This window comes from Tursiops truncatus, chromosome 6 (assembly GCF_011762595.2).
Source record: "Tursiops truncatus isolate mTurTru1 chromosome 6, mTurTru1.mat.Y, whole genome shotgun sequence".
NCBI classification, from domain to species: Eukaryota; Metazoa; Chordata; class Mammalia; order Artiodactyla; family Delphinidae; genus Tursiops; species Tursiops truncatus.
The window spans coordinates 29358688-29502866 of NC_047039.1; the positions used below are offsets into that span (position 1 = coordinate 29358688).

Genomic DNA, 144179 nt, shown 5'->3' on the forward strand with positions numbered 1-144179 from the left:
GAAACAATACAGGATTGGGGGAAACTAGGAAGGTGGTTCTTACAGCAGTCCAGGCAAGAGATGGTGAGAGCCAACTTTATTAGGAAGGGCCACTTGGGAAGTAGATGAGGGGACAGGTGTGAGAACTATTTTAGAAGCAATAGGAAGACTGGGTTACCGATAGGATTTAGGAGTGAGAGAAGGAGAAATTAAGTATGATTCCCAGTTCTTTGGATTGGGCAGTTGGGTAGGTGGATGGATGCACGGTCTGTTGGACAAACAAGGAATTCAGGAGGGCAGGTATAGAACAAAAGGATAAGAGTTTGGTTTTAGATATCTTGAGTTTGAGGGACCCAAGGAATAATTAAATATAGGTGTGTCTAAAGCGCTGAAAAGAGGGCTGAGCTAAACATGGGCTTGGGAATCATTAGCACATTCAAGCATTATAAGGGTATGAATTTTTTGTTACTGTTTTTATGTATTTTGTTCACTGCTGTATATCCAGCATCTAGAACAGTACACACCATAAACATCTGTTAGATGAAGAGTAATTTAACTCATGGGAGTGAAGAAATTGTCCAGGTAGAAATGCAGAATAAGAAGAAGTGGTCAGAGGACACTCAATCACATAGAAGAGGTAATTCGTTGGACATCTCCGCTGCTCTCATTGCCAGCACTAAACACCAGCTCTTGATGTTTCAAGTTTAACAGAAATTACAGAAGAATTCCCAATTAAGGTTACATGTCAAAGTTTCAGACTTACCTTCATGCAATTATCTCCAAATTAATAGGAGATAAGAAGAAGATTTTCTTAATCTCCTATGGTGGGGAGAAAAATCCATTATACGTATTTTCAAAAATTTTTATGAGCTAAAGTGAATACTGTAAAGGGATGAGAAACACACACGTGCACTTGCAAACCTAAACCCTGCATATTTCATCTAATTTTTAAAATCTTGGAAAGAACAAATTATATAATAATAAAAAAGACCATCTTGGTCTCCAGATCTATATACTAATGCCAGCTCAACCTCTCCATTTAGAAGACTCAAAGGCACTTCAAAATTATTATGTTGAAAAGCAAACTTATATTCTCCCCCCAACTCATGGTGAACGCACGACTCTCCATGCAGAGACACAAGTCAGAAAACTAAGAGTCATCTTTGACTCTTGCTCCCTCCCTCTCTCTTGCTTTCCATAGCTACACCATCCCCAAGCCCTGTCAACTTTACATCCGACATACCTCTATAATCTAGTCACTTTCTTTCCCAGTCACTCCACTCTATTCCAAGGCACTGTCGTCTCTCCACTGGACTTCTGCTACAGCTTACTAATTATCCATCCCTCCCCTTATTCCCTCTGGCCCTGCCCCCAGTGGATTTGATGCCAATCTGAGTTTTTTTGTTTTTTCAAAACACAGACCTGATCACAATTCCCTTCTATATAATGCCCTTCTTCGTCTACCTATGGCTCGCAGGATAAAGACATCTCCTTAAATGATCTAGAAAGCCTTCATGACATGACCTCAATCTGGCTCCCCAGTCTCATCTGCCTCTGTCTTCTGAGCTATCTGTGCTCAGACCTTCCTTTAGATCCTCATGTAGGCTGCCTCCTTCCCACCCCAGGGTCTTTGCACTTGCTATTCTCTCCTCCCGGAACATTCTTATCATCAACTCCCCACTCTCCAATCCAGTGCATTTGGCCTAGGTAACCCCACTTATCCTTCATATCACAGCAGAAACATTGCTTCCTCAGCTTAGGTCAGATTCCACTATTAGGTGAGTTCATGGAACTCACTGCTACCCCTCAGAGCACAATCTCACTTTATAATTATATACATTCTTCACTGTATAATTATACATTCACTTGTGCAATTAAATAAGTAATATCTGTTTGCTGGACCATAAGTCCTATATATGTGTTTTGATCACTATTACATCCCCAGCTCCTAGATCTGTGCCAGGGCACATAGTAGGTACTCCATAAATATCTGCTGAAGTAATGAATACATGAATGAGTGTGTATATCCATTTTTCTCTGAAATACCTATTTTGTATATTTGGACGGCTTTGGAATTATTAACCAAAAAATATCTCCCAAAGCATAAGCACTACATGTTTTTGCTCCCACCTCTTAGTTATTACACAAGATTAAACAACATATGCGTATACATAATCCTTGACAAAATGTTTATTTGTTGCTCATTCATCTGATGTAACTATACAAGTTGAACGGAAAAACTAAAACAGTACTCATGTAAAAATATCAGAGTCCCTTTCCTTAAACATACCTCCACTAAGAAAAGCAATCAGCTAGAGATGTCTAGTCAAAAGCTACTTCATCATTTTACCCTTTACCATAACACGTAACATGGACACTTTTTGAAACTGAAATAAAACAAAAATATTTTTAAAATATGACTTTGAACACTCCATATAACTTGGTGGCAAGTTCATCAGGATGTTGCTAATGAAATATTATAGAATTTGAAAAGTGTTAGACAAACTTCGTAAACATATTTCAAACTCACATCTCTATTTTAGTTAATTTTTCACATGGCTGTTTCCTCAGCCATAGCAGGAGCAGGACTTACCCGTCTTTTTATTGCCGGGGCTCAGACCCACATGCTCACCACCCACTAGCAATAAAGGCTCCTGCCAGCTTCAAAACTTTCATTAAATGTTTCCTCCTTTTTCAAAAATAACTAGAAGGCATCCAGTTCAAAATAATGTCCAAAGATTGACTATCCACTGTTTATACATATTAGTGTTGTTTTTGCCTCAAAAAAAAAGATACCAAAACTCAAAAAGAGTTTTGATGTCTTTGCACAACCTTCTAAAATGAAACCTCTGTTGAAAGGTGAAAAAAAATGGCAAATGGAGCATCAGGCATTACTGCTGCAAAAGAAACAAATCTGTTTGAAAGTTATTTAGCCTTTTTATTGCAGCAGCTCCTAGAGAGTTTTCCTTTGGATAAATTGTGCGGATTAAGAATAAAAAACATTTGGGAATTCCCTGGCGATCCAGTGGTTAGGACTCTATGCTTTCACTGCTGAGGGCCTGGGTTCAATCTCTGGTTGGGGAACTAAGATCCCACAAGCCATGCAGTGCAGCCAAAAAATTTTTTTAAAAGCGATAAAAAAGAAAAAGACCATTTTTGACTCAGTTGGTTAAAAGGTCTCAAATCTTACTTGCAAGAAGATTCCTTGTAGGAATTTTGAGACCTGAACCCATATGTATACTCATAACTGAGTCCAACTGAAAATTCTTTCCTCATGTTGAAGGTGATTGTCTTAATGGATGTTTCCCCAAAAGTGACCTGAGGAAGGATCTGAGTGCAAGTGGTTTACTTGGGAGTGGCAAGTGGGGGTGTGCAGTAGGAAGAAAGGGAAGGTAGCCAATAAAAGTCCATTATTATGAAAGTCATCCCTTCAGATAAATGTAACTCAATCCCACTGGGGAATTCCAGAGTCAGGTTTATTCCAACCAAGAGGCAGGAGAGCTGGGGTATTTATACACCCGTCAATCCTTGCTTGAAGGCTATTTCCTGACATATTCATTCTTCACCTCCTCCAGCCAACTGTATGAGGACAGCAGAAATGGTTTAGTGACCAGAGAAAGCGCTCTGGCAAGGAAAAGCAGCAAGGAAAAAAAAAGCAGCAAGGAAAAGTTGGGCTGATAGAGGCTGTAGTGGTAGGGACAAGGGAATATAGCAGGGGCACCAATAGCATCTACCAAAGTGATGGACAGTACAGAATTAATTCCCATTTATTGAGTGCTTGCTCTGTTCAGAGCCCTGTACTTTTATGATTTCATTTTTCAACTCATAACAGCACTGGGAGGTAGGTACTATTATTGAGATTTTACAACCGAAGAGGGAGGGTATTTAACTTCTCCAAGGTCATGCACTAATGTGCAACACACTGTATCTGGCTCCAAAGTCTAAGTTCTGAACCACTACCCTATACTGGAAGGACTTTCCCTGCACCTCAATAAATACATACGTACCACCAACTCCAAACACAGTGGAATTCATGCAAGACCAGCATATCTTTCCTAACTGTCGGGCATTGCACTGCTTCTTTCACGTTGGCATCAAGAGCTGTGCCAATTATTCAACAGTCAGTTGACCAAATACAGGACAACTTTGTGCAGGGTTGTGGGGCTCTATGGGCCTTTGACTGAAACTTCCAAATGAACATTCCGTGTGGCCAAGTGCTCAGTGAAAAAGAAGGTCTAATGAATCTCCATGGTGTATGACTAAAAGCAGCGCCCGAACCACCCGAGCTTGAATACAATTATAAGGGGGTTGTCCCAGTGCTACGGGGCACAAAGTAACTCTTATCTGAAGTTGGAAAGGAATTTCCTGAAATAGCTGGTAATTGTACAATGAAGCACACTATAAAAGCTGCTATCCCCCATCAAGCGGGCAAAATTGGACCAGTTAGATAGAGCACTGATATAGACCATGAAATTATTTTCAGAGACTTTCCCTCCAACTGAGAAAAACCTACCTACCTAAAATAACCTCCCTTTATAGGCTGTTGCAGTAATAAAGGGGTTTATTTGATGAACCTTGCTGTGTGTACTCAAAGCGAATTTGAACCAGCCAAATTCCCATCCTTCTGAGGAATTATAGCAATGACCTCCTATATATTCCTACATTAAAGTCATAACACTTTAATTTAGTCTTGAAAAAACCCTGAATTCTTTATATTTGTAACTTCTCATTTTATCTTTTATAATTGTTCAAAGAATCTCCCTAAGTTCTTTGTTTCTATGGAAAGCCCACTACAAAGAAAAATAATCATTTGTCCCTAATCCATTTTAAAACTACAAAACTATTCAAAGATACTCTAGAGACAATTATACAAAATACAAGACCATATGTTTAGGAGGAGAAGCAGAAGCTAGGAGCTCAGCTGACACAAAACTTTCCAGGTTCTACCTGATGCTGGTCATCTCTATCATGAAAAGTTATCTACTACAGCTTACACACCCTGGATGCAAAAAAAAAAAAAAAAAATGTGTGAGCAGAGTCCACTGTCTGCGACAATTAATTTAAAAGAGTGTTGCTGCAGAAAGGCATCTGGAACAACTTGAAAATCAAACTGGAGCATGAAACATAAGGATCTTCCGTATTCCAACCAATAAGGAATCCCCTCACATCATCTCTTCTAGAGGAAATTTTGTTCCCTTAACATAGACATTGTAAAAGAGCTGATTTATAGTAGATGAAAGAACATTTAAGGAACCCCTGAGAGGAAACCACCAGAAAATGGCCCTGGGAATGATGGTTTTGTTATCCCAGCCACAGGGACCTCTAAGGTTTCTGCAGTGCCCTCCCCCATTTAAAAGGCCACAATCTCCTTTTCTCCAGGTCACAGTGGGCTTCCTTTAGACACAGGCTCTTCTGAAGTCTGACTCAAATGCACTGTGGTTTGTACTCATTTTTAAAGGATCCCCTTCTCTACTAAAGCATTCTCACCCATAAAGCAAACGAATAGCTCTAACTGTGAGATGAACTAGGCAGAGTTTACATTAAGTAGTAAGACTCCTGAAGACTCAGTCAGAATAAATGAATGTGGGTAAAGAGTTTGTGCTGTGAGGAAAAACCCACAGTATTGCCATCCCCATCGTCCATGTTATCATTTTGATTATGAATTGTGCCTACCAAATTACATCACCTGCTCAGATCAGCACGGATTTGGTGAAAAAGCACAAAGCTGTGCTAAAAGGATGCCAAGAAGTAAGCAATCCTGTGTTTTAAAAAAAGGGGGGTGAGGGTTAAGCTGCGCTTTTAAGTAGAAGATAGAACAGTAGTTTGATAATGCTACCTCTTATATGTCTATAGGCTTAATTACATGCACAATAATCCTAAAAGGTAAACAAAATCACAAAATTATGGTTGTCTCTGGAGAAGATAATGGAGGATTTGAAGTCAAGGGTAGAACTAGGATACTTACTCTTCGTTCCATACCCTTTAGCATTGCGTGGCTTTTTATTATGGAAGTGTATTTCTCCTTTTTAAGTACTGAATATTTGAAAATGTATGGCCTGCTTAGAAAGCAGGAGCAGAGAAACAGAAAATCCAAATGCATAGTCACGGGCAGTGAGGAGAGGATGAAGCTTAATCCCGCAGGGAAACTCTGGGCACAACGCAAGCCTCAGAATTATCCAACCCAGGCTGAGGGAGCTGGGGTATTGATGCACCAACCTCTGCGAGTCCACCTCCTGCAACGGTTATTTTCCACTGTGAGCTGCTGGGGGCAGGGAGGTTGTTGATTCCCAAGCACTAAAGGGCAGTGTGGATTTGGCTGTTGGGAGGGACAAGAATCCTCAGGCACAGTACTATGATCTGTTTCTACTCATTACACTTCTGACACCAAATGTGTGAGTTTTCCACACCAAGCAGTTCTCCACTTCTCTGTAGACACCAACTGGGTGTCCTACAATTTAATTCAATTCTGATATCAACTCCCCAGAGTTAGCACAGACCCCACAGTTTAAATGTGCAGATCGCCCCTCTACCTCGGGAGCCAGTCACAAGTAGTGGGTGCCCAGGTTATCCACACCTCTGTGTGACTGATTACAAGTTGGATGGTCCCCACAACCCCTTCCTCAGGTGTGATAATCTGTTATAATGGCTCACAGACACTGCTTTACTTACTATTTCCAGTTCATTGTAAAAGGATCAAATGAACAGCCAGAGGAAATGGTACATAAGGAGAGGTCCAAAAGGGTCCCAAGTGCCAGAGCTCCTATCCCCATGGAGTTGGAGGCACATGTGTTCACCAACCCAGAAGCTTCCCGAACCCTAGCATTTAGGGATTTTGTGCAGGTGTCATTATGTAGCCAATGAGTGAATTACTGACCGTTGGTGATTGAGCTCAATCCCCAGCCCCTCTCCCTCCCTGGAGACCAGGACAGGGATAGAGGGGAGAGGGGAGGGGAAGGGGGTTGGGAGGGAGGAGCTATTTCTGGAAGTTCCAACCCTCTAATCACATGGTTGTTTCCTCTGGCAACCAGCCCCAATCCTAAGCTCTCTAAGGGCTCACCAAGAATCACCTCATTAGCACAAACAGGTGTGAATGAAAGGGGCTTATTATAAGACATTCCTCTCACCCCTATCACTCAGGAAATTCCAAGGTTTTAGAAGCTCTCGTGGAAGGAACTGGGGACAAGGACCAAATATATACTTCTTATTATATCATCATACCACACACAGAGACGCAGATTCTAGCCGCTGGAAACCTGAAGAGCACTCCCTGCTCACAGATGAGTCTGGAAGGTATGGAGAGGCACTGACAACACCCACTGTAGGCCTGATTTTTTGAGGTCAATATAGTGACCTGCCAACCATCACTGAGTATCTCTAGCAGGTACCCAACATTCCTGGGGCTTGAATTTGCCCAGGTAGAGCTTTGCTTGTGAGTCATTACTGGAGGCCCTGTGGAAAACAACAAAGGAAATGAAAGGATTGGAAAAGAGGGTGAACGGCAAGGCCAGAATAGAAGTGGAAAGCACAAGCTCCACGTGCAGACACCACTAGTCAGTCATGTCCCTTTCCCTTTGACTTGCACTGGCTCAGAATCCTCTTCCACATCAGATGATTGGCAGCCACTTTCAGGCTATCAAGATTGGCTCTCAAAATGTCAACTATTTGTCATGTCTTTACTAGAGGGTACAAATGGTTCAGCCAGACTATTCAGCCAGAGAACATAAATAACATTTTTTAAAATGTTTTCTTTCTGGGGCTTCCCTGGTGGCGCAGTGGTTGAGAGTCCGCCTGCCGATGCAGGGGACACGGGTTCGTGCCCCGGTCTGGGAAGATCCCACATGCCGCGGAGCGGCTGGGCCCGTGAGCCATGGCTGCTGAGCCTGCGCGTCCGGAGCCTGTGCTCCACAACGGGAGAGACCACAAGAGTGAGAGGCCCGCGTACCGCAAAAAAAAAAAAAAAAAAAAGTTTTCTTTCTTGCGTGTGGTCTCAGGGAACAAGAGGGAAAGTAGGGAAGAAAAAGATAAAGTCCCCGTATGAGTTTCCTCTTGCTGCTGTAACAAATTACTACAAACTTAGTGGCTTAAGACAACACAAATTGTTATCTTACTGTTGTGTAAGTTAGAGGTCTGACATGGGTCTCACTGTCTCAAGGTGTTGTCAGGGCTTTGTTCCTTTCTGCAGACTCTAGGGAAAATCTGTTACGGCTGGCCACAGTCTTTGGCTTGTGGCCCCTTCCTCCATTAAAGCAAGCAATGGTAGGTGGAGTCTTTCTTACTTGGCGTTCGGGCTCTCCTCCTGCCTCCCTCTCCTACTTTTAAGAATTCTAGTTTGGATCCGCCCACCCAAATAATCTAGGGTAAACAACCCATCAAGATCCTTAACCCAATTACATTGGCAAAGTCTCTTTTTCCAGGTAATGTAACATATTCACAGGTTCTTGGGATTAGGACATGGATATCTCTGGGGGACCATCATTCTGCCTACCAGAGGCTCCTAAAAATCATCAATTTTATCAATGCCTTCATTTTTCCTAAAATGGATCCTGATTCCATGCCATCTCCCTTATTCTTTTTAATCTGTGTAATTTTTGGAACTCTAACATCCACAAAATGTCATAAAATTCCTACCAAAAGCTGTTTCTGGGTAAGTAGGGAGAAGTATTCTAAAGGTTTGATTGGCTAGATGTTGTGAAGACTAACTCCAATCATAAAGTCATCTAAGTGTTCAAAGCAAATAGAACTTCCTTGAATATGCAGATTCAGTCAGAACCTATCTTCTAAAATTGGATTTATTATGGAGGAGCTGATACCAGCAAACAGTGGGCTAACCAGTAAAAGAAAATAGATAAACCCATAAAATATCTTTGAGCCGACAAAGGGATATTTGCACCTTTACGTTTATAGAGGTGTTACTCACAAAATAGCCAAAAAAGTAAAGGTAACCCAAGTGTCCATCAGTGGATGAAAGGATAAATAAAATGTGGTATATCCATACAATAGAATACTATTCAGCCTTAAAAAGGAAGGAACTTATCACACATGCTTGCCATGTACATGAACCTTGAGGACATTGTGTCAGTGAAATAAGCCAATCACAAAAGAACAAATAATGTATGATTCTACTTGGATGAGATACCTAGAGTAGTCAAATTCATAGAGACAAAAAGTAGAATGGTGGTGATTAGGGACTTAAAGGAGAGGGGAAAGGCCAGTTAGTTAGTATTTCACGGGTACAGAGTTTCAGTTTCACGAGATGAAAGAGTTCTGTGGATGGGTGATGGTGACGGTTGTACAACAACGTGTATGTATTTACTGCCACTGAACTGAACACTTAAAATGGTTAAAATGGTAACTTTTATGTTACGTGTATTTTATCACAATGTTAAAAATTGATTAAAAGAGGATTTAATATTTAAATATCTTTGAACGTAATTGTTTTAAAAATTATTTGCGCAACTGTTGCATATGACAATATGATAACATAGGAAAATTCTTTCCTACAAGGAGACGCGTTTCAACAACACAGAAACCAGAAAGTGAGGTTCACAGACTCTTCCGATGCTTAACAGTCTGGAGAGAAGTTACTATTAGCATTGCCTACACTAGCTCCTTTGTCCTTTGCATGAGGAGATTGAGGAAGTCCCAGAAAGTCTTAGAGTTTTTTAACTTCTAGGTTGTGGTGAAATACCTAGGTGGTGATTATTAGTTTCTGTTGTATCCCTCTGTCATGGATTAAATGCCCGTAAAATGGGACCAAGAAAAGCAGAGAGAAGTCCAGGAGAGAGTTATCAATAGTTAACTAATTCAATAAAAAATATTTATTGAGCACCTTTTTGAGCAAGATATTTTATAATTAGTGATATAAACAAGATGGTCCCTATCTTCAAGGAACTTACAGGCTAACAGAAGATTAACATGTTATTCTAGATACTTTTTAGATTGCAAATATCAGAAAGTCCACTTCTAACTAATTTAAACAAAAAAGGGGAATGTAATGGGCCATGTAAATAAAAAGTCAATGCCTGATCCAGGGACAGAAACTGAAATCGGGATGGAATTTCTCTCCATTCCTCTGCTCTGTCGTCCATGATATTGGCTTTAATTTATTATCAGGCCCCAGCTAGTGTTTCTAGCAAAATCCAGATATAGTAATTTTTATAGTTAGAGAATCTCAGTGAGAAAGTAAGATTGTTTCTTTCTCAATGGTCCCAGAGAAAATCTCACTGTGTTTCATTAACAGATTGGTTCACATGCCCTTTTCTGAACCAGTCACCGTGACCAGGGAAATGAGATGCTCCAATTAGCTGGGCCAGTCTAAGGACCTGTGCAGGGGTGTGGGAGAAAGTCAATTCATCCTGAAGCTCTCAGGTGGGAATAGGAGTTCAACAGGGAGAAACTGAGGTGATGCAAGCTGAAGAAATGGTAAGCGGAGGCTAGGTATCAAAAATAACAGCTGTCCACTCTGGCCTGTATAAAAGAGAATAGAGGGTTGGATAAGGTAAGTATCGTGGGATGTAAGAGATAAGAAAGCTTATTTCAGTGAGGGACCAGGGAAGTCTTCTCGGGGCAAGTGACAAGTGAACTGAGCGAGTGATAGGAGATGGGGTATAGAATGTTTTACATAAAAGAAATAGCATAAGCACAGGTGAGAAAGGTCACCTAGGAGACAGAGCACCTCAGCTGGGTGCTTCATAGTGAGAGCAGAGGAGCTGAGGTTGAGAAGGCTGAGGATATTGGTGGGAGGGCTGAGCATTCACCCTTCATTCAGTTAGTGATGGGGAAGTATCGAAGGTTTCTGGTCCAGGAGTTGGTTGAAAAGACCTGTTCCTTAGGAATGGGACTTCGCCATCGTGGATGGGATGGACTAGAACGGTTGAGGTGGGAAGCAGGGAACCAGTTTGAAAACTATAACAATAGTCCACACGAGAAGTCCGAGTATCTAGGGCCAGGGCCCCTGTGAGTATAGGAATGTGACGGAATATAAGAGAAATGACAGTGGGTAAAGATGTGGGACAGAAACAGCAGTGGTGACAGCTTGAATTGGAGTAGGGAGTGAGCTGGGCAAGAGAAGAAAATGAAAAATATACATTTACATAAAGTGCCAGGCATGAATGGATGTTGATGTCTGTGTGTGTGTGTGTGTGTGTGTGTGTGTGTGTGTGTGTGCGCGCACGCGTGTGTGAAGAGAGAAAGAGGGAGAGGAACAATATTTTGGTGAGACAATGATAATTTTTATTTTGACATTTTGAGTTTGGGACACCAGTAGACAACTCAGGTAGAAATTATAAACTTTCTGAGTATAAGGGGATTTAAGGACAAGAATATCTGTCTGCACTGTGCCCACAGCCCCGCATGGCAACAATGCGTCTGCTGGAGCTAAGTAGTTGCTGGCCCCTTTGGACAGGACTCTGCATTCGCCATACTGTCCATCACTCCCTAGTGTTTCCCCTATATGAAGCTTGTATTTTTCTGGTTACTTAATTTTTTAAATATTTTTTTACCGTTCAAAAATGGTTAATTTGTTTTTGCTTAAAATATTTCTTTTCTCTTATAGACAATTAACTTCCTACCTCTGTTAAAAAGGTTTCTCCAATCCGCGGTCATGCTAAATTATATGATTTTTATTATTTTACTTTTTACATGTAAACACTCCATCGAGAACTAATTTTTGCAAATGTTCGAGATTGGGAGCTAACTACATTTTCTTCCAGGAGATATCCATTTAGGTCAGCACCATCAAATTTCCCATTAAATCTTTCCCATTGAATTAAATCTCCTTTGTCAGATATTAAGTTCCTGTATTTACTGGGGATCTATTCCTATGTTCTCTATTCCAGTTTACTAACCTCTTTTACTTTCCTCATGACTAGGAGAAGCATGACAAAGCTCTAAAAGCAAGTTGGAGGATAAGCATGAACCCAGGTTCTGCCTAGAGAACCTGTCTTGAGGTCCTTTATAGGAAGATAAGCAGAACAAAGGAGGACAGACACATATGAATAGTTTGGAGGTTGGAAAATACAGGCAGTTTTGGTGACATTGAGTTTTGTATTCTTGGGAAGCAGTCATATGGTACTGGCTAGTTTGCCATTGAATGAGAAATCATGAAAGGCAATTGAGGCTGATAATTTGAAACAAAGAAAGCCCTAGCAAAGAAATGAAAAAGAAAAAGAGATGAAGAATGTGGGCCATGAACACCAACACTCTGATAGTGAGACCAATTTCGTTCCATTCAGGGAGCATTTTCGAGTCTTTCTGCTGGGTAAGAAACCAACCTGAATATGCATTAAGTCGGTTAGATGAGTGACTGTACCTGGGAGAGAGAGGAGAGAGGTGCAGGTCTTGGCCAAGGAAAGCCCCGTTTAGCTACCTACAGAGGCCAAATTCACAATGCAAGTGCATCTTCCCTTTCCTTTTTGGCCAGATCTAGACTAATAGAGCTCAAATTTTAGCTGTCACCAGAACCACCTGGAAGACTTGTTAGAGCACAGATTGCTGGGCCCCATCCCAGAGCTTCTGATTTAGTAGTTCTGGGTTGGAGCCTGGGAATTCACGTTTCTAACAAATTCCCAGCTGATGCTGATGCTTCTGATTGAGGGACCCCACTTTGAGAACCACGTCTCTAGACTTTAATAACAAAATGACTAATAATTCTACTAATTACTAACAATTTACCATAAAAATGACTAATAATATTTGAGAGATTTTAATTTTGTAAACGAAAACCTTATTTGTGAAGTTTTCTCTGACCCTCCTCTTGTAGAGTTGATGCCATCTCTGTGTGCACCGATGAAGTGGCATTTAAGTTGCATCTTAAAGGATGTATGCAAAGGTAGAAGGTATAGGAGGCAGATGGAGGGAAGAGCAAATGCACAGGCATAGAGGAGGGAGGAAACTGCATGTAATTCTGTTTGGCTAAGGAAGAGGGACAGGGCGAGGAGATAGGGCTGGAGGGGAAGGAGACCAAGAAATCCACCAGGGACCTTGTAAACCACACCAAGGAATGTGGACACGGTGCCTGAGGAACTCCTTTGGCCAACAAAAAGGCAGCATCAAAGGTGCAGCTTAATTTCTGACTGGCCAACATGTAAATGGAAGAGCCACTGATTCAAAAGAGCAGGTTTGGGGAATGCAGAAGGGACAAAGAATTCAGCTGGAGGAGGTGGGCAGGAATATGTTCAGTTTTAGGCACTTGTGAAGCATCCATGTCCAGGAGGCAGTTGGATGTAGAGTCTGAAGCTCAGGAAGGAGAGTTGGGTGCCAGTGGCCTCACTGTCCAACCTATAAGGGTAAAAGAGTAAGCGGGCAAGAGGAACTGAGGTCAGTCATGGGCCCTGCAGAGCACCAACTTTTCAGGAGCAAGTGGAAGAACAGGAACCAGCAAAGGAAGCTGGGGAGGAACAGTCAGACAAGTAGAAGCAGAACAGAGGCCAAGGCAGGAGAACAGAGCTTTACCACCAGGTGCTACAGTTTAGACGTGAGCATGCCACAAAGAAGCCTCAGGAGTGCCTCAGGGTAACGCTCTGTCCTCCACAGGGCAGCCATGCTGACCAAAGAGGCTGGAGCCCCAGGGCAGCCTCTCCAGCCACAAAGCAGCCTTTGCTGGAACTCCTGCAGTAGAGTGGAATGCGGTCCGACCACTGAGATCCCCGTCGGCCTGCAGCACTTGCTGCTCCACGGTGACAGTGCACTGGAGCCTCGGGATACCCACGGTCAGTGACCAGCTGAAGTGCACCCATGAGTAAGGCTTAGTGAGTCAGCTGGTGATGGTCATGTTTCAGGTGCTGGAAGTGGAGCTGTCTGGTGCTGAGGGTGGAAGGCAGAAAACAGACTCCAGGAATCGCAAATCTGTCTACACATATACTGAATGTGTCTCTCCTTTCTGCAACTGGTACACTATTTGAATGGTGTCCAAGTTGGCTCAGGGTGACTGTCTAACCACGTGTGCCTACACTGCAAGTAGGAGCTTCACTGTTATTTTGAAATGCTTGCTTTGAAGAAGTTCTATGATGTTATGGTTTGAATTGTGCCCCCTGCCCCCAAAGATATATTGAAGTCCTAACCCTCAGTACTTTACAATGTGACCTTATTTGGAAGTAGGGTCAGTGCGGATGTAATTGGTTAAGATTAGGTTGTGCTGGAGTAGTGTAGGCCCCTCATCCATTATGACTGGTGTCCTTAGAAGATGACAAGAGACACAGAGGCACACACAGAGGGAGAACACCGTGGGAAGATGGAGCAGAAATTGGAGGGATACATCTACAAGCCAAGGAATGCCAGGAATTGCTGGCCATCACCAGAAGCTAGGAGAGGCCTGAAACTGATTCTCCCTCAGAGCTCTCAGAAGGAACCAACCCTGCCAACACCTTGACTTCGGATTTCTAGCTTCCAGAACTGTGAGAGAATACATTTCTGTTATTTTATGTTGTTATAACAGCTCTGGGAAACAAACACATGGAAAATTAGAAATCCATTCATATTATCATAAGACATTTCAATATGAAATTTGTCAAAGCAAAACAAGTTTGCCCAACAAAGAATTTGTTAGATTCTTTGACTATAATTTCAACAGGTGTAAATTTGGGGTTTTTTCATCTTTATTAAGGTACAATTGACAAATAAGATAGTAAGATATTTAAAGTGTACATGATGTTTTCGTATACATTGTGAAGATATTGAGTTAATTACCACATCCATGATCTCACATATTTACTTTTTTTTTTTTTTTTTGGTGAGAATGTTTAAGTTCTACTTTCTTAACAAATGTCAGGTATATAACACAGTGTTATCAACTATACTCACCATATTATACCCTAGATCCTCAGACCTTATTTGTCATTGGAAGTTTATACCCTTTTACCAGCCTCTCCCTGTTTTCCCCACCTCCAACCCCTGACAAGCAATTTTCTATTCTCTGGTTCTTTAGTTTGACTTTTAAAAACATTCTCCATATAAGTGATACTATACAGTATTTGTCTTTCTCTTCCTGGCATATCTCATTTAGCATAATGGTCTCCAGGTTCACCCATATTGTTGCAAATTTCAGGATTTCCATCTTTTTAAGGCTGAATAATACTCCATTGTAATATTCCACTTATTTATTTATCTCATAATTTTATAATATAAAGAAGATGCAAATTTTCCACTAATTCCCACAGATAGGTGCCTTCCAATCTCCTCCAGTTTATTCCATTGTTTTGTACCAATATTATTTTTTCTATGTGTACCATGACATAAAAAGTTGGAAAGAACGAGAAGCACTAAAGTAGAGGGTATCAAGAAGTATTAGTGGAGTCTGGAGGAGGAGCTTCAAGATGGTGGAGGAGTAAGACGTGGAGATGACCTTCCTCCCCACAAATACATCAGAAATACATCTACATGTGGAACAACTCCTACAGAGCACCTACTGAACACTGGCAGAAGACCTCAGACCTCCCAAAAGGCAAGAAATTCCCCACGTACCTGGGTAGGGCAAAAAAAAAAAAAGAAAGAAAGAAAAAACAGAGGCAAAAGAATAGGGACGGGACCTGCACCGGTGGGAAGGAGCTGTGAAGGAGGAAAGGTTTCCACACACTAGGAGCCCTTTCGCGGGCGGAGACTGCAGGTGGTGGAGTAGGGGGAGCTTCAGAGCCGCGGAGGAGAGCGCAGCCACAGGGGTGCGGAGGGCAAAGCGGAGAGATTCCCGCACGGAGGATCGGGGCCGACCAGCACTCACCAGCCCGAGAGGCTTCTCTGCTCACCGGCCGGGGCGGGTGGGGGCTGGGAGCTGAGGCTCGGGTTTCGGTTGGAGTGCCGGGAGAGGACTGGCGTTGGCTGCGTGAACACAGCCTGAAGGGGGCTAGTGCGCCACAGCTAGCCGGGAGGGAGTCCGGGACAAAGTCTGGAGCTGCGTAAGAGACAAGAGACTTTTTCTTCCCTGTTTGTTTCCTGGTGCGCGAGGAGAGGGGATTAAGAGCGCCGCTTAAAGGAGCTCCAGAAACGGTCGCGAGCCGTGGCTATCAGCGCGGACCTCAGAGATGGGCATGAGACGCTAAGGCTGTTGCTGCAGCCACCAAGAAGCCTGTGTGCGAGCACAGGTCACTAACCACACTTCCCCTCCCGGGAGCCTGTGCAGCCTGGCACTGCCAGGGTCCCGTGATCCAGGGACAATTTCCCCGGGAGAACGCACGGCGTTCCTCAGGCTCGTTCCTCTGCTGCCGCAGGCTTGCCCCGCACTCCATGCCCCGCCCTTCCCCAGGCCTGAGTGAGCCAGAGCCCCCGAATCAGCTTCTCCTTGAACCCCGTCCTGTCTGAGCGAAGAACAGACGCCCTCAGGCGACCTACACGCAGAGTTGGGTCCAAATCCAAAACTGAACCCCAGGAGCTGTGCGAACAAAGGAGAGAAAGGGAAATCTCTCCCAGCAGACTCAGGAGCAGTGGATTAAATCTCCACAATCAACTAGATGTACCCTGCATCTGTGGAATACCTGAGTAGACAACCAATCATCCCAAATTGAGGAGGTGGACTTCGGGAGCAATGATATTTTTTTTTTTCCCTTTTTCTCTTTTTGTGAGTGTGTATGTGCATGCTTCTGTGTGTGATTCTATCTGAATAGCTTTGCTTTTACCATTTGTCCTAGGGTTCTGTCTGTCCGTTTTGGGTTTTTTTTTTTTATTATTACTTAAAAAACATTTTTTTCTTAATAATTATCTTTTTATTTTAATAACTTTATTTATTTTACTTTATTTTATTCTTTCTTTCTTTCTTTTTTTTTTTCTCCCTTTTATTCTGAGCCGTGTGGAGAACAGGCTCTTGGTGCTCCAGCCAGGCGTCAGGGCTGTGCCACTGAGGTGGGAGAGCCAAGTTCAGGACACTGGTCCACAAGAGACCTCCCAGCTCCACGTAATACCAAACAGCAAAAATCTCCCAGAGATCTCCATCTCAACGCCAAGACCCAGCTCCACTCAAAGACCAGCAAGCTACAGTGCAGGACACCCTATGCCAATCAACTAGCAAGATAGGAACACACCCCATCCATTAGCAGAGAGGCTGCCTAAAATCATAATAGGGCCACAGACACCCCAAAACACACCACCAGACTTGGACCTGGCCACCAGAAAGACAAGATCCAGCCTTATCCACCAGAACACAGGCACTAGTCCCCTCCACCAGGAAGCCTACACCACCCACTGAACCAACCTTAGCCACTGGGGACAGACACCAAAAACAACAGAAACTATGAACCTGCAGTCTGCAAAAAGGAGACCCTAAAAACAGTAAGTTAAGCAAAATGCGAAGACACAGAAACACACAGCAGATGAAGGTACAAGGCAAAAAACCACCAGACCTAAGAAATGAAGAGGAAATAGGCAGTCTACCTGAAAAAGAATTCAGAATACTGATAGTAAAGATGATCCAAAATCTTGGAAATAGAATGGAGAAAATACAAGAAACGTTTAACAAGGACCTAGAAAAACTAAAGAGCAAAAAAACAGTGATGAGCAACACAATAAATGAAATGAAAAATTCTCTAGAAGGGGGCTTTCCTGGTGGCGCAGTGGTTGAGAGTCCACCTGCCAATGCAGGGGACACGGGTTCGTGCCCCAGTCCAGGAAGATCCCACATGCCGCGGACCGGCTAGGCCCGTGAGCCATGGCAGCTGAGCCTGCGTGTCCGTGCTCTGCAGCGGAAGAGTCCACAACAGTGAGAGGCCCGCGTACCAAAAAAAAAAAAAAAATTCTCTAGAACGGATCAATAGCAGAATAACTGAGGCAGAAGAATGGATAAGTGACCTAGAAGATAAAACAATGGAAATAACTATTGCAGAGCAGAATAAAGAAAAAAGAATGAGAAGAATTGAGGACAGTCTTAGAGACCTCTGGGACAACACTAAACACACCAACATTCGAATTATAGGGGTCCCAGAAGAATAAGAGAAAAAAAAAGGGACTGAGAAAATATTTGAAGAGATTATAGTTGAAAACTTCCCTAATATGGGAAAGGAAATAGTTAATCAAGTCCAGGAAGCACAGAGAGTCCCATACAGGATAAATCCAAGGAGAAACATGCCAGGACACATATTAATCAATCAAAAATTAAATAAAAAGAATAAATATTAAAAGCAGCACGGGGAAAACAACAAATAACACATAAGGGAATCCCCATAAGGTTAACAGCTGATCTTTCAGCAGAAACTCGGCAAGCCAGAAGGGAGTCGCAGGACATATTTACAGTCATGAAGGAGAAAAACCTACAACCAAGATTACTCTACCCAGCAAGGATCTCATTCAGATTTGATGAAGAAATTAAAAGCTTTACAGACAGGCAAAAGCTAAAAGAATTCAGCACCACCAAACCAGCTTTGCAACAAATGCTACGACTTCCCTGGTGGTGCAGTGGTTAAGAATCCACCTGCCAACTCAGGGGACACGGGTTCGGGCCTTGGTCCGGGAGGATCCCACATGCCACGGAGCAACTAAGCCTGGGTGCCACAACTGCTAGGCCTGTGCTCTAGATCCCACGAGCCACAACTACTGAAGCCCGTGCACCTACAGCCCATGCTCCTCAACAGGAGAAACCACTGCAATGAGAAGCCCGCACACCACAACAAAGAGCAGCCTCTACTCACCGCAACTAGAGAAAGCCAAAAGTAAAAATATATAAATAAATAAATTTATAAAAACAAAACAAAACAAAATGCTAAAGGAACTTCTCTAGGCAAGAAACACAAGAGAAGGAAAAGACCTACAATAATAAACCCAAAACAATTAAGAAAATGGTAATAGGAACATACAAATCGATAATTACCTTAAATGTAAATGGATTAAAAGCTCCAACCAAAAGACATAGACTGGCTGAATGGATACAAAAACAAGACCCATATATATGCTGTCTACAAGAGACCCACTTCACGCCTAGGGACACATACAGACTGAAAGTGACGGGATGGAAAAAGATATCCCATGCAAATGGAAATCAAAAGAAAACTGAGTAGCAATTTTCAAATCAGACAAAATAGACTTTAAAACAAAGACTATTAAAAGAGACAAGGGAGGACACTACATAACGATCAAGGGATCAATCCAAGAAGAAGATATAACAATTGTAAATATTTATGCACCCAACATAGGACCACCTCAATACACAAGTCAAATACTAACAGCCATAAAAGGGGAAATCGACAGTAACACAATCATAGTAGGGGACTTTAACACCCCATTTTCACCAATGGACAGATCATCCAAAATGAAAATAAATAAGGAAACACAAGCTTTAAATGATACATTAAACAAGAGGACTTAATTGATATTTATAGGACATTCCATCCAAAAACAACAGAATGCACATTCTTCTCAAGTGCTCATGGAACATTCTCCAGGATAGATCATATTGTGGATCACAAATCAAGCCTTGGTAAATTTAAAAAAATTGAAATTGGGCTTCCCTGGTGGCGCAGTGGTTGAGAGTCTGCCTGCTGGTGCAGGGGAGGCAGGTTCGAACCCTGGTCTGGGAGGATCCCACATGCCGCAGAGCAACTAGGTCCGTGAGCCAAAACTACTGAGCCTGCGCATCTGGAGCCTGTGCTCCGCAACAAGGGAGGCCGCGATAGTGAGAGACCCGCGCACCGTGATGAAGAGTGGCCCCCGCTTGCCACAACTAGAGAAAGCCCTCACACAGAAATGAAGACCCAACACAGCAAAAATTAATTAATTAATAAACTCCTACCCCCAACATCTAAAAAAAAAAAAAGAAAGAAAATTGAAATTTTATCAAGTATCCTTTCTGACCACAATGCTATGAGACTATATATCAATGACAGGAAAAAAACTGTAAGAAATACAAACACATGGAGGCTAAACAATACACTACTTAATATTCAAGAGATCACTGAGGAAATCAAAAAATACCTAGAAAAAAGTGACAATGAAAACACAAGGACCCAAAACCTATGGGATGCAGCAAATGCATTTCTAAGAGTGAAACTTATAGCAATACAATCCTACCTTAAGAAACAAGAAACATTTCAAATAAACACCCTAACCTTACACCTAAAGCAATTAGAGAAAGAACAAAAAACCCCCGAAGTTAGCAGAAGGAAAGAAATCATAAAGATGAGATCAGAAATAAATGAAAAAGTAATGAAGGAAATGATAGCAAAGATCAATAAAACTAAAAGCTGGTTCTTTGAGAAGATAAACAAAATTGATAAACCATTAGCCAGACTCATCAAGAAAAAAGGGAGAAGACTCAAATCAATAGAATTAGAAATGAAAAAGGAGAAGTAACAACTGACACTGCAGAAATACAAAGGATCATGAGAGATTACTACAGGCAACTCTATGCCAATAAAATGGACAACCTGGAAGAAATGGACAAATTCTTAGAAAAGCACAACCTTCCAAGACTGAACCAGGAAGAAATAGAAAATATGAACAGACCAATCATAAGCACTGAAATTGAAACTGTGATTAAAAATCTTCCAACAAACAAAAGCCCAGGACCAGATGGCTTCACAGGTGAATTCTATCAAACATTTAGAGAAGAGCTAACACCTATCCTTCTCAAACTCTTCCAAAATATAGCAGAGGGAGGAACACTCCCAAACTCATTCTACGAGACCACCATCACCCTGTTACCAAAACCAAAGATGTCACAAAGAAAGAAAACTACAAGCCAATATCACTGATGAACATAGATGCAAAAATCCTCAACAGAATACTAGCAAACAGAATCCAACAGCACATTAAAAGGATCATACACTATGATGAAGTGGGGTTTATCCCAGGAATGCAAGGATTCTTCAATATACGAAAATCAATCAATGTGATACACCATATTAACAAACTGAAGGAGAAAAACCATATGATCATCTCAGTAGATGCAGAGAAAGCTTTTGACAAAATTCAACACCCATTTATGATAAAAAAAAAAAAACCCTCCAGAAAGTAGGCAGAGAGGGAACTTTCCTCAACATAATAAAAGCCATATATGACAAACCCACAGCCAACATCATCCTCAGTGGTGAAAAACTGAAAGCATTTCCACTAAGATCAAGAAAAAGACAAGGTTGCCCACTCTCACCACTATTATTTCACACAGTTTTGGAGTTTTAGCCACAGCAATTAGGGAAGAAAAAGAAATAAAAGGAATCCAAATCGGAAAAGAAGAAGTAAAGCTGTCACTGTTTGCAGGTGACATCATATTATACATAGAGGCTCCTAAAGATGCTACCAGAAAACTACTAGAGCTAATCAATGCATTTGGTAAAATAGCAGGATACAAAATTAATGCACAGAAATCTCTTGCATTCCTATACACTAGTGATGAAAACTCTGAAAGAGAAATTAAGGAAACATTCCCACTTAGCACTGCAATAAAAAGAATAAAATACCTAGGAATAAACCTACCTAAGGAGACAAAAGACCTGTGTGCAGAAAATTATATGACACTGATGAAAGAAATTAAAGATGATACAAATAGATGGAGAGATATACCATGTTCTTGGATTGGAAGAATCAACATTGTGAAAATGACTCTACTACCCAAAGCAATCTACAGATTCAATTCAATCCCTATCAAACTACCACTGGCATTTTTCACAGAACTAGAACAAAAAATTTCACAATTTGTATGGAAACACAAAAGACCCCGAATAGCCAAAGCAATCTTGAGAAAGAACAACGGAGCTGGAGGAATCAGGCTCCCGGACTTCAGACTATACTACAAAGCTACAGTAATCAAGACAGTATGGTACTGGCACAAAAACAGAAATATAGATCAACGGAACAGGATAGAAAGCCCAGAGATAAACCCACGCATGTATGGTCACTTTATCTTTGATAAAGGAGGCAAGAATATACAGTGGAGAAAAGACAGCCTCTTCAATAAGTGGTGCTGGGAAAACTGGACAGCTACATGTAAACGAATGAAATTAGAACACTCCCTAACACCATACACAAAAATAAACTCAAAATTGATTAAAGACCTAAATGTAAGGCCAGACACTATCAAACTCTTAGAGGAAAAAATAGGCAGAACACTCTATGACATAAATCACAGCAAGATCCTTTTTGACCCACCTCCTAGAGAAATGGAAATAAAAACAAAAATAAACAAATGGGACCTAATGAAATTTAAAAGCTTTTGCACAGCAAAGGAACCCATAAACAAGAAAGAAGACAACCCTCAAAATGAGAGAAAATATTTGCAAACAAAGCACCTGACAAAGGATTAATCTCCAAAACATACAAGCAACTCATGCAGCTCAATATCGAGAAAACAAACAACCCAATCCAAAAATGGGCAGAAGACCTAAATAGACATTTCTCCAAAGAAGATATACAGATTGCCAACAAACACATGAAAGAATGCTCAACATCATTAATCGTTAGGGAAATGCAAATCAAAACTACAATAAGATATCATCTCACACCGGTCAGAATGGCCATCATCAAAAAATCTACAAACAATAAATGCTGGAGAGGGTGTGGAGAAAAGGGAACCCTCTTGCACTGTTGGTAGGAATGTAAATTGATACAGCCACTATGGAGAACAGTATGGAGGTTCCTTGAAAAACTACAAATAGGGCTTCCCTGGTGGTGCAGTGGTTGAGAGTCCACCTGCCGATGCAGGGGACACAGGTTCGTGCCCCAGTCTGGGAAGATCCCATGTGCCGCGGAGCGGCTGGGCCCGTGAGCCATGGCCGCTGAGGCTGCATGTCCGGAACCTGTGCTCCACAACGGGGGAGGCTACAACAGTGAGAGACCCGCATACTGCAAAAAAAAAAAAACAAACAACAACAACAAAAAACTACAAATAGAACTACCATACGACCCAGCAATCCCACTACTGGGCATATACCCTGAGAAAACCATAATTCAAAAAGAGTCATGTACCAAAATGTTCATTGCAGCTCTATTTACAATTGCCAGGACATGGAAACAACCTAAGTGTCCATCAGCAGATGAATGGATAAAGAAGATGTGGCACATTATACAATGGAATATTACTCAGTCATAAAAAGGAACGAAACTGAGTTATTTGTAGTGAGGTGGATGAACCTAGTGACTGTCATACAGAGTGAAGTACGTCAGAAAGAGAAAAACAAATACCGTATTCTAACACATCTATATGGAATCTAAAAAAAAGAAAAAGAAAAAGACATGAATGACCAGAAGAACCTAGGGGCAAGACGGGAATAAAGAGGCAGACCTACTAGAGAATGGACTTGAGGATACGGGGAGGGGGAAGGGTAAGCTGGGACAAAGTGAGAGAGTGGTATGGACATATATACACTACCAAACGTAAAATAGATAGCTAGTGGGAAGCAGCCACATAGCAGCAGGAGATCAGCTCGGTGCTTTGTGACTACCTAGAGGGGTGGGATAGGGAGGGTGGTATAGGGAGGGTGGGAGGGAGGGAGATGCAAGAGGGAAGAGATATGGGAACATATGTATATGTATAACTGATTCACTTTGTTATAAAGCAGAAACTAACACACCATTGTAAAGCAATTATACTCTAATAAAGATATTAAGAAAAAATGAAAAAAAAAGTGTTAGTGTAGCCAAATGGAATTAATTTTATATCTGCAGAAGTGGGGGCATGGAAATGGGTGGGCCACTCAGTGAAGGGTAGGCTGGTAGCCTGTTTCAATCCATGAAGGTTAAACAGATGTGTTCATCTGTCAAAGTAAATGATGAGCTGCAATTTGTAAGCTACCTTCTCCTTCACTTCCGCCAGGTCAATGCTTGTTTGTAACTGAATATTTCTTAAGCAGTCTGTCTGTCACTTTATCCATAGCTGAGTGACTTCATAATAAAACATCCTATCAACATGCAAATTCACTATTTTATGGATTTTTACTATTACTCTCATTTATAGCTCCTAATAGTATTTACAGTAAATAAATGTTATCACCTTATACACAAAGAACCACTGAAATGTCATTATAAGGTGACCCCATGGAATGGTTATATATCGACTTTACTGATTTTTTTTAACCCAGGTTTGGGCCCATAAAGTAACAGTACATTTGCACAACATTTTCTGACTTGACTTTAAGCTTATATATCCTCATTCCCTAGGAAAAGATTATGTGGGGTTCTAGTCTGTACCTAGGGCATTGTCTTGATATAGAGAAAGCATGAAGGCAGTCGCTCACAGGTTTGACAGGATCAGGTCCAGAAATAGGGGCCTGGGTTCTAACAACAGGATTTGCTCTGGGGTGCCTCTGGTTCTACCCTGTCCCTTCCCAAGGAGCTCACTTTCTCTCTCCCTTTGATCTGGTCAGCAGTCCCTCTTCCTTTCTTCAGGGTCCCCCTCCCCCTTCCCTGACCTCTCAGGAGGTGGGGCTCAGGCACACACTCTCTGTACGCTGTGGCTCCTGCACCTGTCACATTATTCTAGAGTTATTTATTCTTCACACCCTACCAGGCCACCAGTTTTTCTAGGGCTACAATGGTGTCTTTTAAAAAAATGTTTCTCCGGGCTGCCCTGGTGGCGCAGTGGTTGAGAGTCTGCCTGCCGATGCAGGGGACACAGGTTCGTGCCCCGGTCAGGGAAGATCCCACATGCCGCGGAGCGGGCTCACTGAGCCTGTGCTCTGCAATGGGAGAGGCCACAACAGTGAGAGGCCCACGTACTGCAAAAAAAAAAAAAAAAAAAAAGTTTCTCCTATGAAATAGATCATACCTTCAAAAGTATATTTATCACCTGTATGTACATTTTAAAGAACAAAAAAATGAATTGTTTTTGAACTCCGCAATCCCTTCACCTCCTGTACCCCTAGAGGTAACAGTCCTTGAATTGGTTATTCACAAGGTATGGGTTATTCACAAGTATTGATTTTGAACTTTAAAAAAAATGGGCTTTATATATGCATTCTCATGGAGCTTCCTTCTGACCTAGGTATTTCACCCAAGATAATGTTCATTCATATTGTTACAAAGTAGCTATCGCTCATTTATTTTCACCTCTTGGTAGAATTTCATTGTGTGTATTCTCCACAGTTTATGTTTTCTACTTTGATTGACACTTTGGTCATGTCTAGTGTTATGCCTTCACAAACAATGCTGATGTGAATATTCTTGAATGCACATCCTGGACCTCGTGTTTCTCTTAGAGATATATCTAGGAATGGGATTCACCCTTTCTAGATAATGCCAAATTATTTTCCGAAAGCGATGAACCCAATCTACACTCCAACCAGCAGTGCCCCAAATTTCCCACTGTTTCAGTCTGCTCACACTTGCTATGGTCAGACTTTTAAACGTTGCCAATCTGATGGGTATAAAATGAAATGTCATGATGTTTTTAAGGAAGACTTCTTTTTCATTCCCCAATTCCTAGCACCTAACAGAGGATGATGCAAGTTAGTGGAAGCTCACAGATCTTTTATTTGGCGAATGAACAGCAATAATGCAATGTGACAAGTACAATTATAGAGAAGGATGATAAGAATATATTTGTAAATTAACCATGTGTCCCTTTGGTCGTCCAATCTAGTTGCACAACGGAATCACCTGGGTATCCTTTTATTTTATCATTGGCATTTCATTATGAAAAAACTTCAAACATACAGTAAGTTTGGGAGGATTTCACAGTGAAAGCATGCACCTAGATCCTACCATTAGCATTTTACTATACTTGCTCTAGGGGGATTCTTTTGAAAAATGTCTTGCTCCAAGGCTGTGATTCTGATTCTATAGCTCTGAAATGGAAGAAAAGAATCTATCTTTGTTTCTTTGTTTTTGTTTTTAAACTCCCCAGGTGATTTTGAGGAGCCTGCCTTGGAAACCACAGCCTGAAGGAACTTGCTGCAATAAATGAAAAAGACAGATTTATAATTAGCCCAACAGTGTTCATCCTTTGTGGTGGGGAAAAAGTTCTGCTGGTTGCCTAAAGCCATTTTCTCAGCTCACCAGCATTCCTAGGAAATGTGTCACCCAGCATCAGTTTTGCAAAGGTGTGGACAGGTTCTTGGGAGGTGGCAGGCCAGGTCCTCTCAGCACTAGAAGCCAAGAAGGATCTGGCTCCAGTCCATCTTGACTCTTCCCTCTGAATATCACAGGCAGAGAGTGGAACTCGCCCTTCAGATGCAAGCCAGCTCCTGTCAACATTTGGGTGCTGTTATGGGCTGAAATGTATCCCCCCCAAATTCATATGTTGAAGCCCCAGTATCTCAAGAATATAACCATATTTCGAGATAAGGTCTTTAAAGAGGTAATTAAGTTCAAATGAGGTCATATGATGGGTTCCAACCCAATAAGACCAGTGTCCTTACAAGAAGAGGAAATCTAGACACAGACACACAGAGTGAAGACCGTGTGAAGACCTGGAAGGTGGCCATCTGCAAGCTAAGGAGAGAGGCACCAGTAGAAACCAACCCTGAGAACACCTTGATCTTGGACTTCTAGCCTCCAGGACTGTTAGAAAGTTAATTTCTGTTGTTTAAGCCACGCCGTTTGTGGAACATTGTTATGGTAACCCTGGCAAACTAATACAGGTGTGGAGGGGAAGGCACTAAGACTAGAGTCGGGTAACAGGACAGGCAGACCCAGGCTCCCGCCCCCCCAGCTCCCCACAGAGCAGGCCTCCATCCACAACTGGTCAGAGTTGCCGGAGAAGGCGCCACTGCCCAGTGCCTTCCCCGTGGGGGTTGCAAGGAAACAGAAACACACATCCTCTCCAGGCCCTTGTTCCTCAGAGGGTACGTTTCACAAGCCCAAGGAGTGCTGCTGTCTATATACATGAGGGGTCCTCAGAGCCATCAGCAGGCCCACCTGCAGCTGAGCGACCTCAGAACGCAACGTCATGACAGGCTCAGGGAGGCTTCATACTGCCCCTCACACCTCAAACCTTCCCCCACAATCTCACCCGCACGGAGCCTCGCCTTCACACAGCCTCTTTCACTCACAGAGTGGAAATGAAATTTGGCTCACTGTTCCAAATTTTGAATCATGTAGCTCAAATAAATAAAGTTTGGTTCTGCACATTTTCCCACCAGTCTTAAGACACGTGATGAATTCTGAGAAGCAACAACTTTAATTGTGTAAAACAGCACTTTTTGTCAGACAGAGGCTATTTTATTCAGAGACAGCCAACTTTAATATTTTCATATTTAAATAAAAATATAAATTATACAAGTATATATGAATACATATATTTTCCAAGGACATAGCTTTGTTTTGTATCCCTGTGGCGATAGTGCCATTACCACTACATGCAAAATTGGAATTGTAAGCATTGCCATTTTTTTAAATGGAAGTATAGTTGACTTATGATAATGTGTTTGTTTCAGGTGTACAGCATAGTGATTCAGTTTTTTTTTTTTCAGATTATGTTCCATTGTAGGTTACTACAAGATATGGAACATAATTCCCTGTACTATATAGTAAATCCTTGATGCTTATCTATTTTGTGTAAAGTAGTTTGTATCTGTTAATCCCATACTCCTAATTTCTCCCACCCTTTCCCCTTTGGCAACCATAAATTTGTTTTCTATGTCTGTGAGTCTGTTTCAGTTTTGTATATAGAATTCATTTGTATTTTTTTTTAGATTCTACAGATAGGTGATATCATATGGTATTTATCTTTCTGTCTGACTTACTTGACTAATTATAATATTCTCTAGGTCCAACCATGTTGCTGCAAATGGCAATATTTCATTTTTTAAAATGGCTGTTTTTTTAATATATATATATATATATATACATATACACATATATATACATATACACATTATACATATATAATTATATATATGTGTGTATATATATATGTGTGTGTGTGTGTGTGTGTGTGTATATATATATATCACATCTTCTTAAGCCAATCGTCTGTTGATGGGCACTTGGGTGGTTTCCATGTCTTGGTTATTGTAAATAGTCCTGCTATGAACATTGGGGTGCATGTATCTTTTTGATTAGAGTTTTTGTCTTTTCCAGATATATGCCCAGGAGTGGGATTGCTGGATCATGTGGTAGCTCTATTTTTAGTTTTTTAAGGAACCTCCATACTGTGCTCCATAGTGGCTGCAAAAATTTACATTCCCACCAACAGTGTAGGAGGGTTCTCTTTTCTCCATACCCTCTCCAGCATTTATTTGTAGTCTTTTTGATATGGCTATTCTGAGTGGTGTGAGGTGATACTTCATTGTAGTTTTGATTTGCATTTCTCTAATAATTAGCGATGTTGAGAATCTTTTCATGTGCCTGTTGGCCATCTGTATGTTGTCTTTGGAAAAATATCTATTTAGGGCTTCTGCCCATTTTTTGATTGAGCTGTTTGTTTTTTCAATATTGAGTTGTATGAGCTGTTTGTGTATTTTGGATATCAACCCCTGTTGGTTGCATTGTTTGTAAATATTTTCTCCCATTCTGTAGGTTGTCTTTTCATTTTGTTGATAGTTTACTTTCCTGTGCAAAAAGCTTTTAAGTTTGATTAGTTTCCATTTGTTTATGTTTACTTTTATTTCCTTTGCCTTGGAAGACTGATACTGCTATGATTTATATCAGAGAATGTCTGCCTATGTTCTCTTTTGGAGTTTTATGATGTCATGTCTTATATTTAGGTCTTTAAACCATTTTGAGTTTATTTTTGTATATGATGTGAGGCAGTCAATCTAATTTCATTGATTTGCAAGTAGCTGTTCAGCTTTCCCAGCACCACTTGTTGAAGAGACTCTTTTCTCCCTTGTGTATTCTTGTGTCTTTTGTTATAGATTAATTGACATAGGTCCGTGGGTTTATATCCGGTCTTTCTATTCTGTTACGTTGATCTATATGTCTGTTTTTGTGCCAATACCATGCTGTTTTGATCATTGTAGCTTTATAGTATGGTCTGAAGTCTGGAAGGATTATATCTCCAGCTTTGTTCTTTTTCCAGACAGAGGCTATTTTTTATATTTACCACATTTAATATCTTTTTCAGTCCTCTTAGATATAATTTGAAACTTTTGATTATTTTTCTGACCTGCTTGATTGCAATAAGCTATTTCTCCTGGCCCTGATCTGCTACTATCACCATCATCATCATCACCAGCCAGCCTGGGCACACCTGCCTCCCACAGTTTAAAAATCTCCTTTGGCATTTCATTTCATACCACATTCTTCATTTGCAAGGCTGCCCCTGCAGGTCTCCATAAAGGGAATCCTCTCATCAGAGGGAGTCCTATGTGGACATCTGTTACAAGAGTAAGCAACTTGGATCAGTTTCATTTTTTGAGGTAGGGGGTTTCACAGGTATCTTTCTCCCTGCTTCTTCCTCTCCTGAGATTATTGTCCTATCTTTGAATACTATAACTCCTCCATGTGCCTCCCTACTTGGTAATTTTGTCCCTTAAAGACTTTGGTTTATTACATTCCACATCTCACTCCACCTCCTTTGTTTCCAAGCTGTCTGTGCAGGTTTTTCTGTTCTTCAATCCTGTTTTACTTCTTGCTGTTGTTTACACAACAGTTCTTTTTCTGTTTCAGTGTTGCAGGTAGCACTGTAATTCAGTTGTTCATTCAGTCTCCTAATTCCAACCAACCACCTTCAAATACTTCTTACCCTTCTGTCCTCAAAGCCCCAATTCTACAAGTTGGTTTGGCTTGGGGTATCTTCCTGACAGGAATGGGGGAGGGTAGTCATTTTAGAATGGAAATCCCTACATTGGGCAAAATTGCTTTTTATGAAAGCTTCATCTGTTTGATCCAGTATTAAAGAATGGCCACACCTAGGGTGACTGACTGAGTATGAGAGTGGCATTCATCCTGAGATGGAGAGTTTCTCAAATGTGGACAAATGTTTCTTCTGAACCCTCAGTTATTCATTTGAAGCCCTCCAGCTGCTGGAGACTGCTCTTAGGGAGGGGATGAGTAAAAGTGCCTAGGCACCCACTTTTACTGGACAGGGAAGAGGGGAGCATAGAATGAAACATGTACATGCATGCATGTGCCTTTGTGTGTGTGTGTGTGTGTGCGTGTGTGTGAGACAAGGGTAACAGCTGTATCTCAAGTAGCAGCAGATATTCAGAAACAAACAGAGTCAGGGATGATCTTGTTCATCAACAGAGTTGATCATGCCCATGTGGTCTGTTTTCAGACCTGTTTCGAAAGGTCCCTCCATTGTCCCTTCCTCAGATGCCCCACATGTCTCCATTGGGTCCTGCCTTAATGCCCTGAAATCTCCAACTTGGGAATTATCCCTCTGGGCATGGCTGTAAAAGTCCAAGTTAACTTGCAAAAGTATTGTCTAGTAGCCCCTTAAGCCACTAACAAACATCTTGACGCAAATTGGCTTATCAGATTGGGCAGGCTACAACTGAGCTCTGCTGCCTGGAAGCCTTGACAGTCATTGACACCTCCACGCCAAGAGGATTATGACTGGGCCACACTGGAGCTGGCTTTGCAGGAAGGGGAAGCACAGGCAACTTTAGAATGGTGGACACAGCTGTTTGATGAGAAAGAGCCCACCCACCCTGGCAGAGAGTCTCAGAGAAATGCCAGAAGGTAACAACGTATGGGGTTCTGGGCCCTGGAGAACACATGTCTCAGAATTGATGATTTAACGTTTCTAACATCTAGGAACAGAGGGAAGAGAGGACATGGCACTGAGATAATTTTCAAAGCCTGATTTCAGAGGAAGGAAAGGAAGGACAAGCTGCTATTGAGCGAGAGCTCTTCAAGTGTGTTCCCGTCCTTCCTGAGCTTTTAGGTTCCTACACCAAAGGTTTTATCTCCCTGATTCACTAAACCACCACTGTCCAACTCCAGTAATTCACACCCAAACCAAGCTCGTCTTTGCTCCCAATTATAAAGCATTTGACTGAAATATGACATTAATACTTTCAGTCTTAACTAATGGAGACCACAAAATCTGGGCAGCTCTGTAACCTTACTGTTCTGTACTATAAAGGGGGCAATTTGACAGGAAGCTCATGCAGCTTCAGGGCCCCGTATCGCACAATCCCCCTTCCACGACCCTGTAGTTGATTTTGTTTGTAATTTTGACTTCCTAAAGAAGCCCCCCCCCAAAAAAAACTGCATATGCCTGAGACCCCACCAAACCTTGGCCACACTCAGGGAGCACATAGCCAAGTGGGCTTGCATGAGGGTCTTCTTTTTAATTGGGAAAAGCAAACTCCACAAATTCTGCTGGAATTTCCCCACAAAACTAGCTTACCAAACAACTTTATATTATGGGCCATTTAAATGTCCTTTGCTAAGCTGTTTCTTCTTTTTTCTTATCCCTCTTTCTCTGTCATATTCTAGGCCACTCTATTTGGAGATGTACTTATACCTTCCTCTTCCTTGCCCCACCCAAGTTTATAACAGGATATGAACAGAGTCCTTTGATATGACACCAAAATGTAGTGTTTCAGAGGGAAATATTGGTGAGTCTGGTTTTCCAATTATTATTACTCTTAGGATCCATGCTCAACTAATATCCATTTGAGACCATTTTATACTAAAGTCAATTGGTATGAAACGGCTTTCTGGACCAGCCTAATTCATAGGGCTGCCCAGCATTCCAACGTTTAATTACTTAATGTGTTTCAAACACAAACACCCTGTAAACTCAAATGACACTGTTAAAGAACGGTATGTCGTCTTTGGGATAAGGAGATGAATTGTGACTCAGGTTTTGTTTTGTTTTATTTTGTTTTAATAACCACGGGTACACACACACATGTAATCACACTGTCAGCCCAGAATGAGGTGAGGAAAGTCTGGCTTTTCTTGAAGATCTGCTAGGTAACTCTCGGTAGTTTCAGTAAATTATCTTACCCCTTCCCCGTGTATCTGTAATTCGTCGTTATTCAAAACGGAGTCCATTTAAAATAGCACCTTTTAGTTGTCTTGTGTGTGAAACAGTCTACCCTGCAAGTTTGAGTAGATAAAATGGTAAATATTGTAGCAAGGTCTCTCCTGAATAGGATTTTCCATTTAGGGTAAGAGCCTGAGAGCCACAGCACTTCCGTCTAGCCCAATCACCCAAGCTGGCCTCATTTGGGAAGGCAGCGTGGGTGGGAGTGTTTGGGTGGCATACCCCAAAAACCACAGTAATTGTAAGGGAAAAGAGCAAATATCAATTAGTGATTCTTCAGCCAGCTACCAATCTTGGTTTCCAAGGGACTCCACCAAAGTCTCTTCAGAAGAATCAGCTTCCCAGGGACCTACGACAGAAGCTGCACGAATCCACATACATCTTAGTACATTGAACATTTCCCCCCACCCCTCCCCGGGAGTCTCTTGTTATCTGCCCGGCTCCCCTGGCTCTCTGCCTCCCTGTCAGCCTGTGGGCCTGTCAACCAGAATGCTCCCAGCTTCTCGGGGCTTCCGTGGGAATGCGAGCAGGAAAGGGCTTTGAGAACTGCGGACAGGAAGGTGGTGTTCCTCTGCAGCGCTCTGGGCACCCCACACTTCCCGAAGTGCTGGGGATGCTGAAATGAGCTTCCCTGCTCCCCCAGCACCCCCCACCCGGGGGTTCGGGCAAGTGACTAAATGTCAGCAAATAACGTGTGTAGGGTGGGGGAGCACTAGATGGGGAAGGCGAGGTGGCGAGCGGAGACCCCCCGCCCGGCGGCCCCCCGCAGACAGGGCCGCGGGGGGCGGGGAGGGGCGGCCGTGGCTCGCAGGAGCTCGCTCGGCGGGGCGCCTCCCAGGAAGGAGGGGAGGGGAGCGCCTGCTTACCCAGGAGGGCTGTGCTGATAGCACGTTCCTCGAGTTTACTTTGCTTTCCTTGAGTTTATTGTAAAGGGGTAAAGTTTTCGGATCTGTCACGTGACCCTGACAGGTCCTGCCTATGGCGCGGCAGACCACCCACGCCGAGGGCCATGGAACTGCTTAATAGAAACAGGCTTGTAATTGTGAGTCCGCGCTGCACTCCGCCGAAAGCCTCCGGCGGCCCAGCGCGCCGGGGTTTTTACACTTTCCGTTCCTTTTGTAAAGACCGAGGAGGAGGAGGAGAAGACGAAGACGAAGAAAAAGACGACGACAGGGAAGACAAAGAGATCCGCGGCGACAAGGCTAGGGGGAGACCAGGGAAGACGGGGAGAAGACGGAGGAGCGGAGGACCAGGAAAGGGGGGCACGGGGGAAAAAAGGAATTGATGTGAAATCCAAGCGCAGCGTCCGCGCCATCGGCACCCGCGCTCCGGGCAGGGCTTGACGGCCGGCTATGGTGAGTGCAGCCGTCTTGGCCGCCGCCGCCACCTCGCCCTCGCGCGGCGTGCGCCCCGGGGACGCGGGATTGCGGGGCCGAGGCGCCCCGCTTGGCGGCCGGAGGGCCGGGCGGGCCGGGCGGGCGGCGCGCCGGGGCCGCGGGGCTGGGTGGGCTGCGCCGGCGGGGCGCGGGGGCGCTGGCCCGCGTCTCCCAGCTCGCTCGCTCTCTCGCACGCTCCGGGCCCCCGCCCCCCGAGGCCGGCCCAGCGGGGCGGGGAGGGGGCTGGCTGCGGGGCCCGGCCGGGGAACGGCTCCGAGGGGAATTCTCACGGAGGGGGTCGCCTGGGATCCCATTTTCACGCTTGAAAGGGTCGCCACCTTGGCTTCCGCTCATCAGCCTGGTGGTGGCTACTGACTGCCAGCGGAGGCAGAGCTGGGGATGGAGGGCTGGTGCGGAGAGTGACAGCGCCGGGGGGAGGGTGCGGGCCGAGAGCGCGCGCGCACCCGGCCGAGTTCTCTCGTCTCCCGGGAGTTCGGGGAGGTCTGCCCGAGGGGCTGGGCACATGCTCTCGCACCCACACCCGGTGCTCTCGGCACCCGGGCCGGGACGCTGAATGAGTGGGACGCCTAGGGCTAGGAGAGAAGCACCTTATCAAAACCCGGAGCGCAAACATCCTCCTCCTGGTCGCAGTTGGTGGGAAGAAGAGCCAAAGGGGCTTTCCTGAGTTCAGGAAGGGGCCACGGGTAGGAGCGCTATGTGTTGACCCTTGCACCCACGGAATCGGGCATTCTGGTGCCTGCCAACCATTAAAGAGGTGGGCGGCTAGCCCAATGCTGAGAGGGCTGAGTGTGGCCTGAGGGGAGCCCTGAGGTGGGCCAGACTGATCCAAACCGATTTAGACCCGGTGCCAACACTGGGACCACAGGACTTCCAGAGACTGTACCTTGGGGGGTGACATATAGTATGTCTCTAGGTATTTAAGTTCATGTTAAAAATTACCCCTACTTGGTGGGTGAGCAATGAGTTTTCAGATCTCAATTTCCATCACTTAAGAAGAACCATATGGATTGATGTCTATGGAAGACACCTAGAGACCTCTATTTTCCTAGACATGGGAGAGAAGACCATCTTCCTCCCTTTCTGTTCTTCCTTCCTCCCTAGGGAGGAAAAATATAAAAGAACCAGAGGTAAATCATAAAGACCCACCGTGGGTGGCTCTAAGTATTTAATAATTAGATAACTGAGGTCTTGAACTACTACAATAATCCTTTTTCAGCATTCTGTGTGTTCGATTTTTTTTTTTTTTTTTTTGGCTCTAGTAGTTCAACATGCAATTAAATTGCCTCCACAAAGAAAGACAATGCTTTTTGGTATTACCTTTTGTCACTGTCACCTATTATTTCTGGGTGGTACCTCAGGATGAATTATTGCCTCAGGTGCATTGTGAACCCATGTTGTAAAATAAGGGCTTTCAATTGTGAGTTTGTGTGTGTTCCAGTTGTCACCCAGCTTCCTTCCACAAGGCTATAAAACACCTTTGAGTCCAAGATCTTTTTATATTAAAATGTTGAATCGAGGTAGACACCAATGGGCCCATTCTGAATTTGGGGTATTAGCTTCATTTCAAACTCACTGAGAAGTGTATCTAATTCCTGCTTATAATCTTGTCATAATGTAACAAGCTATCGGAATAGGAGTTAGCACCATTTGGAATTATTTGGTGAAAAAAAAAAGGCTGTTTTTTTTTACAAATTATCTTCAACTTTCTACAGATAGAAAAACTAATGAGGCAAATCAATAGGTATTGAATGGATTAAAATATCTGTCTTCCCTATTTTATCCTCCTCTCTCTCACACACATACATACATACACACACACACACACACACACACACACACACACACACCTTTTATTTTCTCCCGCCTCTGCCACAGTGTATAAAGCCCTATTGAGACGTGTAGGCGTGATGTGTAAACCGGATTAGCAGTATGAAAGAAAGACACACAATAAGCTGGAATTGTTTTACTTCCCTTTCATTTCTCATGCCTATATCTCTAATAAATTTGTTGCTCCAGCAGTGGGTCAAAGGGATCATGTTGCTCAGCTTCTTTTTCATGTAAGACCTGATGGCAGAGATCACGGAAGTGAATGGCGTGCCTTCTGCCAAATGCAGAGCTTGATGTGGATATATTAGATGGGGAGACAGAGACGAGGAGAGAGACGCAGGGAAAAATGTTCAAAGTCTAGGTCTTTCCAGAAATACATCCCTATTGCTTAAAGTCATGTGGCTAAGAAGATATACAGACAAGGGAGGAAATCAATAGAAGGGTCAATGCTGTTCTCTTTCAAGTTCATTGTAGACTGAACGTTTTCTCTGCAGTTGGTGACATTCCCAGCAAAAGAATACCAATAGCTTTGGCACTGCATAAAGTCTAATTCCCTTTTTCAAACTAGTATGTGAACCTGGAGTAATAAATGGGGAGATTTCTGGGACCTTCTCAGGACATCTTCCCTCTACCACCCCCTCCCCCCACCAAGCTCACTGTAAGCTCAAAAAATGCCAGTGCTCCCGGGTTTCTGCTGTAGACCCCTCATTTACTCTTTTGTAGAATTGGGAGCAGCTTCCCATTAAAGGAGATCAGGGGTAATTAGCAGCATTATTTTGACAAGTTGGCTAGAGCTGTTCCCTTTCCTCCAGTTCTGGGGAGGGGGGATAGGGGAGGAAACAGAAGATGGAAGGGAGAAGGGGAGGGGAGTCATGCTTAAGGGGGTTACATTCTGTGACTGCTGAATCGTTTTTTTCCCTCCCCCTTTTAGACTCATTTTCTACCATCACCTTTAAGCAAATACAAAAGCTGCCAATGAGAAAATAATAAGGCATTCTTAGGGAGCCAAGAAATGGCTTGAATTGAGTCAACTCTTATCCAAGGTACCTGCTTTGAACTGCTCAGGCTCTGGGCCATCACTCATATCCTGTACCCTGGGCTCTCCATCCATAAATAGAATATTACATCAAATCCCCAATTCCTCTCCCCATCATAGCCTCTCAACAGGAATACTTGTGGCACTTAATGTAATGTTTGCAGTTCTTTGCATTTGTGGAAAAGAGTATTAAACTCCGTAGACAAAATTATAACATGGCCCAAGGGTCAAATTACTAGATATATTTACTCCTTCATTCATTTGTACTCTGCAAATATTAGCTAAATTACATTACATTTTAAAGACCCAATTAGTTGGATCTGGGAAACCAGTGAAAAGTCAAGTCCTATCGTGGTTTTTCATTACTCCACCAAGTGCAGCTCCCACAATTGCTTATCACTGGAATGTCCAAACACAAAGGGCAGATGTTTTATTTCAGTGTCATCATTTGGATAATCAGATGTCATTTCTGAGATGTGTGTGGCGTGGCCACGGCTGTTTGACTATTGGAGCAGAGAAGAGAGAAGATATGAGGGAATCATATTTTAAGAGTTTAAGGAATGTGTTTTGAAACTACACATTCCAATGAAGTCTTGGGTCATGATGGGGAGACCAAAATGACAATTAATGCGTTGAGATGGACTTTACTTGGAAAGGGACAATGGGATACTCAAGAAAGAGGGCCAGCAACTCCTGCTGGTTGAAAAGGCATCCAGCTTCTCACTTGTTGGGTAACTCTCACGGGGGAGCCATGCTGCAGAAAGACCATTAAAGGGACTTTTCCCAGCAGACACCTTCACAGCCCTGGCCCCTCCTGTCAGCCTCATCTCAGGTCTGGAGAATACTAGTTGAAGTTAACAAACCCGGTGTGGCGCAGCGGTCCCCTGCACAGGGCATGCATATTAAAGCCGACAATGCTTACAAATGTAAATAAGGGCAGATTGATTAGGAACAACATTATCACTGGGAATGTCGAACTCACATGCATCAGCAATGAGGCAAATTGGGGGCAGGCTCAGCCCTGACCACCCAAGTCGAGCAGGCTTTTACACTGGCTCCTCTTCCCTTTCTTAAAACGTTACAGAAACAAGGCCAATTAGATCCTCAAAGTAATTCATCTCTGTGTATGAAAAAAGCAGACCACAGGGGAAGCGGCGGGTGGGGGTGGGGAGATTAAGATAGCGCTTGTTAGAGCCCAGGCTGGGGATTGCGTCCTGGAACCGATGGGTAGAATTTACAGGCCGAGAGCATTGTCTGAAATGCTGAAAAGTTAACCTATCAAACAGCGGGTGAGGGAGCTCAGGGAGCTGAAAACCCCTGAGATCAATGTTCAAAACGTTTAGGAATTAAGTCAAACCCAGGGAAATGAGCCCGAGTGGAAGAGGCTTTGCCATTGAAATGGTGCACATGTAGCAGCGCCAAAACAAGAGGATATGCAGCTGCGTGCGGAGAGTAATAGGGAACCATTATGTGTAAATAGCCTATAATTTCATTTTAGAATTCCATAATCTAAGTAGCTATACTAAAATTGCTATAAATAAAAGATTGGGTGGAAAAACTAATATTTTGGTCTAAAACGTTGTAAAGAATTTTGTACAGACACAGCACCCTGCCTATAGCTACATGGTTACCTTTGCTATACAGCACGCCTCAAATATAAAAAGACTGACGTGTCTTTTTAGGGATTCCACCCCCAATCTTTAAAAATTAATTTCCAGCGGCAAAGCACAAAATGGTTTGACTTGAAACGTCTGTAGAACCTTTCAGTGAGAAAAACCAGAATAAAAAATCACGTTTCCTGATTTATACTATTTACCAAACATAATGAAGACCAGGATATTGCTCAAAGATTAAGCTTGCTCTGTGTCGAGCCCAATATTCCTGCGATATTATTTATTAACCTACTGTCATTTTAAATGCACGCTGCTTGTCTTCCCTTCTGCATTTTCGCAGCCCTTCCCAGAGCCGCGCACAAAATCACGTGCTCCTTCGTAGTTTGAGTTTTGAATTTCCGCGCTGGCCGGGTACTCCGGTCCTCCTCCTGATCTCGTGAACACCCCCAGACACTTCTATTCTCTTTGTCTCTTTATTCTGCAGGACACCCTACCCTGCCCAGGGTACTGCACACGTTTTGCCGGTTTGGGATTCAGAGGGCAGGGCCTCCCAGTGAAACCAGGAAGGAGAAAAAGCTAGAGGGAAGGTGGCGAGGCTGGTAGGGAGGAGAGAGATGGGGGAGAAAGGGGGTGAAAGAGGAAGGAGAAAGGAAAGGGGAGACTGAAAGAAGGAGGCAGGGGTAAGCCGCCGAAGAGAAAGTAAGGCGGCGGGGAGGGCTGGCCGACAGACCCCCTGCGGGAGCCGCGTGGGTCGCCCGGGTGGCCGGCGCGCCCGGCTGCAGTCCCTTTCGGTAGAGGGCAGCTAAATGGTAAGGGACCCGAGCGCTCAGCGATTGGCCGGCCGCGGGGAGGCCGCGCAGGCATTGGGTAACGTAAGGGGGCCGACCGCCTTCAGGAATGTACTACGGCGCGTCCGGCACGTCCGTCCGCGCCGGCGGGGAGTGCGCCTCGCCTGGGCTCCCAGGAGCCAGCGCTGGAGACTTGGAGCCCGCCTGGCGCTAGCCGAGCGCAACGACTTCCCTACCTGCTTGACCAGGGCTGCGCGGGCGTGGGGAGTCCGGAGCTCCGGCGCGCGCGCAAGCGGGCGCACTCGGACACGCGCGCGCGTTAATAGGCCTCCGTGCCCTAGAGCGCGCGCCGGCCGGGCCCTGGGTCACGTGGTCGCAGGGCTCCGCCTTCTCCCCCGCTCCTCCCCCTTTCCCTCCATCTGGGTTTCTTTCTTTCCTTTCCTTTCTTTCTTTTTTTTCAATGAACACACACCGTGTGCATCTTAAAGCCACACTGCCCCATTTCACGGCTTCAGTCAGCTACTTGCTGCCGAGAGTCCCTCTGCAGTTCAACCCAATTTTTAAAAAAGAAGAAAAGGAAAAAAATACTAAAACGAGACAGAATCGAGGGTTTGTGGATCTGGTCCCCATCTCAGGGAGGAACTTAACTTGCAAAAGAAAATTACTCTCAAAAAAAATTTTTTTTACGTAAAAGTCGGAGCTGTGTATACAGTTTAATTTGTCTCTGGCCCCAGGATCCACCTCAGAGTCGCGTGTTTTCTTCTCCAGGGGAAGCGAATCCCCGGCATGTCTCGGTGACACTGGCTGCAGTGTCCGGACAAGTCCTAGCAATCAGCGCACAATTTGTTTCAAATGAATCCAGCATCAAAGCCTTTATTCTCCTTTATGTCACGCTACTATTAAATATAACACGATGCGTACCAGTTTGGGGAGGGAACGTTTAAAACAGACTTTAAATAAATAGGGACTTGTGGTTAATTAAAAGGGGGGGTCCAAATGAATCCAAAATAAAACTTTTCTCTTTCTAGAGAAAACATTTCTGTTTCTCCGGGTTGTTAAAAGGATTCTGTTGTTTCTCCTTTACCTATGTCGCATTAAAGATTCAAATAAAAACTCCTCTGCCTCCACGAGACTACTTCGGTGTCTGGATTCCACGTTTATAAAACACTGACTCCTTCAAACCAGGGCTGTGCTGCCGAGGGGTTTTGAGAGGGAAAGGGGCGGGGCGGGGGGGGAGCGAACTTTAAGAAAGGTGGCTTTTCCCAATGTCCCTACTTTCCTCTTTAACTTTCCATTTTGTTTATCTTAATGCGAGTCGTTGTTCCCTGCAAGAGCCTAAGTCTTCTCTTTGGTTATAAAAGAAAAGAGAGAAGGGAAAAAAAAAAAAATCTGGCACACACTGGCGCACTATCCACCACCCTGTCATTATTGGTGCAGGCCTGGGAATTCAAGCCGGACCTCCCAGTATTTGCTGCAGCTTGAGGCCAAGGTGCCTCTGAAAGGGTTTTCTTTGAGGAATTTCTGAAATTGTTTAAGCGCTTAAAAAAATTACATTTTCCCCCGTGTCTATCGCGAGGCAAATGCTCGTGGGTGTCTGTGTGTGTGCGCGCGCAAAAAGCATCTTACAAAAAGAAGACACTGTTGAAAAGAAAAGGAATAAGAAAGAAAGGGAGGGGGAGCATTCCTTAATGGAAGTATTGCATGCGAGAAGGTTGGCGCTCTCGGAGGCTCCCCCCGAAGCCGGGGATGCACACACTGGGGTTGCCTACCTGGGTGGTCTCTCTACTTTGGTGAGCTGTTGCTAAGCAGCTAATAATAGTCATGTTTGCTGAGTAATTTCTGCCCTCCGCGAGCCAATCATGTTGCAGAAACCCAAGCCATCTGACAGCCCCGGGGGCGGGAGCTCCAGCCTTTTTCTCTTTCGCTCTCTCTCTCCCCCTCCACCCCCTCCCCTCCTCCTCCTCTTTCTCCAAATGGAGAGAGTTCTTTTTTTTCTTCTTCCATCTCATCTATTGAATCAAGGAGCTGCTGCGGCCGCTGCCCGCTGCACACACACAGAGCGGAGTCCCCAGGTCCCGGGAGCGAGAGAGGCGCGCTGCACTGGGGCAGAATGGTCCAGCGGGACAGCGAGGAGCACAAGAAAGCAGAGTCCGGGACCAAGCAGCTACCGAGAACCCAGCAGCCAGAGCCCAAGCAGCCCGAGCAGTCCGAGCAGCAGCTTCAGGAGCCGCCACCGCCAGCAGCAGCTGCCGCAGGAGCAGCGGCGGCGGCTGCCCCGGCCCGGCAGCGCTGAGACCCACCGGGCGCCCACGGACCCCGCGGCGGCGGCTCTGCGCTTACCTTCCGCGGCCGCTCGGGCGACCCGTGAGACGCCGAGAGAGTCAGCGAGGCCGGCGGGAGCGGCGGGGATTTGCTGGCGCTTTCTGCAGTGAAGGGGTCGCGGCGCGGGGCGGGGGACGGGTAGGGGGAGTTGGGGACAGCGAGGAGCGCCGCGCGAGCGCCCGAAGGACAGGCTGGCTCCACGCGCCGGCTCTCGCTCTCCGGAGAACTGGATGTGGGCAGCGGCAGCCGCAGAGACCTCGGGACCCCCGCGCAATGTGGCAATGGAAGGCGCAGGGTCTGACTCCCCGGCAGCGGCCGCGGCCGCAGCGGCAGCAGCGCCCGCAGTGTGAGCAGCAGCAGCGGCGGCGGCGGCAGCAGCAGCAGCAGCAGCAGCAGCAGCAGCAGGTCTGTCAACCGGAGCCCCAGCCCGAACAGCCGGCGGCCAGCAGCGTCCTCGCAAGCCGAGCGCCCAGGCGAGCCAGGAGCCCGCAGCGGCGGCAGGAGCGCGCCGGGCCGCCCGGGAAGCCTCGGTTCCCGCGGCGGCGGCGGCGGCGGCGGCGGCAACATGGCCTCGGCTGGTAACGCTGCCGAGCCCCAGGACCGCGGCGGCGGCGGCAGCTGCAGCGGGACCCCGGGCCGGCCGGCCGGTGGCGGGAGGCGCAGAAGGACCGGGGGGCTGCGCCGCAACGCCGCGCCGGACTGGGACTATCTGCACCGGCCCAGCTACTGCGACGCCGCCTTCGCTCTGGAGCAGATTTCCAAGGTGCATTTCAGACTCTCTCCTCTCCTCCCACTCTCTCTTCCCTCCTCTTCCTCTTTGGGATCGTCCCCGCCACACACACACACACACACACAGACACACACACACACATACACACACCCCTTTCCAGGAAAAAAACCCAGACAAGTGGGGATTGAAAAATTCAAACCCTCCCTCCGGTCCTGGGAGGAAAGGGCTGTCTGAAGTCCGCAGGGGGTGGGGGGTGGAGTGTGTGTGTGTGTGTGTGTGTGTGTGTGTGTGCACGCGCCCTCCCCGGCGTGCCTTTTCCGGAGCACTGGAAAGAGGTCCACAGTGGACCACCTCCAGGGCCGCCGCAGCGCGGCACTGCCCTGTGCCCCCTGCTCCTGAGCCCCCTACTCCCGCGCCCCTGCCCCTATTTGCAGCCTAAACCCCTGTAATACTGCCACATTTCTTAACCTCTTGGAGGGGGAGGCGGAGTGGAGCGAGGCGGGGGGGGAGGGAGCCGAAATAAAGGTGGTTTCCTTTTTTGGCAGCCGGTTTTGCTTTTGTTGAGCATGAAATCTCTGCTCCCTTAAAAATTATCCTCGCAAGAGGGTATCTCCCCTCTTCTTTTCCAGTTTTTGAGCCACTTCTTCTCAGAGCCTGTGGGGAAAGGGAAAGTTGTAAACAAATTGCCACCTTAAATCCGCGGTGCGGGTCTGCCGAGCGGCCGGGTTCATTGTGTTTACGAGGTTCGCTGAAATGTGTGGAATCCGGGGAAGGCGAGCACCCAGACAGGGGCCGGCCGGGGCCGCGGCCAGCGCCGGGGAAACGCCACCGCCGGGAGCAGCCAGCGCCCAGCCAGGACCCCCGCCTGCGTCGGCCCAGGCTCTTCCCCTGTGCATTCTGCTGCTTTTCACGTTTAACCAGAAGGGAAGGGAGAGGAGGGAAAGATCCATGTGGCTGCCCTCTTCCGATCACAAATATTGTCGTAAGTTGCAGATGGCTGCCCCACTTCCTAATTCAGCTCACACGGCGTCTCCCAACGCTATGGAAATACGTCGCGAGTGAGCTCCGGCGCCCACGCTCACCACGTGTATCCCAATTTACTACCACGTCGGGCGGGGGATCAGGATGCGGGAGCCCGCCAAACATTGTTCCCAAAGTGCTCTCGTCCCCCAGCCTCTGTCCTCGCCGGAGCACCCCGAGAAGGGTGAAGGCTGGGGCAGGACTTGCAGGGAAGGGCGCCGTGGTTTGCTGGTTCTTAAACATTGGGCTCCATCGCGGGGTTTACGCAGACCCTCCCTTCCCAGGTTGGTGTGAATATTGCCTGTGTTGAATGGTGTCTCTCCTCTTTGCCTCGGCTTCCCCTTGTTCTTGCAGCCCCTCCTCCCAGACCTCCAAGTCACACTCGGGGATGCTACGAAGGCCGCGCGTGGGGGCGCCCCTGCTGTGACCAAGGTGCAGCTGCCACGCTGCAGCCTGACTTTGATTTAAGACCAGGCCCCCCCACGCCGCTCGTGTTTCCTTGGGCCGACCTGGGGTCCAGCCCAAAGGGCACCCCTCACGGCTGTCGCGGGATGCCGGGCGGGTGCGCGGAAGCTGGCGTGGGCGCGCGGGCCGCGACTCCCCGGCGCTCACTCCTCCTTTCTGCTTCATCCTCAGGGGAAAGCTACTGGCCGGAAAGCGCCGCTGTGGCTGAGAGCGAAGTTTCAGAGACTCCTATTTAAACTGGGTTGTTACATTCAAAAAAACTGCGGCAAGTTCTTGGTTGTAGGCCTCCTCATATTTGGGGCCTTCGCTGTGGGATTAAAGGCAGCTAATCTCGAGACCAACGTGGAGGAGCTGTGGGTGGAAGGTAAGAGATCCAGCGCCCGCCGCAGCGCCCTCTCGTCCCCCACCCCGGGCCCCCTGCCCTTCCTTCCAATTGATGAAGATATTTGCCAGCATACACCTAGATCCTTTCTGTGAAGAGCGAAAACCCCCTGCCCGCAACAGGGGGAATTGTTTATTGTTTGGGCGCCTGGCCGGGAGCCAGGCCCGCCCGACAAAGGCCGCGCTGTAATCTACTCGGGGCGCTGCGCTTTGCGAGGTGTTGTGGGAGAGAGTGGCGAGGGCGGGCCGGCGGGGGCGCGGGGGCCCCTCCGCGGGACAGACCACTCCGCAAGGCCGGGGGGCCCCCAGGTCCCGCCGCCACCGCCGCTCGCTTCCGCCGCGCGCCGAGACGCGGCCAGAGGAAGGCCTCTCGACTCCGGGCTGTACTCCTCGGTTTCCTTCCCTCCCCCACCCCCACCCACCGCGTCCAAAGAGAAAGGAGGGCGGGGGGGGGGGCAGAGAGAGGCCACCCCTCCGGCTGGAGGGAGTGTGCGCGCCCCCGGCGGCCGCGACCGCCGTGCGGAGGGCGGGGGGCGGGCACAGCGCGGGCCTGCGGAGGCGGCGGCGTGTGTGGTCCTGTTTTTGGACAGCTTTCAACTCTTGGGGAAAAAAACATTTGTCTCAAGGTACAAAAAAAGGGGGGGGTGGGGGGAAAGGAGTTGGAAAAAAAGCAGTAAAGCACAGACTAGAACGCTTGTTTGCAAAGTAGATTAATGTTTCCTCGCGGGTGGGGGCTTTTAAAATGGAATTATGCTGGGGGAAGGCTGCGTTTTAGAGGCTGAAAGAATAAATGTGTTTTAAGAAAGCGGGTTTGGAGGGAGGGGCCGCAGGAGCTCTCCTAGGGGTTATGCCAGTCTTTTATACACATTCCTCAATTTGGGGGTTCTTGAACCCTTTTTTTAAGTGGTTGTAAATTTAAAATAGATCACACCTCCCACCCCTGACACCCCAGACGGAAACATTTTACATTTTTTTTTTTTCTGGTGACTCTCTTGATTCAGGGGTTTTGTTTTAGGAGCGGTTGTTTTTATTTTCTGTTCGTTGTTTTTTTATTGTTTTTGGAAAGTAACAGAGTTGCTGTTTGGAAACATTTTAACCCCTAAACACTGCTTAGGGAATCTCTTACGATGAGCTGGGAGGGAAGGATTGCCGTAATTATGTAGATATTTCACACCAGAATATCTGAGGCATTCCTAGTGAAAGCTATCTAAGACAGAATTTGGAAGCCTAAGAGTTGCATGCATAATTGCATAATTGATCCCTCTCAATGCTGCTGGAGAACTAACCTTGGAGAATATTTTGTTAATCTTGCCTTGTTTGTGAAGATTCAGCTTTCAGTGTTTTGCAAGAATATGGTGGTGTCTTCCGTTGAGTAGTGACAAAATAATAGTTCAAATAATTAAGACCAGAAAACATTCTTGCCTTAAGAAGCTTGGTAATTAATACAAGTGTTCTTTGGATTGAATCCATGGGGTAATTTACCTCAACTCAGCACCTCATTGTCATTGATAGATAACGAAGGGTTTTAATAAGCACCTGTGATGTCCTAGCTGCAAGTTTACTGAGCATCTATAATGGCCCTAGCACTGTCCAGGCACTGTAAGTGACACTAAAGATGTGAGGCACTCCAAGCGCACAAATTCATGCACTTCAAACTACTAGAGTTGAATGTCAGACTTGCACTAAATTTGAGCTCACAATTGCAGTAAGCCATGAAAGTTAAATGGAAAAAGGAAGAAGCTTCCATGGAAGTGGTGAGGCAAATTGGAGCGACCTACAGAGTGGAGGAGGGAGGGAGTTGTAGGCAAGAGCTCAGGAAGGGGGTCAAGCAAAGGCCCAAGCTTGAGTGGACAGCCGGCAGTGGGAGATCCCCAGTGTGGCAGGGATAGGGTGCAGTGGCTCCGTTGGGCCCTGGGCAGCAGGTTGGGCCCTGGACCGCAGGACTGCAGTTTGGAAACGATGTGATTGACTGGACTGTGGGGAGCTACCACAGGTTCTAAGACAGAGCAGGTGATGAGCAAAGGGGGCTCCCAGCTCTCTCCAAATGTTCACTTTCTGCTACTTGGGCCAACAGATTTGTTGGGTGTCATGATGATGAGAAAAGACTGTATCTTGTTGTTTTGAGCAAGACTTTTCAGTAGATTGTTAATAAGTTTAAAGAGAACGAATGTAAAAAAAAAGAGAGCTAATGTAACTTATTTATGTAACATTTTATAAATATTTCTAGAATTAACTATGTTTTTGCATTACACAACTCACGTCAAGTCCCAGGAGGAGAAACCTGCTTATTAGCTTTCTCACTTGGGCTCTAGCTTAGTGACTGAGTGTTGGGGAGTGACACACCTGAGATAAGACTCATTTTGCCTACTTTGGGCCTCTGAGCTATTTTCCTTCCCGTTCTGTTTTGCCAGTTTCAGTGTGGCACACTGGTTCTTTGGCCAAGTATTATTTACTCAATACTATCACTTGCTGAGCAGCTACCCTTACCATTTATTATATATTATGACATGCCTTACCACTCAGTAAAGTAGCTATCTATTATTATTTTTATTTTTATAACGTGATAACCTATGTAGCATTTTTAACTTGTAAGTGAATTATTGTCCCATTTTACAAATGAGAAGCTATGGATCCTCTATGTCTCCATGTCCACTTTGCCTACTAGTGACTTAAGTAAACCTGGTCTCCTGTTGCCCTGACCTTGATTTCTCATTCATTCATTCATTCATTGCATGCTAGGTTCTTCCCCTGTAGAAGAAGCGACAGTTTCATAAATGCAAGTGAACCCAACCAGGGAGGCCACCATACCATTTTATAATTTTAATTTAAATTCAGAGTAGAGGTAACAATGAGGAAGTCTTGTTCCTGACATAGTGAGCTTAGTGTTCTTGTTAACAGCAAGTAGTGGAAGCATTTACTTTTCAGAGTAAGAATGCTCTGCTATCCTAGACTTTAGTAGAGTAGAATGAGAAGCAATGTGGAATTTAGGTTCATTGTGTACTTTAACGTCAGATAAATTCTTCATCGCTATCAGCAAAGAAGTCTGTTAGATGGTCTTTTCTTAATAGAGACTGCAGATGTTCTGGACATAAACACGTGTGGTTGCTACACTAAATAAACCAAATGCATAGAGGTTGGATATTTCCTTAGTTAAAAAGCAACAGAAGAAAGGAAAGCATAAGAGATTTTAAGGGGAGAGAATGCTGAGGGACAGTTTGGAAAATGTTATTTCTCCTGTGGGTAAAAAATTGACATACATATACACAAACACAAAGGCAACTGTGTACATCTAGACCCAGATACATTCAGAGGACTTCCACCCACCGGACACACAGACAAGTGGCAGGATGGCAGGGGCACCTTCCAGGACAGCCCTGAGGGAGGGTGACTGAGTCAGGACCAGGGCTGGAGAGGTGAGGGTGGTGGGGCATTCCAGGCCAAAGGAACAGCCTGGGCAAAGGCACAGAGGACAGGGGTGTGGCCTCTGGGAGAACTCCCAGTGCTTGCCTTTGGTTGGGGCATCAGGTTTGATGTGGAAAGCCCTGAGGCTTGGAAGGTCCAGATGCATAGCAGGAAGGTCTCTGATGTGTGCAGGGTGTTTGGCTGAGGGGGCTGCCAGCTCTTCCTTTTAGCCATTCTTTGCCTTCCTCAAGATTTACACTGGTGTATTTGGCCTCCAGCGCCCTCCCTGGTACCAGAGTGCTTCTCATCCTTTTGGGCATAGAAGGGAAATGCCTTCTTTTTAACCTTGCCCATTTCTCTGTTGGCTTTTCATTTTTGCTTAGCACTTTTATGCTTCTGCCTCACTGAATATCTACCCCCCACTCCAGCCCTCTCTCAGACACAAGTTTATTGTCATGATTCTCCAGTGACAGAATGTTCATTTATCTTTTTGAGCTTTTTGGTTTTATTCTCAAAGCTTGCCCAGCCCCCAGCCTCCTTTACTGCAAAAACTAACAGCCTTGAAATGAATCCATATTGCCTTGTGTTTGGTTATTAACATCTCTGGAGGCCAGTATCAAGAGAGGACACAAATTGTGACTGATTGTTTTTTTAAGGGAAATGGTAAGTTTTGTTAAAAAATGCTTGCTTGATGTTTCTAAGTGCTCTCGAGTTTGTAGCTAGAGTTTGTAGTTGCTAACATAAGCCTTCGGTGTTCTTGGCTCCAAGTCAGGCAGTTAGAGGAGATAATTGAGCTTCACCATCCTTTTCAGTTTAGAGCAAAGTTTCTCACTATTGACATTTTGGGCTGGATAATTCTCTGTTGTGGGAGCTGTCCTGTGCATTGTAGGATGTTTAGTAGCATCCCTGGATTCTACCCACTAGATGCCAGTAGCACTCTCCCAGTTGTGACAGCATGTTCTAGTCGTTGTCAAATGTATGGGGGGGGGCAGTGCAAAATTGCCCCAGTTGAGAACCACTGGTTTAGATAATAGATTTCAATTGGAAGCCCCATGCTGTGCAGATGGAAGGCTTTTATTATGACAGAGTTGTGGCTGCTAAAGCATTGCTATAAATGCAAAAGTTTTATTTTCAAGATACCCCTCCCTCCCCATCCCGGTATTTACTGACCCAGGTAACTAACTTTTTTCATGCAAATAATTTAAATTTTTGATTATTCGTAGAATTACATTACATAGCAAATAAAAACATCATGAAGTTGAGAGAGAGTGGGTGGGGGTAGGCATAGAAGAAAGGGGAAGTGTTATATTCGAATACTTTTTATTCCTTTTCCTTCAGGTAACTTAATTTTGCAGATAGACTTCGGTGCATTTCAAACACAGTAGGCTGAAGGTTTTTAGCATGAATGTGACTTTGTAAAAAGCAATAAAAGACACCACTGGACTTTGTTCATACTGCAGTAACGGCTCCTTTCCGAAGCCCACGTAGGACATTGGCTCTTTGGTGGTCTAGTTCTCCAGATGTTCCTGTCACACACCGCTTTTCCCCAGGTGCTTGCTCTTATGCAGCAGAACCAAAGAGACAGCGAGGGACTGAGGCACGTCACTCAGACAGGCGGTGCGTGGGCTCTGCTCTTACTGCCCTTTCCAAGGTTATCACCCAGTTTCTGCTTTCTGGGGCTGTCAGTTTGGGGTTTTGGGCATGTCACAAGGGACAAAAAGAATGAAATACAGAAGCTCCTTGCTGCTCCTTGGTTGCCTAGGCACTTTTTAAAGTCAAGAATATGCTTTTTAGATAGGTATTGATTAGATTCTGATAGTGGGCACTTACAGGTGGAAGCAATTGTGGCATATCTTTCATATCTGGAGAAAAATGATAAAAAAATTAATGCCCAACAATAATTGCTTTAAAAATAACAAGTAGCCTCAGATGCCTTCTTCCCAGGGTAGTTGACCCTGTGAATCATCATATCTCTTTGCTGCCTGCCGACAAGTTTAGAAGTCGGGTTGGGTGAGGGGGTGTTTCAGATACACGGAACGCTGCTTGGAGGCTCCAGAAGATGACAGTTTCCAGATGTATGAACCGCTGGATCGGTTTGTTTGCATTATGCGCCACAGCTGATGGCGAGATTAACGCAGGCTGGACAAGCTATGGGAGATTTGTCTGGTTTCCACAATGCCATGTTTATATTTCATTGGGATTTCTCCTTCAAAGTTGACCTCCCTGTGACCCCTGGAGCTCTGTCCACTCGGGCTGAGCTGTAACTTGTCTGCCCTCCTCCTCTTACTGGGGGGGGGGGGGGTCACAATTATGATGCAGTGGAAGGGGCCATTTATATGGCTCCCCCCCTCACACACACTTTGTCCATGCCAGCAATCTGCCCAGATTTAGCCCCTGAGGAGCAGTCTATTCAACTGGTTGAGAGGAGGGGGATGTTTTATTTAAAAAAAAATATTTTTTGGCTTTAAAAACAAGTATGGAAATATTTTAAATTATTTGAAAGGAGACCAGATTTAATAGAAGCCACTTTGCAGAAATACAGTATTTTAACTTAGCACTGTTTTTCTATTAGTATAATACTGTTATCTCCTTTGCTGCTCACCTGTTCCCAGAACCTTTTCTCCATTCTCCTTCCCTCCTCCCTCACCTATATCCCTTTGCTCATCTCCCCTCCTCTCTTCTCTCCCTCTGCCTCCCACCCTTCCTTCTACCCACCTATTCATAAACTGCCCAAATCATTTCCTCGCAGTGGATCTCTGGATTTACTAGTGTGAAATCTGAAATGGTAGTAAATCTGGTTAATCACAAACTGACAGGGAGAAATTAGTAAATGTATTATTTCAAATCAGCTGTAGGAGATTCTAGATGCAGAGCTGCCATTTGCATCCTTGGGGTTCGTAGGTTGGTGAGGGTTTGTTTCAAGACCATACTCTTTGATGGGGTCTTATCAGCAGATGTGCTTCCCCTATTGAAGAGTCATGGCATTTTAATGAGCTTTTGACGTAACTTTAGAATCCATTGACATGTGGACTGTGCAACAAGTCTCGGTCCCCTGTGCTTAATGTACCATATGAAATGTGGAAGAATTGGGCCCCATAGCATTTCTGAGATAGTAAGTGAAAGTGCACCGTGACATTCTAGCCCAGGTGTTCCACCTTCAGGCTTTCCCTGGGTGAAACCCACATCAAAACCAAAGGGAACATGGAGCTTAGATCGAGATGGAAGAGGACAGGTTTCCACATCCAAATTTTGGCAGATGCCACAGTATTAGATGGTCCATCCACATGAGAAATGTCAGTTGACGTCCCAGAAAGCAGACAGCTTTGCTCATGAAGGCGTTTCTGGCAGTCCAGGAGGAAGGACGCTCCTTGGGATTTTCTCAGTGGAAACCTCCCTTGACTACAGAGACATCATCAGGGCCACCAAAATATAAACACTTTTTTTACTCTTTGCTTCCAAACTCTGAATTTAGGTGCTCTATGGTAATACTTCTTAGATTTTTTTTTTCCCTCTTAAACTGGATTTAGGATTGTTGTTTCCTTTACACTGCAATATCTCAGTTTTTCTAGATGTATCTTTAAGTTTGACAGAAGAAATAAGCCTTTCAAATCATTAGAATGCTGCCATTGAGAAACTGCTTGACCATCGTGGAGATTTTGGGGAGTCGTATGTACAGAAATATGCATCCTGTCCTCAGTTCCTTCAGGACTGTGACCATTTTGTTGTATTGGGGGTTTAGAGCATAGTTGGAAAAACAGCTGTCATGTGTTAAGGAAACTGTATTGTTGGGGGGCAGTCAGGTACCTGCTAATGAGTGACAAGTGTGTTGTTGGAGAGGTTTATAATGTGGCGGCAGGGCCTTATTACCAATCCAGAAACCCAGGTGTGAGTTGGCCCAAATAATCCACACTGCCTGTGGGTCCCAAAACTGGCTATGAAGGCAAGGCTAGTGAGAAGCAAGCCTCCATACCGCGGCACAAGCTTTATTTATTAGAGTTAAAATAAATGAAAAACAGTAGACGTCCCCAATTCATCAACCAGGATCGTCTTCAGTTATTGATGAAACATGTAGGAAAGTAAGCAAAAGGAACTGGAAGTGGGCTTTGTTAAGTACATATGCACGATTTTTTCCCCTTAAATCATTGCTTAAGGGCTTCTGGCCCCTAGCTCAGGAATCCTGCCCAAAAATGCCAGATGTATTACACAGTCAAGTACTGCAATGTAAACACTGCTCTGTGCCATGAGGCAGGGTGGTCCATCTTCTGTTTAAGAAGAGCAGGAGATTGAGAGGGAATGAGAGGGGTAAGCCCTCTGCATTGAGCACAGTAGTGATTGTGTCATTTGTATTTTTGGCTGCATAGTCAAGATTTGAAACTACAAAAACCCAGTTGAATTAATACTTTGTACGGGCAAGGAAAAGCAACTTGAATTGGGATGCCAAAGAGAGCAAGATGTGGCTTGGATAATGTTGCTTCATTGGGTCAGATAAGTTTATCAAATGTAGAACAGAATGGTGGGGTGAGCTGCTAGGAAGAAAGCTGTTGTCTTCAGAGCGGCATCTTCAAGTTACTATGAGCATCACCCTTTTTATCAGCTGTGAGTTAAATTGGAAGCTGAGTGAAGCAAGGCAAGGAGAGGCCAGCTTCTTTCACAGCCCCTTCCTGCTGGGTCGGTCCACCTTCTGTGTGTAAACCTGAGATTTATCACAGAGCTGCTCTGGTGTTTTGTAGCATTGGGGGGAGGGTAACCCAAGTTACCCTGCAAAATGAATGGCCTTCCAGTTTGCTTCCAGTTTCTAAATTTAAATAAAGAATCTAATGATGATCATTTAGAGGTGAGAAAGTAACTAAGCACTTTGGGCCATCCCTCCAGTAGAATGTGTCTTATGTGCTGTGGAAATTGGAATGCCTAGACATATCTGTACACGCAAGTAATCAAATACTAAGCAGTCCTTACGATGACTAGATTCAGGGTTTTTAAAAATTAATAGGGAAGTATTTTGTGAGTTAGGAGGAAATGGGGTTTCAGTTTGGACTTGGGGAATTGTTAAAACAACCTGTAATAATATTATCTTGATTTTAGAAATCCATTCTATAGAATGATCTGAGAAAATTGCTTTAAGAAACATTGATGATAAAAACAGGAATTTTGAGGTTAAGGAAAATGTAGACTTTTTTACTCTCTCTCTCTTCCTCCCTCCCTCCATCCCTCCCCAACCACTTTTTTTCTTATTTTGAATTCTCCCATCTTTCCCACCCCTATTCCCTTGATTTCTTTTGCTCCTTTAGTGGAGAAGCCAGAAAACTTCACAAAATAGATGTAAATATCACACAGTGTCTTTTTAAGTAGAAGCTTTCTAAAAGATAAAGTAATGAAATAATTTTCCGAGACTACCTAAGACATCATTCCTTTCCTCTTACCTGATTTTTTCCCCATGAGGTTCATACAGTGTTGTAATAAGTTAAAAAACGATACCATCATTTTTGTCACACATGATCCAGAAAAAAACTGCACATGTTTAATACCTTGCTTAATTGCAAACAAAGCTTGCAATTTGAGAGAATTGGGATTAGGGCTAAATATCTATTAACTGCTCTTTCTAGAGATTTGGGGAATAGGATGACCCTTTTTTTTTTTCTTTTTTTTTTTTTTAAATAGGCTACAGTTTCACATGGCTCCCAAAAGAAATCTCTCTCCCTTTTTGTTTCCCACACCAATTGATTTATCATTTTGCTTGCAAGCAGATCCAGAATGTTAGGGCAAGAACACACTCACTTTTTTCTCGTAACTTTTTTGTTGCGGACCGAAACCAGTTGACTTGAATAAATTTTTCTGAGGCCTGAATGTAGCCAGCAACGTGGAAAAATCTTGCCATTCAGGGCCGTCTGAATGTACATTTCAGCCACACAGTAAGCTGCATTGGTAGGCACTGGACTGCTAAATACAACCATTTTTCGCAGCAGCGAGTTAGACAGGTGATTAGCATAATTAGCACCGAGCAGCTATACATATGGTAATGCTGAGTGTGTAAATGCCAGCTGCGGTGTAAAATTTATGTCAGGGGTCGGCAGGGCTGTGCGAAAGTATTGTGTTCCAGCTGCAGGTCAGGGCCGCCAAAGCTTACCTCCTTTTCTCTTGTTGGTGAATACGCCAAACAGAAGAGAAAGACAGAAATATAACAGATACGGCTTTGATGGGACAGCCCGATTCTGTGCAAGAGGGACTATTCTATAAAACACACACACGCACACACACACACACACACTCACACACACTTGCAGAAATCCCATTACTTTCTCTACAAATTGTGTTTACTTCATGCAGGGTCCACATGAGTGGCGGCCAGGATGGGAGGTTGGGGTAGGTGAATGGGCCAAATGATTTCCTGGGAGGAAAACTTTCAGTTAGTGAATTTTTAAAAGGAGTTAAGAGTTGTGCCTCTGGTTTTCTCCCCATCCTCTTGTTCCCCCTGCCCCCCTCCCATCCCCTCCACTGTTCCTGTCCATATTGTTTTCCTTCTAATTAAACAGGGGAATCCCCCTTAGGTGAGCTAGTGCAAGCATCTTTAGAAGAATGAGAATTGACCATTGTGGAGGTGTTAGTTCGCCTTGAACATAATAAGGTTCCAACAGTTTGACTCTCTTCCCAAACTGCTTGACTGGCTTTAGCAAAGGGCTAGAATAGAAGTTCCCTTGTGTCTTATGGCAGCTATGCTTACCATCCCACCTACCGCCACTCTCAGACCCATGAAATTCTTTATGGGTAAGAAAAGAATCCTGTAGGTTTCTTGATTAAAAGGGAGACAGTCTTCAGTCGTTCATGTCCTTCGAAATGCATGATGGGGGAATTTATTGCTATGAGGAGTTCATGCATTTTTGCTCTGGAAGCATTTTTTCTGCCACCCTCCCCCCACCCCCACTTTTCTTCGGTTGGTGACTCTAGGAGTGGTGGTGGTGACAGAACATAGTTCACACCATGCTGACCTAGTGACGAAACTTCCTCACAGCACCAGGGGGTCCTTATGCATCAGCCCCTAATCCAGCTAATCCTGATGGCCACACAATCATGAAAGTGGCCCCAAGTGACCAGTGACATGCGTCTCCCCACACAGATGCAGAGGGAAGGGTCGGTGCAGGAGATAAATCGGGCCAGCGTGGAGTTCCGCAGGGGCCAGGGAGCCTGTATGCGAAGGTGGGGACTCACGTTGTCTCCCCGCTCCCCAGGCCACTCAAGCAGGAGGCCAGTGAAAAGAGGCCCAGGCTGGATCATGGCAAGAAGACTGTTCAGAGCAGAGAGGTGATATCCGCCCCACAGAAGCTGGGAGAAGGGAACCGGGGTTGATGTCATCCGACAGCCTGACTACTAGATAGAGAGCCCACAGCCCTTGCAAGCGTTTGGTTTTGTTGTTGTCGTTCAGTTGCTTTGTGTCCTTATGAAGACATGAGGAGGCCTTCACTAAGAACTTAGAACTTGATAACAGCATGCTGTCTTTGGTCCCTGGGTTCCACTTCTTGGTCCAGCATTGCCTCCGAGCAAGCATGCTGCTCTGTCGGACCCTCCTGGGCTTGCTCAGCTCCTGCTGAAGGACAGGTCTGGGGTTTGCAGCTGCCTGCCTGTAGCACTTGAGCAATTGGGTGCAATCACGGTAGGACCTGGGACAGTTCACAGCCGGGCAAGTATGCAGTTAGGGATAGAGCCCAGCTCTACGCTGCCACATTCTGCTGGAAGCCAGCAACATCCTTCTGCAGGCTTGACTTCACTCAGCCTGTCATAGGTGGGGTTGACCCCAGCCCTGATTTGCCACAGCAGCAAGTGACCAGTGAAGAATGGGCCTCCTGACAGATGCAGTGTCATGTTGGGAGCTGGTGGCCCTGTGAGAAATACCGGGTCGGGGGAGCTGTGGCAGGCAGCAGGTCCAGTGTGGGCAGGGTGCTGGGCTGACCTGATCGTGTCCGACAGGGCGAGCTGGCGGCTTCAGGGAACGCCGTTCAGAGGAAGCAGCCCGGGTGGGAACAGATGGTACCGCAAACAGCTGGTGCGGGGGCTAGTAGCAGGCACATGCTCAGAGCCGCTACTGCCACTGCGCTTGGCCCTCCTCCCCCCTCACAGTCCCTGGGGAGGCGTCGCAGTGTGTCTGTCCTGCTCTTGTTTTTGCTGTCTTCATCGCGCTGGGTTCACTTCATGAAGACAGATTCTCTTTGGGCTATATGATTCTAGCATTTTCCCATGGCAACGCCCAAGGGCACAATCCCACCAGGAGAAAAACAGCCCAGAAGCTTAAGCAGCAGTTGGCTAGTCATGAATAAAAGAGATGGGTGGAAGAGTGACTAAAACTCACAGCCCAGGAGTTCTCAGCCAATTGCCCAAATTACTGAATCTTCATTTTTTTCAGTTTAGAAAATGAGCTGGTGCTAATAATTTTACAGTTACACCCTTTTAGAGATTTGCACTTTTTAATGCTCACAATAACTAATCACAAGATTGAAAGAAGGACCTGAAGCAACTAAAGGGGGGGAAAATCTGTCTAGAGGCTGTTAGATAATTCATGGGATTAATCAAATGCAAATGCCCCACTTGCATATACACAGACCCCATTTTCCTAATTGGACTCTGAGTGGGTACTTTTCAGGCTGAAAGGGTCATTTGTTTTGACTGATTGACTTTTGAGGCTTTGGGGAGAATTAATATCTTATACAGATGACTGCCTGTTCCCAAGGCTCTGTATTGAGGCTGTTCATTCATTTATTCATCCGACACACTGAGTGTGCACCGAGGTGAGTGGGCAGCGGACAGTGCCTCCCTGAAAGGACTTGGAATTTATTGTGAAAAACACTTTGGTTGGTCCTTCAGAACATCTTTATGTGAATCACAATAAGCTTTTGCCAAAAGCTTTTTGCATGAATGCCACAGATGTTTATTAAGCTCTGTGTGAAAGGCCGTGCTGAGGAACAATCCAGCAGAACATCATGGGGACCGTCTGGTGTCTACCATGGATTGGAATGCCATTGGCCTGGGGGTACGGACCCCTGAGCGGAATGGTTTCCTACCTATGTCGGCCCCTCTTCACCTTGGAAAACTATACTTGGTTTGATTTGCAGAGGAAAGGATCAGCAGAAGTGATGCTTTTTACCCTGCCTCTTTCAAAGAATTGGTTTAAGCCTCCGATTCCTGGAAAGCAAAATGGCAGAATTTGTAGGTAAAGAGGCTTAGGGCTGCTTGTTCCCCGTGTGCCCTCATTCTCTCTGCCCCCTCTAAGACAGGCACCTCTGAGGACCAGAGGCAAACGGGGCCTGTCTACGACTGCCCATGGGGCCCTATGGAAAAAAAAACCTGTCTTTTCAGTGGTGGTGAACAATCTGAGAGGCAACATTGTTGTCCTTTAAATAAAGATACCAGTTATTTGTCCTGTGCAATACTTTTGTGCATTCTGAAAACTCTTTTATCTGTGGGCTTACTTAGTCCGGTATGTGTCATTTGGCGCTCCTGAACTCATAATCTCAGCTGGTGCACGGAAGCCCTGAGGCTTGCAGGACAGTTGGGCTCAGAGTTAAAGGTTGATTCCACCTCGTATCAGCTGGTAACCTTGGGCAAGTCACCCAGACTCTGCAGCTCTGTTTCCTGCTCTGTAAAATAAGGGCGATGATGCATGCCCTGCAATAAACAAGTAAATGAATGGATGTCTGCTCGGCACCTGGTTAAGGGTTTGGGAAATTTCATATAATTGTCAGTGCTCACACCATCCTGTGAGGTTAGTGGTATCATTTTTATTCCACTTTACACAGAAGGTTACTGAGACTCAACTGTATCCCAAATTTCAGTGCCTCGGGTGGCAAACTGGGGCTCAGAACCCAGGTCTTCTGATATCTGTTCCCATTGCCTGTCCATTCCACCTTGCCCCATCTTGACTGGGGAGTAGCAGTAAGCAAAATGTTTAAAAATAAGTATATAATGAGTGTGAAGGGCTTTGCAAGTGGAAAGCACCACACACGTAAACGTTTATTTTGTGTCCAGGATCCTAAGTAACAGTTTTCCTGAGTGTTGTTCACAAAGCTTGGTTGTTAATTTTGTTGTTACAGTTGTTCGGTTTGGAAGAAGGAAAAAAAATATCAGAGGACTTCAGAATATGATAGAGATGCATAATATTTTTGCATTGAGTTTGTTTTTAATTCAGATACCTGTCAAGTAGCTTTCGTATTTTTCTCTTTTTGTCACATGGGGGTCTTTAGTTATACGTGTTTACTGCAGAAGCATTAAGAAATAGAGATAAACCCCAAAAAGTAAAGTGAGTAAATATTATTCATAAACCACTGCACAGTAATAACCACTGTTCACATGGCTGTATACCTACATCTATATCACAAATGCTGGACCTTACAGGTCATTCCGCTCAGTAGTCAAAAATGACTACGCGGTATTTCATAAATATGAGATTACTTTTCAGTTAAAAAAGGACTTTGACCTTGATAATGGTAAAGAGAAGGGAGCAAACCATTTCCCCCAAACCACACCTGTAATTTCAGTACTTGAAAGGGCTTCCTGAGACCATAGCTTCACACTCCTGCGTGGTAAGGAAGACGGCAAGATAAGGAAAGCTCGGGGCCTGTCACTCAGCTGTGATGTAGGATAGGCATTTGCTAGAGTCGCAAAAGTCAGTGAATCTGTACAACTGCCCTGTCCAGAAGGACTTCTGTTCCTGGTAGCTTGTTCTAGAGTGACTTGGGTGAATACTGATGTAAGAGCGTATGAATGCTGTGCAGTTTATGACACAGGTCCACCTGAGAAGGAGCTAAGTCTACCAGTGCAACCAAGTGAATGACACGATTATGGTCTCACCCAGCTCCAGCCACTCTTGCCTTCTTTCTCTCCCTGTTGCAAGCCAAACCTGAGGACTTTGTGGTTGCTAGTTCCTCTGGCCAGAATGCTGTTTCCCCAGGTCTTCAGGGTCAACATAAGTATCTCTTCCTCTTAGGTCTTCCCTGGCAACTCCATTTGAAGTGGCCTTTCCCCTGCCCCACCACCCAGTAACTCACATGGCACCGCCACCTTGATTTCCTCCATAGCACTTGTCATGCCATGAAACTACCACATTGGTTTGCTTGTGTACTGCCTGTTTGCTTCACTGGCCAGCGAGCCTCTTGGAGCTGTCTAATCTACCACACACCCCAATACATAGCACCTAGCATGAACCCCACAAATGCTTGCTGGCTGAATGAGTCATGTTACAACTATTTATCAGAGAAAGTGGATATCAGCTAAACTTTTTAAAAAGTTACTGAATAGTTTTGCAGAAACATTCATATTTGTTTATCAAAGATGAAGTGTTAAGTAAAATATGGTCATGTAATATGGAAAAGTAAATCTAATTTAACAGTACTCAAAAGTAGGATACAGCATAGCTGGTTGTGGAAACTAGACTTCAGGATCCTTCAACTCTAGTTGCTAGATCTACCAATGATAATAGTCTTGTCTTCGTTGAAACTGGTTGTCACGTTAGCAAAATATTCACATTTATCACTAGCGTAAAGAGGTGGAAGAGCAAAAAGGTTTTCAATTCTAGAGATGTGAAAAACGTACCCCTTTATTAAAATATAGGTGTTTATTTAAATATACATCTTAAAAACTCTAAAAAGGTGACATTATGGAATCCCTGAGGTACATTTTATATCTTGTAGGAAATAGCATCATTTCTGAAACCCCCTGAGGTAAATGAATCGAACCATTATGAGATTGGTCTAGAAGAGTTTAGTTAGTTCTTAGCAGCATGAACCTTGCATTTGGTTTTTATTTCTGTGTGCACTTCTCTCCTGGGTCATCGCCTTATTGGTTATAGTTGTAGGCAGCCGCTCTGCTGGGCAGGCAGGGGCCGGGGGGCAGTGGGCCGCGGGGAGGTCTATGGTCCTGCTTTGGTGGTGGTTGTTTCTACCTCATGGTCTGAATTCACCTGGCGTTGCGACTTTGTAAGCAGCATGAGAAGTCACGTGCTATGCCAGTGCTTAAGGAGGCAGGTACAGATGACTGATAGGCAGGGGCATTGATGTCTGATAGCCAGAAAAAAGGAGGGGTTGAGCTTTTCTTCAAAAAGGCTATTTGGAGCTCCTTGGTGTGCAGCTCTGTAGCTTTTCAGGAGTGACCTCTGGACTAATAATTGGCTTTTTTTGGGGGGGGCGGGACCTCAAACAGCTTTTCTATCTCTAGAGAATGTGGATTGAGAGTAATTCAGTTCACTAATTGGTTGACATAATACGTAGTGATTCCTGCCAGAAGGAGCCAGACCCTGCCTGCAGGCAGCTTTTATGTAGCATCCTGAGAAGGCCTATGGCCTTATGTAAATGCCGGCTCTGCTGCAAGTTGTTTCCTATTTTTTCCTATGGTCTTTAACTTCAAACTGATTACTGGGGCCTCAGCAGTTCCCTGGGCTATCTGCCAAAGTTTTCCGCAGCATCTAAATAGTTTTTATAGCCAATGATCATTTCCCTCTCTCTCCTCCTACACCTCCCTCCCCCTCCCCCTCCCCTCCCTCTTCCTCTTGTCTCTCCAACACAACACAGTATGTTCAACCTCACCTCACAGAGTTCCACGGTGGCCTTGGCCATCTGCGTGAACCTGCACAGATGACTCTGCCAGTCTGCGAATCTGGACTAGTTTTCCTAATGAGGGCATTATTTGCTTTTTAGCTTGCTCCCTTGTTTATAAAATATGCCAAGAGAACTAAACAACCCGCTGTTCCCAGTACTTATTTACTTGCTCAAACCAAATGTTTATGTCCTTGAATACTAAACTTGAAGAAAAAGGATTTCTCCTCGTGGGAAAGCTAAGATGATCCCTGAGGGTTCTTTCTAAAAGATAGAACTGAAGGCCTGCTTTTCAGTAAACATTCAGCTTACAGTGCGTTTTGGAACTGGAGTGTGTAGGGGTGAGGGTGCTCGAGGATTCTCTTCTGTTAGCTGTCCCTGCGGGCCTTCCCTCAAAGTCCTTACCGTTCGCCGTGTTGAATCAAAGCAGCCTCACCAGAGCTTCGTTTCACAGCTCCCATCAGGGCCCTGTTGAGAAGTAAAACTCCTTTCCCTCCATATGTCCCAGACAGTGCAGCATCCTGAGCTTGGCGCGTTCTAAAACCCTAATTGAAATACAGCTTAGAGCCCGAGGAAGAAGACCAAAAAAGCAGGTTTTAGTAACAACATTACTCGTGCTTTGTTGTGCTGGCTTCTCTCACGCCCAGCTTCGGCCGCCTGCTGGAGAAGCTGGGGCAGGGGTTCCGAATCACCAGGGGAGCTTCCAGAACACAGGCAGCCCGCCCCCAGGTGACTCAGAACCTGGCACCTGTGCTTCCTGGATGCTGACCAGGTGAATCTGAGAGAGCAGGTTCCAGGGCCTCCCAAGACAGCCATGGCTGATACATTTGGTTCTTCTCAAGTGGGATTTCCCCTCGTGCATCTGACATAAATCACATTATTTATCTTCTCCTGGCAAGTTTTGTGCTAAATACACATTTGCCACCTTTCCTTGTTTCTTTTTCCAACAAGAAGAAACATTTCCTTGTTACCTTTGCCAGATTATTTAGGAGAAGAGTGTAAATTGAAGCCATTTATCTTGAAATGTGCTACAGGGGCACATTGTTTATACAAGTGAAAGAAATTGTAACAGGGGTATTTGGTCTGGTCTGCAAGGAACAGTGTCTCAAGTTTTCCTTCCCCCTCCCCCTTTATACATATGGTGTGTTAGTTAGAAGGTGCACAAAGCACGCATGCATTAGGTTTGCGTGTGTGACAGGCAGGACCATTGTTAATAGGTTTTAGTGAGTATTTTTTATATGTTGGTTATTGGTAGAGTTAACATTGCCAGTCATAATAAAGTGAATGTTACCCCTTAGACATCAGCCATACATTTCTGTGACCAGAGTTCATTTATTGTGTACCCTGCTCCTGTTAGTGAGGTAACAGAATGTGAATTTGTGGGGATTTTGCTGTTCTAATTGAAACCTGTACGTGTTTACCAGTTGGTGGGCGAGTAAGTCGTGAATTAAATTACACTCGCCAGAAGATTGGAGAAGAGGCTATGTTTAATCCTCAACTCATGATTCAGACCCCCAAGGAAGACGGTGCTAATGTCCTGACCACGGAGGCACTCCGACAGCACCTGGACTCGGCGCTCCAGGCCAGCCGGGTCCATGTATATATGTATAACAGGTAAGGTGGTGGGGAGAGGCTGCTGGTTTAGACCCCTTTGTTTTAGCAAATAAAGTTGCCCTGGAAATACAGCGGAAGTGTTAGTTCAAACAGTTTTCTCGTGAAATGATTTTTAAAATCTTGATTTGTCTCTAAAGTTTAGTAACATATGAACTACATTACTTTATAATGTATTTTCAGTGAGTATCTTGGCACTGTACCCAAATGAGTATGGTCCTTCAAGCAGCCATTTGGATGGCTGTCCACTGTTCTGAAGATGTTTCACTGCTTAACCTGTTTTTGGAACAGTTACATTTTGAATCGCCTTTAGTCACCTCACAAAGAATAAAAAAGAAAAAGAAGTTACTTCTCATTACTTTATTCATTACAGATGTTAGTGGTTGGTATGTGTCACCAAAAAATAGGGGGTTGAGCTGAGCCACTGTGGTGAATTCCTGGGGACAGGTAGGCAGAGTAAGGTGGATTCACACACCTTTACCAAATACTACCCTTTAGCTTTGTAGCTAATTTAGCAATGCTGTGGATGTAGTAAAAGCATAGGAGTTCTGGAATGAAACCACCACAGCCTAAGTTAGGGAGAGGAAAGACAATACAGAGAAGCATGTACAAAGCCAAACACAGGCAGTCCCTCCTACAGGTGCTCCAGTGTCAAGAAGGAGAGCCGACCAGCATTGCTCTGGGGTTCAAGAGAAAGGGGTCACTTTCAACAGCACTGATCAAAGAAAGCTTAGCAAAAAGGTGGCATTTCAGCAGGGCACTGAGGGATGGATGGGAAGGTTCCACAAGGAAGAGGACGAAGTCCAGAACGTTCTTTTTGGGCGACTAATAAAAGAAAAAGTAGACCAATGAAACAGAGCAGTCTAGAAGGAGTTTTATATTTTTTCTTTTCCTGGAGTTCCCATCCCCACCTTTTCCTAATTTTCTCTTTTTTCAAATTAGACTCATTTCCCTAATACACTTGGGAAGGCCTGGGCTTATACAGCACTCTTCTAGGGATAACAAAATGCTATAATAATAGATGATGGATAGTATAGGTAATTGTTGATCAGTATATTTGATATAATTTCTGTAGGACAAGAATAGAAGAATGTAAAGTGGGAAACCAATCTACCTGGTAATGTTCTTTATAGCATTTGTGGTTAAGAGCAGGGAAAGTTCATTTTGAACACTCTCTGTTAATAAGGACATAATTTACCAGTAAAAAAAAAGTAATATTTTCCCACCTCAATATATGTTAATACATTATAAACCTTACTAATTTAGTCCCCACCTATTTTGAATTTGTGATAATTCAGCTCTGAATTATCTGCCCTGAAGTTGTTTAATGTATGTGGAAAAGCAGATTAATGGTGTAAACAAGATTATTGGGAGAACACTTAAGAAAACAAGACTTTTCAAGTACTTTGGGTAGCATTCATTTACATAAACACCCCACATGTTAATTACAGTTGAGTATTATCTATTCATTAAAGCAAGCTTGTTGAATCCATTTGGCAAAGCTCTGCTCATTTTGACAGATACTGAAAAGTGATCAAAATTGCAGTTCTCTGTGTATGTTCTATAGTTCTGATTTTGCACACATTTCCTTTATTACTATAAGAAACTTTTGTCTCTGCTTTTTATTTTAATAGGCAATGGAAATTGGAACATTTGTGTTATAAATCTGGAGAACTTATCACAGAAACAGGTTACATGGATCAGGTATATTTTCTTTCTGTTTGCAAAAAAATTCTCAAAAATTCTCAAATAGCCCAGTGGTATACATTAGCCTAATGCGTGGCCTATACTTTTCAACTTTGACAGATAATAGAATATCTTTACCCTTGTTTAATTATTACACCTTTGGACTGCTTCTGGGAAGGGGCGAAGTTACAGTCTGGGACAGCATACCTACTGTAAGTGTGTGATCTTGTTTTCTGATGTCTGTGATTTCTAAACTCTAGAATGTTTCTGATGTTACCTTATCATTGTTTATTCTGTTTCAGTTTTGGACAAGAAATAAAAACATTGAAATTCCATGTGCATGTTTCGAGTGAATAGTTGGGGGAGAGGGCACTTCGGCAGAATGTTTCTCCTCTTTTCAAAAAAAGTTCTGTAGGCATCATTAAATTTCATTCACTTTTACCAGCCCATTTATATGCAAATAAAATGCAAATTATTTCAGAGTATGTGTGATTTTTAACTCTTTAAAATATTTGCAGTTTTGTACACCGAGCACTTAACGTGGGTTTAGCTTATTTTTTAAGGAGAGAATTTATTAGTGGGTACATGTCGAAGTTCAAGATCTTCCTGTTAAGTGAAATGCTGACCTTTCTTTGGATCACATTAATGGCATTTAAGAGGGAAATCCACTATCTTTGAAGGTCATGGTAGGGGATGCTTCGCAGTTTAGCAGTTGAATATTATGTACACGGCATCATTTAAGGAATAATTGTTAATCAGTGTAGACATTTTCAGTTAATTATGCAAGAGTTAGTGCTTGGGTTATTGTTTCTCTCCTAGCTTGCGCATATCTGCAAAAGCAATTTGCAGTGGCCATACCCTGACCTTCAGTGTACAGTTTTAGGTGGGAAATAAGGGGTTTTGTGTTTTCTGGTTGGGAGATTCTGAATAATGACTTCAGCCTGGTTAAGCAGCTACAGTGTGGTTTGAACCACATAACAGGCAGCCAAAAGCCTTTCTGGTCTGTCAGCAGCACAAATTCAAAAGTGAGTGTGGGGGGAAGTGGCCTTGATGGCGGTGATGGCAGAGGCAGCAGGGGGCTCGTGGGGCTGACTGCCAGGCTGTCAGAGAGAGCTCATAAGTATGGGATTATTAAAGGTAATGGAGATCAAATATTTTGATGGATGACATTTACAAAGCATTTATTAGGCTGGCAAGTGCTAATTTGACATTGTGATTTCCTCTGCGCCCCCCACCCCTTAATTTTGGGTCTCAGTCTTATGCTTAGAAGCACCCATTTGGCTAATTTGGGTGTTAGGTATTAAATATACTATATCAGCAAGTTAAGATTCTTTGGTACCTTTGTTAATTTATAAGCTCTCTGTTCGCCATGTTCATTCATGAATTATTTTCCTGACTTAGGTTTGCATATAGGTATACTGGAAAGGAGCGTTTGGGTTTTGTGCCAAGGTCCCAGAATTACAGTTGTTTCCCCGAAAAGCATCCTACAATCCAGATGCAGTAGATTCAGTCTTGTTATTTTACTAAGGGCTCGGAAGCCTCTCTTTCATTGTCTTGCCTCCTAATTTCTTTCACAGAGGTAAGCCTCCTTTGCAGTGGACAAACTTTGACCCTTTGGAATTCCTAGAAGAGTTAAAGAAAATAAACTATCAAGTGGACAGCTGGGAGGAAATGCTGAATAAGGCTGAAGTTGGTCATGGTTACATGGACCGGCCCTGCCTCAATCCGGCTGATCCGGACTGCCCTGCCACAGCCCCCAACAAAAATGCAACCAAAGTAAGTACAGCCATTGATTGCTCCTCAGGCGGGGAAGGGAGAGAAACTTGCCATGTGCCCCCATTTTTGGTTCTATTATTTTTATTTTTAAGATTGCATTCTCAATGACTTTTTTGGTCTATGGAACTAAGTTTGTTTAAAGAGCTAAATTTTGCTGTAAGATTTGCCATACGCCTCTCATTAGCCTCGTTATTAATGTTCTCACTGAAACAAACAAGCCCTTAATGCACTGGATTTTAACAAGGCATGTGACCTGCCTACTAATTCCTGTAATTATGAGGCTGTCTCTTTATTTTTAGCCTCTTGATATGGCCCTTGTTTTGAATGGTGGGTGTCATGGATTATCCAGAAAGTATATGCACTGGCAGGAGGAACTGATTGTGGGTGGCACAGTCAAGAACAGCACTGGAAAGCTTGTCAGGTAATCCAACACGTGGAGGAAAATCCAAGCCGTCTATTTTTTGTCCTTTCCTCAGAAACCACTTCCCTTCTGACGTCTGCAAGTGTATTTGTATTAATACTTAACTGTTACCCTAGCTAGCTGTCTGGTGTAATAGAATATTAGGAAATATTAGTGGACTAGACCGGCTCAGAAAAGCACCTTATGGGGAATTTTTCAAGATTTATCATTTTCATTGAGACTGTAGTTAGTGATTGTAGGATTTTAGAAGATCTACCCGTGATGTAGAAAATCAGGGCAACTATAAAGTAGGCAAGAGGAATCGGTCATACCATGTGGAGTTAAATGATATGAGCTGAACTCCATCACAGACTGTTCAAGGGAAAGACCAACGACTGAGGGCTAAATGAGAATTATCCTCTGTGCACTTGTGGACTCCGCTCCGTCAAGTGTCAGGCGCTCCGTCTGAGATTTCTCCCTTGGGAGAGCTGTCGTCTGGGATTTCTGCACAAGCAAGCGAGCAGCGCGGAGCCCAGCATATCTGATCAGGCTATCTACTCCACTACCCTTCCTGTTTCGTTGACTAGAAACTGAGAAAGGAAATTGCCTATTAATTTAATTTGGGGGTGTATCTGTAAAAGGTTTGTAAGGTTACACCTTTAATATGGTACATCAATCTATTAAATAAAATAACCATCCAGGTCCCGTTTTAATGGAAACATGTGCTCACGTAGGACAGAATGGCTGCGAGTGAGTCGGGGGTGCTCGGTGGGGATTTTGCACAGTGAGAGCTGCTTCCTGGGGAGGCTGATGGTGTGCCTTTTCCACCCCATCACAGCGCCCACGCCTTGCAGACCATGTTTCAGTTAATGACTCCCAAGCAAATGTACGAACACTTCAAGGGTTATGAGTATGTCTCGCACATCAACTGGAACGAGGACAAGGCAGCAGCCATCCTGGAGGCTTGGCAGAGGACGTATGTGGAGGTAAATGGGTGGCCTTCTGACGCCCTTTGAACCTGAGTACAAACCCCTTAGTTACTAAATACTTCGTTTTAACGTTTTAAAGCATTGTTTTCGTTAGAATTTATTTTCAAAACTGATTGTAATTCTGAGAACTTGGGGGGATGAAAACTTCTTCCTTCTCTTTATATTGAAAATCTCGCTATCTGGGTGATGCTAATTCTAATTGTGATGCCCTGAAACATTTTGAGTAACCAATTGTGAACCCCAGAGCTAAGGCATAACAGTGTTTAAAAAAAACACTTGGTTAGCGAAAAAAGGTGTCTGGAAAACATTAGCAAGGCATAGAATCTGTTCACAGCTGCAGTCCCCTTGGTTAGGTCATGTGACAGGAGCTGGCCTTTGTTTCCCAAGCAGTGACCTCTACTGAGCTGCATGTGACCTTTTAAAAGTGGCCAGCGAATGAAGAGGGGGAGGAGTGCCCCTAAGAATGAGTTGTTTTGGATTAGGGGGGAACTGATGGGCCCGCAAATCAGTTGTAGAGTTATGGAGAGGAGAATAGTAGTCTTAGACATAGCATAAATAAGGCTGTCGGAGAAAACTTCAATTACGCAGGCTCACCGGCTCACCACAGCACCACATTCTCGTTTGATTAGCAATAGCCTTCATTGTCCCGGGCTCAGGTCCTTCAACGTTAGTCCAAGTTCAAACCCCAATCATGGAGAGCTCTTTTCAAGGCATCAGAAAAAAGTGGGGGTTGGGTAAAGGGGACATGTCACCTGAGAGGTCTGTGCTCTTGAAGCTCACCGTAGCTTTAATCCCATCTGGGAATTTATCCTTGCGTTGTGACCGCAGGTAGTTCATCAAAGCGTCGCTCAGAACTCCACTCAGAAGGTGCTTTCCTTTACCACGACGACCCTGGACGACATCCTCAAGTCCTTCTCTGATGTCAGCGTCATCCGAGTGGCCAGTGGCTATTTACTGATGGTAACAATCAATTCGGTTCTCCCAGGGGGCGTTTTTGTTTTGTTTTTTAGTTTTTACCTTTCCATGACTGCCCCTGCTTTTTAACTGCTCTTAACACACACTTGCACCCAAGACAGAGAGAGCTCGGCTTCGTAACGGTTTAAAAAGTGGTCGTGTAAAGCATTTATTACCATTTGCAGTTTGCCCACCTTTGACTCGTATCATTTCGTATGATGTCTGTAATGTAAATTTTTGTTGTTGTTCGATTTAATAAGTTCTACCTTTTGATTTGGGGTGATGGGTGGGGGAAAACATTAGAATCTTTACACATTCTAATGTTTGGCTTTTGTTTTGTGTCTCCCCCTTCCTCCTCTCCCCCCTTCCTCCAACTCCCCTTCATTCCTTCACCTCCCCACCACCCTGCCCAACTGTTCTGCTTGTAGCTTGCCTATGCCTGTTTAACCATGCTGCGCTGGGACTGCTCCAAGTCCCAGGGTGCCGTGGGGCTGGCTGGTGTCCTGTTGGTTGCACTGTCAGTGGCTGCAGGATTGGGCCTGTGCTCATTGATCGGGATTTCCTTTAATGCTGCAACAACTCAGGTACTAAAGGAGCCGTCCGTCTGCTGTTCATTGACAAACACCCCTCTCCGGGCTTGCCCAGTTGGCCTCCAGTGTGTCCATGTCACCTAAAGGGTCTTCCAGCCTTTTCCACTAAGATGCCCCATTTCTCAGGGGGGTGCTGTCTCTAAGTGGACCACTTGACAGTGGCAGGTCTGAATGGGCTTGTTGATTAGTTAGAGATGCTTCATTTATCGGTGGAATTTAGATCATTTATTCGAGTAGTGGTTCTTAACCTTGAGTGTGCGTTAACATCACCTGGCGGGCTTGTGAAAACTGATTGCTGGGCCCCATCCCCAGAGTTTCTAATGCAGTCCATCTGGGGTGAGGGTGGAGAATTTGTATTTCTAGCCAGCTCCCAACACTGCTGGTCTAGGCATCACGCTCTGAGAACCACTGCTTTAAATGAGATGGATTCCTTCTCACTTTTTTTTTCTTAACATCTTTATTGGAGTATAATTCCTTCTCATTTGTTAACTTAAAAAAATTATTGTATGTGGAGCTTAGACATAGTAATGGACAAGATCTGCTGTGAGCCACAACTGCTAGACTTTGGGGTCTAACTATCAGATAAAACTAAATTCTTCACATGAGTTCATGTAAGCCATCCTTTGGGTAAGCCCCTTGGGGTGCTGGTGGCAGTGTTTTAAATGGCTTTGTAGAATTCTCAGAACTGGACCTCACGTGTCTCATGTCACTGTGCTGTGTCTTCACTACAGGTTTTGCCATTTCTTGCTCTTGGCGTTGGTGTGGATGATGTCTTCCTTCTGGCGCATGCATTTAGTGAAACGGGACAGAATAAAAGAATCCCTTTTGAGGTAATAGAAAAACAAAAGAAGAAACCTTTGAGGACAGCAGAAGCCCCTCTCTGTTCCTGAGTGTTTGTCCTTCCACTTTTCTCTATCTGGCCCAGTAAATATTTCAGTCCCAAGTCAGATGACACGTGACTGACTCTAAATAAGTGAAGTAAGTTAAAAGCATCTCAGGAGACTTGTTCCAAAGTGCACGTTTGTTTCTTTGGGTTTTTTGGTTACTTTGTTCTCATTTCTCCTTGCCCCTTTTTAACCATATTAAAAATGTACTTAAATCATTATCTTGCAGCTTTGTGCTTTGGATAGTAATAACCATGAACAACACATGACTGTGTAGATAGCACTGAAAACTTGAATTTCAGTGTTGCTGTTAGAGGGAAAGGCAGAGATATCCCTTTCTTATCCCCTCACGTCAGCATTGTAAACTACCAGTTGTCTTATTTCACACAGTCTGTGGTCTGCGGGGACTCCGCCCTGTGCAGCTCTCAGCACTGTGGTTTCTCATCCTTAGGACAGGACCGGGGAGTGTCTCAAGCGCACGGGAGCCAGCGTGGCCCTTACATCCATCAGCAACGTCACAGCCTTCTTCATGGCTGCGTTGATCCCGATTCCCGCTCTGCGGGCGTTCTCCCTGCAGGTGAGTTTCCAGTAACTAGATCCGGGGGGGATCTGTGAGCGCTGCGCTCAGCAGCGAGCCTACCAGGTCTACTTTTCTCCAGTGATGTGCTTACGGTACCACCACCGTGAAGTAAAGCAGCATGCCAGCTTTGGGGACTCTTTCTTCTGGCTGGATGCTTCTTTAAGCAATAACCTTGACACTCCCTCTGAAAGAAAGTTCTAGGGTTCTTTCTTTCCTTTAAAGCCCTATAGCTCAGAAGCCTGAGGCCTGGGTATCCTCATGGCCCAGGGCCACTCCATGTGGGATGCCTGTAAGCCCGTACTGCAGATAATCAGGATTGGGCCCTGGTGCAGCCAGCTCTTGTTCTTCCCTGCTTCCAAACTCCACTCTCAGTTTCTGTGCTCACCCCCTTCCCCTGCTGGCTACCATCTCTTGATTTCCCTAAAGCAGCCCCCAACACAAAGCCGCTGCACGGAGCAGACTTCACGGATACGAGGATGGGGTTGCAGGGTAGCCCAGGCCAGGCCATACCTTAAAATTGAGCGTTAGATCCCTCACTGTGTGAGGAGGGATTGGCCAGCCCTTACTTGCCACCTCTCCTTCCTTGTTCTTCCTGGCCCCTCTTCTCCTTCCTTTTGGTTCCCTACCGGACTCTGAGGCTGCCCAAGAAAACACAGAATTCCTCTCCCTTTCTTGCGCAGAGCAATTTGGTCCATCGTTGTTCTGTTCTTTCCTTCCAAACCAGGCCCTTTCACATCTAGAGGCCTCTGAGATATGTTTCCAAAGAGCCAGCTAACATGAATTGTAAGAATGGAGAGTTCCCGCGACTGGGGATGCAGCTATGGTCAGTTCTGTGCTTGGTGTAAAGTACTGGCATTGCTCTTCAGCTGCTTGAAACTCGTGGGAGATCCTGAAATTGGTCAACGCAGCAGATAAAGGAGGCTACTTGCCCAGTTTGTGGCGTGGTCTTCCTAAGCCTGAAGTGGTTTAGGGTTTTGATTTCTCAAGGATATTATTGAGGTTTTGTGAATGAAATTCAAATTTTAAAGCTCCAACTGGTTTCCAAGAAAGATTAAAGGAGCAGTGGCTTTCCCTCTTCCTCCTCTCTCACAATGGGATAGTAATTCCTGAGATGGCCAGGTTTTTAAAGGAAACTATTTTTGGTGTCACTTTTTAAACTCTTGTTACATCCATCCAGCTTATTCATACTGCTTTACTCCTTTTAATCACCAAAAGGTTCTAAGGATTGTGACCAGGAAGAGAAATTGACAAGTCATAGATTAGGTTTCTATTTATATTTTTGTCAACACACTCGGCTCTTTTCTAGCCGTCAGATATGAATCTTATTTCACTAATTACCGATAAAGGCCTAAGCAACTAGTGATCTTACTGCATTTGGGACACTAGACTTGTTTACTCTTGTAAGGTTTTGTACCCATCACTATGACCACCAGGCCCCCCAAAAAGAAAAATACTAAAAAAAAAAGCTTATTTTCATTTTATTATAAACATATAGAAAGTAGAAATGGAAGTAGTGAGTGAATAAATGAATACATGAAATCTGAAAGTGGGACCAAAGTTCAAAGAAAATGAAAATATATCTAAGAAGTGCTCAGTAATACGGAAGGTAAATAAAAGATGCCCACTAATTTATTGGTACAACTGAAGTTTTAGGACACCTTTTGCACAGCCATGCACGTGTGCAGCACCCTTTGATAGCCTGCTCTTGTCTCGTATACAGCAGATTCTGGTACTGAGAAACTGTTCTAGAGTCTTTTAACAGTGGGACCCTCCCTCCTCCTCTGTCCTTCTCTGCCTGCCTTTTCCCTCGCTGTTCTTTATCTGCTTTACCTCACGCTCCTTCTTTTCTTCTTGTCCCTCTCTCTCATTTTCTCCTCTCCTCTCTCAGTACAAACTGATGATTCATCAAGGCATACTGTCCTTTAATGATATCCTATGGTGTGGTGGTCTGAAAAGCTACATGAGTTTTCCTTACGCCTTTTAGAAAATCCAGTACGCTAAGTTCTCCCAAGGTAAGCACCTTACTGAGATGAAATGAATACTGTTGGTTTTGCATTTCTATTCCAAGGCACTGGAGTATCACTTTAGGAATTGCATCTACAGCTTCTAGAAGTGCTCATTTGCTAGAGAATGGCTTCCTGTGATACTGGTTCATTCTCAGTAAACAAACACAAAAAGTAAAAAAGAAGAATAGAAAATTTAAGAAAAAAGAGCATGCCATGATTTTTGCAGTAGCCATCAGGAATTTTACACTTGGTTCCCTTTAAAATGTATTGACGTTTGAAATTGACCATTATATAGTTTCTCTTTACGTTAGTAACTGTGTTAAGTTGTAACTTTGGGTATTCGTTTGTATTTGTATTTTCAGGATACTCTAGGTTAAGCATCAGAAGGACATATCCAAAATGGTTCTGCCTAGTGATAAACCCACGTTAAAATTTTTCCTTGTGGAGCCTTTCCAATTTTATAACCTTGCCAAAATAAATAGAATTTCTTTCCCAAAGAAACCTCCTTGTCAATCTTTATCCATCTGTCCAAATGCCACCTCTATACCAGAAAGCAGTGGCACTGTTTATAATTCTTTGAAAACGAATGCCCTACACTGGGGCTTTGCTGGTAACTGAATGGTATTTGTTCTTCAATGAAAAGTCCCCGAACAGAATGCCTTATTGTTCCAAATGGTAAGAGGGTTTAGACGAGGGCCCCTCTAGGCAGGGCCAGTTCCTCTCTGCTCTGCAAGTGTCTCAGTGGGGCCACCCATAGATGCTTTGCAGGGGAATGGGACGTTTCCTTAAAGCACAGCAATTAGAATTGATTGACGGTGCAGGATCATCCCCATCATCTTTTCACATTTACTTGAAATTTCTTAAAGTGCTCTTTGCTCTAGCAGTGACACTTCTCTCTTACTGAGCAATCCTTGCCGTTTGTTTTTATTATTTCAGTGCACTTTAGAGGATGTTGAAGTTTTACAACTTTCTTATCAGTAAATGTCCTACCTATGTATGTAATAAGCTGTTGGACAGTAAGTTTAGATGGGAAGCTACCTTGGGTTTCTTCTTTCGTTTCTCCATTTCCACCACAAAGAGACCAAGCAAGATGCCCATCAGATTTCTCTGATGGATGAGGCTGGTTGGTATCAGATACATTCCCCAGCCATGGCAGAAAGCATCAGTGTTGTTTTGGCCGCAACATCTGGGCCACCTGTATACACCTGCATGGCTTATCTTTTCACAGTCCCTGTCCTCATCCTCAGGAACTTCTGTTCAAAATGAGATGCCCAGAGTTTCTTGTCTGCAATTATACTCCTGAATTCTAAGCATGACTGTAATAAAAAGAAAAGCTGACAGGATTCCACCCCCCAAGATTAAGTTTTCCTGGAAAACCCTTGAGGAGCAGATGCATTCTCCCCTATGTTCCGATTGGTCAGGAATCCTAACCCTCCCCCCGTGTCTGTCCCTTCAGGAGGTGATCAGATCTAACGCCAGGTCCCAGCTGGGCTGGGGGCTTAGGCCATCAAGCCTGTGTTTGAATCCGATTTACTGGGAGCCTCAGGCAGGTGACCTTCCTCTCTCTGCACCACGGGTCTTTATTAGGTAAAGGGTCGACAGCAGGACTAACGTCTGCCTCCTGGTTGCTGTAAGAATCGAACGGATCGTGTGTAACTTAACTACCTGACCTCCCATCACTCCTCCTCCTTTCTCTTCCCTCAACAGAATTTTAAACCCAGCAGTACTGCATAGCTTTTAAACTCAGACACGGCCTATCGGATTTCCTCCATGCATCCTTCCTCCCTGGTCCTCCCCAAATCCTTTTTTGTCTTCTCCATCTCCCAAGAAACCTTTTCTGGCCACTCTCCCCACCCCCGTGTACCCCCACCTGCATGCTCCCCTCCTCTGAGCCGCTCTGGAACCCTGGCATGCTTCTATTACTACATTTGTCAGCCTAGCTTGTAATTTGTTTATAGTTCTGGCTGTGTCTTTCCTTGAGAGCAGGATTTTGTCTTATTTATCTTTGTGTCTTCTGTACCCAATACGCTGCCCTGACTTCCCTTTTTTCTATTTGCCTCTTAGATGAATCCTCTAGTCGAAATAGTGATTTGCTTATAACATGTTAGGCAGGTCTTTAAAGTACGTTATATACGTTAGAGTGGCCAGTTAACATGTTTCATATATTTTGAATTGATGAGGAATTTTCAAGGCAGACGAAGAAGAGAGGGGTTGGGTCATTTTCAGGAGACTCTTAGTTATTTTTTGGTTTTGTAGACTTGACAGGGAATTAATTATTGAAAAAAGCATCTCTCCGGAACTTGGGCTTGCTATTTCACCTCAAGCATAAATTCACAAATTACTATCCAGAGACCTTTGCAAGGTTCTCCTCTGGTATTGTTCGGTACCAGTTGTAATCGGGTTTTCTTTTCTCACCCTGAAACGTTTACCCAGTTTGAGAAGGTTTTAGAACTAAGCAGTTCTTTGAAAAACCTTGTAAGAGTTTTTATTTTTCAAAAAAACTTTCTGATGATTTCTTGGTTACTTAGCACTCCAGTTGCATTTTTCATCATGCTGCTGCCTTCCATGCCTTTCTGTACGGGAGAGCCCTTTCAACTGTCCTCTGTTGACTTTCCCCTATTAACAGCCCAATTGTGTAATTTTTACTAGGTCAGCAGGAGATTTGCCAAAGCGCTACAGAATCTAGCCCTGTGTTTATTCTAGGTTATGGAGTGACTTTTGAATCCGTACTTATTTATTCTGCATACTAGAATCACACACAGGAATTTCTGCTTAACTCTCCTTGACCTTTTATGTTACTGCGCTCACACACCCCACAGGCTACTCCAGAGGCTATTTGGAATGTGCCTATTAAAAACCTCGGGGGACGTGTTTGAATTTTTATTTTGTGTTTTAAAGGTGACATTTGGATATACTCGATCCACTTTATGTATAAATTTTCTAAGTGTAAAATCAGGGCTACGTGAACTCTTAGAAATGTTCTAAGAGGAAAATGTTTCTTTTTATCTTAAAGTAAAACATTTCAAGCATATTCTCTGTTCTGCTTTTGTCAGTTTGGTTTAGTTTAGTTCCTGTGTTTGTACCCTATGGGCTCATGGAATTATTAGAGATGGAAAGGAATGATGGGGGCCTCTATTCTAATCAAATGGTCTCTTAATGAAGGACGAGAAGCAAAGTGATGAGAAACTCCAGCATCTATTTCAGGCTTAAACACCTCAGTTAGGAAAGTGAAAGAAAGATTTTGTTTAAAGCATCTTTATTTTCAAAGCAGTCCTCTGACTGGGAGGAAATGTATTAGTGACCTCTACATTTTTTTTTTTTCTCCCAGGCGGCTGTAGTGGTGGTATTCAATTTTGCTATGGTTCTGCTGATTTTTCCTGCAATTCTCAGCATGGATTTGTATCGACGTGAGGACAGGAGATTGGATATTTTCTGCTGTTTTACAAGGTACATTTTCTGGCCCCTGTGGCCTTTATTTGTTGGGAGCAGAGTGGTCATGTTTAGAGAAATTTTCAGTCTGTGAACTTAGAAGGAAGCGTAGTTAACAGTGTGCCGAACGCAGGGGAGATAACGGACAGAGGATGCTTCCTCGGGGGGACATCGGAGTCACTGGGGTTCTCCCCTCCCTCAACTGAACATTCTTACAGCCCCGAGGTTGTGATACACAGGATCGTTGTTTACCACACACCAGTATTGCTGATTGTTGGGAATGTGTTGTATCTCTATGGATTAGGGCAGAACGAAGGTTGAAAACCACCATCTGGAAAACATATCACCCTTTGGGTGGTTTGGTTTTGGGTTTTTTTTTTTTAAAGGAATTATGCATTAAGAGGTTCATCGGCATGTAACTTGATTTTTGTCAGCCAAATTCAGGATCAACCATCCATTTGGCCTCCTTTGATTGACTCATGTCTGTGTCCGAATGGATAAACCGGATGGTGTTTGTGGAGTTCCGTGCTATGTTTTGCTCCTAAGTCAGAGCTGTGTAAAGTGAATAATGTCAGTCATTGGCAGAAATGAAAGCACCGTTTCCCTGTTTCGGTATACCATTCCAACATATTTCCCCCTCTTTCAGCCCCTGTGTCAGCAGAGTGATTCAGGTTGAACCCCAGGCCTACACAGAGACTCACAATAACACCCGCTACAGCCCCCCGCCCCCCTACAGCAGCCACAGCTTCGCCCACGAAACCCAGATCACCATGCAGTCCACGGTGCAGCTTCGCACAGAGTACGACCCACACACGCACGTGTACTACACCACTGCCGAGCCGCGCTCCGAGATCTCCGTGCAGCCCGTCACCGTGGCCCAGGACACGCTCAGCTGCCAGAGCCCCGAGAGCACCAGCTCCACGAGGGACCTGCTCTCCCAGTTCTCTGACTCTAGCCTCCACTGCCTTGAGCCCCCCTGCAGCAGGTGGACACTCTCATCTTTTGCCGAGAAGCACTATGCCCCTTTCCTCTTGAAACCAAAAGCCAAGGTAATTACCAAAACAGAAGACTCCTACTGTCTGCAAAAAAATAACAGAGCAGGCGCCTTTGGAATTCATCCGATTGCTTCCTCAGATGTGATGTATTTCAGGCCTCCTAACGAGTCAGTCCATTTAGAGCTCGAGGCCATTTTAATGAGCTCATCTTCTACAGGAGTGCATCTCTATGTGGCAAATGTTTCTTTCAATTTACGTCAACTCCTTGCATTTTAAAGATTTTATTCTAAATGAGCTTGTTTAAAAAATGCGATTACCGGGCTTCCCTGGTGGCGCCGTGGTTGAGAGTCCGCCTGCCGATGCAGGGGACACGGGTTCGTGCCCCAGTCCGGGAAGATCCCTCGTGCCGCGCAGCGGCTGGGCCCGTGAGCCATGGCCGCTGGGCCTGCGCGTCCGGAGCCTGTGCTCCGCAACGGGAGAGGCCACAGCAGTGAGAGGCCTGTGTACCGCCAAAAAAAAAAAGCAAAATTACCATGATTTTATGTTTTTTCCTCTGGGAAAACGACCCCTACACTGTACATCCGGATAGTGTGATGGTAAGAGTGAGGTATAAACCAAACAGCTCATCTTCGTCAAGGGAGAGTCGGTTATGTTCCTCCGGGTCTGATCTCGGGCCCCTTATTCTGTTGCAGGTCGTGGTGATCTTCCTTTTCCTGGGCCTGCTGGGGGTCAGCCTTTATGGGACCACCCGAGTGCGTGATGGGCTGGACCTTACAGACATTGTGCCTCGGGAAACTAGAGAATATGACTTTATTGCTGCACAGTTCAAATACTTCTCTTTCTACAACATGTATATAGTCACTCAGAAGGCAGACTACCCCAATATCCAGCACTTACTTTACGACCTTCATAAGAGTTTCAGTAATGTGAAGTATGTCATGTTGGAAGAAAATAAACAGCTTCCCAAAATGTGGCTTCACTACTTCAGAGACTGGCTCCAAGGTAAGATGCCGCTGGAGGGCCCTTGTCCTTGGTAAACATTCACCATTTGGTCTTTGGTGTGTTCAGCTTCTACAGGTTCCCTTTGTTCACTTTATTAAAGTGTTAGATGATAACGTAACGCTGACATGTTTCACTGACTTCTAATTGTTGCTGAAAATTCTTATATAGACTCTTTCTGGGGCAGCTCCCAAATCTGGTTTTTACCTATAAAACGATGCAAACCGTTCAAATGGCCGATTCAGGAACTTCTGTAAGAATTTATGAGTACGCAGGATAAATGAACAGATGTTCTTAGAATCACTGAATACATCCCTATTCAGTCAGCAGTTAGGGGCAACTTTAGGCCTTCTTTCTCTCCAGTCGACTACTATTTCCTAGAAATGTTTCTAAGAGCAAGGTGAGAAGCTGAGAAAGGCATTTTAAAGCAGGAAATGGGAAAGTAGGTTATAAAAGACGGAGCTGGATGCTTCTAGTACTTTTTTTTTTTTTTTAATGGTGGCTAGTTTGGTGACCAAGTGAAATCCAAGTGTTAATGGAATTTCTAGGCTGACTCACTGCCAAGTTGTAACTTACTACATCAGTAGTTTTGCATCATTGGTGAATATAATTTAAAATTCCGTCTTTTGACCATCTTTTGACTTACCATATGGAGTAAGCTTAATCGCTTGATCACATCTCATAGTATATCATAAATAATCAATTTATGCTTTAAAATGCCTTCTTAGCTTCTGACCTTGCCCTTAGAAACATTTCTAGGAAATAGTAGTCGACTGGAGAGAAAGACGGCCTCAACTTGCTCCTAACTGCTGACTGAATATGAATGTATTCAGTGATTCTAAGAACATCTGTTCATTTATTCTGTGTTGACACATGCAAAGTAAAGTGGAGAATCAAGATAATTATCTACACAATTCAAGCAAAAATACTCTTACTGAAATACCCAAATAATTATGGCCCCAACATTTTTTGGCTTAAGTTATCCAAATGATTGTCTTAATTTCCCACTTAATTAGGCTTGTTTAAACACAAATTTAAGTGCCTTTTTTGGTCTTAAGTCAATACACTTGTATGTAAAGATTAAGCAGCCAATTTCCCTGTGAGTTTGCATGAAATGGTAAACAACTTGAATTTGATTGAAAATTCTTCAGTACGGTTTCTGTCTTTGACTCGTGTTCCTAGAATTTTGTTCGTGCATGTGTTACCAGATTTGACCTCTTTTTCTGAGGAAGGCGAAGAGAACTACATGACATTAACATTATTTTTTAACATGCTCGTGAGATTAACTTGAATTTGTTCCCAGTCTTATTTTTTTACAGTAGTTTGGGAAGCAGTGGGTTTTTTTTTTTTTTTTTTTTTTTCAGATGATGAATCAAAAGAAGTCGAGAAAGTTGAGAGATTCCCTGCTTTTCATTTTTCCCCCTTTGGCCAAAGACATGCAAATAACTTGCCACAAGTAACAAAGAGATCTGCAGAGCACTGCCAGTATCTGAGCAAAGAAGGGTTATCCTGGAATAGATTTCAGTGTCTTCGGCCATTCCTTTGAATGTTCAATATGGCATGTTAGGCGGAGCTTTGGAAGAGGGTAGAGGGGCATTGTCTCCAGGCAGTGCAGAGGGCTAACCTTTTTATAGCCTATTGTAAATTATCCCCATGCTTTCATCCCTTTAAAGACCTAAAGCAGTTGGACTTGGGAATCTTTTTAAAAGGTGCCTTTGAATCATGTTTTGATTGCTAAGTGAACAGCACCCACCTAGACCAAGTAAGATCCATTCATGCCCACTGGTCGGCGTCCCAGCCAGCCCTAGACCTCTGCATCTGACTCTACCAAGGTCTGGCAGAGCAGTGTACACGGGATGGCCAGATACTGGGACCACCGGCTGCCTAGACATTTTTCAGGCCTGTTGAGTGGTTGATTTGGTCTTTGAACATTTCCTCTTAGGAAGTAGTTATCCTTGAGTCAGCTTTCCTTCAAAGCACTTTGTGTGGTTGCTAAGTGATAGGACCCTCATTAGTTTTTAATGGAATGACCATTACAAACCACGTCATCCCATTGGTCTTTAGCAACATTCCAGTAGTTTGGGGGGGGAGGGATTTACTCATAAAAATGTATAATGGTGATACAGAAATTATCTCCAATGTCACCTTTAAGCATACATGCAAATAAGGTGACCCTGGAGATAAAAACCACACTGTACACATGGTATTTGTTTATATTTTACACTGAAATATGCAAATAAAATTTAGATTAGCATTTTCTTTTTAGCGTCCTGTATCAAAGAAAAATTGGCAGTTGAGATAATTAACTCAGAACTTCACACTAGAAAATAATTTCTAGTATAAAATATTTTAAATGAAAAAGTTCTAGCTAAAACTTTCATGTTTTGCCATAAAATAAGTGAAACGTCACAGTTCTTTCCTACAGTATGCATGTGTTGGAATGTGAAATATTTGGCCAAGGGAAGAAGCAAATCCTTGTTCCTTGTTTTGTGTCAAGACCGTATAGTGTGCGTGCACTTAGGCCAAACCATTGTTCCTTGAGCCTTTTGATAATTCATCAGAAAATAATACACTAATTATGAAAGAACTTAACTTTTCTGTGAAGTCAATGATTATTTCTCATTCATCGTGAAGCCCCCAGCAGAGTGAATGGCGAGTAGGGGGCCAGCAGTGCAGGTGATGAGTTGAGTGGAATTGCCAACAGGGTTGACCTCCCCAGATCAGATCTTTCTTTCCTTGTTTCACTCTAGGGTGTCCCCAGAGTCGTAGAGTATAAATATCTTAAAACCGCACTCAGATTTTTGGGGCCCCCTGTTTGCCACCAGATGTCATTGGTGCCCACGTTAACTCTGCTACCAACAGATGTTTGTTTCCTGGGCACCATAGTGCATTCAGGGCGATTCAGAGCATTCGTGGTTCCAGCTGACCCTGGAAGAGGCTGCCTGGGTTCAAAGCTTAGCTCCAGCACTTACCCGCTGAGTGACTTTCCTCAAGTGACTTCACGTTCCCAAGCCTCATCTGTAAAGTGGGAACCATCATACTAGTAGGTTATCTCATGAGGTCGTTTTAAGAATTGAACGAGGGGTGATCAATGTAAAATGCTTAGACAGCCCCACACTCACAATAAGCGTGAGCTCTGCTCCTCAGGATAGCAGGTCAAGAGGAAAGGGTTAAAGTGCCTACAGGCCACAGAGTGATGGAAATTCTATTATGGTGAGGAAAACAAAACAGGCCTCTTTTCTGGTAGGGGTTGTTTTTTTCTCTCCTGTTTATTTTTTTCAAAAACAGGGAAAAAAAGGCTTTAGGTAATAAAATAACATCTGTTCAGTACTGACGGTTGTATGCATGCCTCGCTATGAAAAACAGTCTGTGTGAGAGGGGAGCGCAGCCATCCCGGTGGTCTCCCCGCCCGGCCCCGCGGCCACTCCACGTTCCCCGAACAGGGCCGCCTTTCACCACCGAGCCCGAGGCCCTCATCCCCAAATTGTTCCTGTGAAAACAACGCCCACAGCAATGTCGGAAGGAAGGTTTAGTTGGGACAGAGAGAGAGAGAACAAGAGAGAGAGAGAGTCCTGTGTTCCCTTCTCCCCCCAACTTCAAACCCCAAGAGTTTAACTGTTTTGAGTACAAACGGAACCAGTTCCGTGTGTTGCGGGGAACGGGGGCGTGTCGTGAAATGAAACAAACCCTCCTCCCTCCTTACTGGCCACGTCTAACCCGTGCACGTGCAGCTGGTTCAGAAGATGTGGCTTCCTGGGCTGCTGGGGCTTGGGAGCTCAACGTGGGAGGTGGTTTGGGGGAGCAGGGCGACGGAAGAGCGGGGGGGGGGGTGTCAGAGGAGAGTGTGTGCAAGCCAGCAATTGCTCAGACCCGAGGGCCGGGTCACCAGGGCCCTGTTTTCTCTTCCAACACGCTTATCTCTTTACAGCTGTAGCCAAACCGTCAGGTCTGTAATGATGGTTTTGATTACAGAAGCCAAGCGCAGCTGTGTGTGGTGGGCTGGTGGGCGCGCCCATCCCCCAAGCCCAGAAAGCTCTTTCCTTCCCCTCCTTGGCCTTGCGGTTTGTCATCTGTTCTCACAGAGCCCCCTTCTATTGGCCTGTGGCTTCCTGTTCTCAATATGATCCAAATTTACCCTGTGAGGTATTTCCCTGCACACACATGCACACAAGATCCCTCCTCCTCTCTCCTCCACAGCCCCTCTTGGAGGAAGGGTGGCAGAGAGGAAGAGAACAGTCCAGAGTGAATAGGTGTCGGCTGTGATCTTTACACAACCTGGCAGCCGATCCCACAGCTTGTATTAGCTCCACAAGTCGAACAGATGGAACAAATTGACAGAATCATGTTCACTCACCCAGGGCTGGAGAAGCAACTGAGTTGCTGTTTGAAGTTGGGAGTTTGAATGTGTTTTTCCTGCTCTGAGTGGAATTTCTGGTTGTATCGAAGAACCCATGGCTTAGCACCTGAAGTGGCACGAAACACTGAATGGGCCTGGCGTGTCTTTCTCACCCAGCCCTCTTGCTTTCTTTTGTCATGGGGGAGAAGAAGTGGAGTTTGGGGGGGGGGGCTTTTTGAGGTAAAACGTGTATTTGTTTCCTAGAAATGAATACTCTCCCCTTCTGCCTTTGAGGCAGTGATTATCAGCAACTTGAAGTTCATTCACGAAAAATCTAACAGTGTCACATGAAGTCAAATACAACTAGAATACAGAGTGTTTGGGGTTGATGGCAAACGCTCCGCTGTCCTCAGAGCACCCTGTTAGGACCAGGATCATTCTGGATAAGAGTTATAATGTATTACACACATTTGCCTTTCCTAGGACTTCAGGATGCATTTGACAGTGACTGGGAAACTGGGAAAATCATGCCAAACAATTACAAAAATGGATCAGATGACGGGGTCCTTGCCTACAAACTCCTGGTGCAAACCGGCAGCCGTGATAAGCCCATCGACATCAGCCAGGTACGCTCACTGCCTTATACCACGGGAACTTCGGAGAGCGTCGTTGAGCAGGGCTTTGGGGCAACTGCCACTGAAGACTGCTTGACAGCATGCGATCCCAGCCTGTGCTCTCTGCAGATCCGAGGCATCGGGGGCTGCAAGGATGACTATTGAGTTGGCTCTAATTCTCTTCATTCCACCAGCAGATCGGATGACTGCAGGCAACCCAGAGAGCCTCACCTTGCTCATCTGTCAAGTGGGGACAAGTGTGTTACTTACCTTCAGAGCAATTGTCAGAAGAAAGTCTAGTTGAGGCAATGCAGACTCTTTCAGATGTTAGACATACTGTGTTGCATTGTTCTCTTTCGAATTCTTGTGCTTGTTACCGTGTCAGTCTTGGTTTTATTCAAACTTGGAAAGGTGGATCCATAGGGGAGCAGAATTTGAAAGAATCGAATTTGGCACAGATGGATGGGTTAGGGAAGGATAGAAGGATAAGGAGATTTGTTGTGTTTGATTCCTTTGCATTGCTGTGGCCTAAGGGGCAGAGGAGGACAGACGGATTGCTCTCTCATCAGCGAGGCAGATGGAAATCCTTGGAATCTGAGTGGACTCACTGTTGTGCTTACCCCCTAAGTAAGAAGAGCTGTTTCTGTTTGGTAATCATATTCTCCAGCTGCATTTGCCTCTTGGCTGTGACACTTGGATTCCGGCATATCCCTTTTGATTCCTTGGGCATGCTGGGGAGGGCGTTTGGACCCTTCAGATTTCAAATGAGTCCAGCCCCACTACTGGCTTCCCCTTGTAGCTTACTTGCTTACTTACTTCAGGCAGAAAACCGTCATGCTAATGATCTTCCTAGCAGCTCTGTGTATTGTCTCCCCTTTTTTGCTGGCATTAAAGGTGACAGATTTACAAAGTACATTGTTCAGAGTTATTATGGAGTGTGAACTTGGTGCTTTATGGCCACATGGGGCATGCTGTCTGGTTTGACAGGGCTGCGGGCAGAGGCGTCTGTCTGAGAGATAGCGGGGATGCCCGGGGGGGCTGGGTTGGGTTTTAGGGACCGGGGACACTGTGGAACAAATGTGATTGGGCCAGGCCCCCGGACATCATTTCCTCTGCCTGGGAGGGAGAAGGGCGTGCTGTGTGCACGGAGGCCGTGAGCTGTACTATGTAATTCCAGAGACGGCTTGAAGACGTACAGTTGTTACATATCCTGTGGATTAATTGAATCCAGATCCCTAAAATTTAGTTCTCTCACTCTCCTCCCCTTTCTTCCTTCACTCTTTCTCTATTAACTTCTGTCATTGGTGTTTTCATTTTGTTAAAAAAGACCGAAAGCATTGGAACCCGCTTCTCAATCTAAAGTAAACAGGAAAAAGTATATGCATACATACGTGTGTGTCTCTGTATATCTGTCATCTGATGCCTTTCACCTATGCAAGGCCCACAGACCCACTTTAGAGGGAGCATAGTATCTGGCATCCTCACAGGATGTGGCGTACTATGTGTGACCGCCTCTCTCGGAATAAGATTCCAAGAAAGACCAAGGCTGTGCACCCGTCCCTTCCACTTTCTGGCGATGGGCATTTTTTGAATATGCAGGTCATAGGAGGCTAGTGTTAGCAAAATTTATACAGATGTTGTTTTATTTTTATAGCTCTCCTCCATTTACTGGGTGGCATTTCCTTTAGTGTTAACAGCAGAGGTTAACTGCACACAGACGTGTATGGGGATTCTTGCCAGGTTTTTTTCCCCCTTCCTCTCCTATAAATATGTTTCTTCAGATTGTTCATTCTCCGCCCTGGCAGCAGACAGTCTTTTAGCATTCAGATTTAATTGGTTCAGTCCATTCCTGGGCCGTCTGCAGAACTGTGTGTGTGTGTGTTACAAACATGCCGGTTATTGCATCCTCTGATAAGTGCATTTTGAAAGAAAGCAAAGGTGTTCTGATGGGATTTTCTGTACTTGCAAACAGTGGGCATTCTCTCCTTTGCTGCAAATGCTGGTGCAGAGCTCCGCTCCTGTTCTCTCTAGGCAGGAGTGTGTGTACCCCAAGCACCCCTCTGAAAGGCTTCTGCTCTGCCCATTTTGCAGCTCACTAAACGGCGCCTGGTGGATGCAGACGGCATCATTAATCCCAACGCTTTCTACATCTACCTGACCGCTTGGGTCAGCAACGACCCCGTGGCTTACGCCGCCTCCCAAGCCAACATCCGGCCTCACCGTCCTGAGTGGGTCCACGACAAAGCCGACTACATGCCAGAAACCAGGCTGAGAAGTAAGTAGCCTTCCACTGGGCCTGCAAGCTTGTGGGGCTCCTTACACGCCACACCTCCAGGCTCAGTCCCGGCCCTCATCCGTCGACACTACGCAGGGTTCAACAGTGTAAACAGAACAATATATTTCTTTTAGTTTAAAACTCTGGGAGACAGATGAGGATGTGTAATCGAATGCAACTCATGCTCTATCACACTGAGAAATAAGAGTCTGTAATCTCCCTTCGTGCCTTTGACTCGAAAACGTCCACCAGGCCTCTCTCTTTAATGCCAGCTGTTCCATGTGAAAGTTGGGGACGCCTCCAGGTCGAGTGTTGTGTTACTGTTGCAGAGTTTTATCGCTGGGGATTATATGTTTATCTTAACTTTGTCAACTCTGGTGTTGAAGGGATTTTTGGCAAGTTGGGTCATTCCTATAAGCCACCAAGCACCTGTACTCTGTCAAAGCTGTTTAAACCGGAGCAGAAAAGTCTGTATACAACAGCGTCCTCTTCCTTTCACCTCTCAGCCCCGACTTTAAAAGGTGGTTCTGGATGGATTTAATTTGCATTTGGGTTAGAGATATTAGTAGCGTATACCTTGGGTACGAGTCCAAGGGAGGACGTGAGAAAGAAGACAGGTCCCTTTGCAAACATGGCTGGAGAGCAGGCGGGTTGTGCTTCCCTGTATCTAAACCTCAGAGCCTTGTGGCAAGCAGCCAAGGCTTGTCTTAATGAAAATTTATAGTTGAGATTATAATAGGGCAAATCATGTTTAGCAAGTCAACTGAATGACCCCAGAGGGTCTGGAACACACAACGGCAGCAACTAAATGCTTGTTGTGTAAGGATTTCTTCCCCTGCTGCTGAAGACTTAGCATTGCATTAAAAAAAAGAAGCATGGAAGGTTTAAGTGTGTTAGATCACTAAAAGGATAAGAAAGTCAAGCATTTTTCTCAGTAAAGCATGACTTTCGAGTTATTTTGTTCTCATAAGTGATTGAGTAAAACAGTTTGAACTTAGTATTTTCACTTGTGTCAGTTGAACAAAAAAAATGTTCCCACAATTGAATTCTTAAGTTGTTTAGACCCATTCCAAAGAGTGACTGCTTCTAGAAGATTAAAATCTAAGGGTAAATCAATACACAGATCACAGGCTCCTCCTCCACACACACACACACACACACACACACACCCCCAAATCAAAGGTTGATCATTGTTTAAAATTTCTTAAACCAAAGATTGAAACTGTAAAGACCTGAAGACCATCATTGGTATTGTGTGTCCTTCATGTTGAAAGAGGTGCAGTAAGTGGACTTTCTTGCCGAGTTCTTTCTCTTCTCATTGCAATTGTGGAGAATCTGGGATTGCACGTCTGGGATGGCTAACGGTGGGAGCTTGTCGCATTTCTTCCACCCTTGGATGGCGTCCGTTTGCCTTTCTCAGTATTGCCAGGAGCCCCTGATCCATGGGCCCTCTCCCTGTTGCCTTCTCTCTCCAGTCCCAGCAGCAGAGCCCATCGAATACGCTCAGTTCCCTTTCTACCTCAACGGCTTGCGTGACACCTCAGACTTCGTTGAAGCAATTGAAAAAGTCAGAACGATCTGCAACAACTACACAAGCCTGGGGCTCTCCAGCTACCCCAACGGCTACCCCTTCCTCTTCTGGGAGCAGTACATCGGCCTCCGCCACTGGCTCCTCCTGTCCATCAGCGTGGTGCTGGCCTGCACGTTCCTCGTGTGTGCTGTCTTCCTCCTGAACCCCTGGACGGCCGGGATCATTGTGAGTTTATTCTAAGGGTCTTTGTGGAAGTCACATTCCTTTCAGCATAGCTCTTTCTGCAGCCGGGAAGTTTTGTTTATGTCTGGGCCTCTGGAGGAGGGTATAGATTGCATCATCCATACTGTATTTATTCTACTGGAGGTGGTGAGGTTCATGGTTAGGTAGAGCCTTTAATGGCCTTAATCTTCTGTCCCCTCTCCTTTAAACTTTTTGTGTAAAGATAGGGGAGTTTTTGAGCACACTTTCCATAATATAGAGCTGAGCATTTATTAAATACAAACACTCAAAGCGTAACTGTTTTTTCAGTTCAATTGTCATTTTGTTACTACATCCCAGACCAAATATAGAGAAGATTCTTCTAAATGGAGCGATAATTCGAGGAGTTAGGATGGTGGTATATGGTCAAATGGTTTTAGGGATGGTTTTGTGTGGTGTGTTTGTTTTCACTCTTGGGCAGAATTGATCAACGAGTATTACCAACCTGTTCTTTGCATTCTTTCTCCAAGTATAATACTCTCAGATTTGAAACAAGTTTTGGGTAGAGTCTAATAAAATCATGGCAGTATTTAAATTCCATGAACTGTGGTATAGCCTTCAAAATGCCAGAATTATAAAAACAGAGACCAGGTCTTGTTTCTGCACCATAAGTCTGTGCAACAGGTATGTTTAAAGGTAAATGTTTAGTCTATAGGAGTTTTCATGGTACTTAAGCAATTGATGTTATCCATCTTTCATTAGCTTATTAAAAGAAAGCAAAGGGAACTTTTATTGTACTTGTCTGTCCCCCCTTCACTGCCTGCTGACCCCCACCTCCAGAAGGAAAGATCGTTCTCTCCTTCTTTTGTCTCTGTGCAGTTCATTGTTTTATTTGTATTTTCTCCTCTTTGGCCCAAAAAACTCCAAAGTCTGCCACACAGATTTTCTTTCCATCCCCCTAGAAATTTTTACAAGGCAGATGAAAGAAAGGCAAATAAAAGCTTTTCCTTGGATTTGACTGTTTGCTTTGTCCACCCCAGTAACTCCACATTTCTTCAAAGTGAAGGGGCTGTAACCTGACCCACATCAGCTGACCACACGTCCCCTTTCTCCCAAGTCATCCTCACTCAGTCCATGGACTCTCCAAGCAAAAGCAAAGCTACTTTTACGTCAAAGAACTTTTATTCACCCCGTCCGATCAGCTTTCTTAAGGATGGAGGGCAAGGCAACCAAAAACTCTAGTTGCAACTCAGTTATAAGTTGAAGGATGGTCTCTGATGGTTAAGATCAAAACAGAAGGAAACACCTTGTTTTAAACTGTATTAAATTTGTAGCCAGCAATGAGTGCGTGTTTCTATAATTCCTTATAGATTGCGCTCGGGGAACAGTTTTGAAAAAATGTTTGCGACACCTAGAGTGTGTTTGTGCCCAGCCACTCATCCTGTGTGTCTTTTTCAAGGTGACAGTCTTGGCTTTGATGACGGTCGAGCTCTTTGGCATGATGGGCCTCATTGGAATCAAGCTGAGTGCCGTGCCTGTGGTCATCTTGATCGCTTCCGTCGGCATTGGAGTGGAGTTCACCGTTCATGTTGCTCTGGTATGGGAGACGTTTTGAGTGAAAGCTATTCACTAGAAAGGCAACCTGTTTCCTCTGGCTCTTTTTAGTTTCCAAGTTGGGAACCTTTTCATTTTCTCCAACATCAAGGAACACACCTGACACACATCACGGCAAAAAGGCTTCAGAGCACAGACGTTCCCTGGGAGTGGCTGAAGTTCAGCCAGACTCCTTTCCCTCTGGGGGAGATCTAAGAAAAAGGGTGTCAAAGGTGAAAGCCAGGCCATGTCGGCAGTAGGCAGTGTCTTTGGTGTGTCCGAGTGGGCCAGGAAGGATTCTGCTCATTTGGTGTCGTCAGTTGTGTCACCACGGGTCCTGAACTCGTCTGCTGTTCCTAAGACAGATGGTGTATACGTGTGCATGAATACACACGATTTTTAAAATCACAGTCATAAAGCAGGGATAAAATGAGACCACACTCACAGATTTGGTGGGGATGGCATAGTGGAGGGTGAGGTGAGTTGGCAGCTGAGGAAATACCCTGGGGCTGAGGAACTAGCTCTCCCACCTGGGCCCACCCAGCTCCTTCGACCTCCCAGCTTCCAAATTCATGACAGCAGAAAGTAGGAGAACTAGCATTGCTCTCAATAGGAATCCCCCCCCCCCAACGCCCACCCGGCTCTTTCTATGCACAGTCCTGTGAATCTTTGTGGGAGAAAAGTAAACTTCAAGAGGAGTCTAACCCAAGAGACAAACCCATCGTATACATTTATCAGAGAATCATTCAAAAGCCCTATAGCGATGCGTAAATTATGTTCCGTACACACTTGTGTTTATAGTCTGCGTCCTTGGGTTTATGTAGGCATTCAGTAAATACTTACTGACTGAATAAATACTGATGTTTGGAATGCTTAGCTAGGAAACCAAGCATTTGACTTGGATCAAGTTACTTTGAGTAAAAGCCTTTGCTCTTGCAAAAAGCCTTGCTTTTGCATCTCTAGCATTGATTTTCTTTGGGCTTAACACATGGCACATGCATAGCTACACACATGGGTGTCTAGACAGATGCTTCTGCCTTCTACCTTCTGTTGTCTTCTTTCAGGGCCATATTTATGCTGCGTAGAGATGATAAATGTTTATATTTCAGAAGGAATGTTTTGTTGCAGTTAACCTGTTTTTTCCCCCAATGTATAATAAAAAGCCGATAATATATAGAAACAGTTTTCTACATTTTGAGCCTACCCTAATTACTTTCCTCAATTGAGCTGGGAAGAAGGAGAGGGGATTTTTAGAAAGAAGAGCCTAGAGCTTAGAGAACACATAATGACGATATCATTTCTTTTAAAAAGGAGAAAAATTACCCGCGAGTTAAAAATCCACAAATCATTTTATTCTGATGTGAATGAAAACCGCTCTTCTTGGTAGCTAGCATTACAAACAAGGGTGGTCCTAGAACAGATTTTTGCGGTGGAAATGCTAACAACAGTCTTTAAACTGTAGCGGCCCCTTGGATCTCTGAGGTAGTATGAACATAAGTATCCATACCGGTGCTGGATAAACAGTGAAGGAACGCCTCTATTCCTCATGCAAGATTTACTCCTGAGAATTGAAGGAGTCTCAAGAGGCAGCTTGGCTTTGTGCTGCTAGCCCAGGTCTTCATCAAGAGGCTACCCACACACAGGACATGGTGTTCTTACCGTGTCCTGTATGTGAAAGTCATCAAGGAATCGATGGGCGCCTGGCAGTTTACTGTTTCCGTAGCATAAGTTCTATGCAAGAAGATCAACCCAACTTTGACCCTTGTGGCCTCACGGCCCAGATACAGCACAGAGCACCATGGTTCCAAACCATCTTGGTGCTTTCCTCCCAGGAGAAAAAGACAACTGCTTTGACCCTAAAATCTCCCAGCTCTGAAAGAGCGTCCATACATAGACCCCACTTCAGAGAAAAATAGGAAAATTCACAATGCACCTTTGCAGACTTTTGTGTCATTTTATTTCTTCATCCATTAAGTAGAATAACGTCCTGTCCTTCCCTAGTGCACCTGCAAGGGCCCCAAGCCCTCTTCTCAGCACATCCTAGAGCAGCCTTAACTTTCAGAGAGCAAGCTTCTGCCAGGCTCAGCCCTCCCCCCACTGGGGGAGCAGACAGGGTGTAACAGTAACTAACCCACATTGAAATGGTCCTGGGTCACACTCTCAAGCCAATAGTCTGATATACCAAGATCTCCATAAAGTTCCCATTTGGTATCAACAGTATCCTTGACCTAGAAGAGCTTTAGAGAATGCATAAGAGGTGAGATATAGCCACACATATTTAGAACAGGCTTGATTGAATTTACAGCCCTGTCTTTTTCTTGTGATACCTTCGTGGTACTTACATGTACTACAAACACATTAGTTGGAACACGGTGACAGAATTTCTAACCTCAGCATAATAGTGAGGAAATATGTATTTAGCACCCAGGTGCTAAGCCCATTTGGAAGTAAGATCTTGACCTTTCAAAAAATAGGGCAAAATGCTGTCGCTTTCACAACTGGAGGTCTCCCATGTGAATGATGCTAGATCATTTAAGTGTGGGGAGTAAACTCAAGCGTGAGTAACAGTGAAAAGAAGGGAACATTTTGCTCATTTGTATAGTTTTGGCATGGTTTTTAAATTTAAAGTAAATATGCTTTTCTTCTTTTCTTCTTGATGTTCAAGATTTACATCAATACCAAATACAACCCATTATCGTGAACAGGTCAATTTAGCGTAAGCCTAGATTTAGCTAGTTGAGCAGCCCCAGTTACACATGCCAGTAGATAGAGGGTAGGATCTGAGAGGTTCAGTGGAGGCAGATGAAAGTGGCTAATAGCATTGAAGACGAAGCTGGCCGTTGACCAAGTCAAGTCCAGGCATCTGATCATCTGACCTCTCCTCGTTGCGCAGGCCTTTCTAACAGCCATTGGCGATAAGAACCGCAGGGCCATGCTCGCCCTGGAGCACATGTTTGCACCCGTTCTGGACGGTGCCGTTTCCACTCTGTTAGGAGTGCTGATGCTTGCAGGATCCGAGTTTGATTTCATTGTCAGGTAAGCATTCGTTTCTAATGGGACCTCTGTTGCTTATTTCCTTCTGCCTCTGGAAGATTGCAGCATGTCTTCATTGTGACTCTACTCCCCGCTCCTAACCCCGTAGCTTCATTGAGGAATAATTGACAAATAAAAATTGTATATATTTAAGGGGGTACAACATGGTGGTTTGATATATGCATACATTGTGAAGTGATTGCCACAATCTGTGACTCCACTCTCTTTTGAGTTTAACAACTCAGAGGTATCCTGAGAGGCATAAAAGCAAGCTCCCTTCTAGAGCTGTCTTGGGGAATATCTTAGGGAGAAAAGATGGAGAGTGGGGCTAGCAACAAAGGCAACTCTACAACTTGAAACCGATATCCCAGTTATTGCTATTGAGGTTAGAAATACCAACAGAAAGAAATGACCTGGTTCCCATGAATTGACTGAATTTGACCTTTACTTCTCCTTCAAAACTGTAGAAAGGAAAACGTACAGATACCTACAGTTTTCACATAGATTTTATTCTTTTAAGAAGTGAAGATGACATGCCTTGATTTCACATTTGAGTTGCCACTAAGATTTAAGAAGCATTTAACGTGTGACTTAACACCAATAAATTTTTGAGATCCAAGCCTAGTTGGATACATCTTTCAATTTGGATTTCATGGCAAGCAGTTTCTGGTGAATTTAATTAAGGATTTGACTTTGTGAAGTATAAAAGGAGAGCAAGTTTTCCTTTTAAAAAGAATTTGAGAACTGCAGGGAAAGACCATTTTCTTCTCTGAACAGCCTCCGCAGCTTTTTGACAAAGCTGCCCTTGGATGTAACCCTGTTGCTCCGTGGAGGGGCGAGGCCAGAATCATCGATAAGTAAAAGATAGTCCAGAATTAGGACCATGGTAAAGCAGAATGAAATGTGAGAAATGACTTGATCGTTAGGGACGTTTCGATAATCTAGAGAGAGATTCTAAACAGGCTTTTCTGATGTGTATGTTGCGATAGGCCTTTCAATTCCAAGTGAAAAGAAGAGGATTTTAAGTTGTAGCCAACGTTTCTTTATTACGAGAAAAGATCAGTCCACGGGTCTGTGACGTTACCCCATTGGGCGGGTCGGCATCATGGAGATTTAGCCTTGCTAGAGTGAGTGCCAGGGTTGGCTCACTGGCGCTTGGGTGGAGAATGAGTGGAGAGGTGTAGACCAGTACTTCTCAAGCTGTAACGTGCTCGTGAGTCACCTGGGGCTCTCTGTAAGTGCAGATCGGACTTCGTTGGGGGTGGGGAGCAGAGTCTGCGTTTCCAGCCAGCTCCCAGATGATGGCCACGTTGCTGATCCTCTCAGCACAGATGACCGATCACTTAACAAGCCCAATTAGTACTCCCTGTTTGCCAATATCAGGTAGACATATGCCTAAACTAGATGAAGGTTTTGGTCTGGGTTTTGTTTTAAGCTCTTAATTTGATTTTGACTTTTCCGTTATTCGGGCATGAGTAGTTGTTTCTCTGTGATGTAAAAACCCTATGTCAAATAGAGTTTCTTTGTGTAATGTCTCATTCAACACAATGTAGTGAGCACCTCATAAGTGCCATTTCACACAACTGCAAGTAATGTAGACCCCGTCCCCCTGTACATAGTTGACGGTCTATGGGGGGAGAGACAAGGTCACAGGCAATTCAAAACCATGGGAAACAGAGTGTGATGGGATCTCAGAGGATCTAACTCAGCCTTGTGGGGGGTGCCAAGGGAGCCACAGAGAAGAAACGTAGCCTGAATTAGAACAACCATCTGGGACCTGGGTGGAGAGCAGGATCCCAGCTCTCTCATCTAACCCATGGCGTCTTGTTCTCTCCCAGAGATATCAGGGTTCTTGTTTCAAGCACTTAAAAGGGCTTCCCATTTTCTAGAACTGGATGGATTAACCTGATAAAGCCCTCACCGAGGTCGACTAAATGAGCAGACATTGTATACACTAAGCTGTCCGAAATCTAATTGGTCTGTTTATTCTACAGTTAGATGGATGGGATGCAAATGTCTTAATGCCTGCTGCTGATATATGCCTCCGCCTAAAGTTGCAGCAGTTTACATTAGTGCAAGACATCGGCTGCTTGGTCTTTACTAATGCAGCTCAGAAGTTTCTAATGTTTACAATAGCTGCGAGGTATTTGTATTTTTATAGGGATTCTCTCTCCTTTCATCTAATGTTGAAACATATATAGGCACAGCAAAGGTTGGTGCCTGTTCCGTTTTATGATCAAGAGGACCATTAGCAGATAGATATCTTGCCCTCCCTCTTCCCAGAACATCCTGAGCTCTCCCCCACCCCAGCCCACTTCCAGCAGAATTGCCCTAGAAACCGTTAGTTACAGAAACGCATGCTTGCGTGGAGCCCGCTGCCTCCAGCTGTGTGCAACATCCTCCAGCCACTCTCCCTGGTTGACAGGTTCACCTTGGTATTCGTGAAGGATCCCAGACCTTAGCCCTCAACGGTGGGAAAGCAGGGCCACTTGTGCACTCTCCTCTTCTTCATGGTGCTGCGGCCTTTATGTTTGAATTGGCTGACGCAAAACAAGAGTATTCAGAGATGCTAAATTGTTCAACAAAAGATTGGCCGGCAGAGCAGCCCGTCATTGTGGACCGCCCTCCCCCGAAAATGCCCCAGCAACCACAGAATGGGCAGTGTTTTCTTTGCCGAAAGCTGGTTCCAGTGTTCTAAAAAGATTGCAGTTGGAACTGTTTGGTAAAACTGGAACTCACAGAATTCTGGGCAGAAAGTTGCGGTTAATGAAAGCCCGGGGAAAGCCTTACCTGCTACGCTGGAGACTTAATTAGAGATTCTGCTCTAAGATGCAGAAGCATTTCACAGTGGATTAGCTGCCTGCAGAAGTGGGCTGCTTTTCCTCCTGGGCTAAATTGTTTAAATTCTACACCCTTCACTTCATTTGTTTGCTTCTGCTGGGTTTTCATGAACGGGGCCCCTCTGCATTGTATTTGTGCTTTCAGTCTGCTCGGCCATTCAGTTCACATTCCATATTTTTGTGTTTGTGTAACACATTCATAAATAACGTTACATGCCATGAGATTTCAGCAAATTAACAAACCTAATTTTTTTTCTTCCCTTCATGAACTAACACTTTGGGTTGTAGAATGTAGTCCTCAAAGTCATAAGGTTAAAAGAAAAGAGAAAAAAAACCCTAATCTTGTGCTGAATTTGAAACGCAGTGTTGTAACAGCCTTTTCACTGGTGTGGGTTTTGTTAATTTTTGGCTCTGACGTTTGGGCACGTGAAGGGTAGCTTAATTTACTTTTGCCATGGTAAATGTTCCTGTTTCCCTTTTATCTTCAAGGTATTTCTTTGCTGTCCTGGCAATCCTAACAATCCTGGGTGTTCTCAATGGACTGGTTTTGCTGCCAGTCCTTTTGTCCTTCTTCGGACCGTATCCTGAGGTCAGTAATTGTTGCCAGTGTAATGTGCAGCCCTCAGACCACCTGAATATTGTTTTTCCTGGTGTCACTCTTAATTTAGGTATTTAAGTATATCCACATTTGCTGGTTGTTTACTTTTTCAGTAAACAGCTCAAATAACTATGGCTTTTTTTCTCTTCAGTTTAATAGTCTTAGGGGATGTAGGGGGAATGGTTTGGTTTGGTTTAGGTTGTTTATTTTTGAAACCTAGTGATTGGCAACCTGAGTCTTGTAGGTCTCTATCAATGAAGCACTTTCCACTCAAGAAGAATATCTGGGCTTGAACAGGAGTAAAAGGGGCACAGCCTGCCTTTCCAGAGTGTGAAAGCAGAGGGCAGGTCTTTTGCTCCAGCTGTCAGGCCCAAGGGTCTTCAGAGTGGCAGGGATTGGGCCAAGTGAATACAGGGTAGCGTGAGAGGCCGGGCGGGGGGCGGGGGGGATGCGGGGGAGGGGCAGCGACCCCTGAACAATATTGTGCTTTGAACCTTAAGTGTGGCCACCAGGTAAATGGTTGATAACACCTGTAATACTGAATCCCCTTAAATAGGTGTCTCCAGCCAACGGGCTGAACCGGCTGCCCACCCCTTCCCCTGAGCCGCCCCCCAGTGTGGTCCGGTTCGCTCTGCCCCCTGGTCACACGAACAACGGGTCTGATTCCTCTGACTCGGAGTACAGTTCTCAGACGACGGTGTCGGGCATCAGTGAGGAGCTTCGGCACTACGAGGCCCAGCAGGGCGCCGGGGGCCCTTCCCACCAAGTGATCGTGGAGGCCACAGAGAACCCTGTCTTCGCCCGCTCCACCGTAAGTCATAAGTCACCCCAGGAGGCAGCCCCTGCCTGCTCTGAACAGCAAATCACAGACAGCATGGCAAAAAATGTATAGGTTAGGTGGACTCATATGAAATGGCCAATATTTGGCTCTTCTTAAACTGTAAAAATGTCAGTTTCATGTGGCTGTATCTCGTACAGATTGAAAAGGGCAGGGACCAATATTGGTGGCTACACAGAACATCCGTCAGCATATATCACGTTTGAGCTTAAGGACCGGAGGTAAAGCATGCCTTGCTCCCCCTGCCCCCCTTCTTTAAAAGCTACGTATCATTGTAGGAGGATACCTGTTTCAAAATGTAATGGTATTTTTATTGCCAGCAGAAGTGATTTCTTTTCCCTTCCACTTCTGTTCCTTTTAATTACCCTTGGTGTAAAATTATTTCAATCGTTACTGTCTAAGACTTCACCAGAAGCTTTTGTGGCTCCAAGCTCGTATCCTAGGTGGCGGGAAGGAGCAGAGAAGCTGAGAACCAGCCTTCAGTAATTCAGGAAAACCGTGAGCAGCCCGGAGCCTCTTCTCAGAGGCCCTGAGAGCCCCAACCGCATTCTCCCCTCTCTGTGCTCCCCAGGATGTCCTCGGCCCCCCAGGCCTGGAGCACAGCACACAAAACCCAAGGAATGTTCTAAGGCTCCTGTTGCTCTGACAGGGGGCCTCCTGCTGTCCCTCCAGGAAATGGGTATTCCAGTCCCAGGCTGGAGCTGCCCTTCCATGAAAGAGAGAGAGGCCAACCAAATAACCTAAATTTTCTTCCTCTTACCCCCCGTGACGATGCCTGCTGAGCTGCAGTGTGAATCTGGTTTTGTTCAGCGGGAGCCTAAAAATAGGTACAAGCTGAACGACTTTGAAGTTGGTCACGGTCCTTTTGATTGATGTGGCCACTGTGTTGCTCCATGCTTTGTACAGAGACCCAGAAACCAGATTCCTAACAACAGGATAGAGCAGCACTGCCCGGTAGAACTTTCTGTGACAGTGCGAATGCTCTCCAGTGCGGTAGCCACTGCAACATGTGGCTGTGGAGCATTTGAAATGCGACTAGTGCGACCTAAGGGGCTGAATTTTGAATTTTAGTTAATTTAAACGTACATAGCCACGTGTCCCTCATGGCTACCGTATTCAACAGTGTAGACAACGTCCGGGTAACATCCTGCATTTGGGCGAGCCAGGGCCAGACACTTAGTCATTTTAGAAGAAGAAGGAGCTCGAGATCTGATTCTACCCAGCAGGGTGGGGTGGCGAACTGTGGGAGAGAGGCAGCTCGGGTACTTAGACCACAGCCCTGCATTTATGGGCAGCCAGCCGTATGTGTCCGGCCAGCTGTGCTGGAGAAAGCCTAGGCATAGGGTCCAAACAGGGCGTACCTCTGCCACGTCGTTGTGGGTGGAAGGCCCCTGGTCGCTCCCTGGGGCGCTCCCGGCCATCTGTGGGGTTGACTAAGCTCTAGTTCAGAAAGAGCTGTGTGTGGGTGGCCGGGCGGTAGTCAGAGCCATGAAGGGAGGGCTGGGGCAGCGGGGGCCGATGCCCAGCCTGGGGTTAGCACCCGGCCTGTTTCAGCCTGCCCTTGCCCTCTGCAGGTGGTCCATCCTGAACCGAGGCAGCACCCACCCTCCAACCCTCGACAGCAGCCCCATCTGGACTCAGGGTCCCTGCCACCCGGACGGCCAGGCCAGCAGCCCAGAAGAGAGGCCCCCAGAGAATGCTTGAGGCCGCCCCCTTACAGACCGCGCAGAGACGCTTTCGAAATTTCTACTGAAGGGCATTCTGGCCCTAGCAATAGGGACCGCACGGGCCCCCGGGGAACCCGTTCTCACAACCCTCGGCACCCAGCGTTCACTGCCACGGGCAGCTCCGTGCCCAGCTACTGCCAGCCCATCACCACCGTGACGGCCTCAGCGTCCGTGACTGTTGCAGTGCACCCCCCGCCCGGGCCCAGTCGGAACCCCCGAGGGGGACTTCGCCCGGGCTACGAGGACTACCCCGAGACTGACCACGGGCTGTTTGAGGACCCCCATGTGCCTTTTAACGTCCGTTGCGAGAGGAGGGATCCCAAGGTGGAGGTCATTGAGCTACAGGACGTGGAATGTGAGGAGAGGCGCCGGGGCAGCAGCTCCAACTGAGGTGGGCGGGGCCGGTGGGCAGGTGGGTGGGCCTCTGAGGCGCTGCTCTTCAATGACCCCTCAGGGACTTAGAGGGACGCAGATGGCTGCATCCTCCTGGAGCCCTGGGCACTCATGTGTCCCCTACTGAACCGCAGTGACCTCTTACCCACAGGCAGGGTTGCCTGTCTAAGCTTCGTCATCCTTGGAGAACCAGTTGAGTTCCAGATTGGATCTGTCCCTCACAGTTAGCCTGTGGAGGTTTAATGCATCTCAACAGAGACACTGACAGCTGCCCCTTTCACCTATTTTTCAGTCTTTTAAAGCCATAGCAGGTATGTCTGATGAACGCACAGCTCAGTGAACAGTCACAAAGTGAGCACATCCCTGTCACCAGCCCCCAGGTCAAGGGAGAGATCATGACCCACCCCTGGAAGCCCCTCATGCCCTCACCCATCCCCCACCGTCCTGATCTCTGTACCCCAGACCCGTTTTGCCTGTGTTTGTGCTTTATACATAGGGACTCGTAGACCTGTTACTTTGACTTCCTTTTTTTTTTCTTTTAAAGGGTGAGTAAAATCTGAAGCAAAGAGGCCAAAGATTGGAAGCCCCTCCCTACCCCTACCCTGCCCCACCAGAACTGCTTGAAGAGAGCTGCGGAGTTAGAAAGGCGTGCTGTGCCAGACAGCAGTTCATTGTTACTGTAACTGATTGTATTATTTTGTGAAATATTTCTATAAATATTTAAGAGGTGTACACATATGTAATATACGAAGGAACGGATGTAAAGTAGTGTGATCTGGGTTTTCTGCACTCCCGCCTCCAGAGCAGGCGGTGGGGAGACCGCAGCGGAGCCCCTCCCTATTTGTACATTGGTCTCTGTGCCACAACCAAGCTTAACTTAGTCTTAAATTTCAGCATATGTTGCTGCTGCTTAAATATTGTATAATTTACCTGTATAATTCTATGCAAATATTGCTTATGTAATAGGATTATTTTGTAAAGGTTTCTGTTTAAAATATTTTAAATTTGCATATCACAACCCTGTGGTAGTATGAAATGTTACTGTTAACTTTCAAACACGCTATGCGTGATAATTTTGTTGTTGTTTAATGAGCAAATATGAAGAAAGCACGTTAACCCCGGTGGCTTCTCTAGGTGTAGTTGGATGAGATTCTCTTGTTTGGCTGTGTGTGTGAACATGTGTGTGATTTCCCAATGTACTGTACTGTGATTTTTTTTCTTTTTTTTCTTTTTACTGTCTGTGAACCCGTGGTGGGCTCTACCTTAGGCCAGAAGAGTCAGGATATCTCTAGTGCTAGCGCTGGTGGAGGGCTAGCCCTAAACATCTCCTTTATCCTTTTGCCAGACTCACTTCAAGTTCAGGGCATCTCTTAAGATTATTGGCTGCCATCCAGACACCCCAACTCGTGCCTCAGAGGAGATAAGTTCCTTCGCATGGACCATTGTGGTGGATGTTGGAACCTCAGGGTACAGAGCTCACATCTCTTCAACTTCATTGGTATTAAAGACGTAGAGAACATGCCCAGTGGGAGCCTCAGCTGGGCCGTGAGCGTATCCTCTAAAGTACGCAGCCTTCATTGTACCTCTCTTGTAACCAACGCACAACACACACACACACACACACACACGCACACACACACACGCACACACACACTTAACACACACCACCACCACTATCACCACCCAAATTTAAGAGTGGATTGGAAATCTTCTGGAGACAATGACCTCTTAATTCTGGGTCCACAACAGACCCAGAGGTGATGTTTTGAGTCCCTACAATTTAAACTCCCTCTCTTGCTAAATGGCACGGTTGGGGCTTTCTGGATCTGTCTGCCTCCTCTTTAAAATAGTGAGCATCCAATATGGTGATACGGAATCAGAAATTCTATAGGATATGAGCTTCAGAAGGCTGATCCTCCAAGTGTTAATATTAACATGATGGGTGCACGCTTCCTAAGTATCTCATCCCCCTCTTCTCACCGTCATTAGTATTCTTTCAATGTGACATTTATTGAAGAGCAGGAAGATGCTAATTGCATAACCCCCACTGAAGAATGTATATAGAGACATATCTCTCAACCAGGTGTTATTTTTAAAGATCTGCTTCCATATCAATTCTGTTTTCTTGCTCTGAGGTTTGGTCTTCCTAGGCTCTTAGCCAGAGACCAACAAATGTTGGGGAAGCACTCGGTACCCAGACTAAGCTACTGTAGGAGTGCACAAAGGGCAGCTCCCATTATGCCTCCTGTTTTACATGGAAAATCTTATTCGAAAGGCAACGGCCCACAATAGTACCAGCAGTGTAGTGACCTCAGACTGTAAAACTCGCCGCGAGACTGTGGCTACCAGATGTGTGTGTTCATATGCCAGGGTCCCAAATGGCCCCACTGCTACTGTTTGGTGCCTCTGTCAGCCACACTGTCTGTCTACCTAACACTCAGCTCTGCTCAGAAAACTCAATATCCCGCATTCAGGAGAGAGATGATGCAAAATTCAGAGGTCTGCTTCCCTCTGGCTCGAGGAGTGCCCTCACTCCTTTCCTGAGCCCAGCTTGCATGGTGCCTGACTGCTTGGCTGGCCCCTGCTTTCTGCACAGCGTAGAGCTCTCTCCAGTAGTCACATTGGCAAAGGGAGAACTCGGGGGCTGGCAGGCAACCAGAATTTCTCTCTCTCTTTTTTAAAATAGTTTTATTTTGTCTGTCTTGTTTGTTCATTTGGATGTTTTAATTTTTTTAAAAAAAAATCTTTGCTGATATTTATAATTTTGTATCATAAGAATGTTTTCCTACAGTATTTGTCATGCCAGTTTATAACAGAAAAATGCAGGGATTTTATTTCTATTGGAAACACTATTACAGCTATGTTTTACCTTTGAACAGAATTTTTATTTGTATAGAGTGCTTACTAATGTTAAATAGTTCAGAGTATATAACATTTTCATTAAGAACTCATGGTAGGTTTTAGTGTAAGGAGTTTAAAGGAAATATTCAAACTGGGTCTCATTGTCTGCCCATTTGGGCAGAAATGGGTTTGTGTCATTTCAGTTACAAAGATAAAAGTATGCCATATAATTTATTTATATGAAAATTTATTTTTGTAGTGTACATAGTAGTCATCAAGTCTTTTGACAGAAGTATATTTTTAAAGAATTTATATGTGATGAATCCATAATGTCTGGAACTTTGCTGAGACATGAGTGGGGCACACTTTTCATTGTAAAGTACAGCAAGGAGAAGAAAATGTTTAACAGTGTTAAGAGAGTGAGATTGAGTGAATCTTCATGCAGTTGTGGAATGTGTATTAGTTACCATTTGTGACCTAGTGTGGTTCTCATTTTAAACCTCAGAAGGCAAAAATGTACAAACTCTCTAAATATTAATGTTCAAACACTGATAGAAATTCTAACATGAATAAAAAATAATATAACTTGTTGGTTACATCTTTGTGTATGGAATGGTTTTTAATTAAAATATTTTACGAAGGCAGTAGTCGTGCGTCACGCCATCATAAACTTTGTTTTTTGTCTGACTAACCTTGTGAAATACTCATTTTTTTGTTCTCCTTCATGGAGGCATTATTGACATAGGAAGAGTTCTACATTTTTATTTTCTGACACAAAGTTCCTAAATTACCCTTCAAAATGATTCCTTCTGTCATCTCTTAGCCTTTTTGTGTTTCTTTTTATGTGATGCCTAATAATTCAAGGGGATATTTATAAGTCCAATTCAATGGTTATTAAAATAAAGGAAGGTGTTGTGCTTAAAAACAGTATAGCTGACAATATGGGACTGACTGAACCTGATACAAAATGTTTTTTCTGAGTGTTTATCGTACCTTGTCTTCATCGTAGCCACGGAGAAAAGTAAGACCAGGAATAGCATCCCCATTTTACAGCTGAAAGCAAGGCGTGGTGGGGAAGAACTCAGGTTCTATCAGCATGGGGTGAGGAATCAGCAAACTACAGCCCTGGGGCCTCCTGTGGATATGAAGATTTATCAGAAGACAGGCCCGTATGCACGTAGAGATCGTCCACGGCCGCTTACCAGCTACATCGGCAGAATTGAATAGTTGCAGCACAGACTGTACGGCCTGCAAAGCCTAAAATATTTACTCACTGGCCCTTAAGAAAATGTTTGCTGACCCATCTTAAGACAAGGTTATCATAGGCCAGTGATACTCACGTGGGGTGCGTGCATCGGCGGCACTCATGCTTTGGAAGTTTACTAGAAAAGCAGGATCTTCAGTGCCACCCCAGACCTACTGAGTCAGAATCCTGGGACTGAAGCCCAGGAATCTGTGCTTCCATGAGCTGTCCTGGTGGTTCTGATGCACCAGCAGAGGCAATCTCTAAATTCCTTCCAGCTGAATGTGGCCTTGGTTCTATAATTTGACTCGGGCTACACAGCCAATGCAGGCCAGATCTGGGAACAGCATAGAGATCCCAACTCCTCTGTGTGGTCTTTCCACAAAAACACATGTTCATCTGTGGGAGAGTAGAGACCCGTGAACTCTGCGTTTGTGCCTGGGAGTTGAGAGAGGAATTCCCTTCTTAGTGCTCTGCCACGGCTGTGGGGCAGGCCTCATTGGAGGGTGGGGGCCAATGACCTAACAGGCCGGTGGGGGTGGGGGGGAAGGGGAGGTCCATGCCAGGCCAGACCCTCTTCTACCCTTCCCACCGAGAGGGCTCCAGCTGACCAGCTGTGACTCGGGCGAGTCGTTTGAAACCTTGGGGCCTCTGTGTCCTCATCTGTACGTAAATTAAAGATGATGCCTGTCCCTCGCAGACTTCTGAAGGTTGAAAGCAATGGTGGTTGTGAAGAGGTCTGGACCAGAGGGGATAGGAAGAGTCAACTGAAAGACTCAGAAGGGCCTCTGGACCCCGCACTGAGTTTGGTTCAATCACCACCTCTCAGCCTCCGAGGCAACACAGGCCCTCATACAGAAGCGTGAGAGTAGCTAGGGGAAGGTTTTTGGATATACAGTACACCGACCAAGGAATAAGGTGCTCGGGTAATACAATGTCCTCCTTAACGGATACTTTACCTGGAAAAGATAAAGTATTCAGCAGGGTTTTCTATCATATATAACCTCATCTTCCTACCTCCTGGTATAATCAGCTACGTGTTCCTCAGCCCTCCAGTGGTGAATTTCATCCGTAATGCTCTCTTGGTTCATTCAGAAGTCATGGTGCATCTGTACTCCCTGAAACTGAGCTTGGAAAACACTAATTGCGTTAATTGGGATTCAAACTGAGAGACACTTTCTTTTCGGTGTGTTTTTTATACCACTAAGATGACCATTCATTGCCATTCCATTTTATATTCTTTAGAAATTACATACACCTAAGTAAGCTAACTTAGTTTTTAATATTGGCCTAAGGAGAACAATCAGATTTGTGTCCCAAAATCCACCACATTTATTCAGGACTTAGGTAAACGTAAGGCCCCACTTTTTTTGTCACGACAGACGTATTTAACGGCTTCGGGAATGCTGTGTGCTGCTAAGTTGCAGGCAGCAGCCATGTTGATGTAAAGGCAGGTGTTCATTTTTGGTAACTGGCAATGACCTCCCAAAAGGAGAAGTGGAGATGACCTTTTAATCATCCAACAAGAATATTTGCCCGATTTTAATGACTTTTAATGAAGCCTGCACCTAATGAGAACGTGCCTCGAACACGAATCTGTTTAACTGTTCACGTTGGAAGGCATGTTGGACACCTTTTCTGCATAGGTTCCCTGACAGGAAATTACAACTGCCATCAGAAGGATCTTGAAAGGACATTCTGGTCTGTCGGGAACATGGTGGACCTCAGGAAAACAGAGGGACACAGGGAACTCTGCTACAAAAAGAAGTGACCAATAGCGATAACCCAAACTCAGCTTGGCGTGGCCAAAGCAAAACATTCTACATGGCAGGGTGTTCTAATCATTGATGTATGCCTTCTCCCTTAGGGATTTCCTTTCTTGGGACAAAGGGAAGGAGACCTTTCAGCCAAGATGCTGTGAAGGGAAACAAAGCCTGTAGAGGTAGCCTTTGCTCTGAGAATGAGACACACCCCAGCGAGCAGTGGCAATCAGAAGAGGCAACCGCAGCCAAATCTTTCTCAAAGTCAGTTAAACCCCTTTATATATATTCCTTTTTTCCCCGGGAAGTGTCCTCTTCATTCATCTCCTTCCTATCCACAGAACTTGAAGGTATAGGAGTGTGATGTAAGCTACCAACAGGGCAAAGAATAAAGGTAAGAGTTCACACTGGGGCTTCCCTGGTGGTGCAGTGGTTGAGAATCTGCCTGACAATGCAGGGGACATGGGTTCGAGCCCTGGTCTGGGAAGGTCCCACATGCCGCAGAGCAACTAGCCCTGTGAGCCACAATTACTGAGCCTGCGCGTCTGGAGCCTGTGCTCCGCAATGAGAGAGGCCGCAATAGTGAGAGGTCGGCGCACCGCGATGAAGAGTGGCCCCCGCTTGCCGCAACTAGAGAAAGCCCTCGCACAGTAACAAAGAGCCAACACAGCCATAAATAAATAAATAAATAAATAAATAAATAAATAAATAAATAAAATTTTAAAATAAAAAGGCAAAATTCCTTAAAAAAAAAAAAAGTTCACACTGAAGTAATCCCAGGAAATAACCTCTGTCAGCAGTAGCGCCATCTTTGTACACAGTGGACAACAGCTTGTATTTTTGTGGAAGGGGGAGTGGTAGAAAAGAACCTGTTTTATGTTTATAAAGAAAAAAAAAATCATACAGATGGAGGAGAAATTGATGAGCAAGTTCTGACTGGTGAGTTATTATATAATAGGATTGCAGCATTTAGCCCAAGATGCCAAAAGAATAATCTTTGTAATTCCAAAGTTCAATCAGCAGCAGTGGTAGGTAGACTCCTGGTGAGAGCCTCTTTTGAGCAAGAGAAGAAGCGAGATGAGGCAGGAACAGAGAGAAGCAGGAGGCTCCCTGCTATGGATTGCGAGAGAGAACAGCTATCCATCAGAGGGGACATGGTCAGATGTCCAGAAAGTGAGGCCGATACTATGGAAAAGACCATTAAAATGAGGAAGAGGCATGAAAAAGATTGAGTGAGACAGATTGTCAAGAGATGGTCAGAACACCCATGGGCCACAAGAGCAGTTGCCAGATGCTGAAGTGGCAATAAGCTCACTTGGCCCTTCTATCAATGGATGCTTTACCTTTTCCTGTACAGCTCCCGCCTTACATGGAATCATGGGAGGTTATCATGAATCATGGGAGTTGGCCACGAATCCTGGAAGACTGAAGCTGTATGAGACTGTTGTCATCTTGTATCCAAGAAATCTGGTGCCTAACACGAGCCAACACCTTCAGCGGTCAAGTCAGATTTAGAAGGTGGATCTAGTTCAGTCAGATGTTATTCTCTCTTTTTGCCCTCGTTCCTTCCCCCATTTGTTTTATGTGATAATTTCAGAGGTATGGGTGACTGCCGTCCACATAACTACTATAACCAAAGAGCTCTGGGCCTCTCAGCCACCACGGGTACATGCATAATCATGTACACAGGGTATATATCTGCACTAAATGCAAACAACTGCAAGGGGGGAAGCGGTTAGCAAATCTCTGAAGTAGCCTTCTGATTACACTTAAATTCCAAAAGCTAATTGGCTAAAATGTTCCTCCTTAATTAGAAGCGATTACTACGTGAAACTAGGTTTGCATTTCACAAGACAGTTTGCATTTCATGATTGAAATCTCAGAGTTCATCTACTAATGGTCTCTAATGGCCTGTAACCGTAAGGCGCACGCAATTAAGGTGGGCTTTTCAAAGTGTAAGTAAGGGAGGATGCCTGTATTTATGAATTCTTCTTCCACTGCTGAGGACATAGCCTGCATCCACCCTGGACTGTAAAACACACATCATGCATGCACGTGCTTGCCCAAACATACCCACATGCGTAGAAAGTCCTGACCTGTCACCTTTGACCCCTTCTGAATTCCTTCCTCTCATTCTCCCTCCCACAAGAAGGTTGTCCTCTCGCATACTCAGTGGAGTCAGACTCTCTCAGCACCAACGCCAACAGAAGTCTATCCAAAATACAGATGCTAAAGGTGGAGCTCCACCCTGGGTAGCAGTGCTACTAGCAATAAAAACCACAGTTTCTTGCTTAATATGTGTCAGGCCCTAACTTAACTCACCAAATAAACCCAGTAAATATGACCCTAACAGAGACTCAAAATGAGCAGGAAAGGGCACTAAAATGCAGGAGGAAACAGAAAAGATGAGGAAGAGAGAGGGGTGGGGCAGCGAGGAGGAGAAGTGAGCTTCCTTGCAACTTGAGGGGTAGAGAGTTTTTCATTTTTTTATTTTTATTTTTTATTTATTTATTTTTTTGCGGTACGCAGGCCTCTCACTGCTGTGGCCTCTCCCGCTGCGGAGCACAGGCTCCGCACGCGCAGGCTCAGCGGCCATGGCTCACGGGCTTAGCCGCTCTGCGGCATGTGGGATCCTCCCGGACCGGGGCGTGAACCCGTGTCCCCTGCATCGGCAGGTGGACTCTAAACCACTGCGCCACCAGGGAAGCTCGAGAGTTTTTCTTAGAAAGGAGTCAGTAGAGCAGAAGGCAGAGCCAAGGAAGAAAGAAGGTGAAGTCAAGACTGGTTACATCATTTCAAACCTGGATCAAGCTGTACCTAAAGCTACATCTATGACTGAAATTTTCAATTCTGAAACGGCTTTTGTGCTCAGGCCAACGGGAATCAGGTTTTTTGTTCCAAACGATCTAAACTCAGCCATGACATCGGACTTGATATGGGAGTCACAGATTCACAGGACATCGACAGGCTTTACATTGTCATTAAAAAGAGAAGAGATTGGGGAAGTCAAAAGCGATTGACAGTGCGGAAGGTCGGATTCCAAGAGAAGCAGACTCTGAGAAGGAGATTGTGTACGGGGTCAAAACCTATGGGAAAGTGAAAGAAGCAGCACTGAGCAGAGGGAGAAGTTGAACCGTCATGCAGCTGGTCCCGTGGGGAGCCGAGATGATGGCTCAAATGATGGCAAGGAGGCCAGAGCTTGACATTCTCACATTGACTAGTCATCGGATGCAGGCTGCTGTCAGGAAAAAGGCACGCTCTTGGGCCAGGTGTCTCTCTTCCATCAAGCACAACTCCCAAAGAGGCACTGAGCCGAGACGTCAGTCACCGATACTCCCGCAGCTGGGGAAAGGATGCTGAGTTTGGCACGGGTGGAGCCTAGCAGGCATGGCAGCTAGGTTTCCCGCCTGAGTGAGCGCTGTGAGGACATGGACGCCTGCAAGTGAGATGAGGGCGTGAGGAGGGGCAGGTGGACTCAGGGGGAGGATGGATTTAATTTTGAACTGGTAGCATTTAAACACTTGAAAAGATGTTCCCAGAGGTCCAGAAAGATGTCAATCTGGGAAACATTGGAATAGAAACCATAGCTGACGGGCACCTGCCGAGAGAGGGTGTAGATAGAAAACGATGGAGCCCGAGGAGCGCCCCACTTGGGGAGCAGAGGAAGCAAAGGAACCCACAAAGGGAGGAATGAGCAGTTGAAGAAGTAGCATAAACTGGGAGGTGTTGCAAATTCCACGATAACAGTCATAATAACAAATACGTACAGGCTATTTACTCTGTGCCAGACCGTGAAGACTTACTGTGTTCTGCATTCTTAATTTACATTAATTCATTTCTGGATGTGGCCCTTTAAAAAGGTGACGCCCAGTGAGTCGGGTGGGGGTCCATCAGTTGATGAGCACTTAGATTACAGCATTTAAATCTGGAATCTGGGCATGAGGCAGGTGTACTTGAAGCATGTGTATTTGCTGACTAAAACATAAAAGTCATAGCATGTGTTTGCTGAATAAATTTTATCTCCACCTTCTGGATTCCTTTTCTTTTAATAGCTTTATTGGGCTATAATTCACATATCATGCAGTTCACCCATTTAAAGTGTACAATCCAATAGTTTTTAGTATAGTCACAGTTACGCGACCATCACCACAGTCAGTTTTAGAACATTTTCGTCATCCTTTAGCTTTCATTCCCTTATCCACCCCTCCCCCTCCCCCAGCCCTAAGCAACTACCAGCCTACCTTCTGCTCTGTTTTAGATGTTTCAGATGAATGGAATCATATAGTATGTGGTCTTTTGCGACTGGCTTCTTTCATTCAGCATAATGTTTCAAGGTTCATCCATGTTGTAGCAGGTATCGGTATTTCATTCCTTTTCATGGTCAAATAAAATTCCAGTGTATGGCTCTACTGCATTTTGTTTATCATTGGTCAGTTGAGGGACATTTGGGTTGTTTCTGCCTTTTGGTGATTAGGAATACTGTTGCTACAAACATTCTTGTACCAGTTTTTGTGTGGACATATTTTTTCATTTCTCTTGGGTATATACCTAAGAGTAGAATTGCTGGGTCACATGGTAACCCTATGTTTAGTCATTTGAGGAGAGAGATACACAGGATGAGTGTGAGTGTTTCCCATGTGAAAATATGTGGTAATAATAAAACCAAGCAAATGACCATCCTAAGGAATGATCTAACCTCTGAGATTCTAATTCTTCAGTACCAAAGGGAGGCCCCATTCCATTCTCAGAGTAGCCACGGACTTAACCATATCCCCACCCTTTCCCATCACCACCTGTTGGGGGTGGGGTGAGGAAAGGAAGAATAGGTCGGGTCCATTGATCCCAATAACACACATATTTTGCTTGCAAAGAGTATTATGCAGCTTACAAAAATGTCTCAGTTGGATTCAATTTAACCAGTATATACCCCAATCTTTTTGGGTACCTTAGTGGGAGCTAGGGAGGGAACAACTATTGCATAGTGTAGTGTATCAGATGATAAAAGGATAGTAAAAGGAAGATAGGGGTTAAGCTTCAGGAAGAGGTAAGCAAAACCTAGAAATTCAGAGGCTGGAAGGATCACTGTGAACTGGCAGAGTCATTTTGATATTTCTGCGGAGAGAGGACTGGTCTTTTTGAGATTACATACCTGGCAGAGCTATAGCCACCCTATGAATGAATGTCCAGGATTGGATGGGAGCAAAATAGAGTTACATCTTTGTCAGGTACTGTGCTTCACATTCACTCTCTAGGTAACCCTTAGAGAGCAAGCCTAGTGCGAGACAGTAAGCCTCATTATGCAGTCAAACAAACTGAGGCTCAGAGAGCGTATCAGTTAGGGTTCAACCAGAGAAGCAGAGGAAGTAAAAGAGATGACAGAAAAAAAAAAAAAAAAAAGAGATGACAGAAGATGATAGACAGATGGATAGATTTATTACAGGAAATTGACAAATGCAATTGTGGAGCTGGCTAAGCAAGTCCAAGGTCCTTCTTTGGGCAGAGAGGAGAAAAGGATCATGAGCAGCCTGGAACCCCACAGGCGTGAGCTGAAGCTTGTTCACAGGAGAGAACTTCTAAAGCTGAGGAAGGCCTGTACCTTCTTTTAAAGGCCTTCTAACTGATTGGGCCAGGCCCACCCATGATAATCTTCTTTTTAATGAAGTTAAGTTTAATGAACTTAAGGTGACTGAGTAGGGATTTTAATCACATCTGCAAAATTCCTTCACAGCAGCACCTATGTTAGTGTTTGATTGAACACCTGGGAGAAGGTGTGTGCATGCTACAAAAGGACCACTGCTTCCCTTCCATGCTCCAAGTCTGGAAAGAGGATGACCCTAACCAGAAATACACTGGAAAGAGAACGCTGGGGACTGCAATTGAGCCTAGCCAAGGAGACACATCAGAAGCCATTGCAGAGAGGTTAAGCAGCTCTGTTGGCTCCATTACAAAGAACAGAATCCATTCTTTGCTGGTTTAAGCAAAAAGAGATGTATTACAAGGTAATGAATGATTGAGAATAATAACAGAATTATTGAGAAGGCTGGAGAAGGAAAGCTGTGGGCTGTTTTGAAGAGCAATGCCAATGCCACAGAAACATACTACCAAGAGGGTTTCTGCCTCTTTTAAGATCAAGAAGCCACCAGTCAAACTGGAAAGTTCTTGGCAGCTTCTGAACCACACCACCACAACCATGCTTCCCAGGAGAAACACCAGAAACAACACAAATATGGCCCCCAAATGCACTTCTGCTTTCTCTGACTGCACTTAATGGGTGGGACTAAACCACATCCGTTAGGGTTACCCTAGCTGCAAGGGAGTCTAGGAAGTGTTTTTATTTCTTCACCTCTGAAATGTACTATGGTTGGAATGGATGCAGGACACCAATCCACCACATAATATGCAGCCATTATATGCACCACCGCCTTCAGCCACTGGGGAGCAAAGCCAGGATTCAAACTCAGGTCATGCTCTTAAACCCCACACTTCCTCCCAAGATCCAGAATGATCTTTCACTGCTGTCTGGGGCTTGTCTAGAAATATTTCTGGTCTCTAAATTTTGCATTTACCTATTATATCCACAGTTTCCATTGTTGTCATCAGCTGCAGACTTTTCTGATATAGCCTATACTGGAGAAAATAAAAGCAATCAACCCTGTTTCTAGCCTGTCCACATCACCTCAGGCATTGGGAAGGCTGTGGTATGTACAGCCCTCTTTTCTTCCTGAGCCAGTCACTTCAAAATGCTTCTGTTTATGGAAGCTAGCAGAGCAGTTACTGGGGTAACTGGTGTAAACCCAGGGGTCTTAGTGACGCTTGGAATTATAAAAAGTATTTGGAAAAACAAAACAGACTTCTGGCAATGATAATAGGAGATATCTGCAATGGGAATCAAGCCTTCCTCGGCCTTTGGGTCTTAGTTACATCAGTCCCACATGTCAAAATTCCTAAATAAATCCCAGTGAACACACCTGGGCAGGGACAACAATGCAGCAGCACAAAGTGTCAAAGGACCATGACCGTCCACTTGGGCAGTTCCTGAATGAAGAAAGATTTACACATGGTCAGTATGACTCTTTCATAACCATTAGGAACTTGGAAATAGATATTATAAAGTCTCTAAAGGGAATCAAATCATCATTCTTTGCAAACATTCCCAGTATCAAAGTTCTAGGTGAATGATACCTAACTTCAAAATCTTATAAATCTAAACAAGTGTACACTTCTTTCTAAGGAAGAATCCCCACAGTAAGCCCTTAAGAGACATAACCTTTCCTCATGTGATTTGTTCAATATATACCACACACACTCTATATTTGACTATATGCGTATATATAAGAGGCCTGATAAGTGACATAGCAAAACCTATATACATATTTATTTGGGACAATTTGATTATCTGGAAATCAGAAAAATCCTTGAGGGTCTGCAGAGACCAATGTTTACTGACATTGAAAAAGTTCACAATCTATTCATCAATTAAAAAACAGGTTACCGACGCAGAGCGGTTTGGTCGTTAGTCGGAGGAGCTTCTTCCGTTAGTTCGGCGACTGTGGCTCTTCATTGGGCAGCAGGAGCGGCGCGGCTGTCGGAGAAGCGGCGTAGAACTTAGGCATTGGGTGAAAGAAAATGGCCCGAACCAAGCAGACTGCTCGTAAGTCCACGGGTGGCAAAGCGCCCCGCAAACAGCTGGCCACTAAAGCCGCCAGGAAAAGCGCCCCCTCTACCGGCGGGGTGAAAAAACCTCATCGCTACAGGCCCGGGACCGTTGCGCTTCGAGAAATCCGTCGTTACCAGAAATCCACCGAGCTTCTGATCCGGAAGCTGCCTTTCCAGAGGTTGGTGAGGGAGATCGCCCAGGATTTCAAAACCGACTTGAGGTTCCAGAGTGCCGCCATTGGTGCGCTTCAGGAGGCTAGTGAAGCGTACCTGGTGGGTTTGTTTGAAGATACTAATCTGTGTGCCATCCACGCTAAGAGAGTCACCATCATGCCCAAAGACATCCAGTTGGCTCGCCGGATACGGGGAGAGAGAGCTTAAGTGAAGGCAGTTTTTATGGTGTTTTGTAGTAAATTCTGTAAAATACTTTGGTTTAATTTGTGATTTTTTTGTAAGAAATTGTTTATAATATGTTGCATTTGTACTTAAGTCATTCCATCTTTCACTCAGGATGAATGCGAAAAGTGACTGACTGTTCACAGACCTCAGTGATGTGAGCGCTGTTGCTCAGGAGTGACAAGTTGCTAATATGCAGAAGGGATGGGTGATATTTCTTGCTTCTCATGATGCATGTTTCTGTATGTTAATGACTTGTTGGGTAGCTATTAAGGTACTAGAATTGATAAATGTGTACAGGGTCCTTTTGCAATAAAACTGGTTATGACTTGATCCAAGTGTTTAACAATTGGGGCTGTTAAGTCTGACCATACATCACTGTGATAGAATGTGGGCTTTTTCAAGGGTGAAGATACAAGTCTTAACCACAGTGTAACTTACAGTTTCCTTATTAAAAAAAAAAAAGTAAACCTGGCAGCTATAGAATACACTATGTGCATTTATAATAGCTATTTTATATATTGTAGTGTCAGCATTTTTAAATTAAATGTTTTACATTCACATGTGGTGGGGAGTCTTGTCATTAAGGTGTGTGTAACATAGAGTCCGGTTGGTTTTCTCCTAACTAGACTGCACTTGTTTTTCATACGTAGTAAGATGCTTTGTGCATTATACCTTGCATAAGTCCTCATTCTACCACATGTTAACTAATCCTCTAGCTGATAATGCAGACACTAACGGGGGGATTTATTTATAAGGGCTCTAGAATATAATACAAGTTATTCACACCAGCATCATCTGTTACTAATATAGTAGTTAGTGCAGCTTTTCTTTGTGTTGTGGTTGGTCTCATAACTAGGTTGAGTTTTTCTCTACCAGGAGGGAACAATACCGAACTTCTTTTCCTTGTGGAGTTTGTATTATAATAACCCTTAGGGTAAACTTGCTGTGGGGGAGGGACACACAGCTTCAGCTCATGGAACCTCTGCCGGTTAAAATGGTGTCATCTGGTATAAGGTCCTGGGAAAAATCACTTCATAGAGATGCTTTCCAAGTGGTTTTCAAACTTATTCTTCTATTGAAGTTTTTAGGTCAATTATGTATGTTGACTAAATTTACAAATAAACTTGTTTATCCAAAAAAAAAAAAAAAAAAAAAAAAAAACAGGTTACCAAAAGTAGGTATATTATAATCCTGTTTCTGAAAAAAAAAAAGGCTATCTTTGTATAAGAACAGAGGCAAATAAGACACATATTAATCAAACTATCAAAAATTAAATACAAAGAAAAAATATTAAAAGCAGCAAGGGAAAACAATAAATAACATATGAGGGAATCCCCTAGTATGTAAAGTTAACAGCTGATCTTTCAGCAGAAACTCTACAAGCCAGGAGGGAGTGGCAGGACATTTAAAGTGATGAAAGGGAAAAACCTACCACGAAGATTACTCTACCCAGTAAGGATCTCATTCAGATACGATGGAGAAATTAAAACCTTTACAGACAAAGCAAAAGTTAAGAGAATTCAGGACCACTAAACCAACTTTACAACAAATGCTAAAGGAACTACTCTAGGCAGGAAACACAAGAGAAGGAAAAGACCTACAAAAACAAACCCAAAACAATTAAGAAAATGGTAATAGGAGCATACATATTGATAATTACCTTAAATGTAAATGGATTACATGCTCCAACCAAAAGACATAGACTGGCTGAATGGATACAAAAACAAGACCTCTATATATGCTGTCTACAAGAGACCCACTTCAGACCTAGGGAAACATACAGACTGAAAATGAGCAGAGGGAAAAATATATTCCACGCAAACGGAAATCAAAAGAAAGCTGGAGTAGCAATTCTCATTTCAGACAAAATAGACTTTAAAATAAAGACTATTACAAGAGACAAAGAAGGACACTACATAATGATCAAGGGATCAATCCAAGAAGAAGACATAACCATGGTAAATATTTATATACCCAACATAGGAGCACCTCAATACATAAGACAAATGCTAACAGCCATAAAGGGGAAATCGACGGTAACACAATAATAGTAGGGGACTTTAATGCCCCACTTTCACCAATGGACAGATCATCCAAAATGAAAATAAGTAAGGAAACACAAGCTTTAAATGACACATTAAACAAGATGGACTTAACTGATATTTATAGGACATTCCATCCAAAAACAACAGAATACACTTTCTTCTCAAGTGCTCATGGAACATTCTCCAGGATAGACCATATCTTGGGTGACAAATCAAGCCCTGATAAATTTAAGAAAATTGAAATTGTATCAAGTATCTTTTCCGACCACCATGCTATGAGACTAAGTATAAATTACAGGAAAAAAACTGTAAAAAGTACAAACACATGGAGGCTAAACAGTACACTACTAAATAACCAAGAGATCACTGAAGAAATCAAAGAGGAAATCAAAAAGTACCTAGAAACAAACCACAATGAAAACACGACAACCCAAAACCTATGGGATGCAGCAAAAGCAGTTCTAAGAGGGAAGTTTATAGCAGTACAATCTTACCTCAAGAAACAAGAAATATCTCAGATAAACAACCTACCTTATACCTAAAGCAATTAGAGAAAGAAGAACAAAAAACCCCCAAAGTTAGCAGACGGAAAGAAATCATAAAGATCAGGTCAGAAATAAATGAAAAAGAAATGAAGGAAAAAATAGCAGAGATCAATAAAGCTAAAAACAGATTCTTTGAGAAGATGATAAACAAAATTGAAAACCATTAGCCAGACTCATCAAGAAAAAAAGAGAGAAGACTCAAATCAACAGAATTAGAAATGAAAAGGAGAAGTAACAACTGACACTGCAGAAATACAAAGGATCATGAGAGATTACTACAAGCAACTATATGCCAATAAAAGGGACAACCTGGAAGAAATGGACAAATCTTGGAAAAGCACAACCTTCTGAGACTGAACCAGGAAGAAATAGAAAATATAAATAGACCAATCACAAGCACTGAAATTGAAACTGTGACTAAAAAATCTTCCAACAAAAAAAAAGCCCAGGACCAGATGGCTTCACAGGTGAATTCTATCAAACATTTAGAGAAGAGCTAACACCTATCCTTCTCAAACTCTTCCAAAATATAGCAGAGGGAGGAACACTCCCAAACTCATTCTATGAGGCCACTATCACCCTGATATCAATACCAGACAAAGATGTCACAAAGAAAGAAAACTACAGGCCAATATCACTGATGAACATGGATGAAAAATGGTCACCTTATCTTTGGTAAAGGAGGCAAGAATATACAATGGAGAAAAGACAGCCTCTTCAATAAGTGGTGCTGGGAAAGCTGGATAGCTACATGTAAAAGAATGAAATTAGAACACTCCCTAACACCATACACAAAAATAAACTCAAAATGGATTAAAGACCTAAATGTAAGGCCAGACACTATAAAACTCTTAGAGGAAAACATAGGAAGAACACTCTTTGACGTAAATTGCAGCAAGATCTTTTTTGACCCACATCCTAGAGTAATGAAAATAAAAATAAACAAATGGGACCTAATGAAGCTTAAAAGCTTTTGAACGGCAAAGGAAACCATAAACAAGACGAAAAGACAGCCCTCAGAATGGGAGAAAAAATTTGCAAAGGAAGCAACTGACAAAGGATTAATCTCCAAAATATACAAGCATCTCATGCAGCTCAATATCTAAAAAACAAAAAACCCAATCCAAAAATGGGCAGAAGACCTAAATAGACATTTCTCTAAAGAAGGTATACAGATTGCCAACAAACACATGAAAGGATGCTCAACATCACTAATCATTAGAGAAATGCAAATCAAAACCACAATGAGGTATCACCTCACACCCTTCAGAATGGCCATCATCAGAAAATCTACAAACAATAAATGCTGGAGAGGGTGTGGAGAAAAGTGAACCCTCTTGCACTATTGGTGGGAATGTAAATTGATACAGCCACTATGGAGAACAGTGTGGAGGCTCCTTAAAAAACTAAAAATAGAACTACCATATGACCCAGCAATCCCACTACTGAGCATATACTCATAATTCAAAAAGAGTCATGTACCAGTGTTCACTGCAGCTCTCTTTACAATAGCCAGGACATGGAAGCAACCTAAGTGTCCATCAACAGATGAATGGAAAAAGAAGTGACACATATATACAATGGAAAAGAAAACAAAGCTGAGTTATTTGTAGTGAGGTGGTTGGAGCTAGAGTCTGTCATACAGAGTGAAGTGAGTCAGAAAGAGAAAAACAAATACCGTATGCTAACACATGTATGTGGAAGCTACAAAAAAAAAAAGGTTCTGAAGAACCTAGGGGCTGGACAGGAATAAAGATTCAGACATAGAGAATGGACTTGAGGACACGGGGAGGGGGAAGGGTAAGCTAGGACAAAGTGAGAGTGGCATGGACATATATACATTACCAAACGTAAAATAGATAGCTAGGGGGAAGCAGCCGCATAGCACAGGGAGATCAGCTCAGCTCGGTGCTTTGTGACCACCTAGAGGAGTGGGATAGGGAGGGTGGGAGGGAGACACAAAAGGGAGGGGATATGGGGATATATGTATATGTATAACTGATTCACTTTGTTATAAAGCAGAAACTAACACACCATTGTAAAGCAATTATACTCCAATAAAGATGTTTAAAAAAAAAAAAGAAGAAGGCACCTAAGAATTTACTAGGAAATACTAAATTCATTCTGATTTTATATACTCTGGGTAGAACTAAACAGATAAGGCCAGACACACCTTCAACAGTAATTTGAACAGTATTTTGTGGACAGAATGTACTGTGAGCTAAACCACTGTAAAAAAAAAAAAAAAAAATGTAGCCTACATACAGGATCCCAAAAAGAACAACAATAAAAACACAGATTTATATGACTGTACACCCCTGTCATGCATAAGATGCTTCTGAAATGAGAACCCTGCAATCAACACTGGTACTTGGTTTTAAGAGTTTAAAGTTGTCTGGGTTTATACTTTTAGTTACCTTTAGAAAATGTTTAAGCAAAATGTTTTACAACTTTCAGAAAACTTATTAGAGTGTCAACCTATTTTATAATTAAAATAAAATATATAAAACCAAAAAAACCCCCAAAGATGTTTTTTAAAAAAAAAGCTAAATTACAGCAATCTGAAAACCATATGTAAAATGAAGATAATTTTTAAAAATAAAATGGAAAAGAAATGAAACCCAAGACTTTAAATCTTTTAATAACCTTTATTGAAATGTCCTTATGCAAAAAAAGAATATATTTTCATTATAGAAAATATAACCATTCAGGTAAAGGCACAAAAAAGAAATAAAATTATTTTAATGAGTTTTTATATTAAAAAAAAAAAAAGAACAGAGGCAAAGACCGAGAGGGTGTACATTTTCATTATAGTGTTCATGCAAATGGTATTCAATATTATGTATCAATATTAATGTAATATTATTTGATAGTTACATATTATTACTTAATATGTTGCATTATTCATTATTTATTATGTTATTTATTTCATTATATTATTATTTCTTTGAGTGATTTATATTTTGCGTGTATCTGTATTCTTTAATAGGTCTACAAAAAATCATCTCTCTGTTACAAGGACTTTTTTTCAATCTTCCTTCTCATTTGCTTTCCCTCCTCTTTCCCGCTCTCCCTATCCTTCTTTCCTCTTTTTCCTTTTCAAACTAGCATTTTTAAAACTAGCTTTCTTCGGGGGTTTCTTAAAGCAGCCACGATTCATCATGGAAGCAAAGAGCCTCCTAGAACGTCGTGTAACTTTGAGGAGGATGCAGACGTGCTTTGGGAGAAATGAAGGCAGCCTGGGCCCTGGGAGATGCTGCAAGGCCGGCAGGGCTGGGCTAGAGTCTGCCATCAGACAAAGGAACCACTGCACATGGGAGGCGAGCAGATGCCAACAGACAGCTTTTGTGAGTCCCTTCATGTTAATTAACTTTTGTGAGAACCTTCATGTTAATTAACTTTGCTTGAGCTTTCCCTGGACTTGAAAGCTTTGGAGTGGTTTGTTTTTGTAAAATGCTTTGACTCCAGAGAGAGCCGCTTCAAGAGGGAAAAAAGGAGAAACAAAAAAAAGAAAGGGAAAATTTTTAAGTGGGGCTTTGCTTACCAGGAAATTTCTTCCCTTGGTTCTGTCCCTCCCCTCCCCCAACAAGGACTGACTCAACCGTCAGAGAGAATTTTAATGGCCTTTTTCTTACCCTAAAAAATAAACCAGAACCAGACTTCCACAGCAGTGGGAACTGGCTCTGCCTCACCCAGCGAAGACAGGTGTGTGTGTGTGTGTGTGTGTGCGTGTGTGCGTGTGCGTGTGTGTGTGTGTGTGTGTGTGTGTGTGATGCATATGTACCCACAAAGGAAGCAAATTCAAAGTATGTTTTAAAGGAAGTAAATTCAATGTATGAGGGGGCCTTGGCCTAGTTTATTCCAAGTTAAAGAAAAAGGAAATCGGAGTTAGATTTGTGAGGGCCGGTTCGATTCGTGAACAAACTTGCCCATCCAATAGAGCTTTAGGACTCAAGTAAGACACAGGTAGTGGTTCCCTGTGTTTCCAAGACTTTATGTGACTGGACCGGATGTTAGATTCTAAAAGAGGCCGAGTAAAAAGAGAAAGTGCTGGAAGGTGGAAAATCTAGTCAGTCCTCTAGTTATTTATAAAGTCTACATGGCATCAAACTACTGATTTACCTTTTTTTCTCCCATTTTACTATGAAAACTTTCAAACATACAGAAAAAGCTGCAATAATCATACAATTAATACTCATATACCCACCACCTGCTATATTTGCTTTTTTCACATTAGTAACCATCTATACATTGCTCTTACCTGTCCATCGAGTCATCTTATTTTTTAAGAGTTTTAAATTGCTTACGTCACTCTTAAACAAACACTTTAGCATATATCTATTAATTAGAGTTCAACATTCATTTGTGATTTGTGGAATTTTTAAGGTAAAATGCACAAATTTAAAGTGGACCTCATTTGATGAGTGTTAACAAATGCATACAATTTGCTTTCTTAAAAAAGTAATTTCAAATTTAACAAAAAGTTGCAAGGATGATACAAAGCTCTCCCATTTACCCTCTACCCAGATTCACTACTTTTTTTAGCCATTTACAAGTTGCATATATCATGTATCTTTACATCTTAATAATTCTATGTATATTTCCTAAGAGCAAGGCCATTCTCTTACTCAAGAAATATGACTTTGCTATGACATTTTTATCTAAACTACAGTCCATATTGCAGTTTTGACAATTATGCCAATAATTTTCTTTATAGCATTTTCCCTTCCAAAACAGGTTCCAGTCCTTTGTGAATTATAGTTTTAATTTTAATAAGTGTTTATCTTGTTTAATGATTTTTGGCTTAAATTCCACTTTGTCTTATATCACAATAACAATCCTTGAATTCTTATTGTTTCCATTAGCCTGGTAAGTCTTTGTCCGTCTCTTTATTTTTACTCTTTGAATCATTACGCTTTAGGTGTGTCTTTTGATCACATCAAAGAGTTGGTGGTGCTATATAATCTAATTTGAAGATCTTGTCATAATATATAGACAAGTTAGAGCTATTCATGTTAACAATATGACATATGTTTGGTCTCAATTTCATCATACTATTTTACGTTATAATTACAGTGTATATTATATTGTATTTACTGTGGTTCTTTCCCTATTTAGAATATCATCTATATTCATTTTAAAATTTCTTTTGGTATTTAAGAATTTTTTTGTTCTAGTTATTACTTTTGGATTTATATATTTTATAGTTCCTCTAACTCCTTTTTTCCTACTGAACCTCTTATTATCTGACCCTTCAGTGGTATCGTGTGACTCCCAGTTATTATAACAGGCAGGGATCTTATTCTGCTTTCCCCTATCTTTGTCCTTTCCCCTCCATTTTTTAGTCGCATTATTTCTACTTTATCAGAAAATACAATTTTTATACGCTTGCCACTCATGTTCCCTCCCTTTTTTTTACTCCTAGTTCTATAATTAACTACTTGAAGGACTCACCATTGGTTATTTTGCTGAAGTTTCTTCTATTACCACTCAGTTGAACGAAGCTCATTCTCTAGTATATTCTCCCATGTATCAAGTATTCCATGGTTTGGATAGCTCAGATGGATATAAAATTCTTGACTAGCACTTTCCTTGAGTTTCATGAACATGCTGCTTCACTGTTGTCTTCATTTGCGTGGGGCTCAGGAGAAGCTGATGCCATGCCTGATTTTTTTCCTGTGAGTAACTGGGTCTTTTTGCCTGGAGACTCTAAGAATTTCTTTCCTTTGTCCTAAAGTCTAATAGTTTTACTAGGATATGTCTTGGAAATCATTGTCTCATGTCAACTTTCATAGTTACACAGTAAGCTGTTCTATATATAGACTGAATTTTTCTTTTATTTCCAGGAAGTTATATACATTTAAATGCTAGTGTTCCATTCCAGTATTTTGTTTGCTCCTTCAGGAGCTACAGTTGTTCATGTGCTGGACCTTTTTTTCCTGCCTTTCATTTCAGCCACTTTCTCTTGGACCCTTTTAACTTATTTGTCTCACTTTAATTCTCTTGGTTGGTTGTCTAGCTTTCTTCAGCACCACTTGTTAAAGTTTTATTGAAATATATTCTCCATTGGGATTTGTAATTTATTCTTAATTTCTGAGAGAACTGAGTCTTTTTCTCAATATGTTTCTTAAGTTTAATCAATTCGTATTGCATTTCTTCCTATTTTGCATCCATTTATATTCTTAGTTTTTTTAATTTATGATTTCTAGGATTTAAAAAAATCTATCTCCACATATTTGCTTTGGGATACTTAATTCAGTTTGCAGGGTTGTGTTAAGTTTTCTTCTGCTTTGTGAATGGTTTTGGGGGTGGATTTTCATTAGCTTAACTTTGTTTTCTTGTTACAATTGTTCCTTAAGAAATCAGCTTGACTTTTTTCAATTTCTAGGCATTTTGTGGGCAGGGCTCCTGGAGTGCCTTCTTACGCCAGTTTATTGAAGTGCAATTTCTTTAATGGATGATGTTGTTGGCTGTTGTGGTGGTGGTGGTGGTGGTGGAGAAAGGGGATTGATTGGTTCAACAGCTTGCTGATAAGTGTTTAACAACCAGATCTCCAGGGGCATCAGTAGCCTGATTTGTAGCATTTGCTACTTTCTGTGGTATGTATACTGCCTCCATGGTGGATTTCAAGCTAATAATGGGATGTCATTGAACACAGGGTTAGGAAGAGATGCTATCAGTCCTTGTGAGCCATTATATCTCCTAAACATCATGCTTCTCTTTTGTTGTTGTTTTTGTTTTTATTGGAGTATAATTGCTTTACAATGTTGTATTAGTTTCCGATGTACAATGAAGTGAATCAGCTAGATGTATATCCCCTCCCTCTTGGACCTCCCTTCCACGCCCCCGCCATCCTGCCCATCTAAGTCGTCGCTGAGCTTCCTGTGCTTTATAGCATGTTCCCACTAGCTAGCTATTTCATGCATGGTAGTGTATATATGACAATCCTAATCTCCCAATTCGTCCCACCCTCCCCTTTCCCCACTGTGTCCACATGTCCATTCTCTACGTCTATGTCTCTATTCCTGCCCTGCAAGTAGGTTCATCTGTACCATCTTTGTAGATCCCACATATATTTCTTAATATACAATATTTGTTTTTCTCTTTCTGGCTTACTTCTATCTGTATGACAGACTCTATGTCCACCCACATCTCTACAAATGACTCACTTTCATTCCTTTTTAGGCTAAGTAATATTCCATTGTATATATGTACCACATCTTCTTTATCCATTCATCTGTAATTGGGCATTTAGGTTGTTTCCATGTCCTGGCTATTGTAAATAGTGCTGCAGTGAACATTGGGGTACATGTGTCCTTTTGAATTATGGTTTTCTCAGGATATATGTCCAGTAGTAAGATTGCTGGGTGATATGGTAGTTCTATTTCTAGTTTTTTAAGGAACATCCATACTGTTCTCCACAACGGCTGTATCAATTTACATTCCCACCAACAGTGCAAAAGAGTTCCCTTTCCTCCACACCCTCTCTAACATTTATTGTTTGTAGATTTTCTGATGATGCCCATTCTGACTGGTGTGAGGTGATACCTCATTGTAGTTTTGATTTGCATTTCTCTAATAATTAGTGATGTTGAGCAGCTTTTCATGTGCCTCTTGGCCATCTGTATGTCTTCTTTGGTGAAATGTCTATTTAGGTCTTCTGCCTATTTTTTAATTGGGTTGTTTGTTTTTTTGATATTGAGCTCCATGAGCTGTTTGTATGTTTTGGAGATTAATCCTTTGTCTGTTGCTTTGTTTGCAAATATTTTCTGCCATTCTGAGGGCTTTTTGTCTTGTTTATGGTTTCCTTTGCTTTATAAAAACTTTTAAGTTTCATTAGGTCCCATTTGTTTTTATTTTCATTACTCTAGGAGGTGGGTCAAAAAAGATCTTGCTGCGGTTTATGTCGAAGTGTGTTCTTCCTATGTTTTCCTCTAAGAGTTTTATATAGTGTCCGGTCTTACATTTAGGTCTTTAATCCATTTTGAGTTTATTTTTGTGTATGGTATTAAGGAGTGTTCTAATTTCATTCTTTAATTTTCTCTCTTATTTCCTTTTGGTTCTTCATGGCAACATCTTCAAGGCCACAACCACTTCCCTATCTGATTTTTCCACTGAAGCAGCAATGCTTCTTCAAGGTTTCCACTTCCAGGGCTGCTCATTTTAAGCCTCTCTCCTGTAGATGATGCTTTGAGCTACTAAGTCCAGACATGGGTTCAATATTTTGACACTTACTGTTAGGCTTTTCTGGGGTGATTTTGCCTATGCTTCGTGTATCTTTCACTTCTGTCTCTTGGGTTTTTTTGTGAGTCACTTAAGTCTCCCTCTCTTTACTCTCAGCTTCCGCAGGCTTGAAGTGGTAGTGGGACTCTCCTGAAATTTGGTGTTTATTTCCCTATTTTCAGGTAATTTGAGGGTTGTGGTATTCTCTGTCTACTAGTAATGCTGAAGGCATGGGCCATGTGTTGTTTTACTTGTACTACTTGGTGATTTTATATTTGGGAAGTAGATGTATAAGGATACGTAGAGAGAAATTTGGATTCAGGCAGCCATCATTACCCCAGACATGAAAACCCTTCTGGCTTGACTTTTTACTATCATATTCACTGATTATTTCAATGTCACATTGATACAAGATGTGAAACTTTCACTTTACTTCACTTCAGGTGAGACTTATCCCTTGGGCTAAGTCTGTGTACTCCAATAAGTAAATCACAAATTTAATATCTAGTCAGAATGATTAATACGGTGAATGGCAAATGTCATATCTATAATTCTGGGTCAGTGGGGCTGGTGAATTGATCCAACCAAAACTTCAGGTTAAGTCTCATCCAGCTGTTCGTGTCAGCCTGACCTCAATGGATAGCAATTAGGCAGAAATACTTGGCCTTTGGTAGCAGTGGTAGAGGGAAAGGGAGGGAAATATGTCAAAATAATAGCAATTTGAAGCTGTTTTTAATTTTGGTGTACAGTAGTATAGGGCAAGTTGTCAGTTAAAAGCTGTTCAATGTTCCCATGGCTCTCAGGATTCACAAATATATTTAATGTTTGTTATTTAATCTCATCCCAACATGTTCCACATGTAAAGATTTACCATCTTTATGTTTACCACAATATCTAGCCTAGATTCATGAGTAAAGTTGCTGATTTATTGATTTGATTTTGATTTTATATTTTAAAAGCTTTTTTTTTTTAACACAGTCATAGAATCAGTGACTCAGTAAAGCACACAGGCTACAACATACAATCTACAGCACAGACTACCACTCCATATGTTCACATGCTCATTCATTCATTCAGTCAGTTCATCAGTCACTCAGTTAACAAAAATATTTTGAGCACAAGCTCCAGGGACTGGACCAAAGATTATGGAAAGAAGAAATAAATCTGACATAGACTCTGCCCTGAAGTAGCTGGACTCCCAGTTCCTTGCTGCCTTCTGCCTCCAATTTCAATTCTGAGCATCTACTGTGTCTACATAACACTCAAAAAATTTAATGAAAAGTTTAAAGTCCAATGTACTGTCTATGTCTATACCTTTTGTCTATACCTTTAGATTTTTGATTCAGACATTGAAGCAACTCATTATTTTTATGTGTCTGTCATTGGGATGGTAAATGTCAAATCTGACTTCATTTTTACTTTTCATCTCTCTGTTTCAATGCATCACAGGCTCAACCACAGTTTTATGGGCCTGGAAAAAAATTCAGTTTTCTAACTAGCTTAGAATGGAATGTCTGTCAACGAGTACATAAACACTCATAGCATTTTGAATTTCATCTGAAAGAATTTTTTGTAAACTCTGGTATGTTGTTTTGATGGAAAGAGATAAATATGCCTACAGAAAGATTACAATGTTTTTGAAGATCTTATTCCAAGATTGCCTTCTGGTAATGGGAAAAAAAATTAATTAGACTTCAAACTCACTGACCCTACAGTAGTTTGGTTTGGTGAGGTAACATTCCATATGGAAATTCTGAAAGACAAAGAGGGTAACACAGGTCAAATGTCCATCCAAGGGATTTTAAATTTATATATATATATATATATGTGTAAATACATCCTCTGGGTCCTCAGCAATATGATTTTCTTTGCAGTGTTCTCTTGCACATCATGATATAGGCCCCACTTGGTAAGCAGCCTTCTTTGAAGCAATCCATCATGCTTGGCTCCTTAGATCTTGTCATTTCTCTTTGCTCGTAATACATTTACCAACATACCCCCTTAATTATACATGGCACCGTAGACTCTTATTATGCGGCTCCAGCTTCCTTCGATGACTGGGTGAGGGAGACCCTGTCTGATTTCCTAGCTTCATTGAAGTGGAGAAATGTTTCACTATCCCTCATCTTAAATGTATAGCTAAAAAGCTGCCTTGCTTGGGTTGTATAAAAAAGTTTATAAAGAAGCAAGATGATTAAAGCTGGAAGGGTTCCACTGGCTCTTGAGATTATGGATGATTTTTTTTATACTTCTCTATATTTTCCAAATTGTTTGCAATGCCTGTGTATTACTTTTCTCAAAACCGCATGATCAAAATTTATTTTAAACACACACACACTAAAAACTGAAAGGAAATATACTAAAAGTATACAGTTATAGGAATTGGAGTGATTTTTATGTTCTTCATGCTTTTAGTGTTTTCTAAATATTACTTTTAAAATAAGAACAATAACACAAAACATATCCATGAACTACCAACAAAAAAAATTATTCTCTTTATGGAAGTCAATAAGCATTATAAAGCAGTCTTAAAAATTCTAGATCTAGATTCCCATTGTGTTCATACTCTACTTCAGATAACCCTTCTTGATAAATGTTAATGTTTAAGACCTTTCAGCTTTCTCAACTGTTTTAGTATTTCGACACACATGACTATTCACTGCATCTCTGAGGCTTCTGAAAATCAAGTGGTGTTAATTTGCATTTCTTGGTTATTGATGACACAGCCCTTGGTGTATTTGTCTAGCTCTGCACAAAATCTATACTGTCCTGATGACTACATTGTTAAAAAATAAAATCTTGATATCTGGTAGAGCAGCTTCTCCAACCTTGGCCTAAATCTGCATGTCCAATATAGTAGCCACTAGCTATATGTGTTTATTGAGCCCTTGAAATGTGGCTAGTTCAAATTGCGACGTGCTGTAAGTGTAAAATACACACCAAAGACAGTACCCAAAAAGAATGAAAAATATTTGTTAATAATTGTTATATTGATCACATGTTAAAATGATAATATTTTTAATATATTGGGCTAAATAAAATACATTATTATTAAAATTAATCATACCTGTTTTTATTCTACTTTTTAAAATGTGTCTACTAGAAAAATTTAAATTACACACATGACTCATATTTTTGGCTGTCATTATATTTCTTTTGGACAAGCACAGTTCTAGAACTATCTGGTTTTTCTACTTTTTCTTAATTCAAAATTGGTAGTTACATTTTTTCCTAGAAAATTTTCCCAGTTTATCTGATTTTCAAATGTATTAGCTTAAAGTTGTTCATAATATTCTCTTATAATCTTTTTAATGTCTACAGCATCTGTAGTGATGTCTCTATTTTCATAAAATTCCTGATTTGAGTTTTTTGTGCCTTCTCTTTTTTGCTTGATCAGTCATGACAGGAATTTGTCAATTATTAATCTTTTTAAACAACCAACTTTTGACCTTATTGGTCCTCATTTTATATGTTTGTTTTGTATTTCACTAACTTCTACTCCTATATTTATTACTTCCTTTTTTTAATGCTCTTTGTGTTTATTTTGCTGTTCTTTTTCTAATTTTTGAGGTGTATACTTCAGTTGTGATTTTCAGACTTTTATCTTTTTTAAGATATTTTATGTCCTATATGTTTTAATATGTACTATTTCATTTTAGTTCAGTTTAAGTATTTTCTAATTTCCATTGTGATTTCCTGTTTTACCAGTAATATTTTTAGGAGTGTCTTTGATCATTTCCAACCAAATGGAAATGTTTTATTTTAATTGATTTAACTTTTAATGATTGATTTCTAACATAATTTCATTGTGGTCAGAGAACATTCCTCTGTAAAATTTATTGAGATTCACTTTTATGGCTCACTAGATCATCAGTTTTTGTATGTTCCCTGTTTGCTTGAAAAGACTGTGTATTTTGCAATTGTTGGACATGAGTGCTATACATAATTTAGGTTGAGTTTGTTAACCATGCACAAATCTCTATCATGAATTTTTCTTTCAACTACTGAGAGGAATGATGTTAAATTTTGTCCTATAATCATAAGTGTGTCTATTTCTCATTTTAGTTGTGAATTTTTAATTTAAATATATTAAGGCTAAACAATAATATATGCATATATAAATTTAAAATTATTATTCTTGCAAATCTGTCTTGTGTAATTATGAGCTAGCTCTCTTTAACTCTTATATTGCCTTTTGCCTCAAAGTCCATTTTATCTAATATTCATAAAGGTATACAAACTTTCCTTGGTTAATATTTGCAGGTATTTTTTTCCATCGTTTATATGTGTCTCTCCTAAACAGCATATAGTTGAGCGTTTTTAAAAAATATGTGACAGACTGACAATCTTTTATCTGAAATTAGTCCATTTACATTTAATATGATTCTTGGTATGTTTTCATTTAAATATACCACCTTATCATGTGTCTTCTATTTATCCCACTTGTTCTGTACATCTTCCTAAACTTTCTTCCTTTTTTTCTCATTGACTATTTTATATCAATCCCATTTTTCTCCTTCTGTTAGCTTAGAAGCTATATATATTGTTTCTATTTTATGGTTAATTTAAAAATTACAGTATGCATATTTAATTGATGAAAGGTAGAGTTAATCAATATCTTTCTAATCACTTCTCCAGGGTTCCCAGTATCAGTTAATGATAACTCTATTTTTCCAGTTGCTCAGGCCTAAAATCTTGATCAGGGTAAGCTTCATGGACTTGTAACCTGTGCAGTCACACAGGATCCCACACTCAAAGGGCCTTGAGACTAAGTTACTGCCCTGCAGTAGCTGTCTTGAAATTCTTCACAAATTTTGAACAGGGAACCCCACAATTTCATTTCGCACTGAGCCCTGCAAATTGTGCAACCAGCCCTGACCTTGATGTATACTTCACCCCTTTTTTTCCCCTCTTGCCTCACATCTATTACATTAGCAAATCATATTGGCTTCCCTCCTAAATAGATCCAGAATTTGACAATTTCTCACTGTCTCCCACCCCACCACCACCATCCTAGTTCAAGTCACAATTATCCTTTGCCTGAATTTTCAATTTAGAGCCAAGTGATCCTGCTCAAACTCAAGTCAGATCATGTCACTCTGCTCAGACTCTCTGAAGGCATCCATATTACTCACGGTGAAACTTACCAAGTCCTTACCATGACATAAAAGGCCCACAGGATCTGGCCCCTATTCCTTTTCTCATTGCATTTCTTTCTATTCTCCCCTTTTACTCAGATCTAGCCACACTAGCATCCTTCCTGTTCTTTGAGCACTCTAGGCTTGTTCTCACCTCACAGCCTTTGCAGTCTTCTTTCTGCCTGGAATGCTCTCCTTCTCCATCTGCCCCTCTCCCTGCCCCACCCAACACATACATACTTGTTTTAGTTATTTCTGTACTTATCACTTTATACAATACTTTTTAAAAACTTTTTTTGTTGTTGTTTATTTTCTCTGTTCACACTAGAATATAAATAAGCTCTAAAAACAAGGGTTTTGTCTGTTTGTTCATCAGTGCATTCCCAGTGCCTAGAACAGTGTCAGGTACATAGCAAAACCTCCAAAACTTTTGTTGAATGAATAATACAAGAATTTTTGAAAGCTTTAACTCCATGAATTTTTGAAAGCTTTTACTCCAATGTATGTTATTACTGTCTTTATTTTAGTTCTATCTTGTTCTTTTTTCACAAGTAGACATTATTATTACTGTTTTTTAATAGTCAGTGTTCATTTACATTTGCCCATATTTTTACCACTTTCTTTGCTCTTCATTCTTTCTTGTATTTTAGACCTGTCATCTGGGAATAATTTCCTATTGCCTAAAATATATATCCTTTAGAATTAAAGTCAGTAAGTACCCACTGGTTACAAACTTTCTTAATTCTTTTCTCTGAGAATATTTTTTTCTCTCCTTCCTTTTTGGAAGATAGTTTTCCTGGGTATGGAATTCTAGGTAATGGTTACCTTCTTGCAAAACATTGAAAATATCATCTCTCTGACTTTGGGCTTCCATGATTCCTAATGAGCCTTTAATCTAACTACTAATCCATTGAAGAGAAATTATCTTTATTCTGTGGTTGCTCTCTTTTTTTTAATTTGTTTTTCTGCATTTTCATTTTGATGTGACTACATGTGGGTTTCTTTTTTTTTTTTACATTTATCATGTGTGGTAGGTTGAAAACTCGCCCCTAAAAAAATATGTCCATGTCTTAATCTTTGGAACATCTGAATTTTACTTTATTTGGAAAAAGAATATTTGCATATGCAGTTAAATTAAGGATTTTGAGATGAGAAGATTATATAGGTGGGCCCTAAATGCCACCACAAATTTCCTCATAGAAGTAGGTAAAGAGAGATATGACAGACACACAGAGGAGGAGGCAATGTGACTACAGAGGCAAAGATAGGAGTGATGTAGCCACAAGCCAAAGAATGCTGGCAGCTACCAGAAGCTAGAAGAGGCAAGGAATGGATTCTTCTCCAGAGCTTCCAGAGAGAGTACAGCTCTGCACCATCTTGAATTCAGACTTCTATTCTGCAGAAGTGTGAAGGAATAAATTTCTGTTGTTCTTCTAAGCCACATTTGTGGTAATTTGTTACAGCAGCCACAGAAAACTAAAACAGCACGCTTGGGGCTCAGTGTGCATCTCAAATGTGTGTACAGATGTCTTTGGTCAGTTCTAGAAAATTCCTAGCCATTACCTTTTCAAATATTGCCTTTTCTATTTCTTTCTCTTCTCTCCTTTTTGGAAATCAAGTATTTGTTATATTTATCTCACTACATCACAGCTCTTACCTTTTCTTCTGTATTTTCCATATTTATTGTCTCTTTGTGTTACATTCTGAATAATTTCTTCTGATTTGTATTGCAGTTCATGGGTTCTGTCTTCTGCTGCTAAACAAGTCTTTTAGTTTTTTATTTTATAAAAGTATTTTTTACTTTTACAGGTTTTGTTTGACTCATCTTCATATGTATACATGTTTGTCATGTTTTGTAATTTCTTATTCCATGCAGATACACACGTTAGCATCTAGGAGACACTTTAAGCTGTATAACAGCTCCTAGAAGCTAAGGGGTGTGTGATCCCACAACAGCCCAATATGTCTCAATTAGCAGTAATTAAATCTGGATAGAATGGCGTAAGAATCGTGGCATGGTTTTTGCAATTGGTGGACTGGAATCAAATACTTAGAAGCCTACAAAGTTTTTTTGTTTTTTTGTTTTTTTTTTTATACTGGCTAAAGTGCTACCAGCCCAGAATAAAAGAGGAGACTTAAATGCTAGAATCCTCATGTCTGTAACTGGTTAAAAGATTTTAACTGATATTTATGATTCCCCCCTCCACTACCCATTCCATGTTCCCTTTCAATTCAGGGTTTACATTTCAGAGTTATTTATCCAATGGAGTAACCCCAAATGGATCTGAGCCCTTGGTCTCACTGCACAGGGTTGCTTTGGTCACTCACTAATTTTTATCACTGAATATGGTAAAACCAGCAGGTGGATCTTGGGGGTTCCACTCATACTCCTCCCAGTTCTTGTTAGGTGGCATAAATTCTATTTCCCTGGACAATTAGTATAAATCAACCTAACCAACACTTAATCTAACTTTTACCTGATCACTTAATAATATGAAGAGCCTCAAACAGTCAAGGTGGAAGTCACAGCTTTCAATTCAGTAATTGTGTGCCCAAGGGAAGCATTTCTCTCTTGGGCTCTAAGATCTCTTCTAAATCAATACAGACCAGAGTCATAGAGGCAATAAACAAAAATTTTGCAAGGGCAATAAGGGAAAATTTTCTAAGTAGGTGACTGAATGTAATAATAAGAGGTGCCACGCCTTCTCCAACTCATTAATTCTGGCCATGGGAGAAACCACATTGGTCACTGATTCCAAGCAAACAGCATGTCTCACGAGATAACGTGCCAACGTCACAAGGTGTTGTTAGCAACACACCCATCTTCTATAGACTATTTTGTTATGAATTCAGATGCTTCTGGGTATGTGGGTGGTGAAACCCATTTTTATTTTTCCATTACCTTACTTCTTTATGAAGTGAGCTTCTTTGTCAAAAACACAAAGATGCTTAGGTATTCAGTAAATTCATGAATGGCATTGCTGGAAGAAGCATGGTGGGTAGGGGAAAAAAAGCCAAACCCCAAATAAGTATCAATAGGTTCATCAATTGTAATAAGTGCACCACTCTGGAGGGAGATGTTGATTATGGAGAAACTAGGCATAGATGGGCTCAAGGGGTATATGGGAAATCTCTGTACCTTCTGCTGAATTTTGCTATGAACATGCAACTGCTCTAAAAAATAAAGCCTATTTTTTAAATGAAAAAATCTATTACATGCCCTCTTCACCTACCACAGGTGACTAGCTTGTCCTCCCAGGCATGATACCTTGTCAGGGTTTCAGGCATGCTCACTGCTGTTGGCAAGTTAGGAACTCAGGAATGATGTGAAGGGAAGTGACATGGGTTTGTTTACTGACAGACTTCTTTCCTACTACTGTGGCCACTTTTTTAAAAGCCCATTGAACAAGCAATTGGGAGGCTAGTGAAAGAGGCTAACTAATGTCCACAGGGTGGGTCATTTGTCCACCTGCATATTTGTAGCCACCTCTGTGATAGGAGCTTTGGGGTGGCCAATCACATGGGATAAAAATATTGTCACAGGGCTTCCCTGGTGGCGCAGTGGTTAAGAGTCCGCCTGCCGATGGAGGGGACACGGGTTCGTGCCCCGGTCCGGGAAGATCCCACATGCCGCGGAGCCATGGCCACTGAGCCTGCGCGTCCGGAGGCTGTGCTCCGCAACGCGAGAGGCCACACCAGTGAGAGAGGCCCGCGTACCGCAAAAAAAAAAAAAAAAAAAAAAAAAAAAAAATATTGTCACACACAATTGCAAAAAAAGTCCATTTAAAATATTCTTCTCCAAGCTTCCTTGTTACAGTCCTCCAGTCTTGGTCCTTCCAAGTCTCTGATCATTTGTCCAAATGATAGCCACTGCCTATGAAACAATAAAGATCCTTACTTCAGGCAATCTCACCTTTCAGGAAAAGTAAACAATGAGCTGTATCAATTAAAGTTCATAAAACTAGGAAGATTTTCCTCGTCGATGTCCTGCTGACCCATTGAGTCCACGTTTCAGTAAACCACCCGAGAAGACCATAAAGACCACTTCCAATTGTGCAGGCTATCGTATTGAGTCTAGATTCTTTGGTAAGAGATCTTGAAAAGTTCAGGTTATCCAACATTCAAATAATTGTTGTTCTAGAGGACAAGAATAGAGAAAATAAAGGGGAGGAAATTAACAATGAAATAATGTAAGAAACGTTCCCAAAACTGAAGGATACAAGTTTCTAGATGGAAAGGGCTTAGGCCTTCAGATGAAAATTAACCCATACCAAAGCACATCACTGTGAAATTCAGAACCTCCAATATTCTAGAGAATATTTTTTAAGGTCACAATCTGATAGACATGAAAATGCTTTTAGACTTCTTAACAATAACACTGGAAACTAAGAGTAATGGAGCAATGCCTCAGAAAAAAAGTCTGAAGGAAAATGATCTCCAATCTAGATTCTATGTACAACAAACTATCAATTAAAACTGAGAGTTAAATAAAGACAAGTTCAGACATTCCAGGTTTCAAAAAATGTATCTCCTACACACCATTTCTCAGGAAGCTACTGGAGGATACTTTCACAACAATGAGGAAGTAAACCAAGAAAGAGGAAGGTATGGGATAGAGAAAACAGGAAATTCTACATAGCATAGAATCGAAGGGAGTGTAGGACCCTTGTGAAGAGAGAGCCCAAGATACAGCTGTAGGCCAAGTGCAGCCAATCCTGACAGAGACAACATGGCTCAGGGAACAGCACGGGGGAGCACACTCATCACCATGCCCTCTGCCATTGTACGACTTGCTTGTTATCCTCAAACACATACACATAGCTTTAAAAGCCAAATAGTACTGAAAGGCATTAATAAAATACAGTTGTCCTGGCAATCAAAACTATGTGCAACAACATAGATAAATCCCAGAAATAGTATGCTGAGTGAAAGAAGCCAGACCCTCAAAAATACTTTTTATATAAAGTTCTAGAATTGGCAAAACAAATCTAATCATTGTGATGGGAATCAGATCAATGGTTGTTTGGGGAGTGTGGGGTGGGACTAACTGGGAAATGGCACAAGAGGACTTTCTGGGGTATAGAAATATACTATATCTTACTCGGGGATATTCATTTATCAAATCCCACTGAGCTATACAATTCAGATCCATGCATTTTACTGAGTGTGAATGATACCTCAATAAACTTAACATGTGATATATGTGTGTGTATACAGATGTATGTGTATGTATCTGTGCTTTGCCCCACTCCTTTCCATTCCTCCCTTGAGAAGATGTAAGATCTAGGAACTAGGGGATACAATCGCAGACAAAGTCAAGGCAATTACAAGGATGACAGAAAAGAAGTCTCAGGATGACAGCTGTACCATTTGCCCAGATAGAGGGAGAGTGGAGGTCTGTAGGACCTCCAAGAAAATAAATGGAATGCATAGATTCCTTCATGAGGAAGCCTGAGGCCTTTCCTTGTGGAAAATTGTACCGGGAGGTTATTAATAGGTATGGGAAAGAAAACTAAACAAAAGAAAAAGAAAGGCAATCATGAACTTCAGGAGAGAAAAGATAAGGAAGAATACAATGCTCAGCTGAGAATATTTGCATAGCCATAGTAATGTAAACACTAAATATTAACTAATTCTAAAATTTGTGACATAATTATATCAGGGGAACAAAGGAAGGAAGGCTGAGGGGATGGCTCCTCTACTGTAGTATGAAGTCAGTAGATAAAACAGATGAGTCAAGGGACTTCCCTGGCGGTCCAGTGGTTAAGACTTCATGCTTCCGCTGCAGGAGGCATGGGTTTGACCCCTGGTAGGGGAACTAAGATCCCACATGCTGTGATGGGGCATGGCCAAAAAAACCCAAAAAACAGATGAGTCAAAATAATTCACTCAGTACATACATACATTACTTAGAATCATGGGCATGTAACTGGCAGGAAAAAATAGCTTAAAAAAAGTAGTTGTCCCTAGGACAGGAGTGGAGGATGAGGAGAGCAGATACCACGGTTTGGGCACAAGCTGTTGTATACTATTTCACTTTATAAATATTGTGCATGTACTGCACTGACAAAATAAAAATTACCTAAAACTTGTTGTGGACTTTAAATTCTATTTACAAGGCAACATTATTATTTTCCAGCAGTAGAGTTCAACTTTCTAGGGAGATTTCCAGAGCAATTTGGAAAAAAAATCTGAAGCAATTTAATAAGGTTTATTAATTCAAGAGGCCTTACAGACACACAGGACAGATTCCACAATTTTTCTTTACTCACGTATTTCTTTCCTTATTTTCAGAGGTTCAGACTAAAAACAAGTAAACAAACAAACAAACAAAATTTGAAAGTAGCTTAGAAGCAAAGAAAAGATCGGAGCACTTACCTCCTGACTGTGAGTGGAGCCAGAGTCCCTCTTCTCAAGCAATTTGCAGACCTAAGATCCCTTTGCCCCCAGAGTCCTATTTATCAGCCAGTCAGTTCATCATAGTATTTCCTCAATTCTAAGATTTTCTACTCTAATATCCACCATCAATTTAATAACAGCTTTGGAGTAGACAGGGTGGGGAAGAGTTGGCAAGCCTCCTTTCACATGAATTGCGAAATGCATCCCAATTTCAGAAATATTAACATGTGAAGACTGTGTATCTCTCAACTGAGGGATACTTTGAAATGCCCTGTTTTTTGGTCTTGTTCCCTCTTGGCCTGACGGCTTTGGTATTTGGGTACACCTGTACTGTGAATGCATCACCAGAGGCCCCTCTAGGACTGAGGCCCCGGTTCCCTCAGCTGTGCTGAGTGTTGGCTGCCAACAGCTTTTACCTGAGTTCCTCTTTATGGTTTGCCTTTGGTTCAGAAGAACTACCTTTCCCAATTTCACGCCCCTCCCCCAGAAGAGCTCGCATCTAATAAGTAGTGGGGCAGGGGTGAGAAATACCAGCCCTGGAGGCCACTTTCAGCTCCAGAGCTGCTGGGGTTGGCTGAGGCCTTTGCTGAGACTGTCTAGCAACTCATCCCCTCCTCTGTGCAGTCCTGCTTGCCTCCCTTCTCCTCCAAGGACGCAGATCCGAGAATTCTCCCCAACAGAACCACGGAATGCAAATCCGCTGGGATCCGAACCCGGGACCAAGTCTGATTTCAGACTTCAGCCTCTCCCTTCAAGCCGAAGGTGAGAATTCTGACATTTAAGGTTTTTAGGCCTGACAGGATCATCCCTGTCTGTATGGAAATGACACCATCACACCTGAAGCCTTGAGTTACTTCCTAAGGCCGAGGGCTGGTGCTTTTCTGGGCCAAAGCCGATAGCGACACTCCTGACCGTGCCACTCAGACAGACACAGGCTGCAATCCTACTTTTCTACTGATGGGACACCTCCCTTCCACAAACTGCTTACTGCCCCCGAGCCCCCACGTCCTCCACGAAAAAATGAGGATAAATGAGAGAACTGCTGGAAAGCAGTTATCACAGGCCTGGCACATCACAGGGGCCCGGGGATCTGTCCTTCCCATTCCTGTCTTCTGTGCCCCACTCCAGGTTGTACCATATCCCAGTCTGCCGCCCTCACCCCTCCCTCTGAACACCCTATGTAAGATCAGGAAAATGGGCTCAGCTCAGGTTCAGAGCAGACTCCACCTGCGCCTGCAGTGAAGGGCAGGACAGGAGCAAACAAGTTTTTCCAGGTGCGGTGGGCCACCCTGATCTCTCACCCCGGCCCCAGGGAAGAGGCCACTGCATTCAGTGAACCAAGAGGCACTGAGGGGGAGGGCTCAAGCTGCCTCCCGTTCCCTTGGGAACTGGAGGGGGTATCAGGATGCATCCCCTTTCTGCGTTCAGCTGGGAATGAGCTGGTGGAGAATTTCCCCCTGCAAGCAGAGAGAATGCTCTTCCCCTCCCCCATCCCCACTCCCACCCCCGCCCCAGCCCACCAGTTCTCTGGGCAACCCTGGTTTGCAGTTTGGGCCTTTCTTTCTGCACACAATTGAGGTGGAGAGCCTGAATCTGGTGCATTGAAAAACCACATGGAACACTCTGTTTTTGTCACTCAGCTTCTAGAAACATGACCTTATCCAACAGAGGCAAAATCCAACTGGCCGGTTCTCTCCCAGTGACAATGTCTGTGCTTCCTCCCATGGCGTGGTGTTTTCTATAACTTTTAGATTTAACATTTTAAATTATTTTGAGTGGGGCTCCTATATAGACACTGAGTTCTGGTTACTTTTTCCCCCCTAATGCTGAAAAGGTTCGATTCTTCCACCTATCCATCAACAAATTGCATTGAATGACGGTGCTCAGTGACCCAGGATGCCACTGGAGACAAAACACACCATACATATTTTCTGGTCTCCCTGGAAAATTAGTGCAAACACTTTCACCACTGCAAAGAAGGAAAATATGCACAGAGAGGTGAAGATTTGCTTTGTTTTTTGTTGTTTTTGTTTTTCTAAGAAGAGATTTCTCCCTCCTCCAAACAGTGAAATTTATGTTGTTCTTATTTGTCTGCAATTTAACCAGTTAACTTAAATTCCTGTGCGATGCACTCACTTTCTCAGCTAAGGCCCTCCTTTCTACATATTCTACATATGTATTCCTTCTACATATGTATTCTACGTACTCCAGGATCACGGTCTTTCCTCCTCCAGAGCGGCTTGAAATTCATTTCATCTTCCTCCTGCCTTGTTAAAAGTAGCCCCGAAAATATTTTAATTCGAATTCTTATCCCCTATGTCCCTCTTTTTAAAGCCCACTGTAAAGAATCCTCTTTTGTTCATGAGGGACTTGTTTTTAATTCAGTGGAAAACGGGTTGGGTTGCTCAGCCCTTTTTCTCTCTTCTGCTAAATTTTCCCTTTTATGGAAGAGATACAGTCTCACCCTCTGGAAATGAAGCAGGAGGAGACCCAGGAGCTCTGGGCCTCATGGAAGCTCTCACGTCGCGTGCTGTCTGTGAAGTCGCCCCATCTGTGAGGTGGAGAGGACAATTACTCTCTTACTACACAGAAGTGGTGCCTGAATGCTTTAAGATGAGAATGTTTGTGTACGGGGTGGTCTATTTAAAACAGTTCCCACATGATGCAATGCATCTTGAAAAGGAAACTCTTTCAGATGAGTCACTCATTTAACGATAATAATTAGCATTTGGGGATCTTGCTTGGAACGCCCAGCAGAATATTTTATTGATTCCTTAAGAGTTTCCACACTCTGGCTGGGGCCTCAAACAAGGCAATATATTAAAGACTAATATCCAATTTCATTCGTAGGAGTTTGGAATGGGGGAGACCAAGTTTACAACAGTTCAAGAGAAAAGGACTTAGGGAATTAAGAAGACGTTAAACTCAGGTAAGCCATTAGGGGGACCAAGCTGTTCAAAAAGCCAATAAAATGTTGGGATGCAATAAAAAAATAAAATATCTCAAACAAGGAAAGTGATGGGCCCATAGTACTCTTTTATAGTCAGGCCACGTTTGGAATATTTTTTCAGTTATAGGTGGTGTATTTTAAAACAGACATTAATAAATAAATAAGAAAGCATCCAAGGAGGACAATCTGAATAAGGAAGGATCTGGAAACCATACAAAATAATCATACCTGGATTACCTAGGAAAACAGAGTTCTGAGTCAGATAGAATTGGATTACAGTCCCAGCTCTATAACTTACCAGCTGTGACCTTGGGAAAGCTACTTAACCTTGCCTCTGTATCCTCACCTATAAAAATGGACTAATAATAAGAAAACCCATATCATGGGGTTATTCTGCAGACTAAACAGGATCGTTCATGTATACCTTGTGGCACCGTGCTCAGTAAATATTAGATATTATTATTACTATTGATAATAAAAAGAGTCATTATATTACATTATAGTTGTGTAGCAATTTTCGGTTTATAAACTGACTTTACGTATTTCACCTTGTCTTCTCATGTTCACATTTAATGTGAGTCGGTCGTTATTACTCTCATTTTCGGAAGAAGAGAACGTCATGTGCCCCAAGGGGCCTATCCTTTACGCTTAGCTACTGAGCACTGATCTTCTGTGCCACCACCATACTGTCCTCACAGCCCAGAGCGGCATCTTGGCGCCCAGCAGCTGACAGGGGGAAATGGTCCTACTCCTGAGGAGGGAGCTGTGGACAGCCCAGACGGAGAGTCCCTGACGATCGATTGGGCCAGTCTTAGTGGTCACAAAGCCTCTAGTCAACCTGGACTTCTGTGAGTGTCTGTATCTATAAGTGATAACTAGATTACCATGCATTATCATCACGCTCATTGCCTTGAGAAAAAGAGCCTCCAAACTGGCAGCAGTCGAGCCTTGAGCAAGCGATTTTACTTCTGTGCACGTCAGTTTTCTTAGCAGAGAAACAGAGACCCTTCCTGAATCAGGCAGTTCATGAATCAAATGCGTAAGCATATGACAGTCTTGTGAAAACACTAGAAAGTGCCCACAGCAGCATTGCTAAAGGAATTTCAAAGCAGATGAAATGTTTAAACATCAAAAATGCTCTAGGGCTTCCCTGGTGGCGCAGTGGTTGAGAGTCCGCCTGCTGATGCAGGGGACACGGGTTCGTGCCCCGGTCCGGGAAGATCCCACATGCCGCGGAGCGGCTGGGCCCGTGAGCCATGGCCGCTGAGCCTGCGCATCCGGAGCCTGTGCTCCGTCCGCAACGGGAGCGGTCACAACAGTGAGAGGCCCGCGTACTCAAAAAAAAAAAAAAAAAAAAAAAGCTCTAAGTCAAGGCTGCGTTAAACATAGCAGACTTATGTAAAAGTCATTGGGCAGATGTTGATAATGAGACATTCATAAGTGGAATCACTATTTGACTCAGCAATTTTACCTGGACTGGGGGCCCCTGCCTATGCCATGAGCCATCCAACACAGCAGCCTGGTTCACCCAGTCCTGCCTCGGCTGCCTGCATAAGCCCAGGCAAGCACACCCCCTCTCCTGGCCTCCCCCGTCTGTTTGAGGAAATCTCTGGACTTCTCTAGTGTCCTGGTCTTTCACCCTATCTGCCCTTTTCCACTTCTGCTTTAGGCACTCTTATCACTTCTGGTCATTCTTCTGGCCCAAGCTCTGGCCCCCAGAAACCCTCTTCTCAGGCCAGCTCCCAGCCCCTGGGGAAAGGAGCAAAGGGATTCAAATCCCACTCTTCACCTTCACCCTAGAAGGCACCTCAAGGACATGACATCTCTGGAATTGAGGTCTGACCCCAAAAGTGAGATCTAGGGGAAAGGTCATGACATTGGTCTTGGCAATGATTTCATGGATATGACACCAAAGGCATAGGCGATAAAAGCAAAAATAGACAAGTGGGACTACATCAAACTAAAAAGCTTCTGCACAGCAAAGGAAACAATTAATAGAATAAAAAGGCAACCTACAGGATTGGAGAAAAGATTTGCAAACTATATACCTGATAAGAGGTTTATTTCCAAAATAGATAAGGAGCTCCTACAACTCAATAACAAAAAAACTAATAACCCAATTAGAAAATGGTCAAAGGACTTGAATAGACATTTCTCCAAGGACGATAAACAAATAGCCAACAGGTACATGAAAAAGTGCTCAACGTTACTAGTCATCAGGGAAATGCAAATCAAATCCACAACGAGATATCATCTCACACCTGTTAGAATGGCTTTTATAAAAAAAAACAAAAGACAACAAGTGTTGGCAAGGATGTAGAGAAATTGGAACCCTGTACCCTGCTAGTGGGAATGCAAAATGGTGCACAGCTACAGAAAACAGTATGGAGTTTCCTCAAAAAATAAAAAATAAAATGACCATATGATCCAACAACCCTACTTCTGGATATTTCTCAAAAAAAAATTGAAATCAGGATCTCAAAGAGATATTAGAACTATTGTGTTCATTGCAACACTATGCTCAATAGACAAGATGTGAAAACAACCTGTGTCTACAACAGATAAACAGATAAAACAAATGTGTGTGTGTGTGTGTGTGTGTGTGCGTGCGCATGTGCACATGTGCACACAGGTGAGAGAGAGAGAGAGAGAGAGAATCTATGTATCAGTTGAAGTACACAAACATCCTGTTGGGTTGGGCAAGATTATACCTTCATTCTGCTTTAGAATCAAGCTTATAGTATGGCAATGACAGGAATAAAAATAAAGATATTCAAAGTTAATCAGTCCATTTAAAAAAAGTATTTTATATGTATGCATGTGTATCGTGTGTCTGTGTGTGTATGTTTGTGTATGTGTCAATGTTTGAAAGGAAATACACCTCAAGGTTAACATGGGTTCTTTCTACAGAATAGGTTAAAAATATTTTTTCTCTGTTTTTTCTCAATTTTGTTTTCTAATTTAAAGAAATTTACAATGAACTTGTATTACTGAATAATAAGGAACTAAGAAGAGCTTTACAACAGTCTGGAGCTGTTGTAACTGGCTCATAGAAACTAACGTTAGAAATGCCCAAAAGATGGTGAGTTGGCAGAACCTGCTAGTGTCCATCCAATGTCCATCCTCTCCTTGTTCCTTACCATCAATCCGTGACTCTGTCTGGGGCAGCCCTGGGTCCAGAAATCACTCACCTTCTTTTGCAGCCAAGAGTGTTCACACAACCCAGTTCTAATCGACAAGATGTGAGCAGAAGTTACTGAGTGGAGGTTTAACTTTATTCTTGCTATGATCTTCTTCTATCATATCCCTGCAGCAATAGAAGTTTGTATGAATTCAAGCATTTTTCTGACCTAAGAAAATTTTAATACAGAGTTGAAGATCATGAAATCCAGGTGGGCAAACACCTGGAAATAGCATATGGGCAGAACCCTTAATAGGGTACAACACCCATTTGCCCTCCTCATGAAAATGTGGGACTGTGGTTAGACTCCAGATTTGGAGGTCTTTTCAACTGATCTTGACAAAGTAGTGGCAGTAGACCAAGGGAAGGGAGGCAGGTGAGGTATGAGTCTTTTCCTCTTCTAAATTCAGTAATTCTGAATGCCAAAGGTCCTTTATTTAAGAATACTGCATGTTCCAAGCAATTCCTGGAATTTTTTAAATGGCTTCCATTTTCCTGGAGGAGAAGCTTATAATGATCTGCTTGGCTCTCTGCCTTTAGAGCCTCTACTGGAGTCACTTAACCCCCAATTTGTAGGTTCAGCCCTGCTCCCAACCCTGTCTCCAGGCAGGGGGCGGTATGTCAACCCAGTATTTCCTGCCTGTCTTCCCCGGTCACCTGGATTATCTACGAAAAGCAAGGCTCCCTGTTAGTCTCTGGTAGAGATGGACATTTGCTTCTGCGTAGAAGTCAAAAATAAACGATGTACTATTTTTTTAAGTCTGTTTGTAAATATAAAACGAAAGTGAAATCTTAAAAAAAAAATAAGTGTTCCGAAACACTTGCCAAGTATCAGCACTCTGAGGGGGTCAAGGCATTTAATGTGTGGGGACCTTCTGCTTCCAACTGGTCACGGGAGGCTTAGGGGATCCTTCGGGATTTATTCTAATTTTCCAGGAAACATCCCATTTAAAGGGAGAGAAAAAATAATTTAAAAGAATTCCATGAAGCCTCCACTATATAACCCTTAACATACAGCCTCTTCCTTTAAAAGCCTTCACATTTCCATACTATCCCACTTTTATTCAGGCAGGTCAAAACTGTGCTTTTTTTTTTTTTTTTAATTTAAGGAAAGTAATTTGAAGAAATTTAACAGCCTTAATGAATTAAGCTGAGGAAAATGTAGAAGGCTTTAATAACAGCAAACCTATTGAAATGAAAGAGCCTATACATTGTTCTACTGACAGACTTACTAGCAGAGTAAACCAGATGTAGGTTGCCAAGGGAAGTTCAGCTTGTAAATTGTAAGAAAAGAGTATACTGCCAGGCTCTGCTGGGCTCTGTTATTTCTTCATTAAAATGCACTGTCAATCAGGTTGAAAAGAAATGTCTAATTAACACCATAGGGCACCAAAAAATTTAGGGTCAGAAACTCAGCTGCTATCCCCTTTTACAACTGTATCTCTCTAAGCAACTCCATTCGTCTCTTTCAACCCTCCCCCCCATGGTAGACCCCCCCCCACTCAATATTCTAGCTTATGATCAAAGCATCAGTGAAATTGCAAAATGCATTGCCATTGCACAATTCCCTCTTTATAGCTTTGAACAAGCTAGAACTAAAGTTTCCAGTAACTTCCCTTCTTTTTATGCCCTGCATCATTGCAAGGGCCAAAATACAATAGAACATAACAAAAACCAACAGGGTCCATCCTAAGATTCCCCCCCTCCAAGATGTGGAAGAATTAACAGCGTTCTAGCCTGGGAGAGTCTAGTGCTGGCTTCGCCACTAAAGAACTTGTGTGACTTGGGGGATCTTCCTTCATATCGCTTAGCCTCAGCTTCACCAGTCCTAAAATAGGGGTAAGTAATAAGGTCTCGTCAGCCTACTTCAAGGATTGCTTCCAGGATCAACCACGACAGGGCGTATAAGAGGGCTTTGTAATATCTGATGCACGATTATTATTACCCTGTGTCAGCAGAGTTGTGTGAAGCCCACATATGTTTGGTTAGTAGGAAGCTTACTGCATTCTGATGCTTCCTGATCCTGAAGGGTCATGCAGCTCCCCTCTGCTCACGCATCGCTCATGCCCAGGTCATGGGGACCAAGTGGAAGCTGAGGATGAATCCAGGGATTTGGGTTTGGGGAAGATCTAGGAGAAGGGAATACAAGAAGTCAATCAGAGAGTCTAAGGCTTAGACTAGAATCCTCCCTACTCGCTTGACATCCAGGCACCAAATACTGTTGGTTTCTCCATCATGATGGTTCTCCCACTTCCACAAATTCTTTCTATTCTCTTAGGAGCACAAACTGGCACTCCCACCATGGAATTTCCAATCGATCTTTCTGGCACCCTCTAGCCTCTAGTCTCTTCTGCATACAGTTACCAGATTAGTCCTAGTTAAACTCCACTTAACATATGTCAGTCTCACTGTCTGAAGATTTCAATGGTTCCATTGTGTGTATATACAAAGTCCCACTTCTTCACCTGGCAAGGCTCCCCACAGTTATGCCGCTATCTGCTTTGCAGGTTCATCTCTCATCGCTTCCCTTTTTAAATCTGCCTGGTCATTTTTAAGTCTCTAGTTGCTTACTTGTACTTTTAATAGCCTCTTTTGTTTCTTCAAATATATTCAACATAGTAACTTTATACTCTGTTTATGATCACTTTAATATTGGGTATATTTGCTGGTCTGGTTCTACAGTTTGTTGTTTTGCTGACTCTCACTCATAGTACCTTGTTTTCTCGCATGTCCTCTGATTTAAAAAAAAAAAAATTTGACGCACATTCTCTATAATTTTCTCTAAAGAAGTTCTTCGAGGCCTGGTTTTAGGAGCATTCCTCCAGGGAGAAGTTTAGTTTGCATCTGCTGTGTATCTCAGGCACTATCAACCCTGGTTCACTCTGAACTAAATTCTTAGCTTGATATTTATCAAATCATATCAAATCACACAGCAGTGTGAATTTAGGCCACACTCGCCATAAGGAGCTGGCCTGTGGTTGTGAATTCTCAGTGATTTCTTTTTCCCCTGAGCTAAAACCAGAAAAGGACGAGTTTTCTTCCAATCTCCCTTTGAGGGGGCAGATTTTTGTACAGGTAACCCACTGAAGTAGTTTCAGGTTTTTGTGGGGATCTCCAAGCTGACACCCTTTGTCCTTGTCACCCTTGGGCAGCCCTTTAAAGAGCAATGCTCCAGGCAGTCAGGGACTGACAAAGGCTCACAGAGCAGCAGCTGGCTTCAGTGCTCATTACTTCCCTATATCCATCCTTTTTATACATTTTAGAATTCAAAGGTTTCCCTTTTTTTTTTTGAAACTTTAGCTATACATTTTTAAAGACCTGAATAATCCAGAATTTTTAGGGATTTCGTAGGTGAGTGATTTTCAGGACGTATTGCTATGACTTCTATACAAGACCTCTCGGATCATCCAAATAATCATTTTTCAAGCCTGCCATGCACCTTGCACACTCCTCACCACAGCGCATTGTCTTGTCTGTTTAGAATGCTGTAGTCATCCTCACCACTCCCACCTTGAGGCTTGTCTAAGCGTTGCTCTCTTATTAAGGGCCAGACAAGGCCCACCTCCTCCATAAAGCCTTTCCTCACTACTTTCTGTGGTCATCCCTATTGCACTTTGCATTACCCAGTTGTCATTTACTTGTGCTGTAATGCTGCCTTATCATGTTATTTATATTTAATGGCTACCAGTTACTAAGGGCTTCTTATGTCAAGGGCTTCTTATGTCAAGCACAGAGCAAAGTACTTTTCATATACTGTATCATTTAAACTCATAAAAACTTTAGGGACTTCCCTGGTGGTGCAGTGGTTAAGAATCCACCTGCCAATTCAGGGAACACGGGTTTGATCCCTGGTCCAGGAAGGTCATACATGCTGTGAAGCAACTAAGCTTGTGTGCCACAACTACTCAGCCTGTGCTCTACAGCCCACGTGCCACAACTACTGAAGCCCACGTGCCACAACTACTGAGCCCACGTGCCACAACTACTGAAGCCCACGTGCCACAACTACTGAGCCCACGTGCCACAACTACTGAAGCCCACGTGCCACAACTACTGAAGCCCACGTGCCACAACTACTGAGCCCACGTGCCACAACTACTGAAGCCCACGTGCCACAACTACTGAAGCCCACGTGCCACAACTACTGAAGCCCACGTGCCACAACTACTGAAGCCCACGTGCCACAACTACTGAGCCCACGTGCCACAACTACTGAAGCCCACGTGCCACAACTACTGAGCCCACGTGCCACAACTACTGAAGCCCGTGCACCTAGAGCCCATGCTGCACAGCAAGATAACCCACTTCTCACTGCAATGAGAAGCCCGGGCACTGCAATGAAGAATAGCTCCCATTCGCCGCAGCTAGAGAAAGCCCGCGCACAGCAACTAAAACCCAGCGCAGCCAAAAATAAATAAATTTAAAAAAATTTTTAAAATGAAACATTAAAAAAAAACTCATAAAAACTTTAAGTGACTCTAGCACCTATTTTTTTAAGACTCTTTTTAAACAGCAGTTTTAGATTCCCAACAAAATTGAGAGGAAGGTACAGAAACGTCCCTTATGCCCTCCGCTCCCCCTACTCCACATGCATAGCCTCCCGCATTATCAATATCCCCCACCAAAATATTATACATTTGTTAAAATTGATGAACCTACACTGACACATCATTATCACCCAAAGTCCATAGTTTACATTATTGTTCACTCTTGATGTTGAACATTCTATGGGTTTGGGTAAATATATAATGACATGTATCCACCATTATAGTATCATACAGAGTAATTTCACCGCCCTAAAGATCTGTGCTCCATCTCTCCCTCTCTGCAACCCCTGGCAACCACATATCTTTTTACTTTCTCTAATGTTTTGACTTTTCCAGAATGTCATATAGTTGGAATTATACAGTATGTAGCCTTTTCCAGCTTCGTTCACTTAGTAATATGCACTCAGAGGCTCTCCGTGTCTTTTCACGGCATGGTAGCTCAATTCTTTTTAACAGCGAAGCATATCCTACTGTCAGGATGTACCACAGTTTATCTGTTCATCCACTGAAGGGCATCTTGGTTGCTTCCAAGTTTTGACAATTATGAATGAAGCTTTCGTAAACATACAGGCTTTTGTATGGACATAAGTTTTCAACTCCTTTGAGCAAATACCAAGGAGCACAATTGCTGAATCTTATGATAAAAGTTTGTTTACTTTTTTTTTTTTTTTTTTTTTTGCAGTACAGGGGCCTCTTACTCTTGTGACCTCTCCTGTTGCGGAGCACAGGCTCCGGACACGCAGGCTCAGCGGCCAAAGCTAACTTGTTGAGTTTTGATTAGCCCCAGAAAGATGAAGAAGGAGACCAACCTTATGTCTGGCCTCCATCTCATTTTCCAACAGCTTGTTTTTCTCCTTCACCTCTCACTAAGCACCCAATATTCATGAGCCACCCCTCAGAATCTACAAACCTTCTCCCAGAAATTTAAGTGAATTTGGCGTATTGCCAGTCTGACCAGGGCAGAGCATCTGAAATGCAATTGAGTTGTAGATGAGCTTTTGTTTTGAATCAACTTTGAGAAAAGACATAAGCCAAAATGTGGGTGCCTGGAGA

The 144179-nt window shown here is 43.4% G+C and overlaps 2 protein-coding genes across 14 annotated transcripts; both read left to right on the top strand.

Annotated features, from left to right (window-relative positions):
* The first annotated feature begins 32984 nt into the window (after nucleotides 1-32984).
* On the top strand, nucleotides 32985-99636 carry PTCH1 (patched 1). Of its 13 annotated transcripts, XR_012332450.1 has the most exons (25): nucleotides 40926-41514; nucleotides 43138-43330; nucleotides 60746-60935; nucleotides 62567-62636; nucleotides 62739-62830; nucleotides 64196-64394; nucleotides 64694-64815; nucleotides 65633-65780; nucleotides 66612-66743; nucleotides 67166-67321; nucleotides 68059-68157; nucleotides 68663-68788; nucleotides 74126-74244; nucleotides 74873-75275; nucleotides 75914-76223; nucleotides 81040-81182; nucleotides 83262-83445; nucleotides 84921-85201; nucleotides 86637-86774; nucleotides 89664-89806; nucleotides 93133-93232; nucleotides 93798-94052; nucleotides 95654-96197; nucleotides 96351-96510; nucleotides 96744-99636. XR_012332450.1 is itself a non-coding variant. In XM_073805974.1 (24 exons), the coding sequence occupies exons 1-23, from the start codon at nucleotides 33121-33123 to the stop codon at nucleotides 96194-96196; spliced, it is 4149 nt and encodes a 1382-aa protein (XP_073662075.1). In that variant the 5' UTR covers nucleotides 32985-33120; the 3' UTR covers nucleotide 96197; nucleotides 96744-99636. The 13 variants fall into 13 exon arrangements, 11 of the variants coding, with proteins under 11 accessions (XP_073662075.1, XP_073662073.1, XP_073662077.1 ...); XM_073805974.1 differs by lacking the exons at nucleotides 40926-41514; nucleotides 96351-96510 and adding an exon at nucleotides 32985-33123; XM_073805972.1 differs by having other exon boundaries at nucleotides 96351-99636.
* A 9912-nt stretch (nucleotides 99637-109548) lies between these two features.
* LOC101317974 (histone H3.3A) lies at nucleotides 109549-110181 on the top strand. Its single transcript, XM_033857856.2, has one exon. It carries the CDS (start codon nucleotides 109670-109672, stop codon nucleotides 110078-110080), a length of 411 nt encoding a protein of 136 aa, XP_033713747.1. The 5' UTR covers nucleotides 109549-109669; the 3' UTR covers nucleotides 110081-110181.
* The last annotated feature ends 33998 nt before the right edge of the window (nucleotides 110182-144179 follow it).

What these genes read in the sequence shown, in the direction of transcription:
- PTCH1 (XM_073805972.1), top strand. Translation starts at nt 41,317, where the DNA reads ATGGCCTCGGCTGGTAACGCTGCCGAGCCCCAGGACCGCGGCGGCGGC. An exon ending in CTCTGGAGCAGATTTCCAAG is followed by an intron (nt 41,515 to 43,137) that starts GTGCATTTCAGA and finishes CTTCATCCTCAG; the next exon opens with GGGAAAGCTACTGGCCGGAA. An exon ending in TTAATGCTGCAACAACTCAG is followed by an intron (nt 67,322 to 68,058) that starts GTACTAAAGGAG and finishes TCTTCACTACAG; the next exon opens with GTTTTGCCATTTCTTGCTCT.
- LOC101317974 (XM_033857856.2), top strand. Translation starts at nt 109,670, where the DNA reads ATGGCCCGAACCAAGCAGACTGCTCGTAAGTCCACGGGTGGCAAAGCG.